Consider the following 113,017-nt stretch of genomic DNA (forward strand, 5'->3'; position numbering starts at 1 on the left):
AGAGAAGCTACCTGAACGCTACCCCAACAGAGGTCGATTATCTTGTTAATAATTTTACCTCCTCACTACGTACGACTCTGTAGCTGTAGCTCCGGTGGAAATGCTCAAAGAAGTCCTGCCATTAATTAATGCTTCAATCTTAAATATGATCAACCTATCTCTAATGATCGGCTATGTACCACAGGCCTTCAAGCTGGCTGTAGTTAAACCTTTACTCAAAAAGCATCTCTAGACCCAGCAGTCTTAGCTAATTATAGGCCAATCTCCAACATTCCTTTCATATCAAAAATCCTTGAAAGAGTAGTTGTCAAACAGCTAACAGATCATCTGCAGAGGAATGGTTTATTTGAAGAGTTTCAGTCAGGTTTCAGAGCTCATCACAGCACAGAAACAGCTTTAGTGAAGGTTACAAATGATCTTCTTATGGCCTCTGACAGTGGACTCATCTCTGTGCTTGTCCTGCTAGACCTTAGCGCAGCATTCGATACTGTTGACCATAATATCCTATTAGAGCGATTAGAACATGCTGTAGGTATTACAGGTACTGCACTGCAGTGGTTTGTATCATATCTATCTAATAGACTCCAATTTGTGCATGTAAATGGAGAGTCCTCTTCACACACTGAGGTTAATTATGGAGTTCCACAGGGTTCAGTGCTAGGACCAATTCTGTTTACATTATACATGCTTCCCCTAGGCCAGGGGTCTGCAACCTTTAGGACCCAAAGAGCCATTTGGACCCGGTTCCCACGAAAAAGAAAACACTGGGAGCCGCAAATACTTTTTAACATCTAAAATGAAGATAACACTGTATATATTGTTTTTTACCTTTATGCTTTGTGGGAACAACTAAGGTGTGTTGCTTATGAAATCCATGAAGTTCTACAGAGAAAATTACATTTTATTTATGTAATTAATACATTTTGAACTGTTAAAGAAATATAACAAAAGCAAAGACACCCAGCTGAACTAAAATGATCCATGTAGCACACAAAAACTGTTGTGAGCCGCCACCCTCATATCGCCTTTGGGCTTTTGGAGCCTTGACCTGACTTTTAAAAAATAATTTAAAAGAAAATCACTATGCTGCTGAAAAAAGAAAAATAGATATTTGAAATTTCTTCCTAAATATGTATCTAACCTGGTTAATGTGTGTGGCGGGGCGTGGTCTGCTGCGCCGCTGCAGGGGAGGCGGACGCACCTGAGCGGCACCCGCAATCACGCCTCGCCACCTTAACGTCTGTGCCATCTATGCTGTTGTGTTGTTGTTGGTATGTGTCGGGCTGTGAGCTGAAAAGCTACAGCCGGCTGTATGCGTAGAGCAACCGTGTGTGAAAAGCGGTCAATAAAGAGATGCTGAAAAGCATCTTCATGAAAACATCGTTGGGTCTGCCGTGATATGTTTACAATGGGACTTCTGCTCCTGAACCTCTGAACAGCAGGACTGTAAGCTGTCATCTGTGAGGTGTGAGCGGTGTTTGTTTTTAACATAGTTCACAGTGGAGCTGCTGACATAATGTGGATCCGAAGATCCATAATTGGCCTACCTGGGGTTGAAAGTCTCGATAAATATACAGCGTTTCGGCGGGTACACCGGCTTCCGCGAGTGTGACGCTTATTTTGAGCGATGAAAAAATAATAGAATATAATTTTATTTTTATATTTCAATATCACAATAATCTTCCAATTTAGAACTACAAGTTAAAAAAAAAAAGAACTAACATAAATAAAATATACTTCAGCTAAATACTTGTTTATTTCTAATTTATTTTCTCAAACTACGCGGTGCCGCACTTTAAGGACGAAAGAGCCACATGCGATCCCTGCCCTAGGCAGCATTATTAGAAGACATAGCATATGCAGATGACACCCAGCTCTATCTGTCCATGAAGCCAGATAACACACACCAATTAGTTAAACTGCAGGAATGTCTTAAAGACATAAAGACCTGGATGGCCGCTAACTTTCTGCTTCTTAATTCAGATAAAACTGAGGTTATTGTACTCGGCCCTGAAAAGCTTAGAAATATGGTATCTAACCAGATTCTTACTCTGGATGGCATTACCTTGGCCTCCAGTAACACTGTGAGGAACCTTGGAGTAATTTTTAGACCAGAATATGTCCTTCAACGCACATATTAAACAAATATGTAAGACTGCGTTCTTCCATTTGCGCAACATCTCTAAAGTTAGAAATATCCTGTCTCAGAGTGACGCTGAAAAACTAGTTCATGCATTTATTACTTCCAGGCTGAACGACTGTAATTCATTATTATCAGGAAGTCCAAAAAACTCCCTGAAAAGCCTTCAGCTAATCCAAAATGCTGCAGCAAGAGTCCTGACAGGGACTAGAAAGAGAGAGCAGATTTCTCCTGTTTTGGCTTCCCTTCATTGGCTTCCTGTTAAATCCAGAATTGAATTCAAAATCCTGCTCCTCACATACAAGGTCTTAAATAATCAGGCCCCATCTTATCTTAATGACCTTGTAGTACCATATCACCCTATTAGAGCACTTCGCTCTCGCTCTGCAGGCCTACTTGTTGTTCCTAGAGTATTTAGAAGTAGAATGGGAGGCAGAGCCTTCAGTTTTCAGGCCCCTCTTCTGTGGAACCAGCTTCCAGTTTGGATTCAGGGGACAGACACTATCTCTACTTTTAAGATTAGGCTTCAAACTTTCCTTTTTGCTAAAGCATATAGTTAGGGCTGGACCAGGTGACCCTTGAATCCTCCCTTAGTTATGCTGCAATAGACGTAGGCTTTCCAGTCACCTTTCTCACTCACTATGAAACTAATGGACCTCTCTGCATTGAATCATATCTGTTATTAACCTCTGTCTCTCTTCCACAGCATGTCTTTATCCTGTCTTCCTTCTCTCACCCCAACCGGTCGCAGCAGATGGCCCCGCCCCTCCCTGAGCCTGGTTCTGCTGGAGGTTTCTTCCTGTTAAAAGGGAGTTTTTCCTTCCCACTGTTGCCAAAGTGCTTGCTCCTAGGGAGTCATATGATTGATGTTTTTTTTCTGTATCTGTTATTGTACGATCTACTGTACAATATAAAGCGCCTTGAGGTGACTGTTGTTTTGATTTGGCGCTACATAAATAAAATTGAACGAATACATTAAAACCCACACACTGGGTCACACGACCCAGTACAGTGACAAACTGTCTATTTATGTGTGTTTTTTTTTTCTTCTTAATCTCTACAGCTGGATCAGCTGCAGTTCATGAAAAGGCAGTGATGCGCAGGGATGTATCTGACCCTCTACATGGAATGATCGACAAAGATGGAGGGCTTATCATTCCGAAGGAGGGAAATTACTTTGTTTACTCCCAAGTTTCCTTCAGTGACAGCGGTGTGTTTCAGCACTCTGTTACACTTTCCAGAAAAAAGTATTTAAAAAACGTAACACTCATGCAATCGAGAAAATACCCCAAAGAAAGCGGATCAAACAGTTTTCTGAGTGGAACTTTTCATCTTTATGAACATGACAGAATTTTTGTGACTGTAAGCAACACCAACACCTCAAAGATTATACAAAATAACAATTATTTTGGTGCATTTATGCTCTAAATCCCACAGATGGATAAAATTATGTTATTTTTACAGCTTTTGTTTTCTGTGCAGCTTAATATCAGCAGGACGGGATTTTTGCATTGTTTAAAGTTTACTCAGATGTGGATGAATTGTTTAGTCAAAACAAATAATTTCTGCTTGTGCTTGTTACACTTTTCTCCTGATGTTTAATTTGCCTGCAGTTCCTCTGTAAATGAATCTGCACAAGAATGAAATACGCTGGTAAATATGTTTGGATTAGTTAAACTGTTTGTCTCTATTTTTAAATTTCATTTTAATGCTTTTTGATTTCTTCTTTTTATAATAATTGTATTGTTTTTGTACTTTGTTTAGCACAGCATGAAAATCAACATCTTTTGACTGATTGTTTATGTAAAAATAGGTCGCTACAGTGAGTAGCTCCACCTGTTTAACCTGGCAGAGAATGCCCCCCCCCCCCCCCCACCCCCCACCCCCACCCCACCCCACACAACAGCAAAGTGATTTGTGTCTCCTTCTGAGACTTAACCAGGGATCTAAAGTCCAATAAAAAACGGAATAAGACAAAATTATCTAAGGAGCTTGGAAAGAAAAAAGCGTCTGGATCTCTTCATGTCGCTTGGAGACTCAAAGCTTCAGTTCTAGGGTCAATAAGGGAATGAGACAAAATGATTTTTTTCTTGTTGTCTGAAGTCAGCTGTTTAACATTGTTGTAACAGACTATTTGTATTGTGTTATTGATCAGTTTAAAACAAAAAAAAAAACCCACTGCAGCTTAATTTAGCTGTTTTGTAAAAATCAGCTTTTATTGGATATATCTGATAATGTACTTTGTTCTTTGTTAAGCAAAGTAACACAACCCAAGCACTGTGGGGTTTTTATGCTTTTATTGTGCAGCTGTCTCATGTTATGTTTTCCTTAATGTGGTCAATCAGCATTTTTTCACTGCTCTGACCTCAGTTTTCTTTTTTTTCTTTTCTTTTTTGAATAAAAAATAGATGAAAGACATCAAATCCAAAATGTTCCTCATTGTGACAAATCTTAAATTATTTATTCAATCATAACAAGTCCCCTAACTCAAGGGATGGCCCAGAGGTGTGTTTGCACATAACAGACAACATAGTATAAATAAATTGTATCTTTGGGCACTTTTTTAAACAACAGTCTGCTATATACGCACATAATTACTTCAAATTTGTTTAGTTAAACCTTCAAATTCCACATTTAAAAATTAAAACAGCAGCAGCAACATTACTGAAGCAATGTGAGATCATACTGACTTTCAAACTAATGAGAATAATTTTTTTAAAAAGCTGTCTTTGCCTTTGCTATATCTACACAGATGTTTGTAAATGTTTTAATAATATGTGCCAATTATTTTCCCAGCAAAATCTAATAAAATGTTCAGTCGCTCAAGACTTTTGCACAATACCATCCTAAAATATATTAGTATAATTAGTCCCATCGTTTTTTTCAATCAGATTTCAGCAGTAAATATGAAAGACAGAAAAATATCAAACTTCTTCAATCTTAGTCACGGCCTATATGCATATGTTCATATCTCTTGTATGCCTTACACAGTGATGTATTTCAGTGTCAAATCAAATCGAATCACTTTTATTGTCACATCACATGTGCAGGCACACTGGCACAGCACATGCGAGTGAAATTCTTGTGTGCGAGCCCCACAAGCAACAGAGATGTGCAAACACAACAACACAAACGAGCAAAATACAAGAATGGCCAACCTGAAACTAATAAATATATGTACAATATATAATAGTGTATGCATTCCTGGATGTGTATACTAAATGTTTTCCTACGTGTGTGTGTGTGTGTGTGTGTGTGTATATACACATTTTTACAAATTAAATAGTAAAAAAAATAATAAAATAAAATATAAAAATATACAGAGTTGAGACGTGCAAAACAGCGGCATTACTGTACAGTATGGAGTGCATAATGTTGAAGTTCCAGTAGTGAAGCTGAGGTGTCTATGACGTGTTCAGCAGTCTGATGGCCTGATGGAAGAAGCTGTCTCTCAGTCTGCTGGTTCGGGACCGGATGCTGCAGAACCTCCTTCCTGATGGAAGTAGTCTGAACAGTTTATGGCTGGGGTGACTGGAGTCCTTGATGATCCTCCCCGCTTTCCTCAGGCACCGCTTCCTGTAGATGTCTTGGAGGGAGGGAAGCTCACCTCCAATTATCCGTTCAGAGCACCGCACTACTCGCTGGAGAGCTTTGCAGTTGTAGGCGGTGCTGTTGCCATACCAGGTGGTGATGCATCCAGTGAGGATGCTCTCAATGGCACAGTGATAGAAGGTCCTGAGGATGCGGGGGCTCATGCCGAATCTTTTCAGTCTCCTGAGAAAGAAGAGGCGCTGCTGTGCCTTCTTCACTGTTTTGTTTGTGTGTACTGACCACGTAAGATCCTCAGCCAGATGTACTCCAAGGAACCGGAAGCTGCTCACTCTCTCCACAGCAGCGCCGTTGATGGTGATGGGGGTGTGTACTTCTCTGCACCTCCGGAAGTCCACTATCAACTCCTTTGTCTTTGCGACGTTGAGGGTGAGATGGTTGTCTTGACACCAGTGGGTCAGGGCGCTGACCTCCTCCCTGTAAGCCGTCTCATCACTGTTGGTGATAAGACCCACCACTGTAGTGTCGTCCGCAAACTTCACAATGATGTTGGAGCTGTTAGTGGCTGTGCAGTCGTAGGTGTAGAGTGAGTACAGGAGAGGGCTCAGTACACACCCCTGTGGAGCACCAGTGTTCAGTGTGATGGGGGATGAGGTGATGCTGCCCATTCTGACCACCTGGCGTCTGTCAGACAGGAAGCTAAGGATCCAGCTGCAGAGGGAGCTGCTCAGTCCTAGATCCTGCAGTTTCCTGTCCAGCTTCGAGGGAACGATGGTATTGAATGCTGAGCTGTAATCTACAAACAGCATTCTCACATACGTGTCTCTCTTCTCCAGGTGTGACAGGGCAGTGTGTAGTGTCAGGGCTATGGCATCATCAGTGGACCTGTTGTGGCGGTATGCGAACTGTAGAGGGTCCAGTGAGTCGGGTAGTGCAGAGCAGATGAAGTCCCTGACCAGCTTCTCGAAGCATTTGCTCACGATGGGGGTCAGGGCTACAGGTCGCCAGTCGTTCAATGAGGAGATGGTGGAGGATTTGGGTACAGGGACGATGGTGGCCATTTTGAAGCAGGCTGGGACTACAGACAGAGAGAGGGAAAGGTTGAAGATGTGCGTGAACACTCCAGCCAGCTGAGCCGCGCATGACTTGAGGACGCGGCCGGGAATCCCGTCCGGACCAGTAGCTTTGCGCGCGTTCACCTTCCTGAAGCACTTCCGCACATCCTCCTCAGACACAGTGTGCGCACTGACGTCATCCGCGGTGCGCACACTGTCCGGTCTCATGGTGTTCGCCGTGTCGAATCTAGCGTAGAATACGTTTAGATCCTCACACAGAGAGGCCGTGGTCTGCGGTGTGCTGGTTTTCCCTCTAAAGTCTGCGATCGTGTTTAGTCCCTGCCACATACTCCGAGGGTTGTCAAACTGTTGCTCCACCCTGTCCCTGTACTCACGTTTGGCTGCTTTGATCGTCTTCCGGAGTTGGTAACAGAGGTGGGACCAAGTCATTGTTTTGCAAGTCTCAAGTAAGTCTCAAGTCTTTATCCTCAAGTCTCAAGTCAAGTCTCAAGTAATGTCAGGCAAGTCAGAGTCGAGTCTCAAGTCACTGGTGTAAAAGTCCGAGTCAAGTCACAAGTCTGAAACTTTGAATTTCAAGTCCTTTCGAGTCTTTAAAAAAAAAAAAACGAAAAAATAATGTTGCAGTTATGCTAAATGTAAATATTAGACCATGTAATTTTAAAATCTGTGTTTTTCTCAACACATGACAAAATAGTGAACTTAGAAAATATACACAAATTGTGAAATTGCACCTCTTTAAAATGCAGCTCAATTAAACCTAGCTCCAAGAATAATTTTCACCGACAGTTCTGAGATAAGCTGCATGTTATTCTTGGATGCGGTTGTAGGACCAGCTTTAAAATCGCATGACAAAAATATCAAACACATTAAAAAAAACTGTATCACCAACGTAGCCTGGACAACATTTGCTAGTTAGATGAAGTCAGCCATCTCATCGTAGCATATTTATATGCATATTTATAATCATACGGTTCTTGGAGTGAGTGCACACACTCATGAAGTTTAGTAACTTCAGGTCACTGCAACAAGCCCAGGTACAGTTTACCGACGGATGGGTACAGGACCTTGAAATGCACCGTGTAGAACGAAAGACCATCGTACGTATCATAAGTTTACCAGTCTCACAAATCGTCGTCATAAATACACATTCGTTAACCGTTTATTAATAGGACCTTTGAGCTCAACGGTAATTAATTAGTAGTGGAAATAATTTCTGGTAGCGTTACAGAAATGTAGCAGTGACAATAATATTGTATGCTGTAATCACCGCGCGGATAGGAGGCGGCTGGCTTGACCGTGGCTCACAAATGACGGCTCACTTTACCGCAGTCTGTAATCGCACTGGGCAATTAGTGATACAAAAAACCTGTTTTATCCTGTGAATAAAAGTATATGTTTTTGTCAATGTACCATAATAACAGAAGCGAAACGCAATATTGTGTCAGGACAATTCACTATTTATGCACAATAAATAAAGGAGCATAGCGCGACAATTTCTGTTCAGCGCCAGACTTGCTTGTAACCTATATCACTAATTATGTTATGAAAATGACATATTAAGTACTAAAAAACACTGACCTTCGTGTAAATGCTTGGAGCAGACTAACCTGTGAGCTGGAGAGTTCTGGGACGTTATATTTGGTCTTTGAATGGCTGCAATCCAGGCCATCCGTCGCGTCTTTGTTACTTCGGAAACATGGCTCGAACAATTTCTCTTCAACGACGTAATCCGATAACAACCGATCTCTTTACCCGTCGGCTTCCCGTGGCTGTCATGCGACTGGCTATTGCAGTTAATAACACAACAGCTTCTTGACATTTTTGTGTTTCTTTTTATCGCTGTTTAACTGATTTTAGTTGAAAGCCTGCGTGCGCTAGTACCGCTTGCCACGAGTTCCCAGAATCCTTTGCGGTTCTACCCGTGAATGACGTCACATTTTCAATCTCTATATAATATGCATGTTAAATTTTATATTTGGGGTAAAATATCAAGTCTTTTCAAGTAAACCGGTTCAAGTCCAATTCAAGTCCCAAGTCATTGGTGTAAAAGTCCAAGTCAAGTCACAAGTCTTAGAACATTTTTTCAAGTCAAGTCTAAAGTCATAAAATTAATGACTCGAGTCTGACTCGAGTCCAAGTCATGTGACTCGAGTCCACACCTCTGGTTGGTAATGTGCGTGTTTGTAGTCCGATGTGTTCGCGGAGGCAAAGGCGGTGTTCCGTGCCGCCAGTGCCGCGCGAACATCTCCGTTAATCCAGGGTTTTTGATTTGGGAAGGATTTAACTGTTCTGGATGGGACGACATCTTCCACGCATTTCCTGATAAATCCACAGACTGAGTCTGTGTACTCATCAATGTCCCTAGCAGCCACGTGAAACATTTCCCAGTCCGCGTGATCAAAACAGTCCCGCAGCGCAGACTCCGATTGGTCCGTCCAACAGTGCACCGGTTGGAGCTTCCTGTTTCAGCTTCTGCCTGTAGGCGGGCAGGAGCAGGATGGAGCAGTGATCTGATTGGCCGAATGGGGCGCGGGGGAGGGCTTTGTACGCATCCTGGAAAGAGGTGTAGCAGTGGTCGAGTAGCCGGTCTCCACGTGTGTTAAAAAGTATGTGTTGGTGTAGTTTGGGTGAGACTTTCTTTAGGTTTCCCTTATTAAAGTCTCCGGCTGTGATAAACGCTGCCTCTGGGTGTGCGGTTTCCTCGCTGCTGATCGCGCTGTACAGTTCCCTGAGTGCTCGGTCAGTGTCGGCTTGTGGGGGAATGTAAACAGCCGTAATAATCACTGCTGTAAATTCCCTCGGTAGCCAGAATGGCCGGCACTTAATCATCAGGTACTCCAGGTCCGGTGAGCAGAAGGATTTGACCGGGTGCACATTCGCATAATCACACCAGCTGTTGTTGATCATGAAACACACACCACCGCCTCTGCTTTTCCCAGTAAGATCCTGTGACCTGTCCGCGCGATGCACGGAGAACCCCGGTAGTTGTATTGCGGAGTCCGGTACTTTGTCCGATAGCCAGGTTTCTGTGAGGCAGATCACGCAGCAGTCCCGCATCTCTCGCTGGAATGAGATCCGTGCCCGAAGCTCGCACAGCTTGTTCTCCAGAGACTGCACATTAGCCAGTAATAAACTGGGTAACGGTGGTCTGTTAGTGCGCCGTCTCAGTCGAACCAGAACGCCAGATCTTCTCCCTCTGCGTCGGCGTTTGCGGCCTCCAGGGACAGAGAACAAAGGCGTCTCAGGTGAGATGAATGGGGGGTCTGCAAACGGAGCGTCCGTGTTGCAAAACTTGAACTCCGGAAAGTTATAAGAAAGACCGTCTTTTATGTCCAGTAAGGTTTGTCGGTCGTACACAAGGAGACAAGTGCTGCTCGTGAAAAAATAAAGGAAAAGTAAAATTAAACACAGAAGAAAGCCGTTGCTTGGGGGAGCTCGCGACGAGGCTGCCATACTCGGCGCCATCTTCATTGTGAAGGAACATGTTATATTTCTGTTTTCTCCTGAGAAGAATGAAGCAACATTTTGCTGGTTTTGAAACCAAACCCAAAACCTGATGATAAAGGGGTCATGAGACTCTTTGAGTGAGGGGTGATTTCTTCTGTGGTTCATGCTTTGGTTTCAGTGTTTGTTGTGTTCATACTTTTTGGAAGGAATCTCAGAAAAAAGGTATGTCTCTTTAAAAAGGATTTATTTTGCTTTTTGCAGTTGAAAGTTTACACAGCGACTTCTATGTGAACCAACAGCATGTTTGACAAAAAGGATGACCCTCAAACAGGCTGTACAACATTATACAGTGAGACAAAAACATAGATTATAACAGCTAACTTCCTCCCGCATGGACGCAGTCTTGGTGTCTGCTCCGAAGCATCCTCATATCTCCATGACCTCGTCTGGTATCTGCTCCCTCCTCTGTAAGAGACAGAAAAGCGAAACACCTCTCTGCCTAGCCTTGATAATCTAAAGCTATTATCCATTTTTCTTCTAGTGATTCAAAGTTGGTTTAGAAACTCATATTCAGAACTCTCTGACCCAAAGACTTATTCTAATCATAATCTATGTGTGTAAGCGTGTTTGCAATTACCCCTCTGCACTCTAAGTCATTTCCTACAATATATCAGTCCGCACAGTAAAGACTCAGAAGACTGAGCGCCAACTCATTATGAGCACATTTGCAGTAAATGTATGAAAATGATTATAACCACCTAATTTAGTAAAATAAATCAAAATTTTCAATCACAACAGTGTGGAAACAACTAGGTGTGTGTTAATGTTCACATCAAAGAATGGGAGCATCTCTCTGTTACAGTCCAGCTAACCTCCCACCCTTGGGACCTTCTTCACTGAAACAACTTTACATGGAAGTGATGAAGAGGCTGCCGCGTTAGTTCCTTTAAACAAATATATTTCCCAGAATCCAGTCTGTGTTTGTCCCTTTCTTAGAAAAGACCCCGTCACCAGCCCAAGGGTTCAGTCCTCATCATTTCTGACTTCAAGATCACAATCTCTGAGTCAAAGCCCTCAGAGCCCAGCACAAGGGAACAGCTGACAGTCTTCTTAGAAAGGAAAACGATAAGCTGAAGTTGAGCTGAAGAGGCCAAAAATAAAAGTCTTTACACACAACAGATTATTGAAGACAGTTTAGCAGTTGAATAAAACTGACATTTTATTGTTTTCAATTTTCCAGTTTGGCAAAATCACTTTTTTAAAATAGTTGTGGAGGCTTTAAGCTAGTGCTTGTTAGGCATATACCATTAGATATTTAATTTATTTATTCAATTTATGGATTGATTCTTTACAGTAAAGCTATAGAGTAGGAGAACCACCTGAATTATTATAGTCTGCTACATTTAATGGTTGAAGAGCGCCCCCTGCTGTTCTGCAGACGCTCCTCATGCTTATGTTCATGTCTGGGTTGTTTTTATTTTCTTATTCCCAGATAAAGTTATGTATGTGTGTTTGTTGGGTGTATTTTATATTATATTGTTAAAATTCAAATCTCAGCAGCAAATACTGTAGCTGAATATTTCTGTAATGGTATCTTCATGTTGTAAAAGAAACAAGAACTTCAAATACGAAACTACAGCTCAGACTTGATCAATCGTTTATATCTTGTACAACAGGTCACATTTTAACTTTAGGACAAAAAACCATGATAGTTTTTCTCAAACGGCAAATTTATTTCCTAGTAGCTAGAAAAAGAAGAAAGAATCATTCAGAAATCAGATCTTAAAATAGGACAAACAATGAATAAGTGAAAAATCTCTGAAAGCATTTGCTCTTTCTTAGTATCTTGGAACTATTAATGCTAGGACTTTTTACTGGTTTAAAAATGACATCAAAAACCTGTTGATAGAGGAGTTATATGCTCGTCCACTTTCAAGATCACTGGTAATATCTTCAGTGGTTCTTTCTCAGTACCAATATAAGGAAACAGCTTCTCAGTGAAATTGTGCTTGAAGGTGTGCATGAGTGTGTTGGCATCCAGATCAAACAATGAGAGCTTCCCTCTGTCATACTCCAGCTGAACTCTGACCCTCTGCAGCTTCTTCACTGACAAGTATTTATATGTATCTGGTGTTGTTGCTACTATGTATTTTTCATACTGGAAACTTAATTGCCAAACACCTGTCAGTGCTTCTACCTTTCTCTCAAAAGACTCATTCACCACACCAAAGGCCCAAAATCCTTCTTCTCCAACCTCAACATCCCAAATGTGAGTCCCTGAGTCGAAGCCCTCAGAGCCCAGGACAATTTCACAACAGTGACACCTCTCTGGATTATCAGGAACCTTCTGTCTCCCTCCAAATGTCACACTGGTCAGATCGTCAGATAAGATGAGTTGTGGATGAGCTGTGTTTGGATCCAGAATCACAGGAGTGTAGGAGACCATCTCCTTCATCTTATTCCAGATGTTGTAGGTCAGGTTGCCCAGGTGTTTGGCCACATCTATCAGGGCTCCTGAGACCAGCTGTGGATCCTCCATCAGGGGGCGCTGCTTGACTCTGATCACTGAAACCTTGTAGTTGTGCAGGAATGAGATGTTTCCAGCTCTCAGTTGCTCCTCTGTGGCTCTGATTGTTTCTGAAAGAGTTTTTATCTCTCTACTCAGAGACTCAATCTTCTCCTCCATTTTTCTTAACTTCTGCTTTTCTTCCTGCCTCAGAGCAGCCAGCCTGGCCTTCTCTTCATTTTGGAGAAACTGCTGAAGCTTTTTAAACTCCTCCTTTATCTGCTTCTCCGTCTGCTGTGCCTGGACCTTTATATGTTTTGCTGTTTGATCAAACTTTCCTTTGACTTGTTCAAACACCTTCATTTTATCTTGTAAGGGCTTCAGGCGTTTCTGAAGCTCCTCTCTGTGATCCTGGGCGGCTTCTTCAGTTGGGTTGAATCTGTGGTCTTTGTGTGCTTTTGAATCTCGACAGACGACACACACCGGCTGCTGATGATCCAAACAGAAGAGTTTGAGTTTCTCATGGTGCAGACTGCAGAGAGGCTCAGACACTGCAGAAGCTTTTTTATCTCTCTGCAGTAAGAAAGCCTCACACAGGTTCTTTAACGCCAAGTTACGGGGTGGATCATTTGACAGGTTTGTCTTCTTACAAAGTGGGCAGTTGGGTTCTTGAATCTCGCTCCACCACAGCTGCAGACAGAATCGACAGAAGCTGTGGCTGCATGACAGGATGACAGGATCTCTATAGATGTCATGGCAGACGGGACAGGAGAGATCCTTTTCAGACTGAGAAGCCATTTTGTCCTGGAGTAACAACAATGAAAACAATGAGGCGTCCACTCAAGAAGTTTCTTCAAACTTACTTTCCCTTTTAGCTGTGACTTCTGTAAAACTTCTGTTTGTAACATTGAATCAGCAGCATCGTGTTGAAGTGTCAGTATCCTGATATTCCCTGTATTTCAGTGTTCCCGTATCCTTCTTGCTGTCGTTGAACGTCCTCTCTTTTCTAGCAAAGAATCTAAATATATAGTCCAGAAAGTGAAAGTGTCACAGTGAATGTAATTTGACACCAGTATGAGCAATGAATGAGGAAGATGCATACTTAAAAGGGTGTGTGATTCATTTCTATATGGGGTGGAGAGAGGTGTTGTAGAAATGTCAAATAAATGGTGGTGCATGAAACCAGGTTGTCTTTATTACTTTTATTTAATTTTGTAAGAGGTTCAAAGAACAGTACAGATTATGGCAACACTTTGCATGTTTTTGGTAAAGTTATCTACCAAAGTCACAGGATGCCATTAGAACACTGAGTAATAAAAGGTAACTGATATGTCAACATCTGAAGGATTACATGAGCACAGAATATGTTAACATGAAGCATTTCATTCAGCAAGTTAGCCTGACAAACAGAAGAAGTCTCCTGTTACAAAGGGTGCAAACAAAGAATACACACAGGCTATCAATGCTGACAAGAAATTATAGCATTAAAAAATAATTTCAAACACTAAAGCATAAATAGGGCCTAACAGTTGTGTTTTTAAAAAAGAAACACCAAAAACAAGGACCAACATAAAAAGGTCAATGTGCTTAAGTAACTCTGTAACTTGAAGAGAAAAGGAGACAGATTAGTGGTTACTGCTGCTGCAACATGTTTTTGCACCGTAAAAGAATAGAAAAAGCAGCCTCCTGCCATTCTGTGTTCAGGTTTGAGAAAATCCAATAAAAGGAGATTTTTGTAAAAGAAAAATGCTTTGTTTTGCTTGTTGATAAACTTAACTGTAGACCACTTATGAATCATTCAAGCATACAGTTAGGTCCATTAATATTTGGACAGAGACATTTTTTTTTCTAATTTTGTTTCTGTACATTATCACAATGAATTTTAAATTAAACAAGTCAGATGCAGTTAAAGTGCAGCTTCCAGCTTTAATTCAGTGGGTTGAACAAAATATTGCATAAAATGTGAGGAACTGAAGCATTTTTAACACAATCCCTTTATTTCAGGGGCTCAAAAGTAATTGAACAAATTAAATACCTGAAAATAAAACGTCCGCTTCGTTACTTGGTTCAGGCTGCCATGCCTTCACTGCAGTGGCAGCCTGAAGCTTTCTTTCTTTCTTTTTTTTTGTTTGGTGCCAGTTTTATTGCAACACTTGAGAGCAGTTCTGTCTGGCTCAGCAGTCGTACTTTTAAGTATGTATGTGACATCTACGAGGAGTTCAAATAACTTAATGTTATTTTCAATCAACCTAGCCTCTGTACTGAACAGTGGCAAGTTACATTTGTCATAGTAGATCCGAGTCCTCTCTGGCACACAGGACGGGTTAATCCTGTCGCTCTTGTTCGAAAACCTGCCCTTCCTAATTCCACAGTCTTCCGGGAGCCCCAGTCTTGAATTCATGGAAATCACCAGATGCTTGGTTTCCTCCTTTCTAATGCTCTGCCAGGCCTTTACTGCAGCAGCTGTCAGTTGCTGTTTGTTTGTAGGCCTTTTTGCCCAAAGGTTAGATTTGGCATGGACGGAAGGGACATGTCCCCACCAATATCCAGCGATTATTGAATTGTCCCCACCAATAATTTGATCTCTTCGAGTAAAGAAAAACAAACATGATAGAAAGAAAAAAAAACGATCTGTCAACGTCTCATTCACCCAGCGGTGCAGAAAGAGTTAAATTACGTTCTCTACTGGAGTCCTACCGCATGTGACAAAAATATGGCCAATGTGATTGGCTGTGCCTTTCAGGGAGCTCTGTTTAGTTTTAGCAGCGGCAAGCCTGCGCTGCGACGAGGAGAGGAGGATGACAGAAAAAAGGAAAAACCTGGATATAAAAAAGTATTTTTCAAAGAAACCTAGCGTGCAGACCCTGAATTGGGACACAATCATAATCTATTCGCACACGAAAACTTTAGACTAGTGATGCGTGAATCATGAACGAATCGTTCAATACTCGAGAATCACTTTACTGACTCATGAATCATGATTCACAAGCCCAACTGACTCACTGACTCATCCCTGTTGCTGTTAGCAGCAATGTATCTAGCTTATAATTAAAATTGTGGAGAAAAACACAACATCCAGTATCTTAACTAAAGAAATTCTGCTCTTAACTGGAAGAAAAAACCCTAAGTAGAAGCTCACATCAAGAAAATAGCGATTGAAAATGTGACGTCATTCAGGGGCAAAACCGCAAAGGATTCTGGGAACTCGTGGCAAGAGGTACTAGCGCACACAGGCTTTCAATTGAACTCAGTACCAATTCAATTGAAATGGTCCTGTACCCATCCGTGGGTAAACTGTACCTGGGCTTGTTGCAGTGACCTGAAGTTACTAAACTTCACGAGTGTATGCACTCACTCCAAGAACCGTATAATTATAAATATGAGCGTGGTGAAAGTTGGGCAGCACGCTAACGTATTTTGTCCACTCTGTGTGCTCGTAAGGGTCTGACCCTTTCACTCCTTTGATTTTTTCCTCGTGTCTTTTCTTTGCCTTTTCGTCGAGTCTGTCTTTGTACGGACCGGCATTGTTCTCCTTCGTTTTGTACATAACTTTTTGGGGGGCAAAGAAAAAGCAAGAAGGTTTTGGAACCGGAGAATGAACGTTTTGCAGTGCCGCAAATGCTTGCATTTGATGCTGTACTTTATGGGCTCAAAATGTGGTCATAAATATTTTGTACTTGTAAATCAGTTTTGTATGTGTAAAAAAGATTTGTGTGTGGACTTAGCCAAAAAAAACCCTGCAAGTTACAAGTACGAATTTTGACCCTATTTTTCTTCCTTTCATCTGATTGGTCAATGTCATGTCAATCACAAATGTAACAATCCAATCAGAGAACAGATGGGTTTGGCTGACGAGGGGCGCTTTTTTGAACTGCAGGTCTTTGAAGGGAATAAATGCCCTTTTACATGCCAACCCAGCGTTTTCCTTCATCACCACGAAGGAAAACAGTCTGTGGTCGTCCGAGTTTGGTGATTTTTGTGTCACAGGTCTACGTGTTTAATACAGGGACTTCCACAGCCTTTTCAACAGCGCTGCGGACGCAGGGGGGCAGTGTTTTGGAAATGACAGTCTTCATTACAAAGCTTTCTTCATTATGAATTATCATACACGTTTTTATTGAACATTTGAAGAACTAGCAAGAAAAACAGAAACTCTTGTAGAGGACATAAAGTCAGAGATAGAAAAGACAAGGAGCAGGTGCATCTAGTACAGGTAGAGCTGCTGCAAAAACCCACAGAGCCCAGCAGCCAGCGCAACAAATTCTGGATCCTTTGCTTTTAGTTAGCAGTTAGATACTTTTTTGACAAGTTGTCTGTATTCTTAAATAAATTTCTAAACAGCCCTCACCACTCCGCAGTCTGCCCCCCAGCCCACTGATAGCAACCATCATAATGCCCCGCCCAGCTTGCAGCACCTTTCGCCAACACAGCTTTGCGATCTCCCCAGCCTGCAGAGTCTGATGTCGATGTCTTCCCTATAAAGGGTATGCTTTTAAAATAGTTTTAAAGCTGCATCACAATGTCATTGTGCTCTTATCTTCAGAACACCAGTTTATACTCCTGAATGTCATCTTTTTGTGATTTATTTTTTCTGTAGATTCCAGAGACTCTGTGAGGCCACTATTACAAGGCAAGTTTGAAAATCTTGGAATTTCACAGTTTACATGGTATAAATGGTAAATGGCCTGTATTTGTATAGCACTTACTAGTCTCTAAGGACCCCAAAGCGCTTTACACATTCAGTCATCCACCCATTCACACACACATTCACACACTGGTGATGGCAAGCTACATATACAAATATCAAATATATGTGACAGGAAAAAACTAGTAAACACTTTTAGCAGTTACAACAACTTATACTTGAATGCAGAATGTTACACCATCACTTATGGATATATTAGTTTTTCGCCTCTCACTGCTTAAACCATTAATCTTTCTAGAATTGTTCTTTGAAACAGATGTGACCTCACAAAAGATGTTAACGATGCTGTCAGACCTGACGAGAGCAGTTAACGAACTCCGTGAGGAGGTCAGAACCAACTGCCATCCCTGCTGCAATGAATTGGTAGATGCTGGGGTACTGCCTCTGGATTTGCCCTTGCACAACATGGAGGAGCTAAACAATGCAGAGGCAGCTCTTCAATCACAAGAGGCAAATAAGGCAATGGTAAGTATATAAAGGTTATGTTCACTTTGTAACTATTGTAGTGTAATAGCTGTCAGATGTGATTAAAATACATAACAACGGCCTGTTGATTAAACACACAAGCACTTGCGTACACATTTAAGACATGAGACACACTAATTCCATCTCTTAAAATGTGTCTATAGGTGAGACGCTTTGCCTTGATTGGAGGGTCCGACGCACCGCCAAATGAGCTGGCCTCGGTACTCAGCTGGGCAGGGAAAAAAACCAAGGACCAGACAGAGCAAAAAAGGGCATTTAAAGAGACAGCGCTGTGCAGATGCATATTTGGTAAGTTTTACAGTTTATTGTAATAGGGATTAATTGATCTGCTGGGTGCTCTTCACATTTCCTATGTCTGGTTTTTGCTATATTACTTTGTCTTTCTTAATAACAAGACTTTCATGTCCGGTTAATCTGGAGATGGAGTCTTTGGTCTTTGGCTTGTTTTGTCCTCGGGTTGTACAGTTTGTACAGCCCGAGGACCTCATGTTGTCTTTTTTTTAAAGGATACACGGCACACCATGCTAAGACATATCACATTTTCAGCTCATAGCTCTTTGGGAATCAAATGCGGCAGTTTGTTGATTTCCCCTTGGTGACTTTCATGTTTATCAGCCTAGGAGTTTACATACTTTCTCCCTGCTGGAGAGAATTAAGAAGAGCTTATTCATGTGCTCTAATTCACTTTTTTTGTCTTTTTTGTGTGTGTGTCTTTTTTTGTCCTGATCTGTTGGATGTTGAAAGTAATAAGAACTTAAGCAGAACTGCAGCTCTGAACGTCTGATAGATACACAAACATCTCTCTTCAAAGAAAAACATTCAATTATATTCACTTCAGTTCATTTTTATTTATACAGCACCAAATCACAAACACAGTCACCTGAGAAACATTGTAAAGTAAAGACTTTGTGATAATACAAATTATTACAGTAACACTGAAGACTTCCAGGAGACTGAGTACAAGATTGCTTTGTTTCATTACAAGAACGTTTATTTCTCAGTTGCTTTGATTAGATCAGACCGAGTTTAGAAAGAGGCGAAAACTTCACTGATAATGGAACCCTGTGTTTTTCTACACTGACCATCACTGGTAATATTTTCACCGGCAGAGTCTTGGTGCCAATGTATGGAAAAAGCTTCTCAGTGAAAGTGTGTTTGAAGGTGTGTATGTGTGAGTTGGTGTCCAGATCAAAAAACGAGAGCTTCCTCCTGTCCCAGTCCAGCTGAACTCGGAGTCTTTGGAGCTTCTTCACTGAGAGAACTTTATCTGGAAGCGGTGGAGCGGATGCTGTGTATTTTCCATCCTGGTGACAGAGTTCCCAGTATCCAGTGTGTATATGTCCCTTTCTTTGAACAGACTCCTTTAGTACACCGAGACACCAGACTCCATCATTTCTAACCTCAACATCCCAGCTGTTAATCCCCGAGTCGAAGCCCTCAGAGCCCAGGATGACAAAATAGTTTTCTATCCTCTCTGGGTTGTCAGGAAGCTGCTTTCTCAGTCCCACACTCACACTGGTCAGATCTTCAGACAGGATGAGTTGTGGATGAGCTGAGTTTGGATCCAGAATCACCGGAGTGTAGGAGACCATCTCCCCCATTCTGTTCCAGATGTTGTAGGTCAGGTTGCCCAGGTGTTTGGCCACATCTATCAGAGCTCCAGAGACCAGCTGTGGATCCTCCAGCAGGGGGCGCTGCTGGATTCTTTTCAGTGCAGCATTGTAGTTGTGCAGAAATGAGACATCTTCAGCTCTCAGTTCCTCCTCTGTGGCTCTGATTGTTTCTGAAAGAGTTTCTATCTCTCTGCTCAGGGCCCCAATCTTTTCCTTTATTATCTTGCACTTCTGCTTCTTCTCGGCCCTCAGAGCAGCCAGCCTGGCCTCCTCTTCCTTTTTTAGAAACGTGTGAAGTTTCTTAAACTGCTTTTTAATCTGCCATTCTGTGTAAAAAGCCTGGATCTTACTTTGGAGTGCTGTCTGACTGTAATTTTCTTTAACCTGTTCAAATAGTTCCAGTTTCTTCTGTAAGGGCTTCAATAATTCCTGGAGCTCCTTCCTGTAATCCTGTGCTGCTTCATCAATGGGTCTGAATCCGTGACTGTTGTGCACTTTTGAATCTCGACAGATGAGACATGCTGGCTGTTGATCGTGCAGGCAGAAGAGTTTGAGTTTCTCAGAGTGCAGACTGCAGAGAGACTCCGACTGTGAAGGTTTTTGAACTCTCTTCATTAAGAAGGCCTCACAGAGGTTCTTTAACACCAAGTTACAGGGCGGATCGTTCAGTAAAGGAATCGTCTTGCATATTGGGCAGGATTTTATTTTTATCTCTCTCCACCACAGCTGCAGACAGTCTTTACAAAAGCTGTGGCTGCATGAGAGGACGACAGGGTCTCTATAGATGTCGTAGCAGATAGGACAGGAGAGATCTTTTTCAGTCATTTTGCCTACAAAAAAAAAGAAAGAAAAAAGAACTCAGTTTAAATGTGAATCCCAAAAGTTGGCAGGACTTAAAAAATCTCCTGCCCTCAGGCAGCATTGCATTAAAAACAGGAACAATTGTGTCGTGGAGATCACTGCATGGACTCAGGAATACTCCCAGAAATCATTGTCTGCGAGCACAGTTTGCTGTGCCATCTGCAAACGCAAGTTCAAGTTCAGTCAAAGCAGCCATAACTGATTATGATTCAGAAAAGCACTGCATCTTCTGGACTGACAAGGAGAGAGACCATCCAGCTTGTAATCAATGCTTTCTGAATCTATGGGGGTGCATTAGTGCCTATGGACTTGCAAATCTGGAAAGGCCCCATCTGCAGAAAGGCATATCGAACAAATGCTCCCATCCAGATGATGTATTCAATGCAACGCACAATTAGATCTGCCTCAAATTAATTTACTGATGTTAGTAAGATCCTGCTTAAAAATGTCCTATTCCTTCAGCAGAGACTCTTTATCACACAGCATACTGGAATCAGTGAAGATGTGCTACTTCCCAACAACTTTAAACCACTTTGGTGATCTAACCAGGCAAATCGAATACATTTTTATCCCAGATAGTGAAAGCCCTTGGTCCTCTTTCAGTGTATGTTAAATCCTCTATCAGGAATTTAAGTTTCACTTTTGACTCGACTCTCACATTGGATGGGCACGTGAAAAGTCTTGTTTTTATCATTTAAGAAATGTGGCTAAGTTAAGCCCTATTTTATCTCGCCCTGAACTAGAGATAGCTATACATGCATTTATTTCCTCATGCTTGGACTATTGTAACTCTTTGTTTATGTGTCTAAGCAAAGGTTCTCTCGTCTGCAGGTTGTGCAAAACGCTGCAGCTATAGGCTGTTGACAAAATCCTCCAAGTACTCACATGTGACACCATTGCTATTTCAACTACACTGGCTTCCTGTTGAATTTAGAGTCCATTTTAAGATGCTGGTCTTGACATTTAGAGCCTTGCATGGACTGGCGCCGCCCTACATCTACGATCTGCTACAGCCCTATGTCCCTAGCAGGTCCCTGAGGTCATCTGATCAGGGCTTACTTGCTATAAAACAGACTAATATGAGAACTAAGGGTGACAGAGCTTTTGCCACCTTTGGCCCCGAGACTGTGGAATTTCTCCCTCATACATTAAGAACTGTGGACTCAGTAGTTGTTTTTTAAAAAAACAACTCAAAACTCACCTTTTTAAAACTGTTTTTGGTTAAATTGTCTGTTTTACCTTTTTATTATTTGTTATCTTATGTGCAGCACTTTGTGATTCTGAAAGGTGCTATATAAATAAAATTTTATCTATTTATTATTTATTTATAAATCGAGAACAGCCATCAACACTAAAATCTCTGGCTCAGTAGAGCCGGCTAACCCATTAATCTTGCTTCATAGTTAACCTAAGCACACCAGACACAGGATGGTACTGAGTAAAGAGACAGTACTGTAGACCATTTCACTCAGTGTCCATGAATTAAAGTAGATGCACAAAAGAGAAATATTTATTTAATGAAAACATAAAACTTTTAACTGCAGCACACAAATCTGCAAAAAAGTTCAAGTCAAGTAATTTCTTTTTTTAATCAAAGGTAAAAGTTAAATATTTAGAACTACAGTGACAGCGATCTATTCAGAGTGTTTAGATTTGCATTGTATAATGAGGAAGCTTCCTGAAACTTACTTCCTGATTAGCAGGTTCAGATGTACCCCAGCCTTCCTCCGTTTCAGTGTTCCCGGCTTTCTTCCCCCAGCAGCTGTAATTCCTCTGGCTGTGTCTGCTGCTGATGGTCAGTTTTAATGCATTGGTGACAAAATGAAGCTGTCATGTGATTTATGTCCACATCGAAAGAGGAAGACAAATAGCAAGTAACATTTCCCTATATGTGTACATTTTTGCCATTCAAAGATGTTCCACTTCAGCAATTCATTCTGAACAAACATTGTGATTGAAAAGACCCATTTTCATGTGTTATTAAGGATTTTACTACAGATTCTAACATATCATATAAAATGAGAGCTTCCCTGATTCTGTTGTTGCCTCTAACAGCCTGTGAGGAAGCTCCCATGTAAGGGAGGTTATTTTTTTGCCAAAATCTAACCGATGTGATGCCGGTGGTTACTTATGGGTGAAAGTTGAGTAATAATGACTCAGACGTGCAGTCCACTAATCACTTCCTTTGACAGACTCCCAGCTCTCCCCACAACATCAAAGCACACTCTATATAAAGGCAAGAAAGTGAACACTGATGTGGCTTCAGAGGATTTAGATGATGACAGTCTAGCAGAAAGAGCACTCAGAGGTGTACTGTGATTCAGGTTTAAGATAAACAAGTTTTCTTTGTGTGAGCTGGTTCAACAAAACCTAAAATCTTGATTAGAAACAACACACAAAGAAGGGTGTTTGAAACATCAGTGGACTCTTCTTCTACACATAACTGAACATATGTACCAGAGCACCAGAGAACCACCTACTTCAGTCACAAATATTACCAAGTGAATGGGACAATACTGATCTGTGAAGATTATGAAAAATATAATAGCAAAAGTAGATAAAATAATTAAGCTCAAAACCTAATAATTTTTACAGCTTTTTTTTTTACTTCAGGGATAAAAATAAAAACAAATTAATTGCAGTTTAAATTAATTTCATGTTTTGGAGGTAATTTGTGAATGAGGTTTTCCAGACTATTAAATTACTTGAGCCCACTAGTATTACAAAAAACACTTCTGTCCCCTTTCAAATGTCATATGTAGAATTGAGCTGGACAAACTTCTTTATGAATCATCTGTCAGTCTGAACACAGCCAATTTCTAATTGAATTTTCTAATTGCAAGTTAAAAGTGTTCTTTCCTTTAATTCCCATATTTATTACATCTGTGCAGTCTGATAATGTGCTGACTCTGGATTAACCCTTTCATGCATAATGGTCACCACAGTTACAGCTATTCAAATGCTGTTTTCTTGTATTTGTGTCAGTGTTGATGGTATAGTTGCACATAAACCACTACATTGGACACTGATGTGTCACACCATGCCCTGCCACCAGTGGGTGGCAAACATGTACTTTTCAAAAGACTCTTTGAAAAGTACATTTTTAAAAAATGAAGTTCACAAATCTTTTTTTCTTGCCTAAAGATGAATAAAAATACTTAACATTCCTGCCTGAGGTTGTCATAATTCATGCAGTAAAGGGTTAAGGGTGTTTTCACACCTGCAGTGTTTAGTCGGTTTAAATTGAACTCTGATTTGTTTTCCCCCTTGGTGTGGTTTGTTTGTGCAGTGTGAACACAGTAATCACACTCAGGTACGGACCAAAACAACAGGAGATGAAACATGTGGATAAAGGGTCCACATGCTGTTCCACTCTCACAGTCACTGGTAATATCATCTGTGGTTCTTTCTTTGTGCAAATACATGAAAACAGTTTTTCGATGATCGCGTGTTTTGATCTTCAGGTGTAGATGAATAGAGTTTGGATGAAGAATCACAGGAGTGCAGGAGCCCACCTCCTTCATGTTGTTCCAGATGTTTTAGCTCAGATTGCCCAAGTATGTCATGTCAAGCTATGTAGCAGGCAGGACCCAAACTGAGGACTCAAAAACATGAGGGGTGAAGCATTTTATATGTAAACTTGTTTACTTTAAATAAAGTTAAAAAAATAAAAAAAAATAAAAGCAGTTTTATTAAACTTACAAACTTAATACAAAAATAAAGCAAGTCCTGGGGAAACAGGTGGGGAAGGAGAGACAGGTGAAGACAATCTAAGTAACAAGACAAGGCGATGCACTGTCAAACTAAAACAGGAAACATACAAAAAAATAAAAGTAAGTAACCAGGGAAGCCCAGAAACATTCACTTTCATAGATTTAATTACTTAAACTTGCAAAATACTGAGATAAATTATCATATTCAAATAAATTAAAGGACTGTTGGAGGCAAAATGTGAATGTGTTTTTTGTTTGTTTGTTGTTTTCAAACATGAAATATTAAAATATTGGAACCACTTCAGTGGTTTAGTAAAAATCTATTTAAATACTTACCAGTTTGATAAAACCACAAAAAACTTGTTTTTCCCCTTTGCTATATAATTTTGGTGTCACATTTGACACTTAAGTGAACAAAAATGAATATAAAGAAGATTTAACAGTTTTACAACAAATTCAGCAGGAGAAAACTCCTTTTATGAATCAGCGTGCCGGCCTGGTCACAGTCAGCAACGCTCAGAGACTGATCCATCGTGACTGACATGAAGTTAAATGAACATAAAACTGTGAGTTTTGCATTTAAACCAGACACTGTTCCAGTGATTTTGGCTTAAACTTTAAGTTTTAAAAAAGTAACATTTAACAACATAATATTTTAGACCAAGGTGAAAGAACTGCTTTTTAAAATTTTAATAGTATTTGGTCAGAACATATTTATATTTTTGTGTAAAGATACTGAGATATGAGTTTTGTCCCCAGTACACCACACATATACTGGTAGTGCAACATTTGAACAACGACCCTGAACAGGAACACAGACCAGGACACGTTAATCACAGCAGGAGTCTCAGTGGTGGCGTTCTGTTCATAGCTAAACTTTTACACACAAACACTGGAAACCATGTAAAAAAAATGCCATAAAGATTTTAATGTCACTTATTCACTTTAATGTTGCAGCTAGATATTATTTTTATTATTAATATACTGCAGGGTATTGGAATATAGCATAATATTTATTATGCCTTTGCAATTTAAAATTTCTAGCATAATAAAGCTAAAAATAAATGGAATATATATATTTCCATCTACAAGTGGAGTGAAGTAACAAAGTTGCATAACAGAGATATTTCTGTGCTTTACTATTAATTCTGAAGTATGCAGATAAGTTATATTCCACCATTGTTCCTGTCATTGTTCGTATCCGATGGTGATGGGTACAATGGGAGTATCCATCACCAATGCCATGCATTTCCTTGTTGGACACACCTGTTACTGGCTATCTGTGGACGTGATTCTGATACTCTGACACCCACATTTCTTTCATATGATAGAAATGTTTGATTACAAGTCTATGATTATTTCTAAGCAGACTTCTTCGACCAGCATCTGTTTGCATACAGAGCTAACAGATCAACTGAAGATGCCATTGCTACAACGCTCCACACCACCATCTCTCACCTGGAAGTGCAGGGCCGTTACGCCAGGCTGCTCTTTGTTGACTTTAGCTCTGCTTTCAATACGATACTCCCGGACAGACTAATAGATAAACTGCTGGAAATTGGACTTCCTTCCACCACCTGCCGCTGGATCAGAGACTTCCTCTCAGACCGTGTACAGAGAGTTAGAGTGGGGCCTCATCTTTCCTCAGCCCTCAGCCTCAACACCGGCTCTCCACAAGGCTGTGTACTGAGTCCCCTACTGTACACTCTGTACACACATGACTGTGTTAGTTCCCACCCAGACAACACAGTCATCAAGTTTGCAGATGATACCACTGTGGTGGGGCTCATCTCAGGGGGAGATGAGACTGCATACAGAGCTGAAGTTCAGAGGCTGTCAGATTGGTGTGCAGACAACAACCTGGACCTCAATACCACCAAAACAAAAGAACTGGTAGTTGACTTCAGAAGGAGGAAGTCCGAGCTGCAGCCTGTCAGCATCAACGGGGAGTGCGTGGAAAGGGTCTCCAGTTTCAAGTTTCTGGGTGTGCACATAGACACAGACCTCCAATGGAGCTCTAACACCTCTGCGGTCTTAAAGAAGGCCCAACAGCGTCTCCACTTTCTGAGAATCCTCAGAAAAATAGACCTGAAGAAGGAGCTGCTGACAGTCTTCTACCGCTGCTCCATTGAAAGTGTGCTGACATATTGCATCGGTGTGTGGTTCTCCAGCTGCACCACAGCACACAGAAAGGCACTCCAGAGGGTCATCAACATGGCCCAAAAAATCATTGGACATCCTCTTCCCTCCCTGAAGGACCTGTACAGCACTCGCTGTCTCAAGAGGGCACGCAGCATCCTACGGGACTGCACACACCCAGGACACCGGGTGTTTAAGCTGCTGCCGTCTGGCAGGAGGTTCAGGCTGCTGAGGTCCCGAACAAATAGACTCAAGGACAGCTTTTACAACAGGGCAACAGCCCTGATCAATGCAAATAGCTGACCTGACTGGATACCTCCCTGGACTTTTTAGGGGGAGGTAACAATGTTTAAAACGATAACAATAATATTTATATTTATAACAAGGTGCAATAATAATTAATGTGCAATAATAACAGTGTGCAATACACATACACTTATTCTTCTTTTTTATACTAAGTTAATATACTGTGTTGTGTTGTTTGTTACGTTGTGATGTGTCATATCGTGTCGTGTTGTGTTATATGTAGTGCCGACGTAGGACAGTTTTTCCAATTTCATTGTACTACTGTACTATGTATGACTGTGCAATGACAATAAAGAGTTATCTTATCTTATCTTATCTTATCTTATCTAAACATGCTTAACTACACTGGATATGGACCATATACTCTTTAGATGCCTTTAAACGTGGCTGCTCTTCTAGTGTTACACAGATGGCTGATGGTAGTATGGTCAGCGGAAGAGTCTTGGTCTCAATGTAAGGAAACAACTTCTCAGTGATAGTGAGTTTGAAGGTGTGTATGAGTGTGTTGGTATCAATATCAAAGAATGAGAGCTTCCCTTTGTCGCAGTGCAGGCGAACTCTGATCCTCTGGAGCGTCTTCACTGCGAGGACTTTGCGTGAAAGTGTTGGAGCAACTGCTGTGTATTTCCCATCGTGGCGACTTAATTCCCAGAATCCAGTCTTTAATTGTCCCTTTCTCTTAATTGACTCCTGTAGCACACCGAGACACCAGACTCCATCATTTCTAACCTCAACGTCCCAGCTGTGACTCCCCGAGTCGTAGCCCTCAGAGCCCATGATGATCGAATAGCTGTCAAACCTTTCTGGGTTTTCAGGAAGCTTCTGTTTGCTTCCTTGTCTCACACTAGTAAGATCTGAAGAGATGATGAGGTGTCCTTCAGCGGTGTTTGGATTCAGAATCACAGGAGTGTAGGAAACTGTCTCCTTCATTTTGTTCCAGATGTTGTAGGCCAGGTTGCCCAGGTGTTTGGCCACATCGATCAGAGCTCCAGAGACCACCTCAGGATCCTCCAGCAGGGGTCGCTGCTGGACTCTTTCTGCTGCAGCCTTGTAGTTATAGAGAAACAAAGAGTCATCAGCTCTCAGTTCCTCCTGTGTGGCACTGATGGTTTCAGAAAGAGCTGCTATCTTTTTGGTCAGAGCCTCAATCTTCTCCTGCATCATCCGACTCTTCTGCTGCTCTTCTGTCTTCAGAGCGGTGATCCTTGCTTCTTCCTCCTCAAACAGAAAGTGATGAAGCTTCTTAAACTGCTCCTTAATCTGGCTCTCTATGTACCGAGTCTGCACTACGTTGTGTTCTACAGTGAGGTCACTGTTCGCTTTCACGTATTCAAAGAGCTTCAGTTTATCTTGTAAACACTTGAGAAACACCTGGAGCTTCACTCTTTGATCCTGTGCAGCTTCTTCAATGGGTCTGAATCTGTGGTTGTTGTGTGCTTTTGAGTCTCGACATACGAGACACACGGGCTCCTCGTGGTCCAAACAGAAGAGTTTGAGTTTCTCAGCGTGCAGATTGCAGAGAGCCTCAGATGCTGCTAGTGGTGTCTCTGCTCTCTCAGCTCTCTCCTCTACAGCAGTCTTACACAGGTTCCTTAGCACTAAACTCACAGGTGGGTCAGTTGATGAGGGTATCTTCATGCAGAGTGGGCAGGTTTGGGTGTCCTTCTCCTTCCACCACAACTGCAGACATTCTTTGCAGAAGCTGTGGCTGCATGAGAGGATGACCGGATCTCTGAAGATTTCATGGCAGATCGAACAGGTGAGTTCCTTTTCAGACTCAGATTGTGCAGCCAGTTTGCCCTGGAATGGAAGCAAAACGGCAGATGGCTGTAAAAAAGAAATACTGCGCTTCACATTTGGGTTTTTTTTTAAATTCCCTTCCATGGCAATGAACTAGCAGCAGGTTTAGCAGCACTCCAGTGTCCCCGGTGATCTTTCTGCTGTAGTTGGAAAACTCACGTCTCCTCCGGTTACTCGTCCTAAGCAAACTGAACAGAAATCAAGTCCAACTTTGACTTATGAGGTATGTTATCTGATGCCTATATGGTCAAAGAACGAGGAAAATACATTTCACAAGGTTGCTTGTCTCATGCAGAGAATTCCCCACATTACTGGGTTATCTTCATCTGACGATTGCTACAGAGCCAGCCTTTGTTTCAAACTGATCAACATTTTTGATATAGGCAGGTATATTGAAAGAGAGCATGCACAGTGAGCTAATTATTTGTTTGCACTGTTATATGTCAGGTTTCCTCCTGAGTACTCCGGCTCTCTCCTCCTCACTGATGTTCTTCTTGGTTTAACTGGTGATTCTAAACAGGTTGTAGGTGTGGATGTGAGACTGTGTGTTTATATCAGCAGTGATGGTTCCTGCCCCTCCACAATCCCAACTCAGATATAAGATGATGTTACATTTCCCTTTGTGTTTGCTTTATTCTCTCCACTCTTTGGTCCACCTGGGAAAACGCTCTTCCTCTTTCAGATCTTCAGCATCCCCAGTTGCCTGCCTCTTTTTTTTTTCCCGAGGCCCTGGTATTATTAATTATTTTTCATTAATTTTCACAAGTAGACCACAATAGCAATGCAAAGGTAAGTGTTTGGGGTGATAAAAATAAAAATATCTATGCTCCTTAGGATATATCGGAAGTCCACTTGGTCTAATAGCTTTCACTGAGAAACAAGATCTCACCACTCAGTTATTTTGGAACTCCTGTCTTCATATCTAAATGAATACGTCCCCAACTATAATTTCAATGGTCACTGGGATGGAAAAAAAAAAGCATGAGTTAAAAGGTTAGACCAAAGATTATAAGAAGGAAAAACATGACTGAACCACAGTTCACACACCAAAGATAATCTCTTTCGTAACATAGCTACAGTCAGACACGGCTGCACAATCATGTGGTGTGGATGTTTTTCTGTGGGATTTTTGATTTCTATCAGAAAGATCCTAACTAATCCTAAATCAAATCTAAGGACTCTGCTCTCCAAGGTTCCAAGTGTTTCTCAAGCACCTGCTCATTTATCTCTAGAGCCGCATGAGGTCAGAATTCTGAACTGAAGCCAAAAGATTAGAAAGCCCCGGATAAAGTGGCTGCAGCTTTCTGCTGGGTACCAAGAATCCACAGATTATTGTAGAACTTACACTGGAGTCACCTGAAGAGTTCTCTCTGCTTTGTGGAAACCCAAAGTCTCATTGTAGATTCCTTAACTGGTTTATTGGCTGAACTTTGAATATCAGCTGTCAGTATTTATTTTAGCCCAACGTGAGTTTTGGGCCTCCACCTGCCCCCTGCATGTGCAGACTTTTGTTTTTCAAATTTAGTAATCTGGCACCAAATCAGTGTGAAAACACCAGCATGGAGAAATAGAATAGACGAGTCTAAACCAGCACCCGGAGTTTATTAATCAACATTTATGACAATCACGGATCAAACGTAACGTCGGCCCTTGTAAACCCTGAACTTTAATCAAACTCGTACATACACGCAGTATCAAAACAACACAGAGCTCCTTTTTCACAAAACAAAATCTGAGCAAATGTTTCAGTGCAGCAAATAAATACACCAAAAATGAATCATTGGCATTAAAACAGTTGCTATTTGCCCAAAACAAACAGACTGTTGTCATGTTACTGGGCAGTGAGTGGGTGCAGTTTACAGACACAAACACAGGATGTGTTTTTCATTTTTAATGTAACTGCATGTTTCCCAACATCTACTGAAAGCAAACATGGTTGTTCACAGGTGCCGATAAAATTATTTCATGTTACAACGAGAAATCATCAATGAACAGAAAACAAAACTTTGATTTCATGTCCCAATTCCATCATACACGGTTTCTGAGCTGAGTCTGAGTTTGTAGTGAAGTCACACCAGCAAAGTGACTGAATCAGTGTTCAAAGTGTCGCTGTGGTTGAATCTGGCTGCAGTTTGACAAAAACCTTTGAACAAAAAGAACAACTTCATTCATAAACCGAGTGCAGTTTCTCAGACACTCGTACCTGCTAATTAGTGCTTAGTACAGGCAGATATTAGTATTTCATTCACCAACGCTGAAGCACACTTGCTCCTTGCTCCACAAGGCACCAACAGCACAAACACAGTCGAAAGGTCCGGTTCAGACTCAGTTAGCCGAGGTGACGCCTGTAACTCTACCCGCCTGAGAGTGAAAGCAGCAACAGCATCAAACTTTAAGCCAAATAAAAATTAAACAGACGAGTCATTAAAAATACAAACACCTTATGAAGGAGGAAACTAGTTAGCCAAAACCATGGATGCACTTGTCTGTAAGCATTTTTATTTGTGCTGTAAAGCTGGACATTTTAACATGGGAGCCTATGGGGACTGACTCATTACAGCCAGACTCTAGTGGACATTAGAGGAACTGTTACAGAACGAGTGTGTAGAGTGGATTTGAGACACTGTCTTATAAACATGCATGTAGTCGTCCTTTCATCTGCGAAGATGTTCAGATTGACTCCACTCATACGTCAATATGGTAAATATAAAGGACATAAAGATGGAAAATAAAACAGCTGGTTTTAATTTACTTTTTAAATATAACTAATTAACCATTTGACACTTTTTTGCCTGTTGGTACCTTAATATTCACCAAACAGACATCAGAGTTCATATTTTAATGTTAATTACAAATTTGATCTAAATAAATAACCTTGATGACATGCAGAAATACGAGTAAAGCAGGCATTCATTTGGTGAATTATATGAAAGTGGAAAACACGAGCTCACTGCAGCTTTAACTTGGTCCAAAACAAGAAGAAGAAGAAGAAGAAGAAGAAAGGCCCTTTACATTTCAGACTCCGCTCCTCTGTGATATTTAAATCTACAACCAAAACCATCATAAATATTTGGATCCATTATTATGTGTGTTCTTCCTGGGACCAGTCTCCAACCCTCCACCAAAGCTTAATGATGATTATCTGTTTCTGCTCTCCAAACATGCCAAACTCGAGCGACTCAGTTGTCAACACATTCACTGCAGTCTTCGTTTCCTGCTCGGTAGTTGTTATTATCTGATGTTTGACAAACGCAGCTTCTCGCCAGAAAAACTTTCCAGTTTCTGATCAAAATCTCAAGTAGTGTTCTGCAACACAATGAGGTTGAACTGGTTTTTACTTTAGATGACTTTAGGTAAACGAGAACTGAAGAGCAGACTGTAAAAGGCAAACACTGTTAAACTGGTGAGAAACTAAAGGTTTCTAAGCTCTTAAAAACAGCTTTTTCTTTCTCCTCTGCCACGACAGATGCCACTTTTAACAAAAAGGCAATTAGGGAAACGTGCACGTGGGCGAGAATGATCAAATAAAAGAGGTTTTTCCTTCAGCGCGACAGCTGGTGCTTTAAAATAAAACCTGGAGCTGCAAGAACAACAAAGCATCAAAAAATAAACTTTCCCAGAGTGGCTTACAGGAAGTAACCACAGGTGGAGGTTACAGGTGGAGGTGAGGCTTCAGAGTAAGCCACGTGTCGACATCCCACACGTCTGTCATGTTGTATGTTGCAGTGCTATTGTTTGCATGTGACGCTGTACCGTGCGCACGTTCTGCGTGTGCCGTTTTGATCTGTTTGAGGACCACAGGAGGTCTGAAAGTCTTTTACCCTCCTTCAGTTTTTGTTTGTTCCCTCTGAGGATAAAAAGAAGACGAGTTTATTCCTCCCTTGAGTGCAAACACGGGTGCGTTTTATTTGAGAATCAGCGTCGCCTCAGAGCCGTCCTTCCTCTTCAGGTACAGCCCGTTGGTGAGGTGGTGCTCTCTTCTCAAGAAGGCGTAGAAATAATCTGACACCAGCAGGATCTGAAGGGGACATATATTTATATCAGGACACCGAGACTGCACTATCGGGGGGGATTCTTCTTACAGACTGCCTCTTGTAAATAAGATTTTCTTTACTGCCACTTTGAAAGAAGACGTGATATTGAAACAACAAAAAAAAAATCCCAAATCTAAAAATGGATGAAACTTCATTTAACAGCGTTATTGCATTTATCTTTAACTAAATAAATAAACAGCATTAACTCTGCCCCCCTGGCTCACATGCACACCATCCTACCTGCGCCACGTTGAAGAGCAGAGTTATGGCGTAGTAGAAGTTGGAGTTGGCGCTGCCGGCGTAGATCCAGAGGTGCCAGAGAACCGGGAACAGAGCCGAACAGGCCAGCAAGACACAGGACACCAGGAAGATGTTCCTCAGGACTGAACAGGAACAAAGACATATAATTACTGATAAATCAAATCAAAAACATGAATTAATGAAGCTTTAAGATGCTACAAGAGAAAAATCAGGACTTTCATTTGAGGACAGTTTGGAGCTGATGAAAAATCTCTGACCAATCAGTGTTAAAGATCTTTTTAATTTCATCCTGTATTATTATTTCATATTTATTCTACAGTGTTTCAGAGACTTTGTTTCTATGTTTTTTTACTCTCACTGATCGGCAGTGTTTCTGACCCCAGACAACATAAATTTAAGGTAAATATTCAAAACATTTTTTTTATGTGATGATACTTTAACCAGGATCTGTAAGAGCACAGACTCTGAGTGGAAATGTTGTCAGGTCCCCCCCCCCCCACTCACATCTGTGCAGGTGACTCCAGACAGGAAGGAAGGCCAGATAGAGTGCAACGTCTCCCACAGTGGGGTACGACTTAAAGATGGAGATCACAGCTAACTGCATGAAGATCAGGAAGACGGGATGCTCCCTGCAGCACACACACAAACACAGATGATACATCATGTTGTGGTTTTACTCAGGTTTAGGTTATTAAACAGGAAAAAAAAAAAAACTGTGTCAACTTGGAAGGACCTTTAACGTGAGAATGAGGTGCTGGACTTACTTTAGTTTGATGGACAGAGGGATGGTGTAGAAGAAAACATTAATCTGGAAGACGCAGAGGAAGAAGAGGCGGAAATGTTCAAACATCTCGGCAAAGAAATACCAGAAGAGGCCGATGTTCGGAGTGAGGTCAGGAACCGAGAGACTGGAGGGAGAGAAAACAGTCCCATTAGAGATGCAGACACACTTACAGAGTTTATTCTGTCTTCAAACATCACACGCACTCATTGGAACTGAACAGTGAAAATAAATAAGCTTCACAGCGCCCTCTGGTGGAGTAATTATGCAATAAAAAAGTTGGACGTTTTGCGCAAATATGGACAGTTTCTTCCTCCTGCTGATGCAACACCATGAGATATTTTCTCTTATGCATGGCAGCTCAGAGGTGCTGACAGAGGTGTGTGTCTGATGCAACGCTGATGTGTAAGCAGTGCAGTTCATTACATCGCATTGCTAACAGTGATTATCCTGTGCTGCCTCCTGCAGTCTATCCAGGCAGCTGGAGAGGGTTTATCTAGTAAATTAAGCTAGATATACTTTAGAAGAGTGGTTCCTAAAGTGTGGGCTGGGTACCCCTTGTGGGCCACTAAGGTCCTGCAGCTGGACCACAGTAACAGAAATTCAGTTTGTATGTACAAGTATGCATGTCATCTACATATTTATAAAAAGATATTTATATAAAAGGGGAATCAAGTGGTTAGTTTGTGATATTACTCGTTACTCTGACCTAAATGTATTGCTGAAGTGTGTGACAGGTGAGTCACACACTGTCCTTAACACTTTGCACATGACTGTGTAGCATTAACAATTTAAAGCCAACAGCCTGTGTGCTTTATGTTTTTGGAGAAAATTTTTACGTAAACATGACTTTCTCTAACAATTTGTTTAGAGTGAAGATTTAAGATGAGCTCTGTGGGCGTTTGTAAGTGGGCCGCGGCACTCTTGTGTTTCTGCATGGCTGCTCTAGAGTATATCTGGGGTTTTCCACGGTTGCCATTTCTAATTTACTGTAGAAAAGATAATAACCTCATTCATCTAAATTTTTTCTGACAAAAGCCAAAAATCCTCAAATCAACAAACCAATGAACTGATCAAATCTTAAAACCTCACATGAGAATTTACTTCAACACAACAGAGACATCGGTGCTTTTATTTTATGCCAATTCATGGCTTCCAGCTCCTCTCCTGCTCTCTTGGGTGGTTCTAACTGCTGCTTTAGGTCAAGGTGCTCGACTTTGAGGAGCAGCTTGGATTTTGTCGACTCTCGGATGGCTTTAAGAGCTGGTGAGGTTTGGATTTTAGCACAGTCTACGACTGGCTGTCTGAGACATGAATAATCCCGAGTGAGGCCAAATTCACTCATTTTTATCTTTCTTGTCTTCAGCACTTTTGCCACAAACTCGGGAACGCGTGCCTGAGAGAAACTACATGAAGACAAAGCTCCTCAGCCCCGCCGTTTCTTTTCTTTACTCACATGAAGCCGTAGACGGAGGGCAGGTAGTCCCAGGAGCCGAGCAGGAAAAAGGAGAGACAGATGAGGACAAACAAGCTGCCGAGGTACATGAAGAGATACTGCACGATGAACCACCAGAAGCTGACCCGACGGAAATTCACTGGGATGTACTGACGCTGGAAGAGCAGAGACAGGGAGGTGGATAAATCCCAGCAATGATGCTCGAAGGAACGGAAACAAACAAGCAAAGGAAAAGACAAAAGAAAAGTGAGAGCAGAGAGAAAATAAAACATTTAAAACAATGAAATATCTGCTTCCATTCATAGATGACAAACCTGCATAAAATACAGCATGGCAGGAGCGCACAGGGTGATGGGATAGATGGACTGATAAGTGGCCAAGCAGAGGAATATGGCACTCAGTAAGACATTTCCTGAAAAAACAAAGAAGGCAAATTTTTTAGAACCTGATAAAACCACAGCAAACTTCTAAAAAAACGACATTTAAATAAAAGCAAAGTGATTCACGTTCCTCTGATGTAATTAAAAAAAAAGCTTCAGCAGAGCCAACGAATGGGATCAGCAGGAAACAGTCACTTCCTGCTCGGACACAAACACGAGACGAAGATCTGAAGTGTACCTTTTATTGTGGAGAGGAAGAAGAGGGCGAGCACGGCGTTGTTCAGGCCACAAGTCGACTTGGCGACACAGGATAAGATGGTGAACGGGTTCAGCAGGTAACTGTGCGAAAAGAAGCAAAGAACAATTATTAGTAACTAAATAAGTAAATAAACTGAAAACAAACAGGAGAATTTTCAGGAGATACAGTGCGTTGTCCGTTTTCCCTGGATTTTCTCAAATTTAACCTCAGAGCGGAGAAGGTGAAGCGTTCTCCTCCACAAGGTGATACTGAAATTTTATCAATCGTCTGGATGAAGCTTTTCCTCACAGCTATTTACAACATTCACAACTTGAGAGGCTAAAACGTGATTCTTATCAACTGGAAATGATCATTATTTTATAATCTAGTCATTGTTACGTCCCTCTGCAGCCCCTAATCTCCTCAGTGTGTTCAGCTGGTGCTAACTGACCACACTTAGTCAGGTGTGGATGAAAGCATACCTGCAGCAGGCTTTTAGTGAGGCTCACTAGTCTTTGCCTGGGTGGTAGCAGCCACTTTAGCCAAGATAAACCTCTTTCTCACTGACATTCTGGTGTTCGTCTCCTTATTTATGTTTTGGCTTTTGAGTTGGGACATAAGTGGAGGCTCATCCGGGATCGTTTGGACATTTTTGTGGAGACTGAATTTTTGTGTTTTGTGGGTGAGTGATGGTGTTCACTGTAATTGAGCAAGTTTATATGAATTCATTTTAGACCCCGAATTCAATTCAGTTTTATTTATACAGCATCGAATCACAACAACAGTCGCCTCAAGAATAAATAATAAACTTCGCAGCTGGAAGAGCCCGAGTGGTGACACCTTTGTTATTCTGGGTAAGAAGATGAAATTTAAGAAGCTGAATCTGGCAGGAGAGAATTTCTATAGGTGCGACTTGTGTGCAGTATGAGTGATGGTACTTACAACATGGCTACTTTCAGAGGGACGTAGTACATTTCTTTGGGGCTTCTGATGAGCTCCAGAGAGTCCATGGGGTATCGGTCGGCCTCCAAAGCAAACTTCTGCTTTCTGAACTGAAATGGCATCAAAGACAAATATATGAAAAAGAAACAGATGCAGACACACAGAGCCCCAAACACAAAGGTCTCACACAGAACACGTGAGCTGAAGTTACTCCTGTTCATTATTAGAGACGGGGTTTGGGAGTTTAGGCCAACCCTACTTCTCTACACATAAGTATTTAAACTGTGTATTTTGATGTGTTCTCACCACTTGTTTGTTGTACTCCTTCACTGCCATGTAAAGAGCCACAGCGGTGATCACGTCGGCCAGCTGAGGAGACAGAAACGGTAAAATGAAGTATGCCTGATTTAACATTTGCTGCATTTCCACTTCAAGGTCATCTCACTCTGATGTCTGCTATTTTCAAGAAGCTCTGAGGGAAATCTGTTCTGACCCTTGTGCCTGGTCCTCTGTGATAAGAGCTGGGTGTCCTCCACTGTGCCCTCCACCCCAAAATCTCTATTTTATGGAAAGTAGCGAGGAGGTTAATGTGGTGAACACGGCTCATGATAAGTGAAGATCGTATTAGTGTGGCCATGAAGCTCTTGTTTTCTTGGTGAGAGTGGAGACACTCTACTTCAGGGCTGAATCTGGTCTCTCAGATGTTACTGGGAATCACATTAAACCTTTGCATTAACGATGAATCCTGGTTTATGAATTCATGTATAATGCTGTGGGCATCGAACATCGAGCACGCTCCTGGTGTCTCTGCTGATGCCTTTGGACTTTAAAACTGTGGATTGACACTGAAACCTGCCGTTCAGGTTCTGGGTTGTGCTCAGAGAACCAGCTCTCATCAACATCAGCCTCAAAAAGGTTTGAGGTTTGTGTGTGGCTTTACAATCAATTTGATCACACTTCAGAGTTTAATCTCCTTCTTCTTTAGGGGTTGTCACAATCATCTGCCTCCATGTCACTCGATCACTAACATCCTCCCTCACTACATCTCTGAATCTTCTCTGTGTCCTTCCTCTTTTCCTCCCACCTGGCAGCTCTTGGCCAAGACCCATATTCCCTATCCATCCTCTGCACAAGTCCGCTCCACCTCAGCCATCCCTCTCCAGTAATGAGACTGCCCCCAAAGAAAAAAATGCTTCAAAATGATGTTTTGTATTCAGACTCACCATAAATGTGATCTCTGCGTAGTCCACCAAAAAGTGAAACATGTAGATGATGAGAGGAGTCTGAAAGGATCAGAGCAGAAGGAGAATTCAACATGAACATCTAAACATCAACATGCCTCATTTGTGGATTTCAGACACATTAAATAATTTTCTGCTGACTCAGATCTCAGTTGTAGAAATACACCACCTATGAGGTGCAAGCATGTCATGGAAAAATCAAGAACCAGGAACAAATGAAACATCCCAGCACGTCTATATAATTAAATAAGACATTTATTGTCCGTTTTCCACCAACACGGCACCTGGAAATGCATGGAACTGGTTTTAGACTGAGCACCAGCACTTTGTTGGTGTGAATGTGACATTCGAGAGGTGGTTTACAGATGCTACTCATCCTTTGAGTCTACAAACAGGCAGCTGATTGATTCTTGTGATCTTGATATAATACATTTTGTGTTTGTTGATTATCTGTGAACAAAGTTTGATGTGCTCACCCTACCCTGCTCTGGATGTTTTAGAGTATCTATTTAATCTCTTAGAAACCTTTGGTCCAGCCATGGCCCGACTCTAAGGAGGCCCCTCCTCACTCAGAAGATCTGACTCTGACACTCTCACTTTGTTCTGATGATGAAGTTCTTGCTATTACACAGCTGCTTAGTAAGCAAAGTTTTCACCTGGGTGTTATCTGAATGCTGCTTCAGTGGAAATCTGACCTTTTGTTGAAAGAAGTTTCTAGAAATGTTGCCTGTGTCTCTAATCCCCTCCACTGTGATGGTTCACCAAGAAATAAGGAGAATCTAGAATGTTTCATCTTTGTTTTCCAGACCATCTCCTTCATATTTTCCGATTATTTTCAGGTTAATGTACAAATATACATTCAGTGTTCACTCAGACTTTGTAAAAGGTGTTTGTGTTAGAGAGAGATTCACCTCGTGGAAAACATCTCCAGAATATGGTGAAACCCCCAAATCAAGCAGAGCCAAACCTTCAACAACTGCAAAGAAACAGCAAACAGAGAAACAGTTTTATTAAAACTGCTATATTACAATAAAAATCACAACCACAATTATTTTGGTCACTGTGGAAAATGTTTATTTTTGCATTTATGGAACTTCAACTTGGTGAATTTGGTCTGAAATTTCGAGAGTGAAGTGACATTGTAAACTAATTTTTCTCTATTCCACTATCGTTAGAAGCCAAAATCATAAATTCTGTTAAAATCTCCAACTTTTAATATTTTTTATTAGCACTGGGCTGTTGTCTTTGAATGCCTCCTCTTGACAGTAACAGTTCCAGAGCTTCCAGTTACAACTGAGTAATGAAAAATGCACAAAGTGTTTCTGTGCGAGTCTCACAGCACGTTGGTCATGTTTTGTGTTTTACAGAAAAACCTCAGATTGACTGCAAACCTGCACCTCAGGCTCCTGTCAGGTACCGTGTCATAATATGCTAAATGGAAACTTAAACACAGTCCACTAATATTTCACAAATTCATCTAAAACAAAATCTTTGTCTGTGGTAACTAATGGAAAGCTGATACAAATTTGTCAAATAATAAAGTCAAATCAGTGAGTGCCTCCCACTGTGAACCAGTAGATTTTTTTTGTACATTAATTATTCTCAGATATTTACTGGCCATCGAAGCACATGGGGCAGGGGTATGTGCATTTTCTCCATCACTTTTGAGCCCTCATAAATCAATGATTACAGAAGAGGTAGTCAGTTGCTAAGGGGCAATTAAACAAATATTCATGGGGGTGTACATATTTCAGTCTGTTTGTATACTTTTGTCCAAATTAGGGTGTCTGCACGGTGGTGCAATTGTTAGCACCATCACCTCACAGCAAGCAGGTCCTGAAGGCAGGGGGACATGTGCCTGTTAGGCTAAGTAGTGATTTTAAATTGGCTGTAGCTGTGGAAATTAATTTTTAAACACTTGCTGATGTAACATTATACACACACTATACACGTCAGCCAGATGTTTTACAGGTGTAACGTCTACTTTACTATGCGCAAATAACCCCGTGGAAACGAATGTGGCTCATAGGAGGGGGGGTCATTTACAGGGGGTCCACAAATACTAGAGACTGTGCAGATCTTTGTTCAGCCGCTGGCAGAGACTCTGGTCGTCATTATTATTGGTGGTCGATGGATGTTTGACAGAGAAACAACCACTGAGCTCCATTCATTGGAAATAGCAAAGAAACACTTGTTTAAATCTTCCCCTACAGAAAGTAAAACGTGTCCGTTGTTAGCTTAATGTCAGTAAAACATCACCGAACTTTCTGAATTTGAGTCTCAGCTGCTGATTTTTGCAGCTGAACCGGTTTGACCGAGTTACCGGATAACAGCGCGGATGAGAGAGAGGTGAGGGGACCCGGACGTGAACGGAACGCAGCGGCTCTAAACCGCTGAACCCGCGCTTACCTCTCTTCCAGGCGGTTATCGGCGACACCACCTCCACCCTCTCTGCAATCAGCTCCGCCAAACTGGACCGGAACAAAGCGGCACGGATCGTAACGGCCACAATCAACAGCAGAGTCAAGGGAGCCGCCATCTTGACAAGGAAGCGCTGTCCGCCCTGCGAGGTGCACGACGGGAAATCAAGTCTCCAAACGTGAAGGAAGGTGGGAGGGAACCAAAAGTCCAGATAGATAGATAGATAATTTTTGGTGCATGTGATATCTTTTTACACGCTTGCTTGATGTCAACTGATGATTCATTTTACATTTGAAACACACTCTCACAAACAGAGTAAGCACACAAAGCGGAACATTTATTGTCCTATAGTTGTTTTCATCCGGAGGCTATTTGAATGGGATCAAAACAAAAAGCCGTACACAGTGAACCACTGCGCTTCCGCTAACCCTGCGTTTGTTTTATCAAAACAAAATTGACTCGGTTTAAAAATATAAATTTACTTTTTTCCTGATCAAGTTGGGATCATTAAAATAGGTTCACACAAATAATACAATAACAAGCATAAAATGCCGTCTGAAAATTAATCAACTGACATTTTAGATTTTTTTAAATTATTGCTTGTGTTTTTGATGCGTACATATCTTTATTCTTTAGATCAGGGGTCTTAAAGCTGTAGGCCACTGCTGGCATTGTCATCTTATTGGAGAGCACTTTAGTGTTCTAGGAGTACAAAAACAAACAAACAAGAAAACACACAAATATCTTAGAAAATGTAGTGTTTAGTTTGTTTTTGAATTTCAAATATTGTATAACAAGATAAAATTGTAAAGGTGAACGCATTTCTTCCCTCACTATTAACTAACTGAAGCCTTTCATTGAACTGCCAAATAAACAAATTGGTACTCTCTTTCTGGCCAGACACGTGGCAGCATTTCTGTTATATTTATTTAACAACATAAAAATGCAGAAATAAGTGATTTTTGACTGCTAGTGAAAACTGTTTTCTTTACAAATAACTCTCACTGAACTAACACAGCCAATCCCTCAACATGTTTGTACTCTCTGCTCATATTGCTTTCATATAAAATCATTTTTTGCTTTTTAAGGAACTTATTTTAACATTGCACTTATTGCACCCTAACAATAAATAAATAAATAAATAAATAAATAAATAACTTCAAGGGTCAAATTGTACTATATTTCTTCATGTCAATATACACGCCCCAAGTAGGGGTGACGTGGGCTGCAAGTGGCCCCCGGCCTGCGAGTTTGAGGCCCCTGTTTTAAATTAACAGTTATACAGAGATATGAGCTCTTTTAAGATGCAATGAATTGAAGTAGGGCCGATTTCAACATTATTATATTTAACCCAAACAAAATAAAACCCAGGTATGAGAAAAATATTTTAGTTTGGTGCATTGGTGCACATGTTTTGTAAGGATGAAAAACGCAACACTTCATGCCTACATGACATGAAGAGTTGAGTTTGTATTTTAATACTTCGTCTAAATTTCCCCCTTACAAATACACTCACATTATAGTAAAAGTAACCAAGAAACTAAGAAAAACTGAACTGAAATAAGAAAACCTAATCTGAGAGTGAATCAAAATGAAACTTAATTGAAGCTAAAAATACTAAATGAAATAGAAATAAAGCTTAATGAAAAAAGGTCATTACGTCACATAATATCACTGGATATTTGCAGATATGTACCGTTCGGTCAGCTCTCTGGTGCTTTTAAACTGAAAAGCCGGGAAGTGGAAATGGTTCCTGTTGCTTGGCACCGAACTGCAGCTTGACTCAGTGAAGCTGCTACACAGACTTTCGTTTTCATTTCTTTTGCCTGAAACTGTACCGATGTTGGCAGATTGAAGGAAAACATGGCTGGCTTGGAGGTGTTGTACACCTGTGTCGCAGGTAACATCACCTGCCCGCAGGACGCCGTTGTGTGTTTTGTTCACTGGGAGTTGATAAAGAACGGATACAGGTGCATCGGCTCAGGAGACGAGGTGAGTTCGCTTAGTTTAGCTAAATCTTGTGTTAAATTATCCCACATTATGGCAAAGATAATATTTTCTTTTTACATCATTCTTACGCCAAATTGTGGAATGCAAATTAAATATTAGCAAAAAGATTCTGTGTATGTGGTTTTCGATGTTTTTCAGACCGTAATTCCAATAATTCTTAAAATGTCGATTTTTCCAAGGGAGTTCTGTATGTAATTCTCAATGTACATTAGCTATAGCTTCATAAACAAGCATCACCTCCCGTGTGAAGCTGACGTTAACGCGAAGAATTTAAAAGTGTGAGAAATGCGTTTTAGGTTTCTTTAATCCAACTGTCATGGCTGATATTCAGTTTGACGGCATCTGTTTTAAGAGGGACAGTTTACCAAAACTGTCATGTCATCTTTAGCTGGCTAACCCACTGGGGGCAGTCATCCTGAAACACCACGGGAGTTTATGACACAGATTCGTGTTAGTGTGCAGCCTTGCTATCCTCCACCCTCTCCCATTGTTCATTTTACAGAAATCAACAGGTAATCAGTATTATTTTTAAAATGAAGCATTTATAATGAGATTTAACGTGAAAAGGGAAACGTTTGGCATCTCTGTGTGATTGTTTTACATAAAAACACTCTGGAATGACACCTACCATTTAGTAAAGTGACCCAGTTCCAAATGAGACATTTCTCTTTATTTTGAACATGATGACATGTTGAAAAGTTTTTTTTTCTTTAGATATAAATAATGAGAAATTTTTATGCACCTAAAAATGAATTCACTCTACCGGATTTTTATGTGTATCATTATCATTATTATATTTATTTTTTCCACGTTCGTTTTTTATTTTATTATGTGGAATTTTTACGTTATTGACCAATGTTGTTTTGTCACATTTTAATTATAGGGTTAGTCTTGTTTATGTTAGCTAGTTTTAGTCTGTTTTACTGCAGCAACACAAGAATCTGCAATATGTTTACAATTTTTTACAACAATCTTACAACCTTAGTGATGAGATTAGTATATGTTATATCTAATAATAACACATATTTCTTGCTGTAGTTCTTATGTATTGTTTTGTTATTTGCAGTGAACTGGCCAAATTCTGATAACAAATATTGTGAAAAGAAAAAGCAGGTTTCTGATTGAATTGACCCCCTTTGTTTTTATCTGTCTTCACGGCCTCTGTGACCTTCCTGCTCCAGGCCCGCAGCAGTGATAAGAAGTCCGAGCTGCTGCCTGCTGACTGGAGTAACAACAAAGAGCTGTACAGTCTGCGATACAAAGCCAACAACAGTGACACCCAAATGCTCCTCAAGGCAATCACTGTTGATTCCACCTTGATCTTCAATCTGATGGTAAGCACATAAACATTTGATTTGAATCTTAATTAGTTTTCTAGACAATGGCAATTTAAAATAGTGCTTTAAAAATTATGGTAGTGTGTGGGTTTTTTCCCTCTATTAATGACAGCAGAAACCTGAAACTTTGCATAATTACGAGGACGTTATACTGCCACTGTTCTATCAAAGTTTAAAACGAATGTCCTCATATGTGGATCTCGTTTTTCTCAGAAACAAAAATTATGTAAAAAAAAAAAAAGAAATCTGGTAAGTCTTAGTTTTTAAATTCATCAGGTTCCAATCAGCCCAAATAGCAAAGAGAAATTTAAAATGCCATGAAAGAGTTCAGGTCTTAGGAGGTTAAGAAGAAGATTTTTTCCTCTGGATTATTTTTCATTGGAGCACTGATATAGACCGACCAGTTTATCCTGCATTTCAGTCCTGATGTAAGGATCCATAAAAAGCCTTAAAAGGGAATCAAGTCTGATTTTCTAAGTTTGAATCTTGATGTTCAGAGCAGACATCACTGCAGCCAGGGGTGAGGTCGCAAACACTTTACTTTTAAATTTGTGTTTTTTTCGGTCATTCGAGTTTGTATCGATTAAAATGTTTCGATTAGTTTAGTGTTTAGTTCAGTGAGTTTTAGTTTTTGTCATTCATATACGGGTCGTATTACTGCACTGTAAGACTGGAGAAATGTAGATCTATGCAAAGATCTGACACACAGTTGCGTAAAATAAGAAAATATGATTTAGGTTCAGTTTATTATTTGCTAGTTTGTTGAGATATTATTCTCCATGTTAATCTATCTTTTTAATGGATCGTGTGTGTGTGTGTGCGCGCGTGTGTGTGTGCGCGCGTGTGTGTGTGTGCGCGCGTGTGTGTGTGTGTGCGCGCGTGTGTGTGTGTGTGTGTGTGCGCGTGTGTGCGCGTGTGTGTGTGTGTGTGTGTGTGTGTGTGTGTGTGTGTGTGTGTGTGTGTGTGTGTGTAGAACTCCAGCACACAGCAGGTGTCGGACTTAACGGTGAACATCAACGACCACGTGAACACTGACCAGCTTCACACATTTGACAGGTTATTTTTTTGAGCTGCTCTACTTTATTAAGCTTTTATTCTGTTGTCTTATGTTGTTCTGATTATTATAATTGTTGTGTTAGACTTTTGGATCCTGTAAGGGACAAACTTTCCAACTTTAGGAAGAAATGTATAAATAGTAATAAAGTATGCCTCGTACTCAGCCTGCCTTTTAAGGTCATCTCAGATTGATACCCACTTGTTGTTGAAATCTTTTATTTGTTGGAAAAAGCCTATTATAAAAAGGTTGTCTGATAGGGAGGGTGGCCTTGAAGGGCAGTTTGTTTGATAACTAAAGATTATTTTGAATTGTGAGTCATGCTTAGCAACTCTGGTATAGTCAGAAAATAAACATATAGAGCTGAAAAATAAATGAAGTCATCTCTCTTCTCTGCAGTGTGTTCAAAGATGCAGACAGTTTGTCAGAGAAGGTGAAGACTCAGCTGCTGCCCCCCCTGGACAGACCGACCGGACAGAGAGCAGAGAGGAAGAGTCAGCGGGATGAGGAAGAGGAGGCGCAGAGAAGAAGAGGAGAGGACAGTGACCCCCTCCGTATTCCCAGCAGGAATCCTCGCCAGGGGACACACCCTCACTGGTTGGTGATGATACAAACTGTGCATGCAAAACTTTACAACAAAACTCATGAACTGATCGTTAAATATGTACATTTTACTGTCATGTGTGACACACAGTTATGGTTGGCACATATTTGTAATGTTCCTGGTTTCTCTCTCTTTTGCATTTGTGGAAAAAAGAGGATACTGCCTGAAACTATGAGTCAAATAGAGATAATAACGAATGCCTTGCTTACTAATTTTTCTATATCCACCTACTTTTGCTCATTAATGAGGTTCTCCCACCAGCATAGGATCAAGTAATTAATCTAATGTACATTCATGAAGTTTTAACCTTATATTTGTGGTATTTCTAGTTTTACTCAGGCTGAATATAGTTTAGTCTATTCATTGGCAGTCTGGCCTGTTCAGGTTTTCCGGTTTTGTGTGCATTAATGTGCATTACTCACTCACTTAATAAATTCGAACAGTCTAAAAGTCCAGTTTAACCTTGAACGATTTTAGATTTGTTTGCACTTTGCAGACTTGGAAAGAACTACATGACGGAAAATCAATGAACAACCAACAAGTTGTAATCCTTAACATTTTCATGGCATCAGAGCCTCGTGTTATTAATATTTATGACTGACATTTTGGCATTTGATACACACACACACACACACACACCCCTGGATGTGCTGAGATTGTGGCTTGTAATACGTCTAGACGGAGCATCTGTTGGCAAATGAGGACAGAGCTCAGGCTGTGTGTGTGTGTGTGTGTGTGTGTGTGTGTGTGTGTGTGTGTGTGTGTGTGTGTGTGTGTGTGTGTGTGTGTGTGTGTGTGTGTGTGTGTGTGTGTGTGTGTGTTTTACTCATGTTCAGGGACCTAAATCTGTTTATACATTCCCTTCTGGGGACACAAAGCAAGTTCCCATAAATTAATTATTACAAGGAAAGACTTAGTTTAACGTTCTGGTAAGTGTCCAGAGAATGAATGTGAGTGTAATAAGTGTGTGTGTCTTTGTAACATCCTCTATATCAGCGGTCCCCAACCTTTTTTGCGCCGCGGACCGATTTGTGTCCGACAGTATTTTCACGGATCGGCCTTTAAGGTGTTGCGGATAAATACAACAAAATGAAACCACTACCGGTACCAAAAAAGGAAGATTTATTCATAACACACAGGAAAAGACCCAGGGAAACAGAGTTAACGATAAAATCAATTTAAAAAAAAGATAAAAACCCTGTAGGCTAAGCAGAAGGTTTGAGTAAGGTTAGGGTGAGGCGAGTCAGAGAGCAGTAAGTACAGACACAGTGTTGTAAAGAAAAGAGGTCTGAAGGCTCTTAGTGAAACACTAGTCATCACTCTCCTTTTCATATTTGTTCACAGTCCGCAAGCAAGCGGCCATTAGCCAAAACAGGGATGATATACTGCACCTGTCCTGCACTATTACACTGCACTATTTTATGTAGCTTGCCAAATTACATTAAATAACATGATCCATGGTCGTAGCTATAGACAGTACCAAAGATGGATGGAGCCACTCTCTGGTGTGTTAAGTCTCTTTTGAAACAGACGTGATAAGACCGGAGTGCATCTGACTTACAAGCTGAGGATATTGTCGTCTCACAGGTTAACAGCTTGTCATTACCTAGTGAACGTACCCTGGATAATCATCATTTCTGAAAATTAGAATTTCCACAATTTACCAAATACATTCATGTTTTAATCAGTTTGACCTGATTGAGCCGATAAAGGCATCAGAAAGCGTTTGCTGAGGTCAGGGCTGTGACCACGCCTAACTTTTTTGTCTTTGATATTAACTAAGGAGTTTTTTTGTCCTTACTGAAAATGGACCTTTGGGCGGCTGACTGTAAGTAAGCACGATTGCTCAGCATATAGTTAAGGCAGGGAGTCTGGGCTACCTTTTGTAACAGATGTCTTGGCATTTTCCTGATGATTCTACACATTTGAAAAACTAAAAACTACTTACGATATGAATTAAGCTCCATTTAAAAATGTTTAAACATATTTTTCTTTGGTGGAAAAGAATGTTTTGGCAACAGCTTTCTTTCTGTCTAGAACAGTATGTATTTTAGTCATTCATAGTGACACAAAGCAAAGCCAACACAGGGTGGTTGGATGGTGCTAACAGATGAGCTAAATTTAGCTCATCTGCAAAAATCTGCTTAGTGTGTCACAGTAGATGTTATAGTGTAGTCATAGAAAAATGGCAGGTAGATGTAGCAAATAAGTTAGCTTGGATAAATTAGCTGTCCTTTTTTTACATTTTATTTTGTGAAATAAGATGGAGTGCAATTTATCCATGTTAGCAGGAAATCATTAGTCAGAATAAAGTAAGAATAAACCAAACAGTCCCTTAGATTAATTTCACTCTAGTCCATCTCTGCAGACGTGGTTCACTACCTGGCTAAGCTTAACTAGTTAACTTTAAGAAACACCAGTGCATTGGCACATACTGGTGTTTTAATGGGTGATGTTTGATAGAACAAAAGCTGAAGAGAGCAGGGTTGTTGTTTTTTTGTTTTTTTTAATTCGTTCATTGTTTATTTATAGTAAACGTGAAAATCTTTAACATCCACTAAAAGTGACTTTAAATTTAACTTATGGCAGCATTTTCTGATAAAAATGCGCATTTTGTTTGGTGATGTTAAATGTGGTTATCCTGGAAATGAAGTCAGTGTAACGTCATCTGAAGTGATGGAAACATGAGCACATGTGTGAGCGAGAGCTGCGAGACAGAATCACTCTGACTTTCACTCCTCATCTCATCTCCCTCCTCCTCTTCCTCCCCCGTCCTCTTAGCCATGACCCGCTCAGATGAGATGCGAGATGATGTCAGCACTTTATCGACCTCCTGCTGTCACCTCCTTGTCCCGAGAGAGGTGCAGACAGAGGGGGAGGGAGATGAGGATGAGAAACGGTGACAGATGGGAGAAAGTAAAAGTTAAGAGGAGAACAGACCAAGATAATGGAGAGAAAGTAAGAAAGCACTCCTGAATCCTTAAGAGACGATTCGGGAGTAACAATTCAGAGAAACAAGCAGAGTGATGGCAAAAGCAAAGACAAGACAAGGGAGGGGGCAGAACCTGAAGACCTGAAGGTTGGATGAATCAGATGTGGGACTCTCCACCAGTCTTACTAGAAGCTGAATCAAGCATGCCTGTGTGTTTCCATTTTTAAAGTTACTCTTAGAGCAACTGTCTTTTATAAATGACATTAGTCATTGATGATTCTAAGCTGCAGGATCCAGTTAAAGTGAAATAATGATTGTAGGATCAATAAATAAATGAGAATTATAAAATAAATAGATAACATGTTTTTGTTAAGATGGAAACTGTTACCCCCCAAACATCTAGGAAATGTTAGAGAATCAGAATTAGTTTTCAAAAGTTAAACTCGCAGATTCTTAAAACGTGTTGCTTTTTGCTGACCACTTAAAGTCCTTTAGACTACAATCAGAAAAGTCCAGCTGGGATTTGAACCAGGAACCTTTCTGTTGTGAGGTGACAGTGCTAACAACTCCTTTACTGTGTCTCCTCAGTCCTTCAGTCTCCCAAAAGCTGACTTCCCAAAAGTTTTCACATTTGGGAAGCCTTTTAAAAAGTAATTTTTTTTTAATTTTTGCATTCTTTTAAATATACCAGAATCAGAATACTTTAATAATCAATAAGGTAACTATGTATGTAAAATAATGAACCAGCTAGCGATTGTCAAATGGACATCAATATTCTGCATTCAAAATGCAATAAAACTAAATTTTCTACATCAACTATCGTCCCAAAGTTGAGCATTTTTAATGTCTAAAAAGAACCAGATTCAGTCGTCTCAAACAAGCCTGGAAAGGGAATGTTCAAATTATATGAGGTCCATGTATGTACAATTACGTACAGCTTTCAGACCACTCTAAATGACAACTGATCTATTTTTTCTACTCTTGGCTCTAAATGATGTCACTAAGAGAGGATTTCCCTAATATGGTCGTCTGGCACAGCTCTTTTTGGAAATCCACAAAAGTTGATTCTGTTCATCTGGATGTAACGTTTTCAGTGGCAGAAACCTTTTGTTTCCAACAATGGGCTGGCAGATCAGTTAATTGATCATTGATATGCAAATTCACATGACCATTGATCAACAACCACTGATCAAAGCCCGTGATCAATGGCCACTGATCAATGTCCATGAGTACCATTCACAGAGAGTTGGGGAATGGCTGCGATCACCGCACTGTATGATGGTGAGAGATGTACCCTTAGGCCCCCTCCTTGAGAATTTACATATTAATGATCAAGGAACTGACCTCCCAGCCCATTGTTCCTTCAGTTATGCTAGTTTAAGTCATTATGCAAATGTACACTTTATAAGATTGGGGAAACCTGCAGTCAGCTGAGACTGAAGAAGTCACCTGGATGAGTGACGAAAAGTTTCTCCCACTGAAAACGTTGCGTCCAGATGAACAGAATCAGCTTTTGGGGATTTTCTTCCCTGGATGATTGAGCATCCATCAAGTGTGTTTTTCACCAGAGATTTTTCTTTACGTTTCGCTCTGAGAATCTTCACCTTCTGGTTGTCCTGACAATTTGACTGCCTGAAGTAAGTCCTACTATTATCCCAGAGGACCAAAGGAGGAAATGCCGGGGTTTCAGTGCTGGAACTGTCCCACTGATTATCATGGGGAATGTGAGGCGCTTAGTCAGTGATATGGACGAGCTCGGTGAGCTGATTAAGACTCAGAGGGAACACTGTTAGTGGAGTTTGATGTGCTCCTTGCAGACGTTGTCATGGCAGCAACCAGAAATGTGGAAGGATTGTGATTGAAAAGTAGTCTCCTCTCGAACACGCTGCTGCGAAGGAGCGTTTCAGTGGCGTGAATATTAAAGCGCATGCTGAATGCATTAACATGCCTGAGAGAGTTCGTCATATCATTGAATTCAGTTTGAATCACCGCACTTGGGATGTCTTCCTCAACTGACGAAGGTCCTCCAAATGACCGTGGCTGTGTGTGGTAAATGGCTATGGATAATTAATGGACCCAGACCATCCTCTGCACCACTTAGCGGACATGCAGCCGAACTCATTTTTCTCACTCTTTTATCTCCTCAGAAACATGGACACATACAGAAAGTCTTTACCACCTCATAACACATTCGTTTTACGTTTAAGCTGCTCATTGTATGATATAAGATTTTTACATTTTTATAATTTTACTTTTATTGTAAGGTGTTTTTATTGTTTTCGCTCTTGCAGTGGTGAATTTTGAGCATAAATAAAGTATTTATTTTTATTAGATGTTGGTGAAGAAGATCGTCGGTTGTGTTTCACGTATTTGACACGTTGCTAGCTGTTGTAGTTTGTTTTCCATTGTAAAATGATGTTAGACTGATCCTGTATTTAACTGGTTTTGATGTTTACGTGTGTGTGTGTGTGTGTGTGTGTGTGTGTGTGTGTGTGTGTGTGTGTGTGTGTGTGTGTGTGTGTGTGTTTTTGTTTGTTTGTTTCAGGCCCGACCCCATGGTTCCTCCGTTTGCAGCTGGAGGAGCAGATCTGGATCCCTTTGGGTGAGTCTGTCTCTTCCTGTCATGTTTAAATCCTTTAAATCTGTTTATGGAATTCAATCTCAGACATGCATTTAAGCATTCTCCTGGGTTTTCCCTAATCTGGGATTTGAGGATGAACAGTCGGCCCTCACAGCAGCGGACAGCTCTGGATTACTGGCGCGTGTCCAGCTGAAAGCGAAGCTTTAAGCTCAGATGTCAGAGAGTCGCAGAAAAGATGACAAACAAAAGCAGCTGCAGACTCAGAATCTAAGTTTAGTTTTAACATTAATTTTTTATCAGCTCGAGCTTTTCTATTGTGCTAACACAAGCTTTGTATTGAAGTACCTTCCACCAGGACACTTTTTAAATCACTGAAGGTTAATCTGATCTCCTTGTTTCCCCATATGTAGCTTTAAGTATCAGCTTGTCAAAATACCTCACTGTAATGTGGAAGTAAAGCAAATTAATCAAACCCAAGTTTTTGTTGAAAGCTGCCCTTTAATAACTGATTGATATTTTTACCCCAGGAGTATGCAGGCATTACTCTTCTACAATTAGTCCAGGTAGTGGCACCAGTATAAATTTCATAAAGAGAGCTATTGCTTGGCATACAGGGTTCAAAATCAAACATATTTTAGTCAGAAAAAGATATTAACATTTTAAAAGATCTCTACAAGTCGCACTATATATGATTCAGGGACTCTTCGCTTCTATGTAAACATGAAAACCTGGTTAAAACACACCTGTGGTCATAGTTGCTCAATGCTTGTCTTGCTTTGTTGCGCTTTCGTCACGTTTGTAATGTTGGTATGTTTGTGCTTTATGGTTTTTAGAGACTAAATTTAGCCCGTCCAGAAGGCGGCTGATGGCACATTGTTTTTTACAGTATAGATGTTATAAAAGATGGACATAGTTACTGTGACATCACCCACTCTTAAAACCTCGCCCTAATTATTTTTGCTGTCAGCACTTAGTGTTGTGTAACCAGATGAGACTAGCAAGGTTAATGAGAGTAACAGACAAATCTGAAGGTAATGGGCGAACACTGGACAGTCCTCTTATTTTTCTTTAAAAGTGGCCATAATTTACAAAATGATCTCCCCGTTTTATTCAGTATGACCTGAAACAGGCGACTCAGCCCATGAAATCTCCAGGAAAGTGTTTAATGAGGTCTCAGAGAGTGCCGTTTTCCTACAGACTTCTTTATAACCACCAGGAGTCGTCTCCTTCTGGCCATTAGAAATAAAGTTTGCTTAAGACACTTTAACATCAACTTCCCTTTTCAGACTCGAACGAAGCAAACATCTCCAAACTGAGTCGCAGCTATTATGTAACTAGTTTTCTTACAGTTTTTAATAATTGCTAAACTCAACCCCACCTTAAGATTTTTCTGGTTCACTTACAAGGTGAGCTTTTGGCCGAGCCCTGCAGAAGAGCCAATAAGGCCCATGAGAGGTTTTTAATGGCAGCCAAGTGATCCAGTATGACCCACAGCACATGTACACAATGTAAAAAGGGCAGAGGGCATCCATTTGTATATGTTTTTGGGTTGTGTTGCAAGATGTTATCCCCCCTAACCTGTGCTTCAAGTACACTGATAAAGTGGGCGTGTTTAAAAACCAACTCAAGGTGGACTTTATTTGTTGTGTTTAGTGTGTATTAGCGTTTTGTTCTTTGGTTTGATTTCTGTACTGGGGAGCTCTTTACGACGTCTGTTTTTGAAACAGTCTTGTTTGGATGTCGAGCGTGGTGTAAGCTGGATAATACTTTTGAAACCGCCGCTCCGCGGTGGGTGGTTTTTAGCTCCGTCGTCATTCATTACAATCATGAAAGTACAACTTGTTTAGGATTTTTTTTTTATGTTATAATAACATTAATGTTACTTAACTAGTGATTTATTTTTAAACACTTTCAGATAAAACCTGTAGCCTGTTTATCTTTGACAAAGTCAACAAAACCAGCTGACACGTGTCCTTCTCTTGAATCTCTGAACTCCGCCTCCCCTCCTCAGTTCTCGTGGTGGTGGTGGGATGATAGTCGACCCCTTGAGGTCAGGTTATCCTCGCTCTGGCTTTGACCCGTCTAGTGGGATACCAGACATTCTGCCTCCTGGAGCCGTTCCCCCAGGAGCTCGCTTCGATCCGTTTGGACCCGTCGGACGTCACAGACCAGGGTGAGACACACACACGCACGCACGCACGCACGCACACACGCACGCACACACACACACACACACACACACACACACACACACACACACACACACGCCTCCATCTGTCTGCACTAATTCAGGCTGTAACAGCTCCTCAGCTGTGAGGCTCCACTGAACCTCTCAAAGGGTCAAAGACACTTTGAATTTCGACATAAAATAAATTCTCAAAAAAAAAGATCTTATCTTTCGACTTGATCAAAAATCCAAATCCAAGAGCAGCGTTAAATCAGTCAGTGGTCTTATTAAAGATTTTTTTTTTTTTTTTACTTCTCAGCTGCAGCTTCACCAGATTTAATTCAGCAGAAATGAAACACAACAAAGCTGCACCCATTTTAATCTCAGTAATACCAGATGGCCTCTCCATTTTAGCAATTTAAAGAGTTTTGAGGAGCCACCTTACATAATGGAGGCAGCTCTTGACTCTGTGTCAATCCAAATAAAGGCTTATAATGGTTACAACATCTTAGATTTGTATGATTTACTCCACTGAAAGATACATTCTTCACAGAACAAATAAGAAAATTGAAAGCAGCTTTGAAGCAAATTAAATACAACAGTTGTGTAATTTTTTATGTATTACAGAAACATTTGGTGCCATTTTCAAGATTCATTGTAAAATAAAACTTTGCATGATTATTAGATAATCATGCAAAGTTGCCTTAAAGTTGTTGTTTTTGATATAAACGTGAAGATAATGACAGAAAAAAAAGTATATTAGTCACCTTCCAGCCTCATTTATAGACACAGATTTTAGTGACTCTATAGCTAAATAGACTAATAAACCAGATTTAATAAACAAGTAAAGGTTGCCTGTTGTCCTGGAAAAAAAACCCGTCTTAGTTCTGTAGTAAGATTGTGTGTTTAAAGTTCCAGTCGCTCGGTGTCAGTCCAACAGCCGCGACCGTCCAGCTCAAGTTCCTGCTGGAGAGGCAGAGGAGTCCCCAGCAGCATTTTCAGCAAATGCAATGAAGCAAAGCAAAATCGCCTGCTTGGCATTTATCTAGCTCCAAACTGATATAGATGAAACTCACAAATGAGACAACCATAAGGAAAATAATTAGATGAAGGATGCCTCTGTTTGCAGCCTTAAGTGCTGTGAGTGTGCAGAAATGCATACACAGTTTTTCAATCTGCTTCTGTTATGAAGCTTTTCAGCCCAAAATAAAGGACAGAAAGCACTAAAGAGGGTTTAATTGTTAGAGCCTCTGCTTTGTGTTGTGAACAACTGAAATCACTGCAACAAGAACTTTTGTGCTTTCCAGGTTGACTGTGCATTATCTTGAATTATAAAGGAGACACACCGAAAACTTTTCCAAATAAAATAGCAAAAATCAGTCCAACAGCAGGCAGTGGACTCCACTAATCATTGGCAGGCGGTGTATTTGCTCCATTACCTAACCCTGCCCTGCAGGCCTCAGCCTGAACACCAGGAGTCAAAATAAAAATAAGACAAAATGTGAAAAAATGACAGTATATAAAATATGACGATGGTGAATGGGCCAGCACCTTCTTATTCAGCTGAGCACTTGGTTACTCCTCATTCACCAAATCACACACACATTCATACAGCACTTTTATCTATGTCCAATCTGTGCACTCACACTCGATCCTTGCCCAAGTAGACTTAAGACGTGTGCACAGCAGGAGTCGGGGATCGAACCACCCACCTTCCACTGGCTACAGTAACAACAGCTCTGTGTGTTTCTCTTGTTTTTGTTTTTTAGGCCGGATCCAGACCACATGCCCCCTCCTGGCTACGATGACATGTTCATGTAGTACCCTGGATTGTTTCCCGATTTTCTACTTCCTGTTTGCTATTTACATCAGCATCTTTTCCTCCAGCCGATAGCAGCCGCCTTCTCCTCTCTGAGGGTTTGGTTTCATCCGTGTTTGTGGCCTGAAGATTTTCATTTTTCTCTTTTTGAGAAGGAGGGTTTGTTTTCTGATTGCTCATTTCATATGAATTAAATCTTTAGGATGCAAACTGACATAACAAAAACCCAGTTACTGCTGTCTCAAATATCCGTGACTTTGAAATGAAAAAGTTGCTCCAATGTAAAAGAGCCCCTAAAAGAACAATGCCATACAGATGAAGGTCGCGCATAATAAACTCATATTTTGTCTTTTATACTGACATCTGAACATTGCTGAGCAGTATTATTTTGTGAAGTAATGAGGTGACATTTGGCTGCAGGGCGAGATCTGCGAGTCTGGAGATTACTGCATAAATGAAAAATCTCACCTTTGATCAACAGAACCACCGAGATGCTTAAATCTAAAAACATGTACGAGTGAAAACCCCTCTCTCTGCCCTTTGCTTCCTAAATAATAGATCCCATCAAACTCCATCTACCAGTTTATTAATAAAAGAGTGCTTCTTCTTTTTCATTTTTGATGTGAAAATATTAAAGAACACTGAAACATGGTTCTTTATTTGTGTTTAGATTGTTGTCAATTGAACAAGTCTATTTAATGATCTCAGTAATATATACTGAATAAAAACCCTTTGACGAGATGCTCTGGTTTTTGTTACTGAACTTTTTTTTTTTCTATAAACTGCACATCAGAGATGGACATACCCACTGTTGCATCCTCTACAGTAGCTACTGTGTTGGTACCTGACAGTAATCAGGAATTTGGGTTTTCGTCATATTTTTTTTTTAACTTACCAATTAGTGCGAGCTAGCTTGGCCAGCTAAAACTGTACAGGTGCGTTCACAGAGAAACACAATCTGACTCATAGTGTAAAATTACTCACCAAAACTGGATCACAGGTACCTTGGACAGGCTGTAGTACAACTAACACAAATCATATTATTGGTAATAAAATGTTCTCAGAGGGCCAACAGCACAATCGGGATCTTAAGGTCGAGATCCATGTCTGTCGACTCGACCAAAGCAGCCATAGCCTAAATTTAAATGGTAAATGGCCTGTATTTGTATAGCGCTTTACACATCCAGTCATTCACCCATTCACACACTGGTGATGGCAGCTACATTGTAGCCACAGCCACCCTGGGGCGCACTGACAGAGGCGAGGCTGCCGGACACTGGCCCTCTGACCACCACCAGTAGGCAACGGGTGAAGTGTCTTGCCCAAGGACACAACGACCGAGACTGTTGGGCAACCTTCCGATTACAAGGCGAACTCCCAACTCTTGAGCCACGATCGCCCACAGTTTTAATAATTTTAATAATAACGAGTTCACATCTCAAAGTTTTTAAGAAGGTAAACCGCATTCATGGAGTCTAAAACAGTTTCAACGTCAGGCTGTAAAATAGTTTATTTTAGTTGTAAGGTTGGATACTTTCACGTGGGAGACAGTAGATGCTGACTCACCGTTGGAAGCAGCCTCAAGTGGCCAGCAGAGGAACTGCAGTTGTGGCACTGACTTAATCCTCGGAGCTGTTAAACATCAGTATTAGCATACTGACATTAGCATTCAGTTTAACAGAGGCTCTGTCACCATGGTTGCAGACTGAGATGACGTTTCTCTTCAGCATCAGATCGTGGAGTTTAAACAGCTTGTTATAAACTCTGTGTTTTCAGGCCTTTTCTGTCTCACACTGTGTGCCTTTTTTTTAATCTTCTAACAAGCACCTGAGAGAGCGCTGCTGTGACCAGAGCATCAGCTTCCTGTGCTATATTTACCTCTCAGCACTCCCTGGGCAGAGGACTGGAGATGGCTGTTTGTCGCCTGCCTGCAGGGGAAATAACAGCTTGTTGAGCTGAAACTAATGAACAATACAGAGCTAAAGAGGAAGTTTGTGGACCAACTTTTTCTTACAGTGCTGGTTTCTTGAAGAGAAAAAAGGCCTGTAAAGAAAATGATTCATGGCAAACATGTAAGGTGAAAAGCTGATGAAGACCAGTGGCTCTAGAACCACACAAGGCTCATTTCTCATCACCCGTGGCTCCCTGTGTCTCTATGTGATAGTCAGGTCACCTGTGCATGGTGTACCCTGCCAGCCCTGGATGAACTGATTAATATTTTGGATATTTTTTTATTCTAAAGAACCCTGGCAGTAAGGAATATTTTTTATTCAATTCTGGAAACAAACACAGGGAGCAGAGAATCACAGTGATGTCACTCCTGGTTTTCCTTAAAATTCTTGTAGCAGTATTTTGAACTAACTAACTATCCAATGGTCGTGTTTTTTAAATAAATAAAGGCATGAATAAGCTTCCTGCTGGGATCGCACTGGAACGTGTATCTGTCTGAGATGACAAAAAGATGAGATAAGATAACCTTTATTAGTCCCACAGGTGGGAAATTTGTTTTGTTACAGCAGAAAGTGGACAGTGCAAAATTATATAGAAAAATTAGAAGAAGAAAAAACACTGGAATAAGATAAGAATAAGATACTGTACACAACTGTACACAATATAATGAAATAGAATACAAATGCTATATACAATTGAGTATCATACAACGATGCCAGAAAGAGTAAAATGACTTGATTACAGCCTTAGTATGGTCAGTGAAACTTTGATCACACTAACATTTATCACATGGATTCAGGCTGTAGATTCAAGTTGCAACTGTGCATCTTTGTTTTAAACATGTCTCTCTTTAATTGAAGCAAACTGTGTTGCATCCAGACTTCCAGTTTTTCAGGGCAGGATCAAAGTCGTTTGTGAGACAGCCAAATGAATCTGGGTGTCGTTAGCATAGCTATGATAAGTGACCTTGTATTCTTGAAGGATTTTCCTTTAAAGAAAGCATGTAAAGACAACAGAGGCTCAAGGACTGATCTTTGGGGGTCTCCATACAGTATTAGGGTTTTCTCTTATTCATAAGTAGAGAACATAATAATCATTATGAGGCCCAAATATGTTTCTAGCTTCATGCAGATTTTTTGTGGACCAAAACTTGCTCAAATAAACTGCAGCTCCTCTAACGACCACGTGAGGCTGTCACTAAAAGTGAGTCATACCCATGTTTAAATATCCAAAATCACAGCAGCAGCCCTTTTTGTTGTTGTTGTTGTTGTTTACAGCCGCCAGCTACAAAAATAATTTTGAAATCAAATGATTGTTTCTCTCTTCAAAACAAATGTGAGGTGTATTATATTTTATTTAGATTTAAAATTAGGGGTCTGTGTGTCCTCATACTTGGAGTCCCTGAACTGGATTTCGTTTGATGTGTTTGTGCATTTGGGGCATTTTTAAAGAAATTCTCTGATGCTTTCTGAGGTAAATGTTCTCACACATCAAGAAGAAGTTTGTGCTCGAGTACTGATGAGTATTTGTGTGTGTGTTTGTGCAGCACTCATTCAGCACTAGTTAGCAGCTCTTGTGTGTGCATTGTATCCATGTTGTTTGTGGAAACAGCACACTAACCAAGCTAGCTAAGCACTCAACTGACTTGGAAAAGCCAACACAGGAATGGCTGCATGGTGTTCTTTTAAAATGTAAACTGAGTTTACCCATTTGAGCTCATTAGAGTTTGGACTGTGAGGTATGTTGCTCTGAGATGTTGTCAGCACACAGTTTCCTCCATGCTTTGACTTCCTCCTCTTTAAAATTCATAAAAAGAACAGTCTGTTTCCATTTATTTCAGGATATTTTAAAAGTTATAGTTTTAGTTTAACACCACATAAACAGCCTTTATGTTTTGCTTTGTTAGGATGTAAATGGCAGCCAGAAGAGGACAGTAAAAAAAGAGTGAGTGGGAGTGACAGGGACATAAATCAGTGTCTGAAAATCAAAACACAGCTCAGTCAGATTCATCTGATGTTTCTCCTATTAAATTTAATGAGAGGTTCTGTGTGAGGCATACTTACCTTTAGATCGTCAGGGGGTCTTTACTAATGCTCCTGTGTGGGTAGAAAGATAGGCAAGGTTCTCATTTTGTCTTGTGGAAAACAGTAATCTGTGACATTTATGAGTCATGCTGACTGGGGATCTATCTGACTCAAGAGCATAAATAAAAGGGACAAGAAACAAAAACAAGAGGAGACATAAAAAGACGTCATGCAGCTTTAAGAAAAAAGAACTCAGTTTAAAGACTGACAGTAATAACAATGAGACAGAGTCCTGGAGACAGACTAGAACATAGAATTTAATGCTAAAGAGCAAAGTCAGTTTTTAAAAATCTAAAAATAAGCCACAACCAGCTCAGCCGGGACACTCGGACACTTGAAGGGCGGAGTTTAAATATAAAATCCACTGCAGTGGTTAGATCTGCAGGCGTTTCAGTTAAGCTCCTATTGCTTACTTACCGTACAGTGTAGATGTTGATTGCATAGCTTTACAGCAATAACACAATTCAAGTTTATACTGGTTCCCTTAAGGCCTTCTATTTTGTTTTTTATATAGCCAGGGTTTATCTGCATGATGTCATATCCTTTTGTGAGATGAGTAACGATTAACAAAAAATATTTTTTGCAGCTTTTCCCAGAGAGCTGATATGAAGCCTCCACCATTTGTGATACTGTTTATACTATGATGATGATGATGATGATGATGATGATGTGTGGGTCTTTAAAAAGCTGCAACCTTCAAAGGTGTAAAGTTAAGCCAAGACAGAGAAACAGAAACTGCAGAGGAGGCCACTGGAGGCTGGCTGTAAAAGCAGGTCAGTCCCAGCAAACTCCCATATTAAAACATCGAACCCTACAGCAGAAATAATCAGGTTCATAAAAGTGCTTCAGTGTCTATAACTATTTTCTAACAACCTGACAACTGTATGAGTCACAATTATTTTATTTTGACATTCTTAACAAGTCAGCCACCCATTTGAATTTTATAAGGACTTGAACGTTTGCACTGCACATGCTCACACAGGCAGCTAGCTGATAGCTGTCTGCCAGGCTTCACCTCAGCTCATTCATCTCATACCTCAGTTTTAGTCAGTAAAATTTGGGGATTTTATTAATCCGTGACTATTAAACAGCCTTGGCCACAGCTTCCAGGTTAGAAAAGTGAAGCTGGTGCATAGCTGCCTTAAACTGAGATTCTTTCTGATGGTCAGCAGGGGGCTTTTCAGATTTTCCTATCGTTTCTTCTGTCCTATCCTATTGAATGCAATCATGCAAATTTAGCAAATCATGGTCTTAAAGTAAAAAACGAGTAGAAAGCGGGGTTTACTCTTACTCAGGGACAGCTCAAGCCCTCATCAGGTCTGATTTCAGAACTATGTGATAGTAACTGACAAAACATCCAAGACAGGATTTCACAAACCGTGTGGATGCGTCATGGTGTCTTCATCCATCTTTCACATACAGTCTATATCTGATACTCACCAGTGTGTAAGGTTGTTGTTATGTTTGATTTAAATAAGTTGAATTGAAGTTGGAAAAAGTTTTCTAAGTTTAACCCGGAGACAGAGGAAGCCTCCCTCTGATTGTGCAGTAACACCAGGTTGCACTGCTGCCACAGCGTGGGAGCTTAATGTGCAGGATGTTTGTCTCACCTCTGAACCTGATGAAATGCAAATAAGGTCCAGCAGAAGTTGAACTGCTAAATAAACACAGAGAGCAGCAGCCTGCATTAAAAACAACAGCAATTTTATTGGTCACGTTAACAAAATCAGACTTAAAAACCAGCATCGTCGTTACATACAGGACATGGCTCTTCAGTATGTACAGGAACAAGGCATCGGACCTTTAGAGCGTCACACATTAATAACATGCAGATTCACTGGCCTCCTGAAGCGCACAACGCAGCGTCTTTTAAAACCAAGTGAAGAGCAAAAACAGGAGATGGCAGATATATTTGTAGTTATCGCTGGAGTGAGAATATATTTGCTGAAATCAGTTACATTTGAAACTGTTACATTCAAACGCATTCACAGAAAGTCGTGAATCAGGATTTCAGAATTTTTAAGATTTATAAAATGGTAATGAACAACTCTCACTAATAAACACTGGTCATGGTAGAGCTTTAACAACACAACTCGGTTTGAGACTGTACAAAATCCTCTGTGCTCTTCATTCAATACATCAGTGAGCAAAACAGGTGTCTGTGCAGCTCGAGCAATTTAGATTGTTCTTAGGCGGGACGATAATATCAGCAAATATGCAATCTAATATTTATTATTGGATGAAATTTAAAAAAAAAAAACAAAGGTAAGAAAATCCTCTTCACTCTTTGTGGGACTGAGGTTTGGTTTCTTGTAAAAATCATACAAAGTCCTTAAAACTTCCTCTTTAGACAGAAAGAAGCTGATGTATATTTTAAAGAGCATCTGAATCCTCTACAGTAATTACCTGCAGTAACGATCCTTTGCAAGGATTCAAACTTGGAAAAACATACAACAGTTAGCAGCATTTTATGTAGGACTAAAGTTAAAAAGGAAACACTGAGAAACATTTGTGAGACACCAGGTTCACACAGAATACATCACATGAATGCTGTTACAAATAAAACCAGCCTTTAATTATCCTGATCTGGTTGAAGATGGTTGCTTTATCAGGAGCTCAGGCCTGTTTTGGGGGCAACTAAAGCATCATAACTACCCTGTAATTCGAATGGCTCCCTCTTAATGACCGCTGGTTGAAGTTAAAGGGAAAACAAGCATCATAAAAGGATGATTTCCTGCTGTTTCTGAATTTCCACAAACTGGAGAAACTAGAGAAAAGGAAAACAGCAAACAGATTCCTGAGCCACATTCATAAAAGTCTGTGACAAAATCTGTGTCTGTACACAGCTTATAAAGCTCTGTGCATGCACGGTCCCGCTCTCTAAAGTCTTAATTACTGTGAAATTTCATGCATGTACACAAGCATAATTTGCACTCTGGTCTTTAACTGTAGGCGCTTCCGTAATTCAACCTTTGCATTTAAATTCTCTGTAAATTCTCGAGTTATTTTGGCAGGTAAGTAAACACCAATGAAGAACAGCAATTTGTTGATCTCACTGAGAAACATCTAATGAAAACTGTAATGAGACCATCAACTCTGAAAGATAAGAGAAAAGAAATGGTGGTGCTGCAAAGTTTGCTCAATCCAGAACAGTCTGATTGTGCAACTTTTATGCGTCTGGCCTTCTGATAAGTAAAGTTCACAGAAAATACAGGAGGAGCTACTGAGTCGAGTAATATCGAGATTTATTTGACCAGGTTTTCATGAAGACAGAGCTCTGTTCTTCTTTTGTAACAAGTAAACAACTTTAAGATGATTTTTACACAGATATTTGCAACTTAGCACCAAGAGTGAAGAGATAAATGTAGTTCTCTTAAATTCATGAATATAACAATAAATGTGACTATTTTATACTTGGAGTAATAAACCAGCATTATCTCACACACCGCCTGCTCTGTAACAGTCTCTGTAACCCTGGTTTTCGCTCAGGTTAAAGGGCTATGTCACCTTTCTCAAGTAATACAATCATTATAAGACTCAAATATCAACAGAGAGTTTTTTTATTTTACTTTCTGCTATTTATAATAATCTGTAATCTATAAACGTTTCCATTAATTTATAATATAACATAACTAAAATTCCACCTTAAAATCAAAGTGATATATCCCTTTAAATTCTTTTTTTTTTTTGCTATATTTTGTACTAAACTTTACTTTCATTGTCATATATTCATTGCAAAAGACTCACAGACAAACACAAAACTTCTTTCTCAGGCCACATAATATTTTTCATAGTTTTTGTACACTTCTTAGACCTTAATATGCATCCCTTCATTCTGCTTTCATAAAGCGATATTTCACTTGGACAGAAATGTTTATTTTTTTAATCTAAATTACTGAACAGTCAGCTGTAAACAGAGGCCGCCTCGGGGGCATCGCTCACTCTTTTATTTCTACTTTTTATGTAACGTCTGAAAATGTTGCTGCTGACACGATTCGAGGCAACGTGACCTCAGATGGTTTCCATGTTTACTTCTTTTAAAGCAGGAACGTCAAACTCATTTGAATGTAATAAACTCAGAGAAAAGTGCAGTGATAACTCAAAGAATCCCATCAGCATGTCCACTCAGGCTTTAATCCACACTATAAGAAATGGATCCATAAAATCACAAAAAAGTACTGACATTAGCCAGACTTTGTTTCCTGATTTAAGAAAAGAGAAATTTTCTGTTATATCACAGATAATTTCTGATTTCTCTTTAATGGAGACAAATGATATTTGATATGGTTCATCTATAAAGAAAAAACAAACTTTTCTGTTATTTAATGCTTTTTCTGTTACTTTTATTGGGATGTGGCAGCCTGAGGTTCAAGCCTTTGTCAGTAGGACCTCAGGCTCAGGAGACAATAACAGTTTGGAGTCTTGTGATTCTTACTTAATGAAAAGTTAAATTTGAGCCCTTCTTCTCTGCAAAGCACGCCGGGCTGGACCTTTGACGGGCCAGTTCTGGCTCTTGTTGTTTGGTACGTTTGACATCCCTGTTTTAAGGCTCCAAAATTAAACTCTCTTAAAACGTTTTTATTCTCATGGTTTGGTCATGATAGGAACTTTCTTTAGATTAAACATGACCATGCTGTGAGCATAAAGGCATTTCATTTGTTATTTAGAGGACAATGCCTTGGAGTTATCTGACTTTAAAGCCTATGTGTATATATCTCAATCAAAGATCCATCAAATCAGGCAAAAACAACATGAATCCTTTATCATTTCAGCTTCATGGAAGCTGACTGACACTGAAGATCGTCCAAAAAACTTTCCACCGGTGTGAAATATCACTTTATCTAATCAAATATACATCTATTACCTCTGCATGTTTCAGAGAAGAAGAAGAAAAAAAGTACTTTATACTGAAGTCATGTGACTGTTTACACCAAACTGGCTCGCGTGTGAACGACAGAGATCATGAGATTGGGCGACTCTGCCGCGATGCACCAGCTCCAGCGTTACAGTATTAGTTTGTACATTCATTGAGTCTCAGAGTGAAATGCTACTGTTGTTTGTCACATTTGTACATAAAGGGAAACATCGAGCCGCAGCCTGCAGAAGGAAGGACCTTTCAGAACGCTTACATTTCTGTTTTAACCAGGAGCTTGTTGTCACAGCGACCTGCGGTGGATTTTTTCTGAGGCGCCGGGATGTGTTGTGATTAATGAGAATCAAATCAGGGTCACAACCCTGTGTGCTGCTGAAGTGTCCTTGAGCATCGTTCTGAATCCCAAACAGCTGTGAGAATGCTGTGCTGTGTCTGAACTTTGACCTCTGACCACTCAGTGTGGAGAAATGAGGGAGGGTGAGGACGTTTTTTTCTCTTTTTGTGTAACCAGATTGTTTTTGTTCGTTTTAGCTCTGATATTTCTGCTTTAAACTAGGAAGGAAGGAAAATAAAGATATGCACTAGATGAAGTGGTGGGTGCAGGTGCATGCAGATATTTTTAAAAACATAGAGCAGAGCGAAGTCAAACTGTGCCTGATAACTGTCCGCTAGCATTCACCTCGTCATATTTAAGCTGATACCAGGGCCGTTATCAAAGAGAAACACCCGGCACCAAAGACTCCTGAGCTCTCTGAGAGAACTCTGATGGTAGAAATTCAACTTCCAGGGAAAGTTTTAACCTGTTTTGTGTCCCATAGAGCACTGAAATTACACCTATTTTAGGAATTCCCCCAAAAATAAGTCCCGAAGCATTTCATGATGACTGCAGAGTGGCGACTTTAATTTGGAATTGATTTGAAGAGCAAATTAGCAAATCACAGAAAGGGCGGGTTGTTCAGGCTGCTTTAACCTTCCCATACCTGAAATGCTACTGTAAGCTGCTTTGCAACCCACCTCCTCCCACTTGTTTTTCTCTTTCTGACTTAATCGGTGTAAAACTCTACCGCCAATGATGCCTTCTCTGTTCTGTGTCTGTGTGGAACAGAGCCATGCTGATAAATATAGCGACTGACCATTTCCTGATTCAAGCCTATAAAAGGTGAGATTAGAAAATACATTTAACACCTTGTTTTGGTTAAAAAACAAAGTGGGTCGATTGGCAGCGACTTCTAAAAACTAGAGATGGCACGATACCACTTTTTTATGTCCGATACCGATACCGATATCATAAATTTGGATATCTGCCGATACCGATATGAATCCGATATAGTGTTTTTTAATCAACAAAACTGTTTTTTAAAATATCTTGCTGCATTTTGCAAGTCTGCAAGTTCATACTCAAGTTTAAAACAACAACTACACTAAAGCTATTCTGTTATACCTGTATACAAAAAAAATATTTCATAGTTCAGCAATACTGATCAATCTAATAAACTTAGACCTACACCATCCTCCCTATTCTGGTATTTTAAAGAGTACTTAGCGTAAATATTAAGCAACCTAACTAATAGGGTTCCAACTCCCAGCAACAACAAAAATAAATAAATAAAAAATAGGGAACCACCCCTCACGCGCCACCTCATGATGCTTAATCGACGTAATCAACCTTAATTTGATGCAGTGTGAAAAAAAAATGCACAGAAATCAATTATTTTTCAAGAAATATTAAATAGATTCAACATCTTTCTTCAACAAAATTGCAGACTGCACAGATGGTACCTTCCCAAAGGAAAAAGTACTATAGCTTACTAGGGTATATATATTAGACTTAATAGTCACTATATACAGTAATTGACTTCTATTCATTTTACATCAAATTAAAACTTTGGGTGTCAGATAATTATTTATTAAAAGCTCGACATTTTAAATGAGAATAAGAAAGAAAAGTATGTCTTTGTGCCCCCTTTTCCCTGTTAATGCCCTATCGGCCCCCCTGGCTAAACTTTGCTAGATCCGCCCCTGCACAGTTACAGCCGTCAGCTACGTAGAAAAAGATCCTGGTGTAGAAATTAATATTAAATAAATTCTAACAACAGCTGATCAAGCTTAAACGTTCTGCTGTTGTTCAGCCGCTGGTTTCCTCTTTCTGGTGCAAAGTGGACCAAAAACAAACAAGAGAGACGGACTCGCGACAGAAAAGCCGATCAGCTGATCAGTTTCACGATTGAAGTAGCAGCCGGAGAGCGAGAGGCAGTCGCTTGTTAAGCTTAACGCAGGAATGCTTTACAAACATTCAGAGATGGACTTACACACTTGCTGTACTTCTCTCGGGGATAACTTTGTCGGAGATGAAATGCCAGGTTGCTAGCGAAGCTCCACATGCTATCCAGACCACGACAGGTCCCACATGCCACAGCCACTGCTCCGACGTGCTAACGTTCTGAGGTGAGTTACGGCGTGTTGCAAGTTTTGTGAGGTGCTTTCGTGATATTTAATGGATCGGATTACATTTTTTATTTTTCTCCGATATCCGATCCAGTAATTTAGGTCAGTATCGGACCGATACCGATACGTAATATCGGATCGGTCCATCTCTACTAAAAACACACATGAATGTTTCTGTACATAATCATCTTGATTTCCAATCAAGCGGCTGAAAAATGAAACCAATGCAAATGTGTAAACAAACAAACAACCTGCCGTTCTTCTGAATGTCCATTTGAGGCTGACTATGAACGTGAGTCAGTCCCCACAGACTCTGTTAAAATCTCCGACTTTACAGCAGAAATAAAATGTTTACAGCCTGATGCTAAAATTGTTTTGGCCTCTGTGGACGTTTGTCTTCATTCATAATGTGGCTGCTTTGACTGACTCGTGCTTACACCTGCAGCTGTTAGCTGTGCTGGCTCCACCTTCTCAAATTCAAGTCACTGAACTGGACCTCAACGCCTTGTTGGAGCATTTTAGTGCAATTATCAGACAAATATTATGATGCAGGTTACAGGTCGTCCAACCTTTGCTTCGGAAAGACCAACATGGTGACGGCCAAAACGCTCACGCTCGATTTTCAAAACCTAAAATCCAGAAACAAGCTGGTAAACCCTTCTCTTCCATGAAATGAAATTAGGGTATCATTTCTACAGTGGCACGTTTATCCAGTACTTGTCTTTACATCAATGAGAACAAAGCAAAAAACTTAAAGCTCACAGGTTATTCTGCAAATATTTCTTGGTGCTGGTTTGCCAAGTTGCACTCAGTGAATCAGGGAAACATTAAACCTTCTGTTTATATCCCATAAAACCAGATAAAGAGACTTAATATCATCATATTTTCTCTGTTGTGCAAGGAGTATTACATTTTTATTCATTTTTTAGAATCTACTGAGTATGTCTCAGATGCCAATAAAAGGAAATTTAAGAAAGTCTAGCTGCTAATATTTTATTCATTCAGCCCAGCAGAGTTTTTTGTCGGTTTTATCCTCATGCATTTAAAGTTCTGACTACTCAGCTAAACTCTCCTCTTAGCCTGGAGTGAATTAACGCTCTGATTCTTGGAAAATGTGTAATTTATTTATTCCCACAAAGGCTGAGTGTGCATCTCGTCCTAGCCAGAGGTTTCAGGAGACTCTGAGACACTGTCTCCTCTATCATGTCCTCACAAGGACTTTTCATGACATCCGAGAGCTGCTCTACCAACAGTCCTTTGATATAAATAGACTATTTCCATGGCAACCGAGTCATGGCGGTGCCCGCGGAATAAAGATTGATTTTCTCTCGTGTCTTCGGTCAAAGTTCTTGACATTCAAGGATGTCACAGAGGAAGTGAAACACAGAAACATAGTTTCACACTTTTCAGACGCTCACATCCTCCATCTGTTTACATCTGCTTAATTATAAAATCCATTTGTGCATTTAACTGTGACCTCACTCTTCACCCTTTGTGAGTGCAGCGACGCTGTAGTAATGCCGTCAGGGCAGGAGTGCAGCTAATAAATATATGCAGACCTATGAGTCACTTTAGCAAACGAAGACAGTGAGTGTTTCTCACTCGTGACTCTTCTTTCCTGATTCCATCTGCATATTCACAAACAGCTCACCTACGTCCTCATTGCAGACTTCATAATGCCCGCCTTCAGGTCTGAATAATGAAGCTGGTGTGGAAGAGCCTCAAAGCTGTATTCCTGCTAATGACCAGCAGGGGCAACGCCCTCTATACTTTGATTGCACCTGTGAGGAAAATGACCCTACTTCTCAATTGATCTTAAACCAGTGCAGACAGTTTCCTGATGAGCTCACAACTTTGGCTGTCAAAAGAAAGCGACAACAGCACAAACAAATTTAGCCAGCATTAAAGGATGTGAGGAGAAGCTCAAGCGTTCGTTTGGTTTCTGCAAATCTGTTTTAAACTTGGCATTTTTCAAAGCTTCCAGCAGCTCAGATATTTATTTTTATTTGCAAAACCGAAATCTGGCAGAACAAAAATCCACAGCAGTCTTTTCTTTGTCTCATGTATGAAACATGTTATTTGGACTCTGAATTCTGTGCAACCTGCGACTGACATTACAAACACACTCAGAATGCAGCTCAGTGATGATTACATTTCTGAATTTCTGCTGGTTTTCTACCATTTTCACACATTTTCACATGTAGTTGATCAAATTCAAACCAATATGAGCTCTAAGACTGAAGTTTTGAAAAAATACTCTCATGCGTGCCCCCCTCCTCCCATCTGAATGAGCTTTTCGAAGTGTAATCCTCATTCTTTCTGTGTCCTCCTCACCTGACCGCATCCATCCACATAACTGAACTAAAGACCCTTTCAAGCCCTTTTCTTCCAGCTCTGTGCATCCAACCTGTGTGAAGTGACCGAGCACCAACAATCGTTCCTTCTGTGATGTTGTTTCTCCCCACTAACATGGACCTGCAGGGTCCACAGGCCTAATCTGTTTCTCCCCCAAAGAGAACCAGGTTCAGACTTGTTTTTTTCCAACCTTGTTAAAACCTTAAGCCTTGTCTTTTTATTTCTGGCTGCCCAGAGGCCAGCGGGGAAACATCAATGTGTCATTCAAAGTATTCATGCAGAGTCACTCCTCGTCTTCCCCGCTAAGCTGAAAATCCGCCTCTTCAAGAATCACCTCACGTCACCCGGCGACTCGGCTGCATCCCACCGCCTCGCCCACATCTCCTCCCCTCCTTCACTCCTCTCTACTTCATCCACACATGAATAGGAAAGCTTCAGCCTGTTTCCAAAGCAACACGATGACAATGAAGTGACACTTTGACCTTTGCAATCCTCACTTCTACTAGCATGACGCTAAAGCATCTCAGCCTGAAACTTTATCTCCATGTTGGCGTTTCTACTGTTTCTGAATCCAGTGCAACAGGAAAGAGTCTGAAAACCTGGAACGACTTTGACATTTTTGCACTTCTGCTTCTTCTGTCTTTTTTTAAGGTTTTATTTTAAATTCATGTCTCTTGTTAATGTCGATGAGGCTAAACAGGATTCAGAACCTGTGGAAAGGAGTGCTGGGGATGCTGCAGCGCTCCGTGGATGATTGCAGAAGAACTTGAGAAGAAGTTTGATTTGTCATTTCATTTTCATGTTTTATTTTATTGCAGTAAGTAAGTGATCAAACTATCATGAACTTATATATCCCACAGAGCGTCTCCAATATTCCAAAACCTGCTTTTGGCTGAGGGAAAAGTTCAGGACTTCTGGAGTGTGATGTAAAAGTAGCAGATGCTGAAAATGTGCCCGAGAAAGGTGTTTCTGACTTTTACAGTTACTGGAACATATTTTTCAGCGCTATGTCAGCCTTTTGTGTGTCTTTGGTTGTGCTCGCAGCCAACATGTTTGCAGCTTGGGAAAGTGAGAAAATTACTGTTGAAGGAGCAGCTTTTTAATGGACTACTGCTCTCAACACCAGACAGCATCAGCTGTGTCGGTCGGATCAGTGCATCATGACTCAGATTTGTTCTGAACCTCCATCACAGCCAGCGTGACTAATCCAGCAGAGACACGTTTGGCTAAAAGCGTGCCTGTAAAGTTTGAGTGAACCTCCAGTTCTCCTCCTCTGTCACAGTGAGCTTGGTGTGATCACACACTGACTGCGGAGGTGAGAAGGAAGCAGGGCAGCTTTCAGCAGCAGCGAAGGACGACAGCTGCTGAAAACATGGGAATCGTTCCCTCACGTGTGTCCCGATGTTAGCCATGAAGCCCCCTCACATGAAGGCGGCAAAGATCTCAGGTTTTGTTTTACTCAAGGACACTTCAGCGGGGGGTGTGTGTGTGTGTGTGTGTGTGTGGGGGGGGGGTGGCAAGGACCAAATCTGTGACCCTCTGTTTATAAATGTTAACCTGCAGCGAATGAGGTTACACGCTGCACACCGTTAGCCTGGTCTCTACCTGGATGCAGCTCCTGGTAAAATAACAATAACACTATAAATGAATAAAAACCTTTAACAGGTTTGAATATTTGTGTCATCAAACATTTGCTGTTTGTAATTAATAAATATAATAATTCATGTAAAGTTAAAATATTTCTTTATGTCTTTGTTTTACTTTTTAATCATTGCTTACACTATCAATGTTTATAATTACATTAGTGTTGATAGATTCAATATATTTGAAGCTCATGCTTTTGTATATTTATTGGCCTTTTTTTTCTTATGTTAAATGTTTTATTACTAAAATAATCAGAAGACTCATTGAAAGCAGAAATATTTTATCGTTAGTTAAATAACAATAAAGTTATGGTCATTGTTGATGTCCTCAAATTCTTTGTTTCCAAAGTGTGATCATAGTAGGGATATTTAAAAGTGATAAATATATGTCTAGAACATTTTTTTATTGTCAGTGGGAGAAAAAAAAATCAATTTTAGTTTTTTCTGACATTTTAAGGCTCAAACGACCTTCACACCAGCTGATCGGCCGTAAGACCGTTTGTCTGTGACGTTAAAGCCATCATCACTAATAATTACCCCTAAGTCTGTGCCATCAACAATGGGACTTTCACTTTAAAATCGTTCTCTGATATCTTCACAGTCGAATGAAAAGTTTAATAATTCTGCTAACACACTTTGCGAACTAGTCACATTTCCATTTCAATTTTATTTTTATCGCGACCAATCACAACAATAATTGCCTCAAGGCGCTTTATGTTATGAGACCTAACAATAACAGAGGACCCAAAAGTCATTTTTTCTGTTAGGATTCGACCAAACCTCTGATCCTGTGATGGTTTAGGCCTCGCAGGGTTACTTAGCAGTTTGTGTGATGTTTATGAAAGAAAGAACTTGGTTCGCTGTGACTCGTTGTTTTTTTTTATACTTTTGCATACCTGCGTCGTGTTTCTGGAGCAGAAGTTTCTGAAGGTCCTCCACATCCTGCATGTCTGCAGGTTATATTTACAGTATTTGTGAAAGAAAACTGTAAAACGTCAAAAAACAGCTGAGATTAGTATCAGTGTGTGCGCCACTGCAAGCTGGACTCAATAATGTGTGCATGTGTGTGTGTGTGTGTGTGTGTGGCTACATTACCCTTGGCTAACTGGCTCACTATACAGACCGTAATACGTTAGCATAATAATATCAGTGTATACACAATGTACAGTGCCGGTGTTTACTTGTTAAGGCATATCGTATCCTTACATGACATAAATAACATCAGTGTACATATTATACAAATAAGTGATGTCATTAAAGGTTCAATCCACTCAAAAACATCCACAAGTCACTTTAATGTTTCTTCTTTAAGATGAAATCAGCTTTTTACCCATTTTAGGCTTTTGACTCTTTCATAGACGTTCGGATTATAATCAGTGGTGGAGTGTAACTAAATACATAGGCTCCGGCTTCCCTGTGCCCCTGAATTGGATAAGGGGATGGATGGAAGTTGTGTAGGCACAAGTAATTAATTCTGGGAACCCACTGGGATGTCTGATAACTTAGCCACTGGGTATAATGGCTAATTTTGTGGTACCAGCCAGGCCACGATTTCCATTTGTAATTTTTTTATAATTAATAAAAAACTGTCATAAGATACTACACAATGGTTATCTAATATACTTTGACAAATGTAATCCTGCATTTCCTCTCTACATGAACTGTTTACCCGCATCTATCCAAAGCCTGGAGTACAAACAGAAACCAAAAGGCTTCCTGTCCCAAAAATGTCTTCATACTCATACAGAATCTGCTTTTTGGGATCATTATAAATTAAACACAAGTAGAGCTCAAACATTAAGTTATAGAAGTTAATTATTTTTGCCCCATGTCCTTTAAATTGTTTTATTAGCATTTTTTCTCCTACAGTTTTTTACTCGATAAAATAAACACTCACTCTCTTTAACACCAACATTACTCTCGGTTGTCTAAATGTCCAAATGTGCTTTGTAATCAGCGTGAAGTTTGCAAAATGTGCACAATTACTATCAAGGGAGCCAATTCTGCTCACATCCTGCTTCATATTTTTGTTCTCTGCCAAAATAGCTTTGCATGATTTAAAGTTCAAAATAATCCTTACTTATTTTAAACTGGATGTTGCCTTGAAAATAGAATATATTTAAAGGCAGGTGGGCGGGGCTTCTGTGCTCTCTGAATGAAAAGACCATATGAAGGATTTCCTTTCTTTGTGACTTCATACAAACCAAAGCTGAGTATTGTGACTTTCCATCACTGTAACAGGATATATGACAGAAAATAAGGATTTACAACAGGTCCCCTTCGAGTTAACGCAGGACTTCTTTCTTGTGTTTAGTACTTTTTCTTAAGTAAAGATCTGAAGTGTTTGTCCACCACTGATCATAAAAACTGCTCAGTCGAAAAAAGTTCATGCGCACTTTCAAATGATACAAACCATAAAGTCTATGTAAGTCTAGCGTGTAGCACAGGGTAGTTTTATATAAATATGACTTCAAGTTCTGGAGAAGCAGCTGCTGCTTATAGATGAAGTTTCCCTCTCTGATGGAGTCTCTGCTGTGGAAGCTGATGCTCACAGAAAATGCTGATCAGTAACCATGAGGCAACAGTTTTGGATGATGCAGCACGAGACACCAGATATGTGACACAATACTTATTGTTGATGCTGCATTCACTGACACTTTTTATGTAAAACAGGCTTGTTGGAGAAGTCGATTTTTACACACTTTCTTTTTTGGTTCTGTCGCTTGCAAAAATGAATGTGACCCCTGTTAAATTACTCATTGTTGTGGCTTAAAATTTTGATTTTGAAATGCTTCTGTGATAAAACAAAACAAACAAAAACAAAACAACAACAAACAAACTGTGTTCTTCATCTAGTGTCTGCTGTGATAAAACAGCCGTGATTTCCAACCAAGATCTGCTCAGAAACTGTTTGTCAAAGAGAAAAATAAGAAAATAAAAGAAATCATTACAGACAACTATGCTCTTTGACGCCTGGAGCAATGCTTTCTGGGTAACGTGTATCACTTCTGCACCTGCCAGGCTAACACCTCTCATCGTTACCTCCTAGCTCTCGCTGCAGCCAGCCAAACGTTAAAGCTGCATTAAGCAATTTCTGACCACAAGGGGGCATAATCAGCTTTTAAGCTGGTGAGTTAAAGACAGACCATGCACAGAGGAGTATTTCTCACTGGGCTGCCATTTTCTGTACTTACAGTGAGAGAAAGCAGCAGCAGCATGTGCTGTGTGGTTATAGACAGATGGATTCTGGACGTTTGAGGCCAATAAGAGAATCAATATTTGATGGCTTAAAAGTTCCCCGTGGAGGTTTTTTCCTGCCTCTGCTAAAAATCTGCTGGCAGAATATCAACAAAGACACAAACAGCTGTGAGGAATCTGTGATTTTAAGAAAAACTTTCTTTTTATCATCTGAACATGAGCATTTCACCCGACACCTTTACAACAAATTAACTGAAAATTTAAGAAAGCTTGCAGCGTCAGATCCATTATTAGCTAAATCTGCAGCTCCTCTTATATTTTCTGAGCTTTGTAAAAGATTTCTTCTTGTTTAGGTGTTTGTCAAAACCCTGATAGACAAAGCCAGAGGTGAGCTGGCGACCACAGGGCAGTGACGAGCAGCAAAAGAACAAGGTACTAAGATAAAGAGAGGGAATAATGGAGGAAAAAATAATCACAAACACAAGCAGAAATGAATCATAATGCTACTCTACAACTCTGATCAGCCCCAGCAGGCTGGCATTATAGAGAAAAAAAGGCAAACATCAAACGGGATGAAGTGGGAACACAGTGGAGCTTTTAGCAACTAAAAAAGATCAAAAACAAACTCCAACAAGGTCCCATTAATCATGTGGGCACAAAAATCAGCAATTATATGATAATAAATTTATATTACAAGTAAGCAAAGACAGTTTTACTACAAAAAAGTCACAGAAATATCAGATGGAACAAATTGAGACCTTTTCCAGCTTGAATCCACCTCCCAACATTAAACCACATCTGTCTGTGCGGCCAGAAAAACAAAACAAGCAGCTAAAAGGAGCCAAGCGAGCTCTGTTCCATCTTTTTAATCAGTCACTTATTTTGCTTAATGCAGGTTTAAACTGAACATTTTAAGCTTTTTTTTAGGGTTTTCTGCAGTTAACCTTCTGCATTAATGGCTGGAGGTGAACGTCGCCAAGCTTTCAAAACTGTTGCCTCTGTTTTTTGTATGACTGCGAGTTGCTCTTTCTTTTACAGTAATTTACTGTGAAGTCTGTTATAGTGCTATTCACAGCAGCGTTGCAAGCCGAGTATTTAGTGTGAGTGTGTTAAGGTGAACCTGCTGGTTAGGGCTTAAAATATGGCTAGATTTAATTACCGAACTTCCTTTCAGCATCAATAAAGAATTTTCACAATAAAATGTTAATCTTACTTTCTGCGGTGCTTTATATCATAATGTGCTTTATATTGTATGAATCTGATTAACATACTAGGATTCAAAATCTTCATTTTAATCTTTGATATGCATCCGTTCATGTCCACATGTGCTCTTATCCACATTGCCACAGGCTTACCTCTCGTCTTCCACCCAGTTGAGCCCTCTGTTGTAAAGTCATACATCCCTTGTGATTGGTCAGAATAAATATCCCTTAAGCTCAGTTCATCCCTACATGCCGGGTAACAGCTCCGGCAGGAAGTCTCTTGCTTAAGATGGGGTTCTCCCCTCGGCACAAACGGGCGACCTGCATCCCCATAATGCACCTGGGGGATCGCGCAGAGGAAGGCAGAGGGTGGAGCTAGTTGACTCCACGTGCAGCAGCAGCAGAAGAAGAAGCAGCAGGAAGAGAAGGAGGAGGGTTTTTGCTTGGTCCCGGTACTGATTTAGAGTCCCGGCTCGGCTCTGGCTGTACGTTATTCCGCGTCTCTGCGCATTCCACCAAAACCTCCTCGCCTCCATCCCCGCCCTCACCTAACCTTGCCTCTCCAGTCGCCAGCTGCTTCATCCTCAGGTTGATGGAGCCGTAAGTCCTCTTGGGTCGAACGAATGCCGCCCTGCGTCGGTACATCTCGCCCCGGCAGATGGACACCATGAGCAGCACGGACAGGAACATCCCTCCCAGGGTCAGCAGGCCCAGGCCCGCGATGATGCACTTATCCAGGTGGGAGCCAAGCTGGGCGTAGTACATCTCCAGCTTCTCCATCTGTCGAGCCGAAACTGAGTCAGGGTCGACTTTGGGCTCCCGTGGGATGGTGTAGGCGATTACCACAAGGACGATCCCACTCACGAGGAACACCAGCGCCAAGATGAAGCCATAGTCTGCCGAGTGGTCATCAACGGGGCGAAATTCAGTGAAGTCCTGACCGTCCTCCTGACCTCCACCTGCTCCACCCCCGCCTTCCTCCTCATCATACGACTGTGGTGAGATCTCCTGACGATGATGCTAGTGAGAAAGGGAGGAAGGAAACAAGGAAAGAAGAGAATAGAGGAAAGAAAAATATAGAAATAAGAACAGAAAAAGGGGGGAATGAAGGGGTTAAGGAAAAGACAGAACAGATAAAATCATAAATAAAAGCACAAGGAAAGAAGGAGCGAATGAAGTGAAGAAACAGAGGGAAAGGGAAAGGGAGCAGGAACCGAAAGAAGGAAGGAATAAAGGGAGATAGGGAGAGGGAGGAAAGAAGGAAGGGAAAAAAGGAAGGTAGGAACAACAGACAGGTGAAGACAAAAAGAAAAATGAAAGAAAAAAGGGTCAAATAAAAAAGGAAGTAGGGAAAGGAGGAAACAATGGAAAGAGTAAAGAAAAGAAGGAATATGAAGATAAAAGAAAGTAAAGATGTGACACAAGAAAGAGAATTTGAGAAAGAAAGAAAAGAAGCAAGGAATGAAGTGGAGAGGGAGGAAAGAATTAGAAGAAGAAAACACAAGGAAAGAAAGAAAGAAGGATGAGATAAACAAGCCAGAGCACAGCGCTGAGGTCAGCGTTCACAGAAAGCAGTGAGATCACATCCAAAGAGGAGAAAATGCGTCGGCGCGACGACCTGTTACTGATGAATGTCGCCGACGTGTGTAACAAACAGCACAAACAAAATAAAAGCCCGGGCGGGAGAGTGATGTCACCCCAAAGGCATCTAAACAGCAATCAGTACAAAGCCATTTTCCAATTAAGAAGGAAGCTTAAATCTGTTTGTTTCCTGAAGACAAACATGCCAGAAAACCCTGGACAAGTTCTTTTTCCAGGCCCGCAGCTGTACGCCAGCGTGTGTTTGTCTCTTCTCACAGGGTTCATCTTCCAAAGAGATGCCTGTGAAGCTGGATTTCTGGCTCAGGTTAGATTTGGAAGGTTACATCACTTTTGGCTACGGGGTTCGCTCTGTAACCCGAATCTGCCGAGGTCACATAAGGACTGTTTTAAGCGACTGCTTTAAAAACATCCAAAACAAATGTCTGCCACAACCACCAAACCCCACCGCGCTCACCTTACTGTTTCCTGATGTGGAAGGCGGATAACTCGTCGGCTGTTGCTCCTGCTGACGGAGGTCCTGCTCCTCATCCTGCTCGTAGGAGGCGTTCTCAAAGCCCCGGGCGGAGCAGCCCAGCGTTGCTGCTGTCCAGGGTGCTGAAGTCGGTGTCGGAGACGGGCCTCGCCGGGCTCCACTCCCTCGCAGCTCCCGGAGCTCTACGGTGTTGAAAGAGGACTCCATCGATATGTGCTCATGTCTTCATTGGACCTCCACTCTGCTTTATCCTCACTGAATAAATAGATTAAATATTATATGATTCATGACACATATGAAAGGAGTTATATAATCCAACGGAGCCCGACTTGACCTACAAAAAAAATCATTTTCTGTGTCTCTGGTTAAGGCTGGATTGATCGTAGGCTCACATTAATAACATGTAGCCTTATACTTTATTTATCAGTCATGGTCAGAAGTGGTTCTCAAGTTGTCAAAGGGTTACTTCAGATCCATCCCATTTTTTAGGAATCTTTGTAAAATTTCCATAAACGTACACATGAATTCATCGATGAACTGGTTAAACTTTTAACGTTCAAAGAAGAATCTGACTTCCTGTTTACCCTAATATTAAGCACACATCCTCTACTTTGTTCTACGATATGAACAAACGCACTGGGCCTCCAACACCTCACACCTACAGGAGCTGCTGTGTTGTGGAAACCCAGCAGTGCAGATTTTGTGCTGATGATGATGTCAGAGGAAGTTTGGTCAGTACGTACTGGCCAATCCCTGCTGTGGTTCCTGAATGCATCCACTTTGCAATAATACCACTTACAGCTGATTATGGAAACTCTATGAAGGAAGAAATTTCATGAACTGACTTTCTGCAACAGTGGTATCCTGTTAGAGTGCCACACTTGAATTGAGTGCACTCTTCAGAACGACCCATTCTTTCATAAATGTTTGTAAAGGCAGACTACATGGCTCAGCCTTCGCTCAGTGTTTATGCTCCTTTTTCTTGGTTCACCTCAGCGATCGGTAGTTTTCTTAAGGTTGAGCTCTTTTCAGATTGCACATGTAGAAATGCTTTTTATTCAACTGAATTTCTTCTGTCTTCAGAGATGATGGTTTAACTCTATCTTTCCAGGTTTTAATAACACATTGAACAGTTCTTAACCAGCTGTAGTTGCTTCAGTGTTTCTGTTTGGTTGTTTTCTTTGCTTGATGCAGGTCAATAATTTGATCCTCATGAAACAGAGTAACATGTTTTCCACTATGGGCTGTGTCTTCCTACGTGGTTGTTTAAGAAATGAGAAACAGTTAGGATTGCATAACCTGCTGGCAGCTGAAACATATTAATAACTGCAGTAATTAAACACTGGATAATAACTGCTGACATTGTTTTTGACCAGGCAGTTTGTGTTACTGAGCTCTGTGCTGCAGACTCAAAATAAACACGTTAGTTAAAACTCATCCCTGACATTACTTCATTTTATTCTCAGGCAATGAGTTTGCATATTTTTAGGACATTTATAACAAGAAGTGACTGAGAACAAGTACAAATCAGCTCAAAATGAAAACTACACGTCTGTGTACTCATATATATATTAATCAAAACTAATTCCAGCGATTTATGATAATTTGATTACTTTTAATGGGTCTGTCTCACAAATGCATTAAAATAACATTTTTACTTTCAAATGCAAATTTTTACTCGACTGTTTTCACATTTGCTCAAGTGAAATAAACGTCTCGCTTCTTCTTCCGCCTCAGTGAAACCAGAAGAATCGTGCACTATTTGTCACACCTGAGAGGGAATTCATCCTGCAGGCCTGCTGTCTCCACACCACCTGCAGACAGGAATCCATCACACATTTAATCACACACGTCTCACCTTCATGGTTATTCATTCCCATTTCTTCTCCCTGTCATCACTGTCGCGCTGACACTTCTCCCGGTGATGGAGAGTTAAAACCAGCTAAATCCTAAAGTAAAGGAAGAGAGAGAGATGTTTGCAGCTGATTTCAATTCATTGTAAGCTCTTTAAACCAGGTCAAGGTGAAAACTGATATATGTGCACAGAGATGCGTTAACAGCAGGGAGCAATTTAAACAAAGTGAGACAATTGCTTTAACCTCCTAGGACCTGCCGTCCACATATGTGGACATCACATTTTTGGTTATTTAGACTAAAATACTCAATTTTGCTCTACATGCACCTGATATCCACTTACGAGGACATTATACTGCTACTGTTCTATCAAAACTTTAAACGAATATCCTCATATGTGGCTCTTATTTTTCTTAGAAACAAAAATAAGGTTAAAAAAATCTGGTAATTCTCTGTTTTTACATTCATCGGGCCCCAATGTGACCAAATATCAAAGAGAAATTAGAAATGCATGCTGTGAAAGAGTTCGGGTCTTAGGAGGTTAAAAATGCACTGAGTTATTTATTTTTGTTTCACAGAGAAGAAACTGTCTGCCTGTGCTGGTTAACACCTCAGAGCCCCGGGTGTGATCCTTATCAAGCACAAGCTGGTGTGAACGTTAAAGAGGCTCGATAGCTCAAGTCTGAAGATCCAATGTGGGAGTATAAAAAACGCTTTTAGTTCATAGTCAAAATCAACCCAATTTGATAAACTGATCTCAAGTGGGCAGGAGAGTTAAAATGACTGGATAATAAAAGCTATTAAATAGTCTATTAAAGTCTTTGTTTTAATGAATTTTTAAAATTGAATGGCACAAAACAAGGCAGGGACCCTACAGGAAATCAGAGCGTTTGATTAAAAATAAAGTGTAGCGTAAAAAACATTACAGAAAAAATGGCCCCACAAGCATAGAAAACAATGTTTCATGTTAAGCAATGTTTAATAATGTTTTTCAAAGTGGTGAAAGAAGTTCTCCTTAAGTAAAAGCTATAATCAGCTGTTACAATCATACTGTGCAAGTCTTAAACCTTATTAGTCCCTTATTTCTTTAGATTTTGCTTCCAAGGATCCAGAATTTCTGAAAGTCTTTCAAAGTTTTTCTTTAGACCTTGGCTGCTTTAAAAAACTTTTTTTGCTCAGCCACTTAACACTGACCCATGAATCATTCAAGCATAAAATGGGACCAGTGTTGTGTCTCCAGGCAGCTCAGCAAAAAACCAGTGGTTTTGCCAAAACTGATGCAAAGGCATCTGATGGGCAACGGCATCATTTTCAACATCCCAAACACAATAATGTAATTTCCTCTACACAGCACTCAGTCCCTAACACAGGATAACACATTCATATTGATATTCTTAGATATGTAATATATGACGTAATTAATGCTTTACAATAAATGGTATGAAGTAAAAAGCACTAAAATACTGACATCCAAAATACAGTGGAGTAAAAGTAGAAAGGAGCAACGTCCATTAAAATGATTCTTTAGTAAAGTACTTGAGTAAATGTACTAAGTTACAATCCACCACAGCTTGTATCGATTTCCTTCTAGTATAATTGTCCTGCTCTGGGCACGCCCCTGCTCTAAAGAAAATAAATGCAATGTAAACATGAAGTCTGACTGTTGTTCTTCTTACACGCGCAGGGATATTCACAGCGGCTCTTTAAAGGCAGAAAACATCTCCACGCGGAGTGTTTTGTAACCGAATGAGCAAAATATTACTTCTTTGTAGACCAGCAAAGCAACTTATTAACAATTATTCATCATTATGAATGACTTCCCAACAGCAGGCCACATGTTAGACAGGGCTGCTCTAACACAGCACAGCCTTTTCACCAAGCTGTGATTTCTGCTCCACAAAGCAGCGCATCACTCGTCTGTAATCTCCGGGGAGCTCCGGGCTAAAGTAGCCCACTGACACACTTCTCGTTTATCATCAGAGCCCGCCTCGATGGATCACATCTGGGAGCCCGAGTGCCCATGAGCAACCCGTCATTCCACCCTGTGGCTGTGCTCCAGCACCACCGTGACCTTGCGATGCGCCAAGCTGCCAAAACCTGAACCAGTGCACTCCGCCTGTGTGTGTGCGTGTGTGTGTGCGTGTGTGTGTGTGTGTGTGTGTGTAGATGATATCAGGATGAACCAGGGCAGATAAGCACCACACTGACTGACACGCTTTTCATTACCCCGAGCAGACGGCAGATAACACGGACCAAACGAGGAAGGAGAGTCCGAGTCTGCGATGATCGCATTCAGAGGTAAATTATGCAACCAGGCAGCGACTCAAGTGCGGATTTCTCTGGAGGGAAACACCGGGAAACGAGTCAGTATCCAGGCAGGCAGCATCCACCCCGCGCTGCATCCCAGAAACCCGAGAGAAAAAAAACAAAAAGAAAGGAAAAAAAGCCTCGATCACTTGCAGGGGCACCGATGAGAGGACCGGAGCACTGAGAGCGGGCAGTGATGGGGATGACAGCGGGGTCTTACCTGGTGCCCAGGGCGCGACCAGACAGGAATCCGACGGCTGTGGACATCCGGAGAGATGGATGCTGCTGGATGATGATGAGTGAAGAGGACGGAGAGCGAGAGAGGGAGAGAGAGAGGCGAAAAAATGACTGAGGTGAAACTGACCATGCGCAAAACCAGCTCGTGGCTTTCCCTGCTGGTGTCTGCTGAGCTGAGCTGGTGGTGGTGGAGTCACAGGAACCTCTCCACTCTGCGCCTTTTGACCTACATCACTTCACGACATTTTCCCTAATTTAATGAGGCAACAGCGCCCCCAAACCAAACTGCAGCCTGTTAATTGAGGCGTTTGTGATCTGACAGATCTGATTCTTCTCCAAAATCAGGAAATCAGGGAGTGATTTTACCTGAAACTGGCAGAAACCCTGAAAGAAAATATTCTTAGTTCATGAGTAATTTTAGTGTTAAAATTTTTTTTAACATTGGATATTTAAGTTTCTTCATTTTGGTGTCAAATTTACGTCTTTACCAAATCCCTTTATGGCAGAAATTTATTTATTTTTTTAAGTAAAGAAACGACAAAAATCTCGCATCAGTTGAACAAATATTGCTTTTTTTCTTTCTCATTTAGTATTATCTCTGCGGAGGCAACACACAACCTTCTACACATTCAAAAGATGTCACACATTTCTGTGTTTTGGGAGGATTTTTACCAGTCAAGCACATCTAAACTCTGTTATTGAGGCTGATGGAAAACAAGAAGAAAAGACAACATTATATGACAGTTAGTCACAAAACGAATGTTGGACTTCCTTCTGCATTTTCTCTGAATCCTTGTACGTCTGAGGATACGTGTGTTTACCACAAAAGACATATTGTCTAGGAAAATGTATTAAATTGTATAGAAAAAAGGGAAGCATGTCTATTATGTCATCCATTTCTACCAAAATGATGCTCAAAATTTCCAAAAGAAAAATTTGTCCAAAATGTAATTTTTGGCCTGCAGGCTGATAGAACCATTATTTACTGTAGACAATCTCTCAAGAGCCCCTTATGAAGCTGCAAGTTCAGAGTGGGAGTTCTTTGGTCACAAGCTGAATGTTTTTTCAACCTAAGAAACTAAGGGCACCACGCCCTGTTTCATCCTTCTTCTGTACACTAATGGAGACCTCAGAGTTTTAAAATCAGCACTGGGTCTTTCAGTAAGGCTTGAAAATTTCAGATGAGACCATTAATTCATCAGTAAAGGGCAGACATCAGGGGAGCAGCAGAGCTGTTTTCTCATAGAAGTCCATACAGTCAGAGCAGTCGGCCCCTGCTGGCCATTACAGAGAATGCAGGTTTAAGGCACTCCCACGATGAGTCTTTCACACCCATAAGCTGTGTCCATCTGATAAATACAGTCTGTGCCTTGTTTAACAGCGTTGTATACTGTAGACCTGACTTTTGGATCTTAGATAAATGGCTGCCAGCAGTGGAAGTGAACCTACAGCGGTGATTTAGATCAGGGCGTCATGACTGTGAAAAGAACCTCATAAAGGAACAGCAGTGGCAGGTAAAATGTTAAACATCACAGGTTTCCTCTAACAGATTCTGAGCCCCCTGCTCGGTCTCAGTGAAGAAACACTGGCTGCTGGTGTGAAGTCATCCATGAACAAAGAGCCGGCAGGGTGTGAGACGGTGAATAATCTCATGTCACGACGACCGGGATGCATTTCACTGCAGCCTCGGGCAAATTATCAGCACTCACCTTGTGGAGACGTAAGGTGGGGGGGACGTGTGGCCCGTCAGAGACGCTGCACAGACAAACCACAGAGAGGATGACTCTCAGGCAGCTTCACAGAGGTGGCCTAAATACTGAGCCGGGCTAATTTTAGATCAGGTCTTTGTGTTCAGTTTAACAGGATAAAAACGATTGCATTCATGAGGATGAGGAGAATTAAGATTTTCTTCTTTTCCTCACAGTGTTTGAGTTCTGAGAGACAAGCTGCAGTTTTCTCTGAATACCATTAGAGTAACTTTAATACAAAGCTGCCCTTTGTCAGAATTTCAAGGCACAGCCAAAGAGATCCAGTCACAGTCTTTATAGTTTCGCGTCTGTACACAATCACGGTGGATTTTAAATCAAACGATTAAGATGTGATTGAAGCGCAGACTTTTATCTCTTATTCAAAGAGTTTAGCTTAATATTTGCAAACGAAAACAAACTTGGCAACATTTAACCCAGTCAGGAATTTGAAGAGATGATAGATTTATGATTGTCAAGGTCTGTCAAAGAGAAACCACCATAAATGGAATTAAAAACAAGGCGCAAAGCACTGTTAACCTCAAGAACAAGAGCCTGAACGGCTATTTCAGCTGCTTTTCTGTTTGGTAGCCATCCTTTGATGAACTGGTTCATCTCACGGAAATATATACACTTTTTTCCCCCTTTGAGACTCAAAGTGAGTCACGTTGTTATATTCTCCTCTGCCCAAAAAAAGACCCCCACCAGCTTCACTCCATAAGAACTACATTCTCCCCCATCTTTCCTTTTCTTTGCAGTAGTTTCTTCGATTTCTGCTGAAATCTGCACAGCGTGCGGTTTGGTGTTGACTCAAAATTTTCCCTGTTCAGAAAAGAGTGGGCAGCCAGCACTTAACCTGTGACGACAGTCTTCTCTGCTTTCACTGGCATTTGTAAAGTCTGGCTTTTACCTAAAGTGCCCGGCCTGCGGTGTTCACTTTAGAGCCGATCAAAATGTCAGACATTGTCTCAGCATGCGAGCCCGGAGGACAAAGAAGAAAAATATGCCGCATCTCAGCAAATCATCAGAAAATCACAATGAATATATGAAAACAGAAAAAGTGAACAAGTGATGTCTTGAGTTACAGAATAAAACTGAATCTACCAAATAACAGTTGAAGTGTGGTCACTTCCTGACCAGTGGAACCTCACCACAAGGGCCATTTAGTGGTTTTCAGGAGCCTCAACTTACATTATCCATCACTCTTCTTCTACTTATTCAATTTAGGGTCACAGGAAGGCTGGAGCCTATCCCAGCTGTCCTCGGGCCAGTTAACCTAACATCAGGTCTGGACTGTGGGAGAAGCCGGAGAAAAACCACGGCGGTGCAGGGAGACTCCACCCAGAAAGGCCTCAGCAGCCCGGTGGCCACTCACCCAGGACCTTCATGGTACTGATCACCCCCCCAAGTGATGTGAAAAGTCAAGAATTCACTTTTAAATTATTTTTAAAAATATTTTCACCAAAGAAAATTAAAAAAATGAAATAAGGGGGACACATGAAAGCTAAATTTCACAATGAAGAGTTTTATTATACAAAACTTGACTATTTGTAGAAAATACAAATATCACTGAAGATGACGGGCGACGCCCATCGATCAGTGTTTTTAAAGGCCTTCCATAAAACAACTCAACACCTTTTAAATGTTTATTTTACAAAACTTTTTTTTTTAGCAATTATGAAAAAGCCACGGTAGGTAGAAGCTGAGAGACTGATTTCTAACACATCATAGAATAAAGTCGAGTGTAGATACTACACACCTGCGTACAAAAATGCTGCTTCAGCCGAGCAGAACACCTGTAATTACAGCACAACATGGTTCAAACCACAAAATAAAAATAAACATTAAAACTAATAAAAGACATTTTCTCCACAGAAATCAAGTCTCCAAACAAAGAGGAGACATCTGCAGGAAGTGTAGTGAAAGACATCATCTCAAGGAAACGATACACGGTTTAGACGTTCAACTATTTCAGACATCTGAAAAAGGTTTCAGATACTTCTGCGTTTCCTTTTCTCCACTTATTTTCCTTAATACTGTTATTTATTTGCATATGTACAAAAAAGGCACCAACACAGACAGGCTGAGAGGTCTGACCCTGAAAACTCATGTATAAAGACTCTCTGAATCAAAAAGTGTTCACATCAGATTTCTCTGAAAGAAGAGAAGGTGTTTATATTTTGTTTGTTTTGGAAATCATGTATGAGAGGTGTGGATGATTAGATACTCCAAATATCAAATATTCTTTGAGTCTGTTAAAACAAAGAAAGGTAATTCCTGCAGTATGAAAGAGAGTTTTAAAGTGCTGAGTCACAAACACGCAAACAGCTGTCGCCACACTGAAAAACAAAGTCTGCTACTACAGCTGCTTAAAGACCAACGTCTGACCCCAGACATGTCATCAAGCTGGCTGCATGTGATGCTCAGCTGGCGACTGTAATAAATGAGATGATCACCACCAGGCTCAGTTTACAGGCAGAGTCCACAGTTTGTCTGTTTTTAGGTGGGACTGCGACTGTGAACGACTCCATGGAGATGCCTCACGCTCGCCTGAGAATGACAAGTTACCGCTTGGCTTACAGAGTCCATTGACACAGACGCTACACCGATCGCTGTTACTGAGTGAAGCAATGCAAGAACAAGGCCGCCATATTGTTCAGGAGGCTCTGGGCTTCTAATGCTTTACGTCTGTGAAGGAAGAGGCCTATGCATAATTAAAAATCATCAGAATTTGCTGAAATTTCAACTGATTTTCAAGCAGTTACAAACGCTTGAATAGGTTTACCAAATTTTAGAATCATAGCTGATTATTTTCAGCTCTGTTTTGATGTTAAATATAAAAGTGGGACTTCTCCATCATTGAATCCAGTTTATCTTCCTGTCAAGTACTTTACATGAAAGTTGCAGACGAGGGATTCAGTCTGAAGAGCTGGAGTCCACGATAGTCTTCTGACTTTATCTTTTAGGAATCTGCACACAGATCAGCAGTTATGTGAACAACGCAGTGCAGGTTAACATATTTATATATCCAGCTACATATTTAACTTTTTAACGCTCGACCGGGTAATTTAGGATGACCACAGCTGACGAGCCAGTTAACATCCTTTATATGTCATAATAAGACTTGTAGCACAGCTTTCATAATAGTATTATAAAAGGTGTTTATCCTTCCTGACATAAGCCAACATTAGCTTATTATAATGCCAGGACATTGATTTAAACAAAAAGTCAGATTAGAGGAAGGATTACTTATTGTTATCTAATCAAACATGTTTCTCAAACAGTAAAATCTGTTAAAAAGAAAAAGAAAAAAAAAGAAATATATATAATTGGTGCTTTGATTTAGCATCTGTTTCTTTGGAACACCACAGAGCTGAAAAACAACTTTGCTGTTTAGTATAATAATGTGATCCAAAGTCAGTCAGACCTCCTGAATAAGACGGCGGCAGCAGGGATGCATCGTGTAAGCCCCGATTTGGGATCTACATGTATCTAAGGCACACACAGATTTTTCAGCTGCTAGGAACGATTTTAGAAACATTAATCCCTCCATCAACAAAATTTAAAACCAGAACAATTAAAACCGACCTCATTACACATCTTTTTTTTTTTTTTTTCTCCAGAGGTTTGCGGGAAAGCAAAAACCCTTTCCCTGTGGAATTTCAGGTGCATTACTACAGGTGGCCACTAGGACAAACTGGCAGTAAGTCTGAGTGGAGGCAACTGAACAATTAAAAGCTCAAAGATCAAAAACGGGACCTCTGATTCAAGCGGATTGGTTGATTAAATTAAAGGGGCGGGATTAAAACTGAAAGGAACTGAACGTGAGTCACACCGAGGATTGAACACGAATATAACAAGCACCTCTGTGCAAAGACGTAACGCAACTCTCAGTGAGCGTTTCGCCTCTTGTGTGAGTTTTGTTTCGTGATGTGAATCAAACAATGTGATCGACAGACAGGAAGCAGAACTACAACTTGCTGTGGATAAAACAAGAAAAGCATCAATATCGCTGTGCGTTCGGTGTCTTGTGCCCTTGGATTAAAATCAAATGTGAGACATAAAACAGGCACCTTAGCTTTACGTTTCCTGAAATCAAACACGTCTCTGTGTGTCGCTGGATTTTTCTTTTTGAACCTGAGGAGCCGTTAATCTTAATGCTTCATTACTTTCCTGGCAGAGTTTCAGGTTTGAGTTTCTGTCCCTCTGTCGGCCCATCAGTGACTCTGCCGCTCCGACACGACATCCTGGAGGCGCTTCAGCAGCACATCTGGGCTGCTGCCGTTCTCCGGACACGCCCTCTTACTCGGGGAGTCGCATGCCGACGACATCATGACGTCCCCCTCCATGTTGAAGGCTCTCTTCCTGCTCACGCAGCCCTGCCGGATCATCCGGTTGATGTCTGACAGCTCCTGCAGAGAGGAAAGGACACACTGAAGCATTGCTTCCATTTTATTTTTATAGTGTATTATTGCTAGTTATGAGTTTTAACTGCACTGTGCACTCTCACTATCTAATACTGTATTATCTAACACTTTCAGATAAAAAAAAAAAAAGAAAAAAAAAAAGAAATTTCATGGTGTGATTCAGACAAATTCATATTTGTGGATGATATGAATGATAAATGTTTTTTTTTTTTTAAATCTAATCTGTAGAGGATATTTTCCTGGAAGGATTTTTGTAAATCTGGATTTATGTCCCAGCTGCACATCAGAGCTCTTAACACCCTCCCAACACACAAACAGCTATTGATAACGACAACAAACTAGTACAAAACCTTTCATGTATCCTGAGCAGTGTTTAAAACACTTTTTTAATAAACTGTGAGGCTGTTTCTACAGACCATCAACACTTTTTAAGACTTTGTTCTAGATGATGACTGATTACACTGATGAGACCAAGGACCAAGATTTAAATGAGACTAAAATTATCAACAGAAAGTTTAGGAGTTACAGGACCTTACTCGGCTGAAACGGTTAAATACAACAGTCTTTTAGAAGCAAAACCCACCACTCTGCAGCCATCTTTGAAATGCTTCTGGGCACTTATTGTGAAAGGGGAGAGACCCCCAACTATAAATTCACAAGAATATTAGAAGCGCCTGCATATAATCATCACTACAATGTGAATCGAAAAAGATGACTAAAAAGTTTTGGGAAGTTAAACAACACTGAACAACAGACACTTCAGAGAAAAGTGTAAAACAACACATTTCTGTGTCCCAATCAGGCCGAGTGATACAACAGCTATGAAGCACAGAACTGTTTCATCCATTTGGCTCAGAGTCTTCGATGGATGTGCCGTCCTTTACAACCTTATAGAACTAACGGCACATTGTGTTTTATCGCAGATACAGCCCGGTCCTGTTACAGAGACTCTTTGGCGCCATGTGTGTGAGTGACAGTGTGTTCTTGCCTTAGACGGGCTGCTGTTTATCCTGTAGGTGTAGGAGTTCGGCGTGAGACAGCCTGCTGAGTTCTTGTGAGGGGAGACGTAGAGCGAGTGTCTCTGAGAGATCCGGCGAGGAGACAGAGGCTGAGCCCGGACCGACGGAAACGGAGAGAGAGGAGGAGCGTCCGCCTGGAGGAACCGACACAGCCACGTCAAACAAGAACAAACATTCACCCACGCAATAATATTGTTACCTTGGAGACAGGTAACGACAGGAGCGTACCCGGTTATCGCTGGTGGCGTATCGCAGAGCAAAGCTCTTCATCTTCAGGACGTACACAGTGTTGTAAAACTGGATGAGGTCACCACGCTCCTCCTCCCCTCCTGATTGGCTGCAGTTTAAGTTTCCCGAGTGCTGATTGGTTTTCTCTGCAGCTGAAGAGAAAAGCAAATTAACAGTTTTGAGTAATTTATCAAATATCGAGCTCCACTTTTTCCTTCCTCATATCATCAGCTTTTCAGCCAGCTGCTTAAAGTCCTGCTTTTCTATCACTTAACTACATCGTTAATTTCCCTCCACTGTTTCCTCTTCCTGTCATATACCTAAATATCAATTTTTTACTTTGGGTGGCATAACACAAGCTCTAGTATCTCCTCCTTCGGTCTGATCATACTCGATGTCGTGTTTTTCCTCATGTATTAAAACAACTTTGTCATTTCTCTATTTCTTTCTTTATTGGGACGTTTTCGTGCATATTTTCAAAGCACTCGTGCCCCAGAATTAGACTGGTCAAATCCCCTCTGATGAGTCCTAATATGGGACCATAACTGAAATAATGTTAAAGCTAATTAGCATTTCTCTCAGTTAATCTAAGGCTGTAGGTTCTCAGCTGGAAAAGGGGGAACTGCCTGATCCAGGTGGGGAGGAAGGAGTAGGTGCTTTAGGTAGAGGAGATGAAGTCTAGCTGGGTGTTGTGCATGAGTGAGGGGAGAGTGAAGCCAGAGAGCTTCAGCTGTGGGCAGTGACCAGTGCACTTCCTATGGACGGTGTCTGGAAGGAGGAGCTCAGTTGAGACAGTTTGAGAATCTGAGACGTTTCCAGGTCTTAGTCAGATTTATCTACTGCAGTTTAAGTATTTTATGTTTGTACAGCAAGAGTGTCGGCTGCTGGGGCAGATGGAGGTGGTAGAATACACACAGATGGATGTTCTCAGCTAATACATGTATATTTTTTATTCCCCTGAAGATAACACTATAGACTATATGTCTGATGAAAAGCATAAAAAAAGATGGATAATGTGTCAGCCATCAGAGCGCCATCTGTAAAAAGTCACAAGTTTACCTGAAGCTTTCAGCGTGTACAAATACATAAATAAATAATAGAGAATCCCTGACTAACCTCAAACATCTTAAAAGGTTAAATTCAGATATCAAACTGCTGTGCAGAAGATGCTGCCAGTTTTTAAATGCAACAACTGATTAGAAATGTTCATGAAATACGGCTGCCAATAAACACTGCTGCTTTGATGCTACATTAAAGCAAGTCATTAAGAAACATATGTCTGTGAGAGCTTACATTCTCCACCCGAAACAGGATCCACCTCCATGTTTTCATCAGCCACCTGCTCTCTGGGAGTGCGACGCAGTAAGACGCTGCGGTACACCTACATGTATAAACACAGAGTGTAAGAGTGGAGCCTCTACAAACATAACATTACTGATTAAGAGAATCAGTAATTAGCTTGTGTTAAAGGGGTTTCTCACGTGGCTGTTGGCCTGCGGCTGGCTGCGGTAACATTTCATGATGTCCTGGAAGGTGTGAGTGTCTTTGGTGATCTACAAGGAAGGAAGGAAGGAAGGAGTCAAGAGATGTACAAACAAAATTGATTTCTTAAACTAGACGCCCTGTTCCTTCTAGTAAGTTGTTCTGGAGAAATATCACGTTAATACACAGGTGATTCTAAACTCAGGTATCCTTACCTCTACTACAAGCACATGTTTCTTTTGTTCTAGTAGTTGAATTTCCAGCAGTGGAAAAGAAACTTGGGCTCAATTATGAAAAGAACAAATGAACAGGATACATACACACTACTGCGATGATGTGACACAGTTGATGCTGCTCAAACTTTCAGCTGGGCTTCATTTGCAAGGTTAGTAACAGCCTGCATGTATTAAATGTATTCTCCATCGGAGAAACTATACTGACAGCTAAGACAGCTAAAGGATAAAATGTTGTGAATAAACTGTCTGCTTTTCTCTGGCTGACTCAGCCTGGCTTTCCTGCACAGGTCGCTGGTCACAGCAGCTGTCAGAAACACATTTCCCTCCGAGGAGAAAAATCATGATTGAGAAATTAGAAAACAGTGCTAAAATGCCAGAAAGACATTTCCCAGCAAGCCAGCGCAGCAGCCTCAGGTGGTTTAAAAACAGCTGCCATACGTTCTTCTTAATTAAATGTGAAGCTTTTCTCCAGGTTCTCACCTTGGAAATGATGTAAATGCTGCACAGCAGCAGCTGGTCGAGGTGCCGGTCCTTCATCAGATCGGTACAGTGGACCAGAGAGTGCTCGAAACAAGTCCAGATTTTCCCTCGCAGATCGGACGAGATGTCCAGCTTCACACACAAATCCCTCAGACGTACGCTAGCCAGGTGATACACCTGCAAGGGCAGAGGGACGAGATTTATATGTCCTGCAAATTTCATAATTCATCATTTCCAGCTGCTGTACAAGTAGAAAAATAAAATGTCAAAGATAAATGTATGGAGGGCAGTGGCTAATGCAGCTCATGTTACTCGAGTAAACATCTTAAAACTGAAAAGTATTTAGTTCTTACTTATTTTCATATTCAGAGAGAATGAAACTGTATTACTCTAACCACCAGTGTAATGCATGACATACAAAGTTCTGATCAAAGATCTGAAAGAGACATTTTATGTGAACAAAAATACAAATAAAAAAAGGGCTCTGTTTTGTTTTTGAGCGGGAAGGAGGAAAAAGAAATCAAGAGATTAAATCTGAATTGTTGGTTGTAGCTCTAGTGGGATGTTTATCATCTAAACTGGAACCTGTATTATGTTCTGCACATTTTAAGGTTTATTTATTAACGCGTTTCTTTCCCAGACAAAAAGAGTAGAGTGATCAGGTTATAGAAACATAACAATATCAAATTCTAAATTCTTAAATTTATAACTAGAGATTTTTATGAAACCAGCCTGTCGTAAAATGTCACACTCCTTTCACAGTCTGTACCTTCCTGAAGAAGAGAGCGAGTGATCCTGTGCGTCTCGGTCGTCCATTTCCTGCTTGGGTATCAGAGGTCGTGGCAACGGCGGTGGGCCGGCTCGGGGAGGCGGTCAGCAGGAACTGAGCCGTGATGGGAGCAGAAGAATCACACGGCTGAACCGGGATCAGCGTGATGGTGCGGTCAGTGTTATTTGTACCTGCAGATATTCCCACAAACAGATGTTTAGCAGGAAAAACCAACTGCCTGAACGTTTATGTGGACTTATTTTAGCAAAGAAAACTATCAGCATGTCAGGGATAGAGGCTTAAATCCATGTCCAGCATCAGAGCAAGGTACTAACACAGTCTCAGTTTGAGGGTTTGACCTTCTTCTGTATGGAGCCTGAATACTCTGTGTAAAGAAATGCAAATGCGAATGCTCCAAGTCTCTGTTTTTGGTGGCAGTTCAGCTTATTCAGTGCCAGGGAGGTTTAAAAAAAGAAATAAATAAAATATGTAATTTTATCCTGTTTTGGCTGATGATGCAACCATGACAACAGTGAAACAGGAATGGTGTAAGGTGTAAGCACCTGGCAGTGGGATACTCAGGACGGTGGTTTGTGTCCCCTGTCCTGCGATCTTCAGGGTGCTGCTTGTGCCAAAGGTCAGCCTCTTTGCTGGAGAGGACATTGGGCTTAAGCCGGCGTTCAGGCCTGGTGACGGAGCTGGTGGGTCGTCACCGAAGAGACGCCGTTTCGCGCTGCCAGCTGCAGGAGAGCTGTACCTGTCATGTACGGACAGTGGAGAGGGAGGCACATCTGGAAGAGGTGAAGAGAAAACAAAAAATTTAACATTAAGTTACAAAAACAACCTGAAGACCCGCCCGGCTTAGAGACCCACCTTTACGGGCGCTGCCCAGGCCGGACCTGAACTCCCTGATGCGGGGATGGATGATGGGTGAGAGGGCCACCATGGGCAGGTGGGACTGCCCTCCACTGACAGAACAAGATCCAGAAGCAGAACCTGTGTCAAGACTGGAGGAAAAATTCACCTGCAGAAAGAGATGAGATTTAGTGTTTATTGAAGACTTCTCTAAACAGAGTTTTACATGTTTTTCTTTCCTACTCTTGGCTCTTCATATCAATTAGAGTGACACACAAGCCCCGCCCACCTGTTAGTTATGCGTTTCAACTGCACTGTGCACTCCCAACTTCCTGAATCTGATATGCTCTTATCTAATACTGTATTATCTAACACTTTCAGATTAAAAAAAAAAAAAAAAAAAGAGAAATTTCATGTTGTGATTCAGACAAATTCATATTTGTGGATGATATGAATGGTAAATGTTTTTTCAACTTGAAAGTTGACAGTTACAGAAAAAGTAACATTTTCCCCCCATACAATTGATGATCTCAGGAGCTGCACCAAGTTCTCAACATGTGATTCATGCAAAGCTGCTCCAGTAGAGTCCAAAGATAAAATTATGAAGCTGGAAATTAGTCTAATAGCTCCCACTTCAGTGATTTCCTATGTAAATCTTTCTTCACTTGCCTCTTGGCCTCATAGTCTTCACCAGTATCGTGTTTATGGGACTGATCCTCTTTATGATGAAAAATTAGACTTGAGACATTTTATGTTTATTAAAATTTCTATTTGAGCCTTTAGAGACAAATTATGCAAAGCACATTGAGAGAGCTTGTATTTCTAGACAGTTTGGAGGTTTTTATCAATATTATAAGTATTATGGATTATGTGTGTTCCTCTGACCTCCTCCACTGTGGGAACCTTGTTCCCTGCAGCCTGCAAGGCACTCCACAGGGCAGAGTCTGTGGTCCACGCCCTGCACTCCAGAACCTGCTCCTCGATGGAGTTCAGATGTTTCACCATGTCTCTGGACAGGCCCTCCTCGGAGCGGATAAACACCTCGATCACCTGTGCACACAAACACACTAAATCAATCCAGAGTGGTGAAAAACCCCAAACTGCTTGGGGAGAGGACAGGTTTTATTTACTCATCAATCCGGAAACAGGAGCTGTTCATTTAAACATCTGTACTGCATCTGGTTTAATGACTTTAAGCAGATGCAACACAGATGGAAATTGATTTTAGTGGTCTAGATATTTTTTTTTTTAACCCTTTATTCAGCAAAGGTTGTGTGTGTGTGCGCGTGTGTGCTCTAAGCGTCTATTACCTTAAAGAAGTAGAAAGGAACCTGTTTGAAGACACTGATGATCCAAGGAAAGGTCCTCTGGGAGCTGTAGGCGAACAGCACCACCTCCAGACAGCACGCCATCAGGGAACAGTGGAAGATATCCTGCTCCAGCAAAACCTGACAACACAAACACACCTTTAAACTTGAGCCAGAGACTCTACAGACATCTGTGTTAGCATTCTTCTGTGTTTTCACTACAGTCTGGCTTGCTGCCCGGGTTTTGGGGGTGCTCGATATAAATTAGCTGCGTCTTTGATCCGTGCATCTCATCCAGTAGTTGACAACTGCATAATCGTTTCTGTGACTGACATATGAGTGAGAAACACTGAGTCTGATGCTACTACGCAACATAAATTTATATTTAATTATACACACAGGTATAATTAGAGATAGAGATACATACAGGCCTCATCAGATGAGGAATGATGTCAGTGTTGTGTGGAGAACAATCTACGTTGAGGTAGGATAGTAAAAATGACTTGTGGTGTGCGAGTGGCTCATTATTGTATGAAACACGCTCTGACTGCTGCTTACGCTCATGTCTCTGCCAGGCAGCCGTCTGGTCTCCTGGACCATGACGTTCTCCAGGATCTTGTAGTAGAGGATCTCAGCCAGCTTTAGACGGTTCTCTGCAAAGTCTGGAACAAAAGACACACATGCATTTATGCTTTACAGGGATTTTGGTGAGTCTGACAGCCAGCATAGTTTAATTAATACTATTTTAATTCATACTGCAGAAAAATGATTCAGTGATCGGAGTAGAAAAGTGCACTACAGTGAGATTCCATTAGTCATCACCAAAAACCTCTCGTCTGTTAAACACTGAAGACACCTCTCCTCAAACCACCGTCTGTGTTCTACCTATATGAGAGCCAGGCGTGTCCTCCAAGTCGTTGGTGTAATGTTCTTTGAAGGTTTGTCCCAGTGTCTTCACTCGGGTCAGTATGGACTCTGTGGGATCTCTGGAGCAGGACCTTCAATAAGAACAAAGGCAAAACAAATGTTTTTTTATTGAGTATAGAAAACACCACAAAGGGACTGAGTGATACTGGTTTCAGGATCATGCGTCTTATGAAAAGCGCATTATTGTAACATTTGTTTCTGTAAACTCTTGTGTTATTCTTGGTTATGTCTCGTGCTTTCATCTACTGGAGGATGTAACTGTGACTCAAAAGAAATGTTCAAAGGATTTTTAATGATTCAGAAATATATGAAAATAGATCCATGGTAACTGAATGCTTACAGTCCATTTCACTAATATTCAAACTCTTATTGTTTTTTTATTTCTCTTAAATAATACATGAATTGCCACTAAATATTAAATACTTAATAATATTACTACTACTACTACTACTACTACTACTACTACTAATAATAATAATAAATATTAGCCTTTTTTAAAAATCTGTCTGAGAATTCAAGCTTTTCAAGATGAGGATTTTCTCATCTTACATTTCCCTACCTGCAGGCTAATCAGGGTGATGTTGTAGTTATCTACAGTATCATTCAGCTGAGTAATGACACCTTTCATTGTGTAGTACAATGGACCGCAGCTTCAGTGTCTTACACTGCAGCTGATAACAGATATCCTAATCGTCCTGGCACAATCACACCAAAACAAACCGGTTCATTTCCTGCTATACTGAGTTCATTAGCTAGCAACTGGAGTCCAAAATGGTAGAGTAGGAACAGGATGCTGGTGAAACTTACATATGGTAGCATTTCATAAACAATTTAAGAAACTCCTACTACATGCACATGCCCCACATTGCTCTGACCCCTCCCACCACAAGGTTCAAAGACTCTACAGACAAGAGGAGGTGGGGATCAAAGAGTCCTGCTCAAAACACCCTGACAGAAAAACTAAAAATGACTGAGTCAAACAATTTTACTCATAAAACCACAGACTAATGATCATGATTGAATCACTTTTTCTCCTTTTTCCTCTACTCTTTACTCACACTGTTAAATCTACAGTATACAGTCTTTCTCCTCTAATTTAAATGTATTCCTTTCACTATTTTCATGCTCAAGATAAGTACAGTACAGTACGAGTCTGAAGTTTGGACACCCTTTCACTGGTGCTGTAGTTCTGCAAAGACAAATAAAAAGAAGAAAAAAGACTGACTTGAAGATCTGCATCAGATGGTCACTGGGGGCCGTCCTTAAACCAGCCACCATGCTCTGCAGCCTGCTGACACTCTGTGTCGCCGAGGAGACGGGAGTGACGAGCAGGTCCTTCTCCTTCAGGTACACTCGTCCGGTCAGAGGGGTGGAGGGGGCGAGAGAGGCAGACTGCATAGAGAGAGGGAGAGAGTAAATTTCCTTGAAGTAACACCATAATGGTTTTTTCCATCTCTGTGACTTTTTATTGAGTTCGCTGATCCAGGTTTGAATCAAAGAAGGATCACACTTTTTGTAGTTGAGCTTTAGATTGCTGCTTCATATCAGATCTACTCCTTTGTTGGCTGCTTTTAAATCCGTGCTTAAAGACAAAATAGTTCATCCTGGGCTGGGCCCATTTATTCTTTATTTAAACTACATTAAAAGTAAAAGCAATGGTTTTCCTGTTATTCCTTTTATTTTCTTAGTAATTTACTAACATTGGTCAATAATTGTTGCTTTAATACAAACTTTATCAAATGGATTTTGCATTCACCTCGCACTTTATTATGAAAACCTCGATTATTTAAATCGAAAATCACTTTTTCTTCTCAGTCTTATGTTTGATTTACTGGTGACCTGGTATTTTCTGGCAGGTGTTTCAAATCTTTTGTTGGTGTGTGTGTTTACCTTCTCCACATGTTGCTGCAGCTGTTGGCTGGCAGGTGGCTCCTGAACGATCTTCCTTGGAGTTCCGATCTCCTCGTCGGCATCGGCTCCCAGAAACACTCGCTCATCGAAGTCTCCCACCGTCAGCACATACTCCTCATACTCCCTGTTTATGGCTTTACTGCAAACACACACATAAATGGATCTACATTTCTAAAACAGAAAGAAGAGGGAAGAGCACAAGCTGTTTTCTGTTCTCTTGTTGCTCACTTGTTATCGATGAAGTTCTGAGGATCCAAGAGTTCAGTCAAAAGCTCATCGTGACCTTTCAGGATCTGATTGGTGAGAAATGTGAGGTAGCAGCAGATTGGAGGGAAACAAAATTACTGCTTGAAAAAAATTAAAAATAAATAATGAAAAAAGCTGGAAAAGAACTGTAATGATTAAACACATGTATGCATGTGTTTAGGATAAATCGAATGCACCTGTTTCTGAAAGAGCTTCTGTATGTAAGGTTTGAAGTAGTGCTGCTTGATGCCTTTAGCCTCCACCACCAGCCCGTCGTGGAGCTCGCACAATCTCTCCAACACACATGGAGGAGGCTCATCAGAGGAAATATGTCCATCAGCACGGTACGCAGCAGGCAGACCTGCACACAGACACACAAATGAACCAATGTACTGTGAGGGTACTGGAGCAACAACAGCCTGTTCCAAAAAGCAGGTTTAGTGAAAACTCTGAGCTACTCGATCCTAAGATTACATTTTCTGCTTGATAAAACCTGATTTTAGATTTTGTGATCCTCAGCTGCTCAGAGTTTATTCCCCAAACTGAATTTCCCGAGAAGCAAATCAGTGTCTCACTGTACAAACGTAAAACACTGATCATATAAAAGGAATTTGTCATGTTGTGATTAATCGCCCTGATGTAACATTTCTGATCACAGCTGTAAAAGTGTAAACAATGATCAGCTGTTTAGGAAACAAAAACCTGAGGAGTTAATCAATGTAGAGCTTTCTGGGAATGCATTGTGGAAAAGATAACACATAACTGAAAGTTTTAAAAATCGGTCTTGCAATTAGTCTAAAAACGCTTTGAGACAACCACACAGGTCCCCCACCTCTGAACGTCGGGTTGATGAGGTCTTTCCTGTTGGCACAGAGCAGAGCATTTCCAAACACCAAGTCCAGACAGCAGAGAAGCAGGTGGTACGAGTTCACCAGGTCATCCCCAATCATACGGAAGTTCCCTTCACAAACAGAAACACACAGTTACATCATATATCACGGCTGTAATGAATAATAATTATTTTAGTAGCTGTATTTAAAGAAACTAAAACGGAGAAAAAAATTTAGCACATAATTATTTGTGAAATCAGTTATTCGAAAATGTAAAGTGTCCTTTCAAGCTTAGTAGTGGGTACCTTTAGTGTAGACAAACAGAGTCCAGCAGAACTTGAACACATCACTGATGTGACAGGGCAGCCGCCTGCAGACCCAGAGAGAGGACACGGTCATGCTGTGTGTATTGACTAAATGTGACAACGAGAATAAAATCTCTGCGTTTCCAGACTGAAGGCTGGTGACTAAGTGTGTGGTCAGCGTAACTAACCAGAGGCAAAGATGGTATGAGACAAGATCACAAAAAACAAAACAAAAACGACCCTGTGTCCAAAATCAAATGTGTTCTATCTTTCTGGTATGAGCTGCTGTTGACAGGAGGAAAGCATACCTCTGATAAACAGGAGAGCTTTTAAGAGAATTTGTCCTCTGTGATGTTCATACGGCTACATGAATTAACCAGCATTAGTGAAATTTAGGACTAAAAGGACGTCCTGTCCTCTCTGGGCTTAAAGTCACCAATAAAGTGAATTTGTGAAATTTACAGAAGCTTCTGCTAAAGACAGCCCATGTTTAGCATGAAACTACGCATTTAAATAAAGTGAGAATCCCTTCATTATTATTGCTCAGGTGCTTTTTTTACATGAAGCTCTAAAATACATTCACTACAAAATTAAATCTATAGTAAGCAAATTTATAGCTAAGCAGTGTCGAAAACTGAATGTACTTTAATATAATTTGCACTGCAAAGTCAGGCATCAGAAGGATTTAAAGCAAACACCTTCAAACTTAAATCTTAATACTTTAGATATAGAACTTTACAAGAATGTTAACCAAGGGTTAGACCAGCAGCTCCGTGTGTGTTACCTGTGCTTCCTGCTGCGTGGTTGCCGTGGCGGGTCGGTTCCCTGCGGATTCTGAAACATGTCCATGAAGATGGGTTCAAACTTGCGGAAAATCACCGTGGAGACCTCAAAGTTGCGTTCCAGGCGCTCCATTCGGAGCCTGAAGTCCTGCGAGAGCTTGGACATGTCGGCCCACTTCCTCATCTTGGAGAAGAACTGGATCAGACTGAGGAAGGGACAGAACAAGCAGAAGTGTACATGTTCAAACACAAAACAATGGAGGATAGGCTCCCATTAAAACTTAACTGGAAATGTTGTAACACACTTTTTAAAGGATTTCAGTTTGTAAACATTCATCGTTTATGGTCACATTTTTCTACAGATAATACAGAAAAATCTTTCACTTTCTGTGTTATCTGTAAAGAAGACACTGAATCTGAGTCTTTTCTTCACCATCAGTCATCTAAAACCAGGTAAGTTACCACCTCATAATTTATTCGGCACACTGATGTTTTCACTGCTTTATCAGTTGCTACATTTTTCTTAAACTGCACAGTCAGGTCGCGCAGAGCTGACAGAGATTCACCTGAGTTTCGAGGAGCGAAGAATCCTGGTCAGCGAGACACAGTTTCCCTCCATCAGCCCTTTGCCCACTGTGGGAGTGGACCCCTTCCTGCAGGCTGAATACAGCGAACATGCTAGCCAGTGTACAACATCTCCCTGCAGAGAAACAGCAACACAACATTTACACATCTGTCTTTGATACATAACATAAACAGAAAGCTTTGTGATCAAACAGCTGCGTGATGCACAATCATATTCATCTTTTTAGTCAAGAAACATCAAACTGATCAGAAAACATTTTGCTGTTACAGCTTCATAAATATGAATTAGGAATCAACATTATACTTATAAGAGTGTGTCTGTGTTTTTTAAAAATATCCTTTCCTGCTTTTATCCATGTTTAAATTTTTGGATTCTACTTAAGTTTTAATAATAATAAATTTTATTTAAAAGCACCTTTCAAAACACTCAAGGACACTTTACAGAACAAATAAGACAAGCATGAAAACAGGAAATGAACACAATAATGAAACAAAGTTTAAGAGCATGGAGTAGTTACACAGAGTAGGCTATCTTTGCATGACTCACGGTTTCAAATAATTCCCATTTATTGTTTTGCATTTTAATTTTCAATAAACAACATTGCCATGAATTTTATGCATTTAAATGAATAAAAAAAATCTAAAATTTCATCAGTGGTGCATCCCTATACCACAAGCACTCTTTAAATTACTGCACAGCTTTACCCACCCACACTAGTACAGGGAGTGCAGAATTATTAGGCAAGTTGTATTTTTGAGGAATAATTTTATTATTGAACAACAACCATGTTCTCAATGAACCCAAAAAACTCATTAATATCAAAGCTGAATGTTTTTGGAAGTAGTTTTTAGTTTGTTTTTAGTTTTAGCTATTTTAGGGGGATATCTGTGTGTGCAGGTGACTATTACTGTGCATAATTATTAGGCAACTTAACAAAAAACAAATATATACCCATTTCAATTATTTATTTTTACCAGTGAAACCAATATAACATCTCCACATTCACAAATATACATTTCTGACATTCAAAAACAAAACAAAAAAATCAGCGACCAATATAGCCACCTTTCTTTGCAAGGACAAGGCAGCTCTGAAATATGGCCAAACTGGTGGCAAGTGGCATCTTGGCAGCTGCACGCTTGACTTTTCTCAGTTCATGGGCAGTTATTTTGCGCCTTGGTTTTTCCACACGCTTCTTGCGACCCTGTTGACTATTTTGAATGAAACGCTTGATTGTTCGATGATCACGCTTCAGAAGCTTTGCAATTTTGAGACTGCTGCATCCCTCTGCAAGATATCTCACTATTTTTGACTTTTCTGAGCCTGTCAAGTCCTTCTTTTGACCCATTTTGCCAAAGGAAAGGAAGTTGCCTAATAATTATGCACACCTGATATAGGGTGTTGATGTCATTAGACCACACCCCTTCTCATTACAGAGATGCACATCACCTAATATGCTTAATTGGTAGTAGGCTTTAGAGCCTATACAGCTTGGAGTAAGACAACATGCATGAAGAGGATGATGTGGACAAAATACTCATTTGCCTAATAATTCTGCACTCCCTGTATACAAGAACAGGCTTGACATAAACAAGTTAAGCGTCTTTATGTTTATAAAAAAAATTCATGACCAAGGTCAGTGGTAACAATACGTTTCCCCCTTTTTGTTATTCAGTCCAAACCCTGATATGACCAAAGACTGTGGTTCTGGACAGTAGTTACATTCAATAAATAAAACATTACGATTACTCTAGTGTCTACTTTATCAGAAACTCACGCCATCACAGCAACCCAAACAATAAACAACATATGACAACAACAGCTCAACAAAATAAATGCCAAATAAATCTATATACGCTGTCTTTAGTCTCATCTATTTTTAGTTTATTATATTGTATAAATTTAGCTTGATCCAGCTGATACCTGCTGTAGCACTAAAGCTTCCCTTGGACATTAAGTATTTTTGCATTACAGAGGCTGAAACCAGGGGTGACTCTGACACAGGAATAAATCAGCACGATCATTTTACTGGCAATATAATTAGTTCATAAACAGTGGCGATCGACTAACCGGTGCGACTCCAGCGTGGAAAGTAAAAACAGAGCCCTTTAACTGCTGTATTCGTGTCCGGGTCTAGCATTCACTACACATGAAAATTAATCTACAGTAATGAGCTTAGCAGGAGTCTGACTCAATAAACAGCTACTGACTATTTAGAGGACATTATTCACCTCCAGAGTATATGTATTCCATATGGCAGTAAAGTTGTCCATAGCTTCTGTGGCCGTCTGTTCGTCCATGTTCAGCTCCTGACACAACGTCTCCAAACTCCTCCGCACCGAGCTCTCCTCCATCCTGCTCGACTCCGAATCCGAAGACTCTTCGCCCCGCATCCGCGACAGGTATAATTTCAACCTGAGTTCAAATCTAAAAACCAAAACACAGCGCCCCTCTTTCCCACTGCCAAACAACACAGCCCACCAACTTGTTCAGGACACAACAACTTCCGTTATCAGTCCCCCACAATGCAGCGCGTTGGCGCGAAAACTTCACGACCCGGACCAATCAGAGGCGAGGGGAGCGTCGGTCCTGAGCTGTTCGCCCAACCCCCTGTCACAAGCTGAAAGCTCGTGCTCAGCAGAAAGCTCGTGCTCAGCAGACGCTCTGGCTCTTTGCTTTCAGCAAATTAATGTTCAGTTAATTTATTTTAAATTTTGATTATTGGTAGTGATGGGTAGATGAGGCCTCGTGAAGCGTTTCAGCACATTCCCCAAACTGTATCGATACTGTGTCGACACAGTTGCTGTTTTGCTCCATACTGTCACCTGCTGGACTTTAAGTATCATTGCAGGCAACTTACTTGAGACTCACAACAGGCACTGATTCAATGACCTAGTCATACTTGTATACACTGTGAGGTATTGTACTTTCCATGGAATCATTTTATATTTTTTACATTGCAAATATTGTAGACATCTTTAAAATATATTGTGAATGACATTAAGTGAAAATTAAAATGAAGGTATTGTGAATGTAACATTACCCATTTAAATGTATTTGACTCAGAGTTTATTATAAATTTCTATTCAGAAAAACAAGTTCATCCAATGTTTTTGCATTCAGTCCATTGCGTTTTTGGACACCATTTCCTCAGCTCATAGGGCTCAGATGGAGCTGGGGTACACAAAAACTGTAAACCCAGGTGGAAAAGGTTCGGATAAGATGTCTTCCTATTTCCCCAGTACGTTAAAGGATCCTCTGATCTTGGAATGTTTCTCTCCAACACTCTCCACAATACTAAGGGATTGTCTTTTATAAAAAAAATAAATAAAAAAATTCAGGACTGCCTGGTCAAAAACAGTCTTCCTAGATGCATGATTTCAAAAATAATAAAACATATATTTATGAAAAAAAAATGATGATAATGCTGCTCAATGTCTATATAGGCCTACCTGTGTTATTCTCGGTGTGTTTGTCTCCTCATTTTCATGTTTGGCTCTGTAATGCCTAAACATTGAGGAGGTGCTTTTGTTTGTGTAAGAAAGCTCCGCAGAACAGATGCGACATTTAACCTGCATAAAATGAAATAAATACTTTACACTGCAGGTCACATTGCTGTTTTTCCTATTCTGTTAGATTACACTGAAACAAAGACAGACAGTTACCTTATTTGCAGTTAAAAGATCGAAATGATCCCACACAGCAGAAACTTTTCTTTTTCTTTTGGGCTCCATTTTTTATGGAGAGATATGTATTATCTGTTTCTTTGCGAGAGTAATTTTGTTTTGTTTTTTTTGGTGGTGACTCATTCCGTTGACAGATGCAGATGTGGTACCTTTTAAACACAGTTTAGTGCGTTGGCAATGAGCGATACAGCAGCTGTATCGATCACGTGACTTTTTCTTAAAGCGACACACGCACCGATACAGGCTTCGCTCTGTGAGCTTGATACATGCGCTGGTGGGTCAGTGCTGCTGGACCCATCACTAATTTTTGGTATTTAATTGAACACGAGCAAAGCTATTAAATACGGAATAGAAAATAGAAAACGTTTTTGCGTTCCATTCCACGCCCCCGGAAGTTTAATGTAGGACTGAAAATATTGGAAAGATTGTAAAACAGTCAAAAACGTAGCCCTTGTAATAACCGGAAATTTTGACTTATGGGTGGCTTTTTTGTGATTCTAACTATGCATTTTTAATGTGTTGGATAACATTTATATTAAATTGAATGTAGTAATAAAATAGTGACGTCTACAGGCGTGTTTAAAATACGTAACTTCCTTCTATTACTTTGAATCAAACTTTTAACTGCTAGAAGTAGCGACCCTAAACTGGATGAAGCTTGATGGATGGATTGAAAGGTATGTAGTTGTTTGTTTTACTTTGCCATGGGACAAACCTCTAACCTCAGCAGGGGCTCTGGTATTTTCAGATACTGTATATTGTTAACTCTGGGTATATTCATTTTAACTGCTAGTGCATGCTCATGCTGTAATATTGTTTGGTCTTTTGTAACAGTGATGCTTAATTACATTGAAAAAGGGGAAGATGGGGCTGACTGTATAAAAATAGCACATTTTTGTGGGTCCTCTGAAATGCTGAGTCTGTGTGTAGCAACGCGACAGAGACATCAATATAAATAAATCAAATGTGATGCATGATTAGCATGGTGTTTGTTATACTTTGAAATTTTTTTTTTTTGCTTTTACAGAAGTTTCAGAAACAGGAAAGAATAAAAACTCACGAACATTTTTGTTTATGATCACTTTATTTTTAAAAGCAACGAAAGAGTAACTTAGCCCCCTCAAACTAAACTACTTCTGTAAATAAAGAAAGTTAATGTTCTTTATAGTAGCATAAAAAAATCTCTTTATAACCAGCTATCCTAAACTCTAAACTCCAATAGTCGTATGACCTTATGATCTCAGTAGATATTAGACAGTAAATAACACAGCACTCTACCACAGTGGTTATCAAAACCCCATATGATTAAAGCTAGACTACTCAGCACACTAAACTAAACACATTTAAATCCTTAACAGTATTAGAAACTAACAACAAACCCCAGCACTACTCCCACTCGGTTTTGTCATTTACATCATTTGTGTTTCCATTATTCTAAGTAAAGTAATGAAATGTCCCGTGGAGCCCCTCACACATTTAGAGACAGCTTTTAGAAATCAGAGCGGACCAGTGAGTGTGCTCTCAGTGAATGCTGTATCTGCTGTTATCTCTGGTCTCAATTGTCTTTATCAGCAGCTTCGGGGCAGGAGAGCTGGAGGCACTTTGGTAGCCATTAGTGCTTTTAGTACTTGAAGAGAAACCTGAAGAAAAACACATGAAGATGTGTAAAACAGAATTTCATAAAATACAAATTCTCTGTCTTTATTAATGTAACCTCTCAGTTCAGAGCATCAAGGGCTTAGTCATATAAAAACATTCGTATTCATACACTAAACTGCCTTAGTGTGTGACACTTACTATAGTTGGAGATGGGCTGGATGTTGAGGATAGACTGTTGTCCAAGTCTGCAGAGGCAAAAAAGAAACAAAGAAAAGAAAAAGAGGTTATTTATATTTCTACTTTTGTGGACTCTTTAACTCTTCTGTTCCATCCTGGGCTGTAACCATGTGGTGTCAGATTCCCACCCGTAGAGGGCACTCTACCCTAACATTAACCTAAATTCTGTTTCATTTCATCCTGGTGTAGTTCTCACTGATGTCTCTATTATCGCTCTCTGTGGGGTATGATAGCCCCATTGACCTTGAATTAGATACGCAGAAGAAAATGGGTGGATGAATAAATCATGATAAATCTCCGGCTTCATCTGGGAAACAAAGAGCTGCAAAATGGCTTATCAGCAAAAAGTATAAAAGTCATGAGCACCACAAAGGTTTATCTGGCATTAGCAGAAAGAGCTGAACCTTACAGCATTCACACAATAAAGACAAACAGGAACTAGTTGTTAGCAATACAAAAAACTTTCCATTGGAATCAGATCCTTGTCTGTTTCCACTGTTTCTAATTATTAATTTAAGATTTAAACTACATTATTATTATTGTGGCACACCGACAAATTAAAAAATGTTATTTATTGCAACATTTTCTTTGTATTCAGAGGTTTTCTGAGGGGAAATTTGGGCGCAGGAACAAAAACAGAGTATATAAAAAAATCCAAAAAGAATTTAGCTCCACTGCTTCATTCACTCATCTACAGCGACATCACATTTTTGTGAAGCTGTTTAATTTACAAAATTATCATATGAATATTTGTATCCATAATATCAATTTTTAATTTAATCACTCTTAGTCTCAGTGCCGGTATGTCGCTGCCAATCTCATTCCAGTAAATCAAGCATCGAACTAAAATTACCCTAATGATGGTCATAATGGTGAAAGTCAGGCTCAAGGATACACACATCCATGCATACTCCATCCATGAGTATGCATAAATAAAGAAATGGTTTATGAAGTAGTTTACATTTAGTCAGAGTCAGCAAACATAAGATTATGCAAGTAACATTGTACATAAGCCCCTTGCAATTTATTCTTATTGGATTGGAAGGATGTATATTCTGGTGAACTCTCTGCAGTGGTAGAGTCTGAATGGAATAACCATAACCACCTGTCCTCCTCTCCTTCCAGCAGCTTCCTGTAGGTGGCGATCTCAATGTCCAGAGCCAGTTTCAAGTTCATCAGGTCCTGCAGGTGAAGACAGAATCAGTTTCACTTCACATAATTTCATTTCACTTATGTTCTATGTTTTCTTGTCTATCCTTTGTTTCTACTTATAGTTTATATTTTCCATCCATGTCTTCTCCTGACTCACCTGATACTCCCGGAGCTGTCGAGCCATATCCTGTTTGGATCTCTGCAGAGCTTCCTCCAGGTCTCTGATCCGAGCTTTGGCTTCTTTCACAGCAAGCTCTCCACGCTCCTCCGCCTCAGCCAGCTGGTTCTCCAGACTGGCACGCTGAAGAGAGGAAGGGAACAAGAGATCATCCATGAGGGACCTGAAATGCATTTTTCTGAGTTTAATGTTGCTTCCATGTGTACCTGTGCTTTGACCGCTTCTATCTCGCTCTGCAGGCGGCTGATCAGTCGGTTGATCTCGGCGATGTCTCCCTTAACGATGCGAAGCTCGTCCCCAAACTGGCTGGCCTGGACTGACATTTGGTCAAACTGCAAATAGAATAGCTGTGAATGGTACGAGGACCGCAAAAGAAAATTATTTCATGTAAAGGAGGGAATCGTGGACGTGCAGTGTTAGCACTGAAGATTATGCCTGGGACCTTTCTGTGTGATGTTTGCCTGTTTTTCCTGTGCGTGTGTGGGTTCTGTCCAGGTACTGTGTCCAAAGACACAGGTGTGAATTGTCTCTTTTTTGTGTTAGCCCGCAATAGACTGATGACCTCTCTGGGTGTACCCCGCCTTTCCATCTTGAATTGGATACATGGTTTCAGACTATTTTCAACCATCGGTTCTGCAGGATGTCAGTGAGCTAATGCTACTGATGTTTTCATCTCAGACACAGAAGCTTTGTGTGGGGCAGCCAGTCAGGAGAAAGTTGTCTTAAAGGGAGAAGAGCTAAAACAGTTACTTTGAGTCCTGGAAAAGCTACTTTTGTACAGTTCAAAATCTAGAACTGGAGCGTGACAGGACACATGTTTATGCAGGGGAACTCTGACAACCGCTTAAATAAGTGACTGTAAAGCGCTTGTGTTGTTAGCGTCACTCCTTTGGTCCAGGGATCATCCTGTTTTCTCTCCTTTACCTTATTCTTGTACCAGGCCTCTGCTTCCTCTCGACTGCGGGCTGCAATCTCCTCATACTGAGATTTGACCTCAGCTACGATCTGCTCCATGTTCAGACTGCGGCTGTTGTCCATCTGCACCACAACTGAAGTATCTTTAATGCTCGCCTGCAGCTCACGCAGCTCCTGGTCAAGTTGAGGGAAATCAAAGAGAAGCAGTCAGTATAAAAACCCGCAAGATCAACTATTGTCTCATGCATCTTCCTGCACTTGTGCCACCCCATGGGAAAAAAGATGATAAAAATATTTTACGTGTTGCTAATATGCTCAGCATATGGAATCACAATGTTAACACACAAACACACTGCATGTCTGGGCCTGTTTCAGTGATACTTCAGTGGTCTGAAAATCTCTCTGGTGACTTAGTGTGTTTTATTTTTATTAATTTAATTTAATTTATTATGAAGATCTCTAGAGAAGTCAGTTGACAACAACAAATGTTTCCGCAGGTTGGCATAAAAAGCATTTCAAAGGCAGACAGTGTTTTGAAGTTGACTCTCCAGTGAGTCATGATATAAAACAGAACAATGAACAAAGTGGAAATTGTAGCTTTATCCGAGAAACAACTGGAAACCAGAAAGGAAGAGTGTGCAAATCCAGGATTATGCCAAGCATGAGGACCTTTGTTTACCTCCTCATACGCGTTACGCAGGAAGTTTATTTCATCAGTCAAAGCTCCGACTTTATCCTCCAGATCAGCCTTGACCAAATAGGCTGAATCTACATCCTAAAACACACAGGGAAACACACAACTGATTAAAAGACACTGATTTTTGTGTTCAAAAATCCCCTGCACTTGGAGGAAATACTCCTGTTTGAGTCATCAGGAAGAACAATGAGCAGGATTTTGTTTATTCAGATTAAGAAAACTTTGAAGGTATGTGTGCAGACACCAAAATAATGTATTTTGACTTCTTTTAAAGAGCAATTTGAGACCCAAAGTTGGAGCCAGAAAAATTGGGAAACTTATAGTATGAAGTCAGAAATCTTTGCTGAGATTACTGTAATGTCTAAGAAATGACACAAGATGCTGCTCGCACAGCTGCACAGGAAAGTTGCTAAATTATTTATGGATTCTGCGTGTGAGAATACAGGAGAGAAAATCTGGACAATGAGGAAGGACAATAGAGGGGCTTGTATTACTCGCCACACCTGTATGAATGAACATGAACGGATGTGTCTATATGCCAACCTTTTTTAAGATAACAAAGTCGTTCTCCAGGTTGTTTCTCTTGTTAATTTCATCTTCATATCTGTGACAGGGAGAGAACAGGGTATTTTATTACAATAAAACATACACCTGTGTATATCTGTGTAGGTTCTCCGCCATGCAGGTCGTACACCTGAGCTGAAAACTCTAAAGTGTCATTTTTTACTTGTGCTTGTAGTCCTCTACCAGACCCTGCATGTTTCTCAGCTCCCCATCCAGCTTAGTTTTGTCATTGTTGACCAGGTCCATCTGGCGCCTCAGACCTGCCATGTAGGCCTCAAACAGGGGTTCCACATTGGATCGGCTGACCCCCTGACCCTGCAGCAGCTCCAGTTTTGTCTCAAGCATCTTATTCTGCTGCTCCAGATACCGTACCTGGTGAGGGAAGAAGACCCAGATCATTTAGCATTTTCAAAGACACGGTGAAGGTTTGTCATAATGCACTTTTTGTTTCTGATCATCAGGATTGAAGGAACAGCTAGAAAACAAAAGTGACTCTATTATAAGATGTTTATCAACATAACAACTCTTGGAAAGTCTAGAGCTATGTCATTATGTCGTTTGGGTCGATTCAGTCAGGTCTTCCAGTGGGCATCTTATTAGTGGAGCTTTCATTACTCCAAGACGGGCACCAGCTATCCTCTAATTACAGTCTCTGAACTGGACCCATATGTCTGTGCCGTTGATTCCTTTTGGTTAAATAGACCAGTAGCACTCCACCCTCTCGACCAATTTGGGTCACTTCTGCCCCCCCCCCCCCCCCCCCCCAAAAAAAACCCCAGCAACAAATAAACAAATAAACAAAAAACAAAACAGCATGGCAGCAGCCAACAGTCCAGAAAGCATTGGTGGCTTCTCTTCCAAAATCCAACTTTTAGTCCAGTTAATTTTGGTGCAGTGGCCAAACTACAACTGCTACAACTTCTATGTTCATACGTAAGCCACCTTTCTTCATAGATGGCAGAACTCTGCACTGATCATTGAATTTAAACTCTTTTAAAGTCACTATTACCCCCAGTGTTTCTTAACATTTGGAAAATGGCTATTACAGCACATAGGTGGATTGTATGGCTCATTGCTCTTTTGTAATGTATTGCCTCATTGCTGTATTACGACACTGTTGTTTTTGCTGACAATAAATTTTTGTTTTTCTCCTTGTTTTTCACAATCTTCAGAAAAATGCTTTCAGTTAATAAATAGAGTTTTTGCTTTTTTCTTAAATAATTTCTGCTTCTACATTGAATCTCTTTAGATTTTCAACTAACTGCTTATTGTTATTAAGAAAATAACCATCTGTTTAACCAATAAAGACTGCAATCATCAGCAGCAGCTCCAGAATAAGGCACAGAGGAATGCCATAGCTCCAGCAGATAACCAGCTCGAGCTCAGTGTCAACACCTGAATATATTCCAGCCCTGTACTTGCCCGGCTCGTGTTTCTTACCTGCAGCCAGGTACATCCAGCGCCTATTATACCTTCCAACACAAAGCCCGTGTTCTGTTCATGACAGAATAACCTCCCTCTGAGACACAACCATACCGTGTCTAGTCTGATCTATCAGGTTACAAATTGAACTCAATGGGACGGAAATGGGACAGATAGCTTGAATATCCAGCATCCCAGTGCCATACATTCATGCAGTAAATGACCATTTAATCTCAGATGTTTAACTCCAACTTTGATGTTCACTGACGTGCAGCTTTAACTGGAGTCATTGTCTTACAACAAGTGAGACGTTGTCTTCCTGATGCATTTCACTAATTACTTCTCTGCATGAGAGAAGCAGCTCACTAATGTTTAATTTAAACAGTTCCTCCTAAGTAGGATTGGATTATAGTTGTCACTGCAAGGTCTGTTTATTTATCAATTCACTCAACTTTGCATTTTAGTAATTGTCCTCATCTGTAAGGGGGTCATTTTACAACATCCAGATTTTAATCCCAGGTTAAGCAGAAATCCAATCTTGGATAAATGAACAAAGAGGGGAAAACTGGGCTAGACATCTTTTAAAAGCCAGGTTGATTCTCGTGAGCTTCTGCAACAGAAGGTCTCTAAGAACAAAGACTCTTTGTGTGGGGGAAGTCACATAAGCCATCTCATTTACGGAGACGAATGGACGGTGTTTCCAAATGTTTTCTATGAACATTCACAATATTTTGTCTTATTCAGTGGATAGACTGTCTGGTTTTATTTTACAGCTCTGCAGAACTGCACACACAAAATATCAAATAAACTCCAAAAGCATTTAAAATGAAGATGTTTTGGTGATCTTTTAGTTTTTTAGCTACAATTTACACACTTTTAGCTACTTCAAGAGGTATTAAATCATTACCTTAGATTTGTCATTGATGTCATTGTTATTGATGTCTTCATTGAACTGAATAAAAATTCTTATTATTAATATGTTTTATTCACTAATTGAATCTTCACAAAAATATTTGCATATTTTTGGGCATAAAGTTCTCTGTACATTTCTTTAAATGTGCACAAAAGTAATAGAGGTACAGGACATCAGAGAATATCAAAGATTGTTAACAACCTTTCTGATAAACATTCTCTTTGGGAAACTATGTCAACATTCACATAGCTCAAAAAAACAGGAGGTTTATTTTGCACATTTGGACAAACGGGCTTCCGTCCAGCTCAGCTCTCTGTTTCTGTACGCCTGAAGTGAATCTCCGCTGATGTGAGAAGCCAACAAAGCCTCTATTGTGAAAGTGTTACCTACTCCGTGAGAAAGCAGAGATGTTCCCTAAGTAGGGTATCGATGTCCAGTGTTATCACAGGGCCGATTGCTCCTTCTGTGGGAAATGTGTGCAGCCTGTGTCCTTCAGGAACTTCAACAAGGCATCTTCTCATTCACATTTACTCCCCTATTTGCTTTTTCATAACACTTAGAATAGAAACTTAGGGTCCTATATATGCTGCCCACGATAATGTTATTTCTACTTTCAATTAGCCAACAAGACTGCAGCTTTTTCATAACATGTCTAATAAATCCACAGACTCATAAATGCACAATCTTGATATCCTGGGCATGTCAAAGTTCATCTGCATTGTTCATAAACAAGAATTTTACAAATAGCTGCAAAAGCCACGATGATGCAACCTTAAAACAGCTTTTCCACAAATGTATTTAAAAAAAAAAAATGTGTAAGTGATTACTGCTGCCAGCCCAATAATGTTTAACCATCTCCTATAAATGTTCTCCTGTAAATTTGGACAAAACTAAACAGCAAGAAGAAGAGACTGATCTGAACTTTAGACTGAACACAATAAATAAGAAAAGGCTTAAAAAATTCTAATACTACAAATTAATGGAAATAAATGCACAATATTGGTGGTGAGAAAAGGGATGAGTCACAAATACACAAAATGAAAAATAAATGTCATTTAAAAACTTGAATGAAATATAAAATTGTAAAATATACGCAACTAATGCGGAACCTGGCTGAACACTTTATATCTTTATAACAGTTCTTTGAGCTAGACAGTGTTATGTTCCTCTGCTGCATGAAAAACAAGTGTAAACTGAACTTGCTGTAGATAATTAGTTTGAAATTGGAATAAAACAGTAGCTTAATTTCCTTTTACATTGAGTCAGTTTTTCATTCAAACTGAAGAAGTTACAGCTGAAGCTGCTCGAGCTTTTTAGTCCTCGTAGTAGTACCACTCTGAAGTAATCTAAACATAAAGATGCATTTTTATACTTTACAGCTGTGTGATGTTTAGATAAGAGGAATGATAAAACTTTGAAAACTATAATGTATATTTTCTTCATAAATTATCAAAATACTTAGTAATAATTTCTGAACCAGCCTCAGCAGAGGTCTCTTTACCTTATCTATGAAGGTTGCAAAGCGGTTGTTGAGGCTCTTGATCTGCTCCTTCTCGTGGGCTCGGCTCATGGACAGGTTTGGATCGATCTCCAGGTTAAGAGGAGCCAGCAGGCTCTTGTTGACGGACAGGGATGCCAGCGGAGCCCCCAGGCCGTGGTGATGCCCGTTGGTGCCCGCATACAGAGAGCTGCTGCTGAGGGAGATGCCACTGAAACCTCCCTGAACTGGACCGAAACCACTCAGCCTCCTGGAGCCGCTGCTGCTCCGAACTGAGTTACTGGAGCTGATTCGCTTGGTACGACTCAGACTCATGATGAAGCGAGATGGAGGATTAGATGAAAAACAGCTGATAAATGTTTGGATTGGCTGGAGATGACAGAGAGAGATGATGAAATTTGAATTGGACTGAGCAGAAAATGGACGACAGAAGCAGAAAGAGAAGTGAAACAGGTGAGTGCAGGATGTCTGAACACAGTAAGGTGTCTCAGGTGTCTCATGACCATTTAAACCTCCCCAGGGTGGAGTCAGAAGAGGAGGAGAGAAGCAGGGACGCAACAGAGCTGTGGTGTAATATATCCAGTGTTTACAATTTAAGGCCAAAAAACTCTTAGTTTACAGCATTTTAACAATCTAAAGAGGAGACGAGACTTTGGACAAATTGTGAACTTCCCCTTTTGCTGATGTGACACACTGAAAACAAAAGGTCAATCTTCTTGTTTTTGTGTCAGTTTTCCTACTTTTTTTCTCACTTTATTGCCTCGAGAAGGTTAACTGACCTGAGAACATGTTGGTGTTTCCATAGTTTCAGTGGCCCAAACATTGCTAATGCAGCAAGCCAGTTATACGTGTTAAAGTGTTGATCTCTAATGCAGTTTTCTTCTGTGACTTACTACTTCAAATTAAATATATAATTTGGGTCAATTATGAGATTTATTGAAAATAATTTAGACAGCTGTTTGTTCTAGTTTCATAACTGGTGGGAACGTTAACTCGGCTGTTCAAACTGTGGTGTCAGTGGTTTGTCAAGTCACATTTCAGACGTAGAAAGAGGTCATCGGTTGGAACATAGAGCAACACTGAAGTACATTGCTGTGTTCTGTGGTCTTCTAAACCTGCTCAATATAAGCGAGACGTGGTGACTTTTACAGAAAGACAAGCAGAAAGGATGGTAGCCTCATGCATCTTGCTGCACCGTGC

At 40.6% G+C, this 113,017-nt stretch overlaps 8 protein-coding genes across 8 annotated transcripts; 1 reads left to right on the plus strand and 7 right to left on the minus strand.

The window, feature by feature from the left end:
• Positions 1–12,103: 12,103 nt before the first annotated feature.
• LOC147331347 (E3 ubiquitin-protein ligase TRIM35-like) lies at positions 12,104–13,657 on the minus strand. Its single transcript, XM_086294321.1, has one exon. The coding sequence runs from the start codon at positions 13,514–13,516 to the stop codon at positions 12,104–12,106; it is 1,413 nt and encodes a 470-aa protein (XP_086150447.1). The 5' UTR covers positions 13,517–13,657.
• Positions 13,658–18,919: 5,262 nt separating this feature from the next.
• LOC147331348 (zinc-binding protein A33-like) lies at positions 18,920–22,141 on the minus strand. Its single transcript, XM_086294322.1, has 2 exons — positions 22,073–22,141; positions 18,920–20,352 (listed from the first exon to the last, which is right to left on the minus strand). Exon 2 carries the CDS (start codon positions 20,345–20,347, stop codon positions 18,920–18,922), a length of 1,428 nt encoding a protein of 475 aa, XP_086150448.1. The 5' UTR covers positions 20,348–20,352; positions 22,073–22,141.
• A 4,736-nt stretch (positions 22,142–26,877) lies between these two features.
• On the minus strand, positions 26,878–28,425 carry LOC147331349 (E3 ubiquitin-protein ligase TRIM35-like). The gene has a single exon (XM_086294323.1). It carries the CDS (start codon positions 28,423–28,425, stop codon positions 26,878–26,880), a length of 1,548 nt encoding a protein of 515 aa, XP_086150449.1.
• Positions 28,426–29,924: 1,499 nt separating this feature from the next.
• Positions 29,925–40,336, minus strand: LOC147331350 (GPI-anchor transamidase component PIGU-like). The gene is made up of 12 exons (XM_086293634.1): positions 40,084–40,336; positions 38,586–38,650; positions 37,657–37,716; positions 36,740–36,802; positions 36,434–36,543; positions 35,492–35,592; positions 35,188–35,285; positions 34,874–35,028; positions 33,401–33,544; positions 33,141–33,265; positions 32,616–32,758; positions 29,925–32,359 (listed from the first exon to the last, which is right to left on the minus strand). The coding sequence occupies exons 1-12, from the start codon at positions 40,211–40,213 to the stop codon at positions 32,246–32,248; spliced, it is 1,308 nt and encodes a 435-aa protein (XP_086149760.1). The 5' UTR covers positions 40,214–40,336; the 3' UTR covers positions 29,925–32,245.
• A 1,500-nt stretch (positions 40,337–41,836) lies between these two features.
• On the plus strand, positions 41,837–55,340 carry LOC147331351 (proteasome inhibitor PI31 subunit-like). Its single transcript, XM_086293635.1, has 7 exons — positions 41,837–42,087; positions 43,287–43,439; positions 44,416–44,498; positions 44,896–45,093; positions 50,578–50,634; positions 52,625–52,786; positions 54,550–55,340. Exons 1-7 carry the CDS (start codon positions 41,959–41,961, stop codon positions 54,599–54,601), a joined length of 834 nt encoding a protein of 277 aa, XP_086149761.1. The 5' UTR covers positions 41,837–41,958; the 3' UTR covers positions 54,602–55,340.
• An 18,134-nt stretch (positions 55,341–73,474) lies between these two features.
• LOC147331352 (uncharacterized) lies at positions 73,475–81,023 on the minus strand. Its single transcript, XM_086293637.1, has 4 exons — positions 80,805–81,023; positions 78,282–78,372; positions 76,406–76,678; positions 73,475–75,369 (listed from the first exon to the last, which is right to left on the minus strand). Exons 3-4 carry the CDS (start codon positions 76,628–76,630, stop codon positions 74,725–74,727), a joined length of 870 nt encoding a protein of 289 aa, XP_086149763.1. The 5' UTR covers positions 76,631–76,678; positions 78,282–78,372; positions 80,805–81,023; the 3' UTR covers positions 73,475–74,724.
• Positions 81,024–84,103: 3,080 nt separating this feature from the next.
• On the minus strand, positions 84,104–101,540 carry LOC147331353 (retinoblastoma-like protein 1). Its single transcript, XM_086293638.1, has 22 exons — positions 101,188–101,540; positions 98,937–99,070; positions 98,373–98,576; positions 97,589–97,653; positions 97,286–97,414; positions 96,651–96,814; positions 96,436–96,500; positions 96,187–96,346; positions 95,522–95,688; positions 94,255–94,367; positions 93,928–94,031; positions 93,373–93,510; positions 92,948–93,112; positions 92,081–92,231; positions 91,771–91,998; positions 91,208–91,398; positions 90,439–90,615; positions 89,722–89,793; positions 89,534–89,621; positions 88,241–88,392; positions 87,982–88,146; positions 84,104–86,978 (listed from the first exon to the last, which is right to left on the minus strand). Exons 1-22 carry the CDS (start codon positions 101,347–101,349, stop codon positions 86,784–86,786), a joined length of 3,189 nt encoding a protein of 1,062 aa, XP_086149764.1. The 5' UTR covers positions 101,350–101,540; the 3' UTR covers positions 84,104–86,783.
• Positions 101,541–103,832: 2,292 nt separating this feature from the next.
• LOC147331354 (intermediate filament protein ON3-like) lies at positions 103,833–112,281 on the minus strand. Its single transcript, XM_086293639.1, has 10 exons — positions 111,821–112,281; positions 108,148–108,356; positions 107,964–108,024; positions 107,403–107,498; positions 106,733–106,897; positions 106,015–106,140; positions 105,788–105,931; positions 105,584–105,660; positions 104,440–104,486; positions 103,833–104,282 (listed from the first exon to the last, which is right to left on the minus strand). Exons 1-10 carry the CDS (start codon positions 112,130–112,132, stop codon positions 104,164–104,166), a joined length of 1,356 nt encoding a protein of 451 aa, XP_086149765.1. The 5' UTR covers positions 112,133–112,281; the 3' UTR covers positions 103,833–104,163.
• Between the last annotated feature and the right edge of the window lie 736 nt (positions 112,282–113,017).

The sequence above is a fragment of the Aulonocara sp. 'chitande type north' Nkhata Bay genome, linkage group LG5, assembly GCF_057382095.1.
Source record: "Aulonocara sp. 'chitande type north' Nkhata Bay isolate Kocher_YH1m ecotype deep benthic linkage group LG5, A_spYH_male_GT1.1, whole genome shotgun sequence".
NCBI lineage: Eukaryota > Metazoa > Chordata > Actinopteri > Cichliformes > Cichlidae > Aulonocara > Aulonocara sp. 'chitande type north' Nkhata Bay.

Excerpts from the sequence above, each read along its gene's own strand:
- LOC147331354 (XM_086293639.1), bottom strand. The coding sequence starts at position 112,132 with ATGAGTCTGAGTCGTACCAAGCGAATCAGCTCCAGTAACTCAGTTCGG. Across the intron at positions 108,025-108,147 it reads GTAGAGGACTACAAGCACAA|ATATGAAGATGAAATTAACA; the intron begins GTAAAAAATGAC and ends TCCCTGTCACAG. Across the intron at positions 107,499-107,963 it reads ACTTTGTTATCTTAAAAAAG|GATGTAGATTCAGCCTATTT; the intron begins GTTGGCATATAG and ends TGTGTGTTTTAG.
- LOC147331350 (XM_086293634.1), bottom strand. The coding sequence starts at position 40,213 with ATGGCGGCTCCCTTGACTCTGCTGTTGATTGTGGCCGTTACGATCCGT. Across the intron at positions 32,759-33,140 it reads CTGGAGTCACCTGCACAGAT|TCCTGAGGAACATCTTCCTG; the intron begins GTGAGTGGGGGG and ends GTTCCTGTTCAG. Across the intron at positions 32,360-32,615 it reads TGCTCTTCAACGTGGCGCAG|ATCCTGCTGGTGTCAGATTA; the intron begins GTAGGATGGTGT and ends TGTCCCCTTCAG.
- LOC147331347 (XM_086294321.1), bottom strand. The coding sequence starts at position 13,516 with ATGGCTTCTCAGTCTGAAAAGGATCTCTCCTGTCCCGTCTGCCATGAC.
- LOC147331348 (XM_086294322.1), bottom strand. The coding sequence starts at position 20,347 with ATGACTGAAAAAGATCTCTCCTGTCCTATCTGCTACGACATCTATAGA.
- LOC147331351 (XM_086293635.1), top strand. The coding sequence starts at position 41,959 with ATGGCTGGCTTGGAGGTGTTGTACACCTGTGTCGCAGGTAACATCACC. Across the intron at positions 44,499-44,895 it reads CAGCTTCACACATTTGACAG|TGTGTTCAAAGATGCAGACA; the intron begins GTTATTTTTTTG and ends TCTTCTCTGCAG. Across the intron at positions 50,635-52,624 it reads GCAGATCTGGATCCCTTTGG|TTCTCGTGGTGGTGGTGGGA; the intron begins GTGAGTCTGTCT and ends TCCCCTCCTCAG.
- LOC147331353 (XM_086293638.1), bottom strand. The coding sequence starts at position 101,349 with ATGCGGGGCGAAGAGTCTTCGGATTCGGAGTCGAGCAGGATGGAGGAG. Across the intron at positions 97,654-98,372 it reads CCACGCAGCAGGAAGCACAG|GCGGCTGCCCTGTCACATCA; the intron begins GTAACACACACG and ends CTGGGTCTGCAG. Across the intron at positions 97,415-97,588 it reads TCTGTTTGTCTACACTAAAG|GGAACTTCCGTATGATTGGG; the intron begins GTACCCACTACT and ends CTGTTTGTGAAG.
- LOC147331352 (XM_086293637.1), bottom strand. The coding sequence starts at position 76,630 with ATGGAGTCCTCTTTCAACACCGTAGAGCTCCGGGAGCTGCGAGGGAGT. Across the intron at positions 75,370-76,405 it reads CCACATCAGGAAACAGTAAG|CATCATCGTCAGGAGATCTC; the intron begins GTGAGCGCGGTG and ends CTTTCTCACTAG.
- LOC147331349 (XM_086294323.1), bottom strand. The coding sequence starts at position 28,425 with ATGGAAGGGAATTTAAAAAAAAACCCAAATGTGAAGCGCAGTATTTCT.